This window comes from Oryctolagus cuniculus, chromosome 2, assembly GCF_964237555.1.
Source record: "Oryctolagus cuniculus chromosome 2, mOryCun1.1, whole genome shotgun sequence".
In the NCBI taxonomy this organism is placed as follows: domain Eukaryota; kingdom Metazoa; phylum Chordata; class Mammalia; order Lagomorpha; family Leporidae; genus Oryctolagus; species Oryctolagus cuniculus.
The window spans coordinates 27,315,984-27,460,162 of NC_091433.1; the positions used below are offsets into that span (position 1 = coordinate 27,315,984).

Genomic DNA, 144,179 nt, shown 5'->3' on the forward strand with positions numbered 1-144,179 from the left:
CTTAAGCAATGGTTTTCCTATTTTGTAGGATGTCTCTTCACTCTATTATTTCTTTTGATGTGCAGAAGCCTCTGAGTTAGATATAAGCCCATTTGTCTAGCATTGCTTTGGTTGTTTGTGTTTTGGGGGTCTTCTCTAAGAAGCGATCACCTACTCCAGTGTTTTGAAGTATTTCCCTACATTTTATTCCAACAACTCCATAATCTCAGGTCTTAATTTTAGATCTGTGAGCCATTTTGAGTTGTTTTTTGTATATGGTAAGAGATAGGGATCTAGCTTCATTCTACACATATGCATCTGGTTTTACCATCCCTATTTTTTAAAGGTGTGTTTTATTTATTTGAAAGATAGAGCTACACAGATAGAGGAAAAGAGAAAGAGAGAGAAACAGGAAGAGAGAGAGAGAGAGGTCTTCCGTCCACTGGTTCACTTCCCAAATGGTTGCTATGGTCAGAGCTGAGCATATCCAAAGCCAGGAGCCAGGAACTTCTTCTAGGTCACCCACATGGGTGCAGGGACACAAGTCCTTAGGCCATCCTTCCTCCCTTTTCCAGGTGCATTAGCAGAGAGCTGAATTGGAAGTGGAGCAGCCAGGACTTGAGCCAGTACCCATATGGAGTGCAGGCACTACAAACTGGGGCTTTAACCTGGTATACCGCAGAGCTGGCCCCACAATACCTATTTATTGAAGAGCTTATCATTTTACCAATGTATGTTCTGTGCGCTTTTATCAAAAACTTGTGGGCTGTATGCATGTGGATTAATTTCTGGGTTCTCTACATTCTTTTTCATTACTCAAGGGTCAGCTTTTATTCCAGCACCTTGCTGTATTTATTTAATAATTTGTAGTATGCTTTGTAGTTGGTTTTTGTGATGCCTCCAGCTTGATTTCTTTTTTCATAAGGATAGTTCTGGCTATTTGGGGTCTTTTGTAATCCTATACACATTTTAGGATTGATTTTTTTTTTGTTCTGTAAAATGTCATTTATATTTTGATCTTTCACTCCTTTGGTGAAATTTATTCCTGAATATTTGACTTTTTGTAGAAATTGTGAATTTTGTTTTAATTTCTCTTCTGGCAAGTTCATCATCATCATATCAAAAAGCATGTTTATTTTGTAACCTGAATCTTTACTGAATTGGTTTATTTGTTCTAATAATTGTTTGGTGGAGTTCTTAGAATTTTCTATATATAGCATCATGTCATCTGCAAACATGGATACTTTGATTTCCTGCTTTCCAAAAACTAGGATACTTAAATCCCTCCTAGAAACTCTGAAAACTCAGATACACTTAAATATATAAGGCAGGTGTTTCATTACCTTGTAGGTATAAGTATTTTAATATATCCTTCATTTTTGAAATGAGTGCAACCCAATCAACTGATATACTACACTAAAAATTTTATCTTCCCATTTATCTTATCTTTTCATTTTATATGTACCAGAAATCTTTTACAAACTGAAACAAAAATAATTTATTGGTCAGATATTTAGTAAAATATATGCACCTTAAAATCATATCAAGTAATATGTGCAAATTCTCCTAGGATGTTTTCTATAAGGCATTATATTTAAGTCTTGTAAACCAGTTTATTTATTGTTTATTTATTTTTATTCCACAGTTATTTAATCTTGTAACACATCTGTAAGCAAAACAGATCTTTTGTATGCATTTAAAAATAAATGATTCACAGAGAAGGTAAGTAACTTCCACAAATCATACTGTAACTAAAAGCAACAGTAAAGCGACTCAAATACAAGATCTTTGATTGTGTATTTGATTCAGAGACTGTTATATCAGAATCTTTTGAGGGAAATGTGTCTGTCTTCAGACATGGAAGCGGAAACAATTGATTTGGGTAGGCAGCTTTAACATTTGGATAGTACATATTATCAAAGGAACCAGTGTAAATGGTGCTTTGTGATGAATTATTATTTAGAATTGGAAAAAAAATGTGGATACTGGACTAGATAATTTCTTCCAGAAGGCAATTAAATGAAGAACTCAGAAATGTTTGAACTGTATATAATATAACAAAAATATTGAAACATTTTGCAAATTAATATTAACTTGTCTTTTGTTTCTGATTTGTGAAATAGAGGAATTTTTGCAAGACAAAGCTACCAGAAAATACGTCCAAAATTACGCCAATATACACACACAATAACACACATGCACATATTCTCATGCCTATGCTCTTACTAGATTCTATAATACTACACAGAATAATACACAGTGGTATGAAAAGGGAAGTCAAAATTGGTACATTATTATTCTAGGACTCTGGGTCTTTAAATTTTCTAATGTATTTATGTCTAAATAATTCACCAAGCAGTTTAAAATCCAAGATTATATCTTGGATCTAATAGATGTGAATCTTTTTCCTTCCATTTGTAATGAAGAACAGATTAAAGATTTCACTAATGAAAATGATTTAGATTAATCCAGAAAAGCTAGGACAGACCTTCCCAATAAATAAGCCGGCTTTAAACATTGTTAATCTGATGAGGCTAGGGAGAGTTTAATTAAAATTCTGTCTCCCATTTGTCTAGTATTCAACAGTAAAATATCTATTAAAACAGCTTGCTTTTTCAGCTTGATTCCATCCTCCCCCCCTCCCTTTTGGTGCTAACTGAAAAAAAAGTTTAAATTGAATAGACAGAATGTTCCATCAATTTCATCTTATTTTAACTAGTTGACAGGATTCACAGCTGTGAGTTAATACTCTACAGCGACTTTACTGAGTCTTTTATGAGATATTGAAGATAGCATGCGTACCATGTACATATCACTCAAAGATAATAGCTATTTTAAGGGGATGTGAATTTAGAGTGCCAATCTAGATTAGGTTACTTTATCCTCAAGTTAGTATAGTAAGTAAACAGAGAAAGGTATTTAATATTATTACGTTAAGATGCACATTGTTACATTAGTAGGGAAGATGAGAAACAAAAAATATTCCATGATTAACCCAGGACTGCAAAGAGTCAATTTTAGTTAGAAGAACAAACTTCAGACATTGATCAGTTACACTATCTGGTAGTCACCACACTATTCAGTAAACTGCTAACAAGTTATTTTAATTTCATGCAAAATTCATAGGTTCTTATAAATAAATAATGTAAGTACATGGTAACACTTTCTGATTTGGGGAATTTCTAAAATTCTCAAGAAAAATACGTAAATTTGGTGGTACTGCTGGTTTTGGAAGACAATATATTTGCTTTTGAGCTTCATCTGCATTATAGTTAGTGCACATTAATCCTTAAATCATTTTTATTATTGAATAATATTTCTTTGAATGTCTATGACACTGTTGGTTTTTCCACTCATTCACTAGTGGGCATGGGAGTATTCCCATATGTTTACTATTGTGACTATTGCTGCCATAAAATAAGTGTGCACCTTCATTATCTGCTTTAAATTATCTTAGACATATCCCAATAATTATAATTATTGAATTGTATGATATTTCTGCTAAAGATTTTGAGAGACTGGGGGAAGCATCGTGGTGCAGTGAGTTAACCCACCGTCTGCAACACCAACATCCCATGTGAGTACTGGTTCTAGTCCCAGCTGCTCCATTTCCAATCCAGTTCCCTGATAATGATCCTTGTAAAACCATAGAAGATACACCTGGGTCTCTGCCACCATGTGAGAAAACAGGACAGAATTTTGGGTTCCCAGTTTTGGTCTGGTCCAGCCCGTTCCACTTAAGCCATTTGAGGAGTGAATGAGAAAATGGAACAGAACTTGCCAGCATGCTCACTTGCTCTCTCTCTCTCCCCTCCCATTTCCCCCTCTCTTTAACTCTTTCATATGAATAAAATAAATTAAAAAAAGAGTTTTGAAGAATGTTGAATGATTCTGCATTGCAGCTACTGATACAAAAGGGTTTCAATTTTTCCAAATCCCAACCTATAGTTATTTTATTTCATTTAAAAAACAATAGTTTTTCTGTTGCCTTTAGGTTAAATCTCATTATGGCTTTGAGTTATATTTCCCTAATGAGTAATGTTGAGCATTTCTTTCTGTATTCATTTATATTTTTATAATTCATTAGGATAAATGTGCATTGAAGTCATTTCCAAGTTTTGCATTGTGCTGTTTTACTATTTGTTGGTGCGTCACAAGAATTTTTATATAAGTTCTAGATTGTTAGCAGATACGTAGTTTATAAATGTTTTCTTCCATTTACAGATTTTCTTCTCAATTGTTTGGTATTGTCCTTTGATGTATAAAACTTTGAAATTTTGATGAAGTACAGTTTAGTTACTTTTTATTTCTTGTTTTTTTTTTTTTTCTTGTTGCTTTGCCCTTTGGTGTTTTAACTAAGAATCCATTGGCATGTCTAATGTCATAAAGATTTGCTCGCTTGGACTGGTTCTTAGATTTAGATCTTCATTCCTCTTTTTTTTAATTGGGTTGAAATATGAGATCAACTTCATTATTTTGGTTGTATATATCTAGTCCCAGAACCTTTTGTGAAAGAGACTGTCCCTGCTTCATTGAATTATCTTTGTTTACTTATTGAACATCATTTGGCCACAGTTATGTGAGTTTACTTCCAGATCCTGAATTCTAATTTATAGATGTATATATCTTTATTTATGCCAGAATCACACTAGGATAGAAGAGTGGGAAGGAGGGCAGGATGGGAAATATCACTATGTTCCTAAATATGTATCTATGAAATACATAAAACTTATATACTTTAAATAAAAAAGTTTTAGAAAGTAACAATGTTATTTAGAAATGGAAATGTTTTTGTAAGATATGATATCATCAAACTGGAATTTCAGGCTGTATAAAATAAAATTTTACAGTGTAAGAGGGGTGTGGTGGCACCAGTGTTAAGCTGCCACTTTCAACATTCGCATCCTATATTGCAATGCCAGTTAGAGTCCTGGCTACTCTGCTTCTGATCTAGGTTACTATTACATCTTGGGAGGGTGTAGGTAATGGTTCAATTGCTTGATTTTTGGTCATCTGGGTGGGAGACCTGTATGGAGTTTCTCTTTTTTTTTTTGACAGGCAGAGTGGACAGTGAGAGAGAGAGAGAGACAGAGAGAAAGGTCTTCCTTTTGTCGTTGGTTCACCCTCCAATGGCCGCTGCAGCCAGCGCATCACGCTGATCTGAAGCCAGGAGCCAGGTGCTTCTCCTGGTCTCCCATGCAGGTTAGGGCCCAAGGACTTGGGCCATCCTCCACTGCACTTCTGGACCATAGCAGAGAGCTGGCCTGGAAGAGGGGCAACCGGGACAGAACCGGCATCCCAACCGGGACTAGAACCCTGTGTGCCGGCGCCACAGGTGGAGGAGTAACTTATTGAGCCACAGCGCCTGGAGTTTCAACCGCATGGAACTTTGGCTGTTGCAGGCACTTTGATAGTGAACCAACAGAGGATTTTCCTGTCTCTCTGTCTATTCTCTCTCTCTCTCTCTCTCTCTCTCTCTCTCTCTCTCTCTTCCTCTCCCCTCTCTCTCAAGTAAATAAAAGGAAATAAAATAGAATTTTGAAAAATTTTGCAATGCAAGTTGACAAGTACTTACAGATGTTAAGATGTCAGAAGACTTCAAAAGTTCATGGAAAATGTAAACAATGAAAAAAGTGTGGATTTCAAATATTTTGCAGCAAAGTAAACATATTTCAAATGCATTTTCCATGATCTTTTTGAAGTAACCACATATGTTAAGGGTACTGTTTTTGGTTTTCTTTTTTTTAAAATATTTTTTATTTATTTGAAAGGCAGAGTTATAGAGAAGCAGAGGCAGAGAGAGAGAGAGAGAGAGGTCTTCGATCCATTGATTCACTCCCCAGATGACCACAACTGCCAGAGCTGGAATGATCTGAAGCCAGGAGTCAGGAGTTTCCTCTGAGTCTTCAACACAGGTGCAGGGGCCCAAGAACTTGGGCCATTTTCTACTGCTTTCCTAGGCCATAACAGAGGGCTGGATAAGAACTGGAGCGGCCGGGACTCGAATCAGCACCCATATGGGATGCCAGAACTGCAGGCGTAGCACTGCTACGCCACAATGCCAGCTCCAGGGTATTGTTTTTGAACAATATGTGATGTATTTTTCATATCATTTTTCTTCTTTTCTATCATCTTATATCTTTGAAACTGATAGATGCCACCTCAAGAAAAATAAAATAGAAAATAACTTTTCTGTGGCATGGAGGGTTAAAGCGCTGGCCTGAGGTGCCAGCATACCATATGGACGCCGATTCTAGTCCCAGCTGCTCCTCTTCCAACCCAGCTCTCTGCCATGGCCTGAAAAAGCAGTAGTAGATGGCCCAAGTCCTTGGGCCCCTGCACCCACATGGCAGACACAAAGGAGGCTCCTGGCACCTGGCTTCAGATCTGCGCAGCTCCGGCTCTTCAGGCCATCTGGGGAGTGAACCAGGGAATAGAAGACCTCTCTCTCTCTCTGTGTCTTTACCTCTTTCTGTAACTCTGTCTTTCAAATGAATAAAAAATAAATCTTTAAAAAAAAGAAAAGAAAATGACTTTTCTGACAAGGCTAATGCTTCTGAGTGAAATGAAATTTGAAGAAATTAAGCAGATTTCTGTCATCACTCTGTTCATGTGCTTGCAAAATAAAAACACTAATTGGTAATGCAAAATCACATTTTTACTTTAACTTTCTTTATTTAAAGATTTATTTATTTATTTGAAAGGCAGAGTTACAGAGAGAGAGGAGAAAAAGCGAGAGAGACAGAGAGAGAGAGAGAGAGAGAGAGAGAGATCTTCTATCTGCTGGTTCACTCCCCAAATGGACATAAAGGCCCAGGCTGGGCCACACAAAACCAGGTCCCTGGAGATTCTTCTAGGTCTCCCACATGGCTAGAAGAAGCCCAAGGCTTGGGCCATCTTCTGTTGCTTCCCAAGCCTTTAGAAAGGAGCTGGATCTGAAGTAGGCAGCTGAGACTTGAACTGGTGCCCATATGGGATGCCGGTGCTTCAGGAAGTGACTTAATCCGTTGTACTACAGTGCTCGCCCCTAAAATTTTAGCTCTTAAAAATAAATTTGGCCGGCGCCGCAGCTCACTAAGCTAATCCTCCGCCTTGGGGCGCTGGCACACCGGGTTCTAGTCCCGGTCAGGGCGCCGGATTCTGTCCTGGTTGCCCCTCTTCCAGGCCAGCTCTCTGCTGTGGCCAGGGAGTGCAGTGGAGGATGGCCCAGGTGCTTGGGCCCTGCACCCCATGGGAGACCAGGAGAAGCACCTGGCTCCTGCCATCGGATCAGCGAGGTGCGCCGGCCGCAGCGTGCAGGCCGCGGCGGCCATTGGAGGGTGAACCAACGGTAAAGGAAGACCTTTCTCTCTCTCCCTCTCTCTCTCTCTCTCTCTCTCACTGTCCACTCTGCCTGTCAAAATATATAAATAAATAAATAAATAAATAAATAAATAAATTTATTTCTATTTAAATATTGACCCTCAGTAATGGCGTATAATCTTTAAAAGGAAAGCAAGGGATCTAGAATGGTAAGAAATTAGCTGATTACTGGAAACTAACATTTATGTAAATACAGAGGTGCAGGAAATGTTGAAACCACAAGCCCTCTAGTCATTATCATCTGTTGTGCAGAAACATGGCTTTTAAGGAATCTGCCACATATCTGGCAGCTAAATAACACTCAATGATATTCTGCCAATCAAATAGCCACTTATTCCTTTCAGTCAGAGATTTCCCCTATATTAGAATTCACTGACAATGCATAAATAGGTTGGTTATCCTTAGATGTTAAAAAGGATTTACATGTCTTCTGACTCATCAAGGACTATATACATTATTATTTATTTTTTTTTTTTGACAGGCAGAGTGGACAGTGCGAGAGAGAGACAGAGAGAGAGAAGGACAGAGAGAAAGGTCTTCCTTTGCCATTGGTTCACCCTCCAATGGCTGCCGCGGCCGGCACACTGCGGCCGACACACTGCGCTGATCCGAAGGCAGGAGCCGGGTGCTTCTCCTGGTCTCCCAGGCAGGTACAGGGCCCAAGCACCTGGGCCATCCTCCACTGCCATCCCTGGCCACAGCAGAGAGCTGGCCTGGAAGAGGAGCAACCGGGACAGAATCTGGTGCCCCGGCCGGGACTAGAACCCGGTGTGCCGGCACCGCAGGCGCAGGATTAGCTTAGTGAGCCGCGGTGCCGTTCCTATATACATTATGCTTATAGATTTAAAGTTTATCATTAGGCAAGGTATATTGGATTGCCTCTGACTTCTTGAAGTTAATGACACGTGCTTCATAAGTATGGACTTAGCCAAAAATGCCTTCATCTTGAATATCCTGTATGTGGAATAATCTGAATAAATAGATGCTGAATATGTATGCATGCATAAAACATGTTTCCCTGATTTTTTTTTTTTTCTGTAAGAGGAGCAATGAATGATAGAGTGTCACCTATTCCTATTTTAAGGTAATTGTAAATTTCTTTGCTGTCCCAAGTAAGAAAGTTGTTGAATGAAACAATCATAGTGTAATGCACTGAGGGAAATATTTTTGTTATTATAGCTATAACACTTGAGCAAGCTCTCAGTTGGGCACAATGGAATTGTAAGTAGCATGGTGCTTTAAGACAAACTGATTTGCCTATGCAGAAATAAAAACTTTATTAAATATACAATGTGGAAGACATCAGTCTTCACAAGACTGTCGCCTGATTTTTTCAAAGATGGTATTTACTTTTAAAATCACAAAAAACATTTCATCAGGAATTGATGTGTCCTAAAGATAATCTAGTATAAGTCTCTGATTTGGTAGTTAAAGAAAAAGAATGAAGACGAGAATGAGTTACTTAGTCATGTGCAAGTATAATGACTAGAAGCTTCCTCTCTTACTTTAAAAGTCTAAATTAAAATAACATTTTATAATAAGGACATACAGAAAAACTGAAAAAAATCTTGGAAATATACCAAGATAAATTCATGAAGCATTTAATACTTGACTTTTCCATACTATCCTTTTAAAAATTTCAGAAGTTAGATATTGCTTCCATTCCAAACTGTTATTTCCTTTACTTATGAATGTAAGTGTATCTACTCCATTACATTCTTGTTTTTATTATGATACGAGGTTTACTAAATATCAGTTATGACAATCACTCATTAATTGATTATTAAAAATAGTTTTAAGTTTTAAATAATATATCCATTTTACATATTAGAATGCATTCAAAAATTAAGTAACTGATGCAATGACACCTGCCTAGTAAGTAACAGATTCAGAGCATTTACCTTTGTCTAGAAGTCTTCCAAGACATCAATCCCTGAATTTTAATACATGTAAAATGTTCAAAACTTTTGGAAAATGCGTATTATGAAAAAAGACTGCACATAGGTTTAAATTGTTTTGCAAGATAATTTTGTTTACAAGTAAATTTTTCTTTTAATCAACTTTTCATGAACTTTTCAAAATGTCGCCCTACTATCCTTGTTGTCAAGATCTTTACAATCAGTAGTTGCATTTGTCTTTTTTGTAGCACATTAAAGTGTACAAATATTGGAAGAATTATAACCTAAGTTTTTTTGATATATGCTGTGGGTTTAACCTCCTCGTTTTCACCTCTGTTAATGGCAACTCCATCTTTCACATTGCTTAGGAAAAAAAAAAATTACGCTTGTCTTTGCTTTACTTTTCATCTCGATCATCACTTTTATAAGTGTTTTACCGGGACATACTCTTGGCACCAACTTCAATGTGCATTTAGTACTCAACCTCTTCTTCTCTCCCTCAATGCTGTAACAGTGGTAATAGCTATCGGATCATTCCATCTCTGTACAGCCTTCTAACTGATTTCCCCGTTTCAGATCTTGCCCACATGGAGAAAATTACTTTGGTAACAGCCAACTGTGTTAACCTTTCCAATAGTAAATCAAATAATATCTTTTCTCACTTCAATATCTCCAATTCTTTCCCATCTCACTTGGAATAAAATTCTAAAATGTGTAGAAAGTTCTGAAGAAATAAAAAAAAAAAAACACTCAATTTCCCATGCACATACAAACTGACATTCACAAATATCTGACCTAATCTGTCCCCTTCCTCTTGAATTCTCTGCCTTAATCATTAAGATCCATTTTCCCCTCAAGACAAGCAAAAGTAAACTTCTGTATTAAGCAGTTAATATTTTCTGCTTTTTTTAGCCTTCACTTGAATGAATTGCTAGTTCTTTCATCTTTTTAAGGTCTCTGGGAATGGTAACTTCACAGCGTGACTTTCTTCAAATATACTATTTAACACCAAAATAAATGACCAGCTTGCATCTTCAAGAAGAGTGTTCTAGCAATTATCTGCATTGAAGGAACAGATCTTTTAGATTTCAATTCTCTGCAGAATGATGCATTTGTAAATTGAAATAGAAGCATAAATATGTTTAAGTACTTACTCTAGCTTTCTTATCTCAGTACACTGGATCAACACTGGATCTCACAAACATGTACATTAAATATTAGCCAGGAATTGTGTTAAAGTGCTACTTTAGTAGGCATTGGGTAGGACAGAAAGTCTGGATTTCTAACAAGTTTCTAGGAGGGCTGTTTCTTTTTCATACTTGGTGTAAAAATGACTGGAAAGTTGATCTTAAACCAAATACTCATATTTTGGGAGATTTCCTAAACTAGGAAAGCATGAATGAGATAGACAGGGAATTGAAGGAAGAAGAGGGAAGAGAGTGAGTGAGATACACTTCTTCAGCACATTCACTGAAAGGAGTAAAAATATCTGTACTGTGTTCTGAAGTGCACTGACAAGCCATCACATTTTTCATGAAAATTTGTAGAGATGAAGTTAACTTTGGGGGGGGGTGCGGAATAGGGAAGGAGAGAGGGAAAGAGAGAGAGATGGGGAGGGAGAGAAAGAGAGAGAGAGTGAGAAAGGGAATTGTCTTCAAAGCTTGTCAGTTCTCACACCATGAGCAACTGCCTCCTTCATGCTTTGACAATCATCATCTGGCCCCTCAGGGCCTCTTAGAAATCTAGACCTTTTACGGCTGGCGCCGCGGCTCACTAGGCTAATCCTCCACCTAGCGGCGCTGGCACACTGGGTTCTAGTCCCAGTTGGGGCGCCGGATTCTTTCCCGGTTGCCCCTCTTCCAGGCCAGCTCTCTGCTTGGCCAGGGAGTACAGTGGAGGATGGCCCAAGTGCTTGGGCCCTGCACCCCATGGGAGACCAGAAGAAGCACCTGGCTCCTGCCTTCGGATCCGCTCCGTGCGCCGGCCGCAGCGTGGCGGCCATTGTAGGATGAACCAACAATGGCAAAAGGAAGACCTTTCTCTCTGTCTCTCTCTCTCTCACTATCCACTCTGCCTGAAAAAAAAAAAAAAAAAAAAAGAAAAAGAAAAAGAAAGAAATCTAGACCTTTTAGCTCATGGTGGAGCATTTCACTCAAGTCCCAAAGTGGAGGAGAAGTCTAAAGCAAGTCAGGTTCTGATCAAGGGAAAAAAAAGTGGAACTGGTGTGTCAGAAGACATACAAGGCTTTGGATAATATGTATGCCAACAAATAAACAACTCAGCACCCAGCCAAGATTTCTATAATTTTCTTCACAATTTGTATCACCATCTGGTAAGCTATCATAAGATATTATTATCTTATTATTATAAGATATTAACCAGTAAAATATTATATTTTCTATCATATGTATGAAATAAAATATATTTCACTGACTATAAGTATGATTACTAATAACATAATATTAATATTATACTGGAGTACAAAATCTATTTCTATCATCTAGTCCCAGAATAATGCTTAACAAATTGCAGTTGCTAAATGACTTTGTGAAATACATGATTGGACAGTCAATTTTAAAAAGCATCTCTATAAAGAGATTAAGTCCAAAATGAAACAGTTAAAATGACACTTCTTTAACCTTGGTTGTATAAATTTTCCCTATGTTGAGGCATTTTTTCTGTGCCAATTCTTCTAATAAGGGAGTTATATGGAAACTGGCCTGATGAAAGCTTGGGGATTAGCATTTCATTAGCTTCTGCAGTTTAACCAAAGCCAAAAATTAGCTGGATTTGCGTTTGGGGCAATTTGCAACAAATTATTGAGCTTTTCAGAAAATAATGCCTTTTAGGCTAAGAGAAAGTATGAAATTTGATAGAAATGAACATGTATTTTACTGAATTTTTATTATACTTCCCTATAATTTAGAAAGTAATTTCAGGAGCAGTCATTTAGCCTGGAAGTTAAAATACCTGCATTCCACCTTGAAATACCAGGATTCAGTGTCTGGCTCTGGTTCCTGACATCAGCTACCCAACAATGCAGACCTTGGAAGGCAGCACTGATATTTTAAGCAATTGAGTCTCTGCCACCCATGGGAGGATCTGGATTAAATTCCTGACTATTGGTTTCAACCTCAGCTGGGGACCCTTGCATGCATTTAGAGAGTATATCCCAAATGAAAGCATTCCACTCTCTCTCTCTTTCTCTCTTTCTCCTTTCTTGTCTCTGTGCCTCTAAAATGTAAAAATATCATAAAAAAGGGAACTAATATTAATGATTTTCAACAGTGTCTTCATATAGTTCATTAATTTTTATGTTTAAAAATCTGTTTATTCATTTATTTGTTATTATTTTTGAATGGCAGAAATAAAAAGAGAAATATCTTCTACCTTCAGATTCATTTTCCCAATGCCCATGTTAGCTAGAAATGGAATAAGGCTAAAGCTAAGAGCCAAAAACACAATCTGGGTTTTAAATACAGTTGGTGGAGACAAAACTACTTGAGCTATGACCTGCTGTCTCCCAGAGTTTGCATAAGCAGGAAACTGGAATTGAAAGCAGAGCTATGGACTCTAACCCAGGCGCTTTAATATGGGATATGAGCTTCCCCAAATAGTTTCTTAGCCACTATGCCAAATGCCAGTACAATTCATTAATTTTAATGTCCTTTATTACAACTTAAAATAGTTTCACTAATTACAATTATTTCTACCAATGTTTTCTAATTTTATTATACTTGACATTAAAATATCTTTATTTTGTTCTAAAATAATTTACTATTTCTGACATTGCTTAAGGAGACCATGTAGGAGAATAATTCCAAAAGTTAATGGAAAAACGGAATTAATAGATCAATTTCTTCTTAATGCAAAAAGAAAATCATATATATATTCTCATAGTACATGTTTTATTATATCTTGAATACGCTTCATATAAATATAATTTATTTTGTTCAATAGCATATTTACTTAACATTTAATTTAGGGAATTTTTATTTCCTAGTAAGAAAGAGTGAGAGAAAAATCCATTTAAATTATGGGGGCAGGTATTGTGGAACAGTGGGTTAAATCACCACCTGCAATGTTAGCATGGCATATGAGCACCTTGATAACAGCTCCATGATAACACATCTGGGAAAGCAGCAGAATTTGAATCAAATACTTGAGCTCCTGCATCCACATGGGAAACCCAGATGAAGCTCCTGCTGCTGGCTTCAGCCTGGCCCAGTTCTGGCCCTTGAAGACATTTAGACAGTGGACCAGCATATGGAAGACATCTCTCTCTCTCCCTCTTTCTCTCTCTCTCTCTGTAATTCTGCCTTTCAAATAAATGTTTTACAAAAGTTGCTCTATCTTAAAATATTTATCATATATTTATTTTATTTTTGCTGCTTGACTGTCATTTGTTATTTGAACATTTATAACACATGATAAAACCATAAATCTTATTTCTAAACTTTACACTCTTCGTAACAGAGATTGTCATTCACTAACTTATCCATTCATTTCTTATTTATAGAGTGATGACTATTATACATACTATTGTTTAAATCAGTTCTGAGCAGTGAACATTTTATTTCCTTCCTTTTATACTTTATGCAACAAAGAAATTCAGCATTTACTAAGCATAATACTATATAAAATACTGCATCAAAATTGCAGAGGGACAGTATTTTCATAAGTAAAATAATTGCTGTAAAACGTATATTGATCTGTTGTTTCTTCCCTTGTTAAGAGAAGGATAATTTTTTTTTATTATTGTTTGACAGGCAGAGTGGACAGTGAGAGAGAGACAGAGAGAAAGGTCTTCCTTTGCCATTGGTTCACCCTCCAATGGCTGCCGCGGACGGAGAACTGCAGCCGGCGCACCACACTGATCCGATGGCAGGAGCCAGGTACTTATCCTGGTCTCTCACGGAGTGCAGGGCCCAAGTACTTTGGGCCATCCTCCACTGCCCTCCCGGGCCACAGCAGAGAGCTGGCCTGGAAGAGGAGCAACCGAGACAGAATCTGGCGCCCTGACCGGGACTAGAACCCGGTGTGCCGGTGCCGCAAGGCAGATTAGCCTAGTGAGCCATGGCGCCGGCCCAAGAGAAGGATAATTTTAAAATAATACTTTATATCCCAGTGCCTTTTAATATATATCAAGATATAAGCAATCTGTATATATAAAAATAGCCTTACATAATATTTGTTTTCATAGTCCACTAATCTAAAACAAAAAAGTCAGAGATTTAGCTACTTTACAATTGGATTTTTATCTCTCTGCTGACACTTCTTATAAATATTTTGTCTTTTTCTCATTGGGCATGTTACAATAGCTATTTTTTCCTGCCAATATCAGCAACTGGATCACAATGTGTGTGTGTGTGTGTGTGTGTGTGTGTGTGTTTTCTTTGTAACTGCTTTGAGAGTGATTATACTTTGCGGACTCTTAATGTACTAAGACATTAGAACATTATACTTTGCGGACTCTTAATGTACTAAATGTTTGCTTTGTACTCTTTTTAGTGAGAGAGAGAGACAGAGAAAGGTCTTCCTTTTTGCCATTGGTTCACCCTCCAATGGCCGCCACGGCTGGCACGCTGTGGCCAGCGCACCTCGCAGATCTGAAGGCAGGAGCCAGGTGCTTATCCTGTTCTCCCCTGGGGTGCAGGGCCCAAGCACTTGGGCCATCCTCCACTGCACTCCCTGGCCACAGCAGAGAGCTGGACTGGAAGAGGGGCAACCGGGACAGAATCCAGCGCCCCGACTGGGACTAGAACCCAGGGTGCCGGCGCCGCAAGGCAGAGGATTAGCCTAGTGAGCCATGGCGCCAGCCTGTTTTGTACTCTTGATATTTTGCATGTTATTTGCATTACTCTAGTTGTGGTTCTTGTATTCCCAATTTACAGAATTTCTTTGTTTCATGCTTTTTTGGTATTCCTCATGGATACTAATAAGTAGTTATTTTTGCTATATTATGTAATCAGAATTCCTTAATTATTTAAAGTTTTTTTTTAATATATTTTGTTTCATATCTCAAAAAAATGGTACCTAAATGTAATTCCATTTTTTTTCATATGGAATGTAAGACTATTCTATCTCAAATTATGTTTCTCTTGACTATGAAACTTTGTGCTTACCTGGCTATTGGCCATTTTAATAGCCTTTTGACATATTTCATAAAATTAAACAGGTATCCCCAAATTATCAGTTTCTTGAATGAATTTTTCAGGTTTACAGCAAATTGTCTCTGCCTTAATTTTTCTCATATTGATATCAATTACAAGTATCTCAATTCAAACCATAAATTAAACTTTTGAATTTTTGTTTGTATGTTCCTCTTGACATCCAAATTATTATTCAATCCTATACAATATATACTTTAAATTATATTTTTATATATTTATGGATTTTATATTTTTATAACCTAAATAAAAATTTAGAAAATGTAATGCTATTTTCCCATTATTCTTTTCATTTATGTGGTATGTCTACTCTCTCTATCTTGACAATATTGTATTTTCTTTCTCCCCCAGTATTTACAGACTAGTATTTTATCACTGTACTGATCATCTTAAAGAACCAACCTTTGATTTTTATTGACTATTTTCTATTTTAATTCTGATTTTTCTTTCATTGATTTGTAATTTTATTATAACTTTTCTTCTTATTTGGCCTTAATTTGATTATAACTTCTAGTTTATTATGTTGAAATTTTAAAGTAATGTTTTTATTTATATAAGGTGAATAAATTTCATGTATTTCATATATACAGATTTAGGAACATGGTGATACTTCCCACCCTACCCTCCCTCTCTCCCACAATCAAACCCTCCCTCCTCCCTCCTTTCTTATTCTTTCAAAAGAAAGATTTTTTTACAGTGATATACTTTCAGTTTATTTTATAATTACAAACTTACATTATTGCATTGATGACCTGTCTAAAACAGGCATTTGGTTCAATTTTTTGCCTTTCATCACTGATTTAACTGCTTCCTTAAGATTTTGATAAGTCATTTTACTATTTTTGATTGAATAATCTTTTAAATATGCCTTATGTTTTCTTTTATGGCCACTGAGTATTTAAATATGTGCTATTTAGTTTTCAGATATTTGAAAAATTTCCAAGAATCTTTCTATTATTCATAATTTCTATTGGAATCATTGTGACCAGGCAGACATTGTATTATTTGCATACTTTAGAATATCTTTTCATGTCCTATTTTATGTACTAGAATAGCTATGCTATATTGTGGTAAATATTCTCTGAGTTGACAAAAATGCATATTTTCTATTATTGGATGATGGATGAAGAATTATATGAGAGGTAGAGAGCTCCTATCTGCTCATTCACTCCCCAAATGTGGTAAATGACCAGGGATGAATCTGGTCATAGCCAAGAGCCAGGATTGAACCTATTTCCCATGGGGATGGCATGAACCAAATCGCTTGATCCATCATGAGTGCCTCCCAGATTTGCTTTAGTAGCAAGAGATTCAAGAGCCAGAGCCATAAAATTAACCCAGACATTCTGATGAAAGGTATGTGTACCATAAACAGTGTTTAAACTGCCAAGCTAGATATGTGAGCCTTAGAAATGTATGCCTATAGTCATCACCATATTTCATTGAATTTCCAATATTTTTGGTCACCATTCTGGTAAATATTCTTCTGCACCTCTCCGTCCTTTGGGCAATTTATCGCCATGTATATTAGGCAACTTTAACTTATCCACAGCTTCCTGAGTCCCTGATCATATTCTTAAAATATATTTTAACTGTTCTATTTTGAGTGGATTCTCCTGTCATGTTATCCAGCATACTAATCTTTTCTTTAACACTGTTTTGACTTTTATTAACATTTATCAATATTATCCAGTGTATTTTTATCTCAGAAATTGCATTTTTATTTTCTAAAATTTAATTCATTTTCTAAACACACTTTTTTGCTAGCATTTCACATTTTCATCTACATACCTTCTGAAATTTTAATATTATTGTGGTGACTATGTTAATGGTGTCATCTACTAATATTATACATGTATCATTTCTGTTGTAATTTTTGTCCATTTCATCTGCTAATGGATTACATTTTTCTGCTTGTTTGAATGCCCATGATTTTTTCATTGGTTAACAGATATTTCAAAATCTACTTTTTTAAATGCTGAGATTTTAAATATTTTGTATCTGTTTGTAGTGTAGACTTTTGTTTGCAGACAGTTAATTCATTTGGAAACAGTATAAAATTTCAAGCCTTACTTTTAATTGTTGGATTGTCATGATAAGGACAGTCTTAGGTTTAATATTTGGCCACTAATGAAGTAACAGTCATCTGAATGCTGTTTGATGTCCTACATATTACAAGAGTTTCTGTGATGGTTGTAGTAGTTGTTATTTTGATTTCCTTTCTAGTAAAACACACTGTATCCAAAACTTTATGAGCATTAATAATTTTTCCAATTGCTTTCTTCTAGAGCTATTTTCCAAAAGCTTCACCCGCCTTGGGCATGTGGTGTTCATAGGCATTTTCTGATAGATAATCACCTAAGGTAAAGAAAGATATGATCTACCAGTCTCTCCTGGACTTGCTCTCTCTACAACAAATGCCTGTACATTTTGTTCTTCATTCTTAGTGTTGACAGGAATCTAGTCAGTTAACTCTCAGTGTCTTCACACTTGAAAATGACATCACCATTTCCTCAACTCAAGGACATTTTCTTTTTTATTCAGATTGTGTAGTCTGGAAACTCATTTCAAGCAAAAAATTGGGGAAATTCTAATGCTAACCTTATTTTTACTCTTCCATGATCAGTGTTTAGTGCTAATGATTATCCAAAGCCAAGAATCTACTTGTAGTGTTTTGTACATTTGTTGATATGCTTAAGGCAGAAAATAAAATTCAGTTTTGTAATTTCACGATTGCCTGAAATAAAAGTATGAAACTCTGATCATACTTAAACTTACAGAAGAAGGATGGTTGAAAGTCACCTTGAGACAATGGTTTTTCAAAGTTTCTGTATCACTTTTATTTTCTATTAATGAAGCTGAAAATATCATACAAAGTAGAGAGGCTGGTTTCTTTAACTAAGGGAGAAGGTCTTCAGCCTCAGGCATCAAAAAATCATGGGAATATTCTTTTTTATTATTTGACAGGTAGATTTATAGACAGTGAGAGAGAGACAGAGAGAAAAGTCTTCCTTCCGTTGGTTCATACCCCAAATGGCCGCTACCGCTGGCGCTGCGCCTATCCGAAGCCAGAAGCCAGGTGCTTTCTCCTGGTCTCCCATGCGGGTTCAGGGCCCAAGCACTTGGGCCATCCTTCACTGCACTCCCGGGCCACAGCAGAGAGCTAGACTGGAAGACGAGCAACTGGGACAGAATCTGGAGCCCTGATCGGGACTAGAACCCCGGGTGCCAGCGCCACAGGGGGAGGAGGATTAGCCAAGTGAGCCGTGGCTTGGGCCCCTGGGAACATTCTTCACTACAGTTTGTGTGGAAGTAAATATTCTTAGCTCGTTACTATGTAACTGAGTCTGCTACGCCCTAGAGAAGCCTCACTGCTGTAAGAACACCTTGAGGGCCCGGCGCTGCACTGTAGCAGGTAAAGCCACCTTCCTCAGCTCCTTCATCTCATATGGGTGCTGGTTCAAGTCTTGGCTGCTCCACTTCTGATCAGCCTTCTGCTGTGGTTTAAGAGAGCAGTGGAGGATGGCCCAAGTGCTTGGACCTCTGTACCCTGCACCTGCATGGGTGACCTGGAAGAAATTCCTGGCTCCTGGCTTCAGATAAGGGGAGCTTTGGCCATTGAAACCATCTGGGGAGTGAACCAGCAGATGGAAGACCTCTTTCTCTCTCTGCCTTTCTGTAAATCTGTCTTTCAAATAAATCTTTAAAAAAAAAGAATAACTTGAATCAAATTATCTTTAATTAATTATGATAGCAAACATACAACCGAAAAGGAAACAAAGTTGCTAAGCCTTTGCTGGACAAGACCTCTAAGCCTTTGTTTGAGTTTGCCGCACTTCCCCATCTCAGTGACTCAGTGTTTCCAACAATCTAAGATGGCCCCCGGGGGAGGTACCTAGCCTGACAGGAGACTTCCGTATTCATGGACAGTATGTGTCCTCAGCTGTGATAGGCCCTTGAGGGCGTGCCCGGCTCGTGTCCTGCCTTACCTTTCTGCTGGTTGGCTTGGTTCCCTTGTGCCCTGGGCAGCCCCCTTTCTGTGTCTATGAAAGCTCTTCCCCTCCCACTAAAGTTGAGAACCCGGCTGCGCCCTGGGCATTGACTGGTCTTCCTGCTCTGGTGTGGTTCCTTTGCCGCCGACACTCATCATCCCGCTCGGCCCCTGAGCTCCCCAGGCTGGCCCTGAGGAGCGCTATCAGACCTGCTGCCCCGGGACAAGCAGCAGACCTGACAAGGGCTATCACAGTTATTGTTAGCTGAATTATTGGTAAAGTCATTTTACTCCAGTCTACTTATAACAACAGTAGTCTGCTAAAAGGTCTCCCAAATTCAAATTGTGTACTATAATATTCTCACCATGCTTTCTATAAATTTATCTTTTAATCCCATTTTCCTGGTGCTTTTTGAAGCTCAATAATAATTATTTACAATTGTTTTCTTTATTTCTGTGGGTTACTTTTAACTTTTTTTTCTTCTCTATTTCAATGATGAGAGGAAGAGGCAAGGGAGACAGAGAGGGAGGGGAAGGGAAGAAACATCTTCTGTCCACTGACTAGTTCACTTCCCAAATGCCCACACAACCAAGGTTGTACCAGGGCCAGAACCATGAGCCTGAAACTTAATCTAGGTCTTCTGTGTGGGTGTTGGGAATCCAATTATTTGCAGCATTACTGCTGCCTCCCAAGGTCTGCATGAGGAGAGCTGGCATCAGAAGCTGGAGATGAGTATCAAACCCAAGCACTCAGATAAGAAATGAAGGTGTCTCCACTGCTGGGCTAAATGTCTGCTTCTAGGTAGACATTCCACCTCTAGGTAGCCACCAAAGGCTTTGTATTCTTTCTAGCACCCACCAGATTTTAATTTTTCTCACACATAATTATTTCTTTATAAATTTTGATAAATTAAATTATATGGCATTATCTCTTTGCTGAAAACAATTCAAGGCCCTCTTATCTCTTTTAGAATAAAATAAAAATATTTTCAAATGTGAAATATCCTGTGTTATCTGTCTGCTTATTTCAGTGATCTATGCTTTGTCATTTGTGCTTTTATTATAGATTTTTTCAAATTAGATCAGTGCTTTTTATGATTTCATTGCATCTCATTATTTGATTACTAATATATACTTTTGTGTTACAAATTTATAATTATCTTTTATGGTATATGTCTTTAAATTACTTTCATCTTTCATTTTCTTCCTTATCCCTGTCTTAACACTCTGTTTTTGAAATAACATTAAGTGGATCTTTTCAAAATCAGAATGAAGTTTGGGGAGAAGATAAGGAGAAATAGACCCCATCCATCTACGGATTCACTCCCCAAGGGTTGGAACAATCAAAGCTTCGCCAGGTTGAATCCAGGAGCCAGGAACTCCATCTGGGTCCCTCATATGATAGGGTGACAGGGGTTCAAGTATTTGAGTCATCATCTGCCTCATTACAGGCACATTAGCAGGGAACTGGAAGCAGAGTAGCCAGGATTCTGATAAAGTGGCTTCACCTGCTGTGCCACTCAACTGGTCCCACCATCCTCCTTTCAGTAATGTCATGTCATATTGGGCTTAATATAAAAATTGGACACTACCATATTCCCACTTTTTTTTTTATACAGGTTCGTGCTTTTGCTGAAGGAAATCCTTCAAGGCAAAGGAAAATACATCCAGACAGAAATGTTTATCTACACCAAAAAGTGAACTGGATATGGTAAATAGAGGTATTTTTAAATTATTATTAAAGAGGTATATTATTTTAATAAACATTTTATTATTAAAAATGTTTTAATATTTCTAATTTAAAATAATTTAAAGGGAGTTGGTTGCTTAATGGAAAAATAATAATGTTGTACCACTCTTGCCCTTATTACTGTGAATGCATATTGACCTACATTCAGTGGCATGATCATGCCAAGAATTCACAACTGCAGGCTTAACTAGACAGCTTTTTCCGACTTCAGTTACTATATCCACACCACAAACACAAGCACTCATATACGTTTTTTTTTTCTGGGTCATCTTTTTGCTTCTAAAGCCTCAACCTAACTGAAAAACCTTTCAACTCATTTTATTTAATTAGCATCTCCAGTCAATACCCTTTCCTTTACAGTTTCCTCAGACCTCCTTCTCGTACTTTGTAATCATAGTTTGTAATTCTATAATTGAGTTGACACTTTTAAAGCTGTATCAGCCCTATATGTGCCATATGAATAACGCACCGTGCCTGTGATTGCTCATCGAGCAATTTTGGAATGTTCATTGTCCATAAGGCAATCTTACCTGAGGTAGTCTTCAAAAAGTCCTGGAAATAATGTTTCCAGCTGCTCTACATAATACATTTCATCGTGCGATGTTTAGATTCTCTTTCCTTTGTGTTCTGTTCTACCTGCACAATAAAAATCATAGAATAGGACAGCACATTTTGTTTTTAGCATGCTTTCAGAATCTAGAAGAAAAGTTACCATATCATTTTTTAAAGTCCCTGGAGCTTCTTTGAAGTGACCTGTCAACAGCTCTCAGTGTTTCAATACTTAAGGTTGTTTCTTGGTTTGTTGCCAGAGGAAGCACCACAGGGATTTACACTGCCAACTTCTTTAAAATACATATATATAGAACATTTTTTAAAAATACAGAGTACCTTGGAGCAATTCAAATCACTGTGTCACTTGCAATGGAAAGGCTGTGTGCTGATAGGTCATTATATTTATTTTTAGGGCCACTGATGATAAGCTTTGACAATCAACTGACTAGTTAACCTCCACAAGAGGATGCCAACAGACATAACAACCACATAGACTTATGTCAACACAGTTTTCAGTCAGTGGTGGCAGGTGATCATGTACAGACAACATGAAATCAGCAGCATAGAAATAGTTGAATAGAGTATGCAATAAGAAATATAATGAAAAGAAAATTCCCGTTTTTAATGATGATTTTTATGAGTACATGTTTTATGTATAGGCTTACAACAGAAATGCATTCACATACACATAATTCATATTTAATAAATAAATTACTATAGGATTTTAACAACAGGTTATGATATAATTCAATGGGGTTGTGTTCATCAAACAGGCGTCTAGACTAACATTTATACAGACACATTTCAGATGAGGTTATAGCTCATATTAGAAAAATCAGGAAAATTGGAACCTATTTTATTGACCCAGAACTTGGTACTATATTATTTTTATAACTTTGGATTACATGCAGTGTTTCTTCAGCCCAGACTCTACTTCTGCTTGAGAACAATTTCTTTCATCATCTAGATAATTCTGTGAGAAATGTATCTACCAAATGAAACTTAATCTAAATCAACATGCAAATTGTTACTCTGATAAATATTTTATTCTATAAAATACATTTTGAAGTAAACAGTTATTGACCTAAATTATTAATAAGATTGAAATATACAATCATGGTACCATCTAGAATGTTAGTGCGCAGGAAGCATCAAAGGTCATAGCTAAAATGAATTTCATTCCTTGTTGATATAGGACATTATTTATGAATTTTGCAAATGTATTAGGAATGCCTCATTTACAGTCAAAAGAATGTGTGCTAAATTCATATAGTCATTAATGTAAGTTTAATGCCCTGTAACTTCTGTATAAAATTTGGGAATATAGCTATTTGGTGTGGAAAAAACATAAGAGAAATATTGTTCTGGCATATATGAAAGACAACATAACAAATCCAAATCCAATTATTTTTATTGAGTATCAGTTTATAAGTGGCCCTGCTCTCCAATATTACCAGCACTTACTACATAAAAATGTAATATTTTCAGGGATCTGGTAACCGAAAAACCTCAAACAACCTAGCTTTTCTGATGCACTTTCAGCTATCTTTTCTTTGGCATTTCTCTTTTTATGTGAAACATTTCTTCAGTCAATACTACTTTCATGAAACACAGCCTCTGAATATCGAAGATTTCAAAGGAGTTAATCAGCAAAAACAAAAAATCTCTACCCATGTCATTCACCTTCTTGATTTTTTTATGTCGCTGAAATAATTTACCCAAACCTAAAGCAATCAGTATATGAAAGTTATCTGTACCCTCATGTTCATTGCAGCACAATTCACAATAGCTAAGATATGAAGTCAACCCAGATGTCCATCAACTGTTGATTGAGTAAAGAAATTGTATACACACACACACACACACACACATACATATACATACTATGGAATACTACCCAGCTGTAAAAAAGAAAAGAAATCCTGTCTTGTACAACAGGATGGTCATAACTGGGAACCATTACACTTAGCGAAATAAGCCAGTCCCTTCCTGGTCTGAGGTAGAGTGCCTGAAATGTCATGTATTGGAGGAAATAGACATTTTGAGAATTGATGATTCTTTCATAGCCCTCGTCTTTTCTGTTGAAGAACAGTGTTTTATTTTGTTTTGTTTTGTTTTTCTCTTTAAACTATTTGTTGAACTCTTTTACTTAGAGTAGGTTTAACTATAGAATCACTAAGTATACTGAAAATAGATCATTGTAAAAATTTAGAGTGAATCCAATGCCAGCACCGTGGCTCACTAGGCTAATCCTCCGCCTGCGGCGCCAGCGCACCAGGTTCTAGTCTCGGTCGGGGCATTGGAGTCTGTCCCGATTGCTCCTCTTCCAGTCCAGCTCTCTGCTGTGGCCCGGGAGTGCAGTGGAGGATGGCCCGAGTCCTTGGGCCCTGCACCCACATGGGAGACTAGGAGGAAGCACCTGGCTCCTGGCTTTGGATCATGCAGCGCGCCAGTCATAGTGGCCATTTGAGGGGTGAACCTATGTAAGGAAGACCTTTCTCTCTGTCTCTCTCACTAACTCTGCCTGTCAAAAACAATAAAAAATAAAAGAGTGAATCCAAGAGGTAGGTAAAAGAAGTCTTGGAGCATGGGTGGGAGGGAGGTAGGGGAGGAAGTACCACTATGTTCCTAAATCTGTATATATGAAATATATGAAACTTGTATGACTTAAATAAAATTTTAAAAAATTTAATCTATGAAATGGATTGTATATAATTTAATTGCATCAATAGTAATTTAATATCCATACTTGCTCTAGTTCTACTAAGTTCTGTGATTTTATTATTCAGTAGTGCAAATATGAACACATATATTAAATTGATAATAGTGCAGCACTACCCACATTTAATAGACTTTATATTCATAATTGGAAGGTTTTGTTTAATGTATGCTTTCCAGAATTGGCTTCATGAGTTTTACTTTCTTTTTTGCTAGAAGAGAAAATACATTTTATTGATATATGTATGTTTCATAGATTTTTTTTCTCTTCTTAAATTTGTCTCAGTTCCTGAATATCTGACTTGCTTTTCCAAATTCAAATTGTGTCTCAAAATTTGACTGAAAGCAAAGCAAAGTACATCTGAAATTAAAAGAAATAAAAAAACAGTCCAATAAAAATTTGAGTAAAAAATCTAGACAAATCTAATGTCTGAATGGTTTCTCCATCATTCATTGTGATGCTCAGATCAGGGAGTATCTTAGCTTTTTTTATCTGCCATGCTTTTCAAGTTAGGTAGAATTTGTTAACATAGATGTTACTTAAAGAATATTGAAATTTCTGAGTCTTTTCAAATATATTAAATGAGATTAATAAAGTTACTCACAATTAAAATTTATGAAAAAATCAAGAACTATTTCTAGTGTCTCTAGTTGGTGCTTACATTTGACAAATAGTATTGTTGGTGCTAATTCTTTATCTTGATATCCAATTTTGCATGAGGCCTAAAGGAAGACAAATTACAAGGAAAAGTGAGGGACACAGTAACTTCAAAGATGGAAAAGTGTAAAGGGAATGAAATTTGCTTATTGTTTTATTACATGGGGTGAATGTGGAGCTAATGATTAACACTTTATTAATTCTAGTAAAATTTAAAGATAATTGATAGCTACTGAAAACACATACAGGCCGGCATCCCGGTTCACTAGGCTAATCCTCCACCTGCAGAGCCCACACCCCAGGTTCTAGTCCCGGCCGGGGTGCTGGATTCTGTCCCGGCTGCCCCTCTTCCAGTCCAGCTCTCTGCTGTGGCCCGGGAAGGCAGTGGAGGATGGCCCAGGTGCTTGGGCCCTGCACCCTCATGGGAGACCAGGAGGAAGCACCTGGCTCCTGGCTTCAGATTGGCGCAGTGCACAGGCTGCGGCAGCCATTTGGGGGGTGAACCAATGGAAAAAGGAAGAGCTTTCTCTCTCTCTCTCTCTCACTGTCTAACTCTACCTGTCCAAAAAAAAAAAAAAATACAGATAGAAAATAGAATCAAAATAGGAAAAGGAAATGAAGGAATAAAAAAAATATTTTATTAAAAAATCAGCTATAGAAGAGAAAGATATGTCCAGATAAATCCTTAATCTTCATATATTGAAAAAGGGAACTTCAACATTAGTATGTGATAGAATAAGTTTATCTGAGTTGTCATTGTTATTTCTAGACCACACCTGATATATTTAGGAGACATGGTGTTCATATAAATTCTCTAGGAAATAATACTGACAAGACAAAATTCCAGGGTTTATGTGTAAGCAAAGAATCTAAGTCAAGATTAATTGTCAATCAAGAAGGAGAACTAGTTCAATCATGTCACCGGATGATAGCAAATATTGTAAGAATATTTTGCACAACAGTGATGAAAAGGGATTTTACTAGTCAGGATTATCTAGGTAAAAAGAGACTAGGAACAGAGATGTATAATAAGGAATTGGCCCATGCAGTTATAGAGACGAGCAAGTTCAAATCTGCATTTGGTTCAGTGGTGTCTAGACGAAGAAGAGTCTGTAGCAAACTGGAGGTCTGAAGGCTGCCCGTCCATACGCCTAGGAAACCAATGGTGCAGATGAAGCTCAGAAGCAGTCTTCTGAAGACTGTTTATTTTTTTCTTTTTTTAACTGCAAGTGAGGCTAGATTTCTTTGTTCTGTTCGGATTTTTAACTAGTTTAATGAGGTCCACTCATATTATGGGAGGAGATTGCATAAAATGTCAATTTCACCCAAATCAGCCTTGCAGAAAGATTCAGAATAATATTTGACCAAGTACCTGGGCACCCTGTCCTCCAGTCAAATTGATGCATGAAATTAATCATCAGAGGTTTAACTGCTTTGGGAATATAAAACAAATAAAGCAAACTGTTTTAAGGAGTCCTAATGGGGTATAATGTCAGAGAGGATTAATGGGACTTCAGCATAAGGTTTATCCAAGAATTAGTAGAGAGATAGTGAAGAGTTTCTAACCATGCAGGTCTAAATTGAAAGATTTTTATGTTACTCCTATAACATAAAAGTTGTTATTAGAGAAAGTCTTGAAACCATAGGAATGAACTGTTTTTTTGTTTGTTTGCTTGTTTTTTTTAAGATTTATTTATTTATTTGAAAGGAAGAGTTACAGAGAGAGAGAGAGCGAGAGAGAGAGAGAAATAGAGAAACATCTTTCATTCGCTAGTTCACTCCCTAGATGGCCGCAATAGATGGAGCTGGGCTGACCTGAAGCCAGAAGCCAGAAGCCAGAAGCTTCTTCCGGGTGTCCCACATGTGCAGGGGCCCAAGGACTTGGGCCACCTTCTACTGCTTTCCCAGGCCATAGCAGAGAGCTGGACAGGAAGTGGAGCAGCCTGAACTTGAACTGGAGACCATATGGAACGGCGGCACTGCAAGCAGTGGCTTTACCTGCTGTGCCACAATACGGACCCCAGGAATGAACTGTTAAAGATGGTTTATATTATATCTAAGAATATAATGATACCTCCTTCCTTCCCTTATTCTTCTTCCTCCCTCTCTCCCTCACTTCCTCCCTCCCTCCCCCCTCCTTCCTTCCTTCCTTCCTTTCTTCCTTTCTTTCTTTCTTTCTTTCTTTCTTTCTTTCTTTCTTTCTTTCTTTCTTTCTTTCTTTCTTTCTCTTTATTATTTTTTGCAATAACATTTTACGTTTTTAGTTACAGGTTTACTGCTCCAGTGATTAAAGAGTTCAACAAATAGGGGCCAGCACTGTCCATAGTAAGCTAAGCTTCTGCCTGCAGCGCTGGCATCTCATATGGGTGCCAGTTCATGATCTGGCTGCTCCTCTTCTGATATTGTTCTCTGCCAATGGCCAGGGAAAGCAGTGGAAGATCGCCCAAGTCTTTGGGCCTGAGCACCTGCGTGGGAGACCTGGAAGAGGCACCTGGCTTCTGGGTTCAGGTCAACTCAGTTCCAGCTGTTGGGGCCATTTGGGGAGTGACCCAGTGGATGGAAGGTCTTTCTTTCTGCCTCTCCTGCTCTATGTAACTCTACCTTGAAAATAAATAAATAAATCTTTAAAAAAATTCAACAAGTAAAAAGTAGAAAGGACGCAGTTCAGTTGGTATATAAATAAGAACTACATGAAATCTGTTCTCTATATTAATAGAAAGCAAGAAAGAAAAGGAAGGAAGGAAGGAAGGAAGGAAGGAAGGAAGGAAGGAAGGAAGGAAGGAAGGAAGGAATGACAGAAGGAAGGAAGGGAGGGAGGGAGGAAGAAAGGAAGAGAAAACAAACCTTGAATTTCGACCTACCTACAGCAGAGTCCTGTGCCTGTGTGTGAATTCTCAGGGGTTCCTCTGCTGCACTCGCTTGGAACCAGGGCCTACCAACAGGACTTTCCTTCCTAGAGAACAGAGGTGATTTCTCCACCTCTTTCTTCTTTCCCTTCTTTGTCACTAGTGCTTCCATTTGTGCTGTAGTTACACATGGAGTTCCTTGAAGAAGCCAGTGCAAACATGTAAGCTTTGGCAGGCTGGCTTAGCAGGTGGAGAGATGAAGAGCTTGTTTGGGTTTTAGGGAGCTCAGGCATCTGAAAAGGATTCATGTGAAGGTGATGAAGGCAAACAGAGAGAGTAATAAGATAGCCAGGATGTGGCTCTGGAAAAGGGGTCCTACAACTTACAAAGGTGACACTTCAGGCTGGAAGTCAGTTTCCATTGTCCTGCATTTCCTGTGCTCACCAGAGAATCCACAGTCCTTTCAGTTCTGGGTTGTGTCCGAACCACCCCAGTGGGAGGGAAACTGTCTCTCGTGGGTCCTGGAAAACAAGAGATAAGTTAGAAGTGCTTGAGATGAAGTTGAGTCCAAGACAGAGGAACAATAAAAGAGCAAAACCAACAGGGTGATGACCCCAAAGTATTATATCTAACTATATCTAAAAATGTATCTTATTACATGGCTAACATGGCTTTTTTGTATATGAGAATTTAAGTGAGCATCTCTGAAGTTGAGTTTCTTATGTGACTGATATAGTTTACATTTTCTATAAAGACCAAGTAAAATGTTTGCCTTCACAAATATTTGAAGATTCCCTTATTACTAAAAGATAAAATAATGAGCATGAACTAATTTCCAAGTTAGCTGAGGAAAAAGAATCACACTGCTTAGTATTCAGGTAATGTTTTTTGGCAAAATATCAATGGTAACGTACCTTTGACACAGTACTTATTATGCTTAGGAGTATGCAAGTATGTATGTTTAAAAATGCAGAGAGATTATTTTTTATTCACTTAATTACCTAAACATCAATATTCTAACAGAATGCAACATGTGCATGTGTAATGCATAATTTTTAAATTCCATTTTTTAAATTTTTTTAAGATCTATTTTTATTTACTTTAAAGAGTGTCAGAGAGAGAGAGAGAGAGAGAGCGCTAAAGACAGGGAGTATGAGAGCTTCCATAATCTGGTTCACTTCCCAAATGGCCCTAACAGCCAGGCATGGATCAAGTCTGAGCCAGACCTGATTCAAGATCCTGGAACCACCCCCCACCCCCAGGTTTCTCACATGGGTAGCAGGGGACAAGTGCTTGAGCTATCTTCCAATGTTTTCCAAGGATCATTAGTAGGGAGCTGGATCAGACGCAGAACTGCTGGGACTTCAACTGGTGCCTCTATGAGATGCCAGGATCACAAGCAATTGCTTTATGGTGGACTCCAAGAATTACAACCAAATGGAAAACACTAAGGAAGAGTTTCCAAAGTTTTGCCCTGAGATACATTGCATTAAATATTTAGAAAATTGATTTGCAAAGAGAGCACAAGAGCCTCAGTATCTCATTTTTAAGATGAAGATAATATTGTGTCGCAAACTCACTGTAAATATTAAACTACTTAAGCTTGAAAGAAGCTTACAAAAGAATTTTGCCTACAGTAAGTTTTCAGTAAATATTGGCAGTCATTTACAATTGTTTTCATGATATGGTAGTACTTCTCTAATCTTAACACCCAAAAAATACCTACCATCTCAACATGAAATCACTGCTGGTGTTGAAAGCTATTTTTACTGCTAAAAACAAGACAAAATTAATTTAAATATGTGCTACAGTGAGGCAGAGTTGCTTATACTGATGATTCTATAGCTTTGAAATAGCTTGAGCTATAGAACAGTCTGAACCTTGAACTATGATTCAAGGCAGAAAGTCAGCCTGCTTATTCAATGTTTTGTCTGAATGACATGAGAGGATTAATTGGGAAGAGGAGTGATTAAAGCTGATTTCTTTTTGTAAATTCACCTAAAGGCAAAATCAATGAGCACCTCTGATTAATAATAAGAACTGATAAATGAATAAATAGTCACTTACATTTTTGAAAGAGATTTTGTGTGTCAGCCTACAGGTAGTTATCATTCAGGTGGTGACAGATTGATTCATGCAATGAAAGCTTCTAATGCTTCTAATGCATGTTTTTGATGCTCAGCATATAACTCAACCTGTTTCATTTAATTTTCAATGAGCAAATTAATGTTTTTTTGTGCTAATGTTATTAGTGTAGAAAGGTCCTAAAGAAGGGCAAAGCAACCAGAGTTTATTGAACTTATAAGAAAATAGTCTGAAGTATTACCACTGAGAAAGCCTCATTACCATGTTAAGCATGGGAAGAAATGAACTATATTAAGACCTGTTTCCTGGTTCCAAAGATCTTTTCTTTTCCCTAATGGGTAGTTGATGTTTAGTATAACCCCAAGGACATTTTTATGAAAGCAAAACAAATGTGATTCATCTATGCAGGAAAATACGAGACACCCCATGGGACAGTGCAAAAGGTGAAAGTAAATGGCCAATGTCTCACAGATTTTAATCTTCTTTTCATTTTCTCTTATCCCTATTCATCTGTCATGGTAGACACATTAAGAGTGAGCATTTAGCTTAATGGTACAGACACACACACACACACACACACACACACACCAATTAAAGTGTCTGGGTTTGATTCTCAGTTCTATCTCCTGACTCCAGCTTGATCTCAATACAGACTCCAGAAGAAAACAGAGATGACACAAGTACTTGGGATTCTGCCACTCATGTAGAACACCTGGACTGGGTTCTTGGTTCCTGGTTCCGGTCCTGGCAGATCATAATTATGCAATGAATGTAGGTCAATATGTATATACAGTAATAAGAGTGGGACCAGAGTATTATTATTTTTGCATTAAACAACCAATTGTATTTTAAACATGAACCAATTGGTGGGAACCCTCGTATTCTGTTTGCTTATATGTATCTCAAATAAATAAAAATGTTTAAATTGACACGTTGGTGTAAGTTCTGTATATTATCCTCACATATAATAACAAAAATATGTATCCCGTTATGTACATATATATGAAAAATATATTTCCACATATTTTATGTAAATGACAGTAACATGAAATCAGATAAGTAACTGACTTAATTCAGACACTTTGATATCTTGATTTCATTCGCAATTTAGGACTGAACTATATTAAGATATGCTTCCCATTTCCTGGTTTCGATCATTAGAGGATTCTATTGATATTATCTTAAGTTCAAATGATTCTAAAATACTAAAATAGTGTAGAATCCATAGACCTCACTGTCGCAAAATTATGTGGACATCAAAGATGAAGCAGAAATAATTAGGCATGTTCCACTTCAGGAAACTCACTCCCTGTTGGCAATGGCATAAAATAATGTTGGAAACTAATTGAGGTTGAAATCAAGTCCTCAATACCTGCAAATTTCTTACAGTCTACTTAGTCATTGATGTGATTAATGCTTAAGACATATATGATTTGCTATTGGAAATTATGTTAAAATTTTATTAAACATAGTTGTTTTTCCTGGGGAAATAAATATTGAATTCCTAAAGATTTCTCAAAGAAAAGTGATATTTTTAATTAGCAGAGCTACAGAAAAAAATGTGTATGACAATTTGAATGCTTAATCTGATGTTCATCCATCCAAGAAAAGGTATCCCCTCAAGGATTGGAAGTTTGCATATAAAGTACTTCAATGAGGTGAGAAACAAAAATTTAAGTTTAAAAAGTCAGCCCTTTGGATATTAACCTTAGCTGTGAAAGTTGATGCCATACGAACTCAGAAAGTGATGGAACAGAAAATAAATACATTAAGAAAACACTGCGATGTCCAGGGAGGCACAGAGGAGATATGAAATGTGTTAATTTGGTGACAAAAATCAATAACAGTAAAAGTAATACACAAAGAAGCCGAAGAGAAGAGAGATTTTTAAATCCTCAGTGGAGGAATAAGCTACACATAGCAAGACATGGATGGATGGTTTTGAATACTGCAGAGCTAGAAGTAGGATGGACAGAGAGAACACATTGGACTTGACAATGAAGTGACTGAGATTTAAGCAGACAGGAGATATCAGAGAAATTGATTAAATGGAGCTGACTGTGAATGATGAAAATGGAAATATTATATAATACTTCTTTCCAGAAGCTTAGTAACTTGCAGGAAGTAGTACAGAAAGTGTATTCAAGGAGAAGGAAGACTTAATTATGTTTTCAGAATGTTTGAAAATGTTTGTAAACAAAAGTAAGATGTCAAACAAGAGGAAGTTTTCAAGAGATTGGGGAAATTAAGCAATTAACAAAGTGAAGTCCCACAAAAGGGAGAAAGAAACAATACAACTTATGGGGATGTATGGCTTCACAACAGGGTTGCACACAGGAAGAAAAAGCATCTAAAAGAAATACATTTATTCAACAACCATTTTTCAAGCACTTGTCTTGGATATATATTTCCAATTTTAATTAAACATGTATTTACTTTATTATTCTCCAAGGAAATAAACACTCACTACTAAATGTTCTACAATAAATGCTTGATTTAGATATTTTTTTCTGAGATGGAAATTTCTCAATCTCAAAAATTTCTACCAATTTTCCACCTCTAATTTATTGCTCACTCATTTTTCTTTAGCCAACCAACAGTTATCAAACATTTGCTACTTTTCCTGGCATAAAGAATAAAAAAGATGAGGAAAACAGGTAAAATTTCTGTCTGTAATAATAATACATAGGTTTATTAGAAAAATGATAAGCATGTGAAAAATCAGAAAATAAAACCAATATTAGGTTTTTAAGGCATTTGAAAAGAGAGTTAGCCACATATATTCAAACATAATATGGCTGACAACCACAAGAAAACTGTATTAACTAATAATTCTCAAAGAAGAATGAAAAATGCACAAAATATTAAACAAAAAAGCAGGTTTTCTGGAATGTATGAGTAAGAATTAAGTTAGTCTAGAGAAGGCTGCACTGGAAGTGGAGCTGTGGCCAGAATGTGTCAAATATGAGCTGTCATATTAGAAATACTTTGAATTTTTGAATTTTGAATTTTGAACTTTGAATATTTTGAATTTTGAAGATGTGGATAACAGAGGGGCATCAAAAATGATACCAGGTTTTAATTACACAGCTGCATAGATAGTGATTGCATTCAGTGATTTGGACATTGTATGCTGAAGATACTTGCTAGGAATAGACACAAAGAAGAGGATATGGAGGTAGAATGTTGGTGGCTACTGAGGGAATTAATGTGGCCAAAAGAGACTGAGGAGGGATAGTGGGATAAAAAGGAATGTGTAGTTCCACAGAAAATAGAATACAGTGCTTGTCGAGGGCAAGATGAGAAGTGGTAATCCTTTCAAATGCCACTGGGACATCCACAAAAATGAACATAAGGGATTGACTCTTGCCTTAAACCTATGAATCATCTATAAGGCCTGTTTCTATAGAAACATGTACAATGCAGTCCACTTAGAGACAGATTAGGATAGAATGGGAAAAAACTAAACTGAGAATAGGAGGGTTGTTCAGAAAGTTCATGAAAAATGAATATTATGAAAACTATGAGGGGATTTAAACAATGTTTTGCTCCACTATTAACTTATTTTTAATTCCACTTTCCACCAACATAGTGGAGCACTCTGAGGTAATTTAATGTTTCTAGTGAATCTTTACTTGAGTAAGTCAAGTCCCTATAAAGAGAGTGGTAAATATACTTTGGGCTGAAACAATTCAAGGACATCTGAAACACTTAAGACATCAAAATTAGATAAGGCACATTAGATAAATATCATATGATTCCATTTATGTGTAATAGTCCCCCAAAATTGATACCACACTCTCTTTTTTTGCCAGTCTTATTTTTTATTTAATAAATGTATATTTACAAAGTGCAACTTTTGCCTTGTTGTGGCTTTTTCCCCATAACATCCCTCCCAACCGCAGCCATCCCATCTCCCACTCCCTCTCCCATCCCACTCTTCATCAAGATTCATTTTCAATTATCTTTATATACAGAAGCAACTTAGTATATACTAAGCAAAGATTTCAACAAACTGCACTCACACAATCGCACAAGATATAGAGTACTGTTCGACTAGTAGTTTTACCATTAATTTCCATAGTACAACACATTAAGGACAGAGATCCTACGTGGGGAGCAGGTGCACAGTGACTCCCGTTGTTGATTTAACAATTGACACTCTTGTTTATGGTGTCAGTAATCACCTGAGACTCTTGTCATAAGCTGTCAAGGCTATGGAAGCCCCTTGAGTTCACCAACTCTGAACTTACTTAGTCAAGGCCATATCACAGTGGAGGTTCCTTCCTCCTTTCAGAGAAAGGTGCCTCCTTCTTTGAAAGCCCGTTCTTTCTGCTGGGATCTTGTTCACTGAGATCTTTCATTCAGGTTGTTTTTGCCACAGTGTCTTGGCTTTCCATGCCTGTGAGACTCTCATGGGCCTTTTAGCCAGATCTGAATGCCCAAAGGGTTGATTCTGAGACTGGAGTGCTGTTTAGGGCATTTGCCATTCTATGAGTCTGCTGTGTGTCCTGCTTCCCCCACAGGATCATTCTCTCCCTTTTAATTCTATCTTTCATTATTTGCAGACACTGGTGTTATTTGTGAAATCTCTTCAACACTTAACCTATCTTTTTGATCAGTTATGTACTTAAACTTATCACTTTAACAAGTGAGCTGGCATTGGTACATGCCTCCTTGATAGGATTGAACTGGAATCCCCTGGCACATTTCTAGCTCTACCATTGGACATAAGTTCGAGTGAGCATGTGCCAACCTGTATATCTCCTCCTTCTCTTATTCCCACTCTCATGTTTAACAAAGATCACTTTTCTGTGATCTTTTCTTTAGGCACTTTTCTGCCTAAGAATAATTGTGTATTAATTACAGAGTTCAACCAATGGTATTAAATAGAACAACAACAACAAAAAAAAACATATTCTCAATCTTAGACGTCATAAATGTAGAGAGTATAACAGTAGTTACCAAAGGCTGACATGGTTAGTGGGAAATGAGAAATGGGGACAGGCTGGTCAAATGACTCATAATTATAGTGACAGAGGAGGAATACATTTCAAGATATCTCTTTGAAGAAAGGTTACTACAGTTGTATGCTCTCACCACAAAAATGAAAATCCTTCATGATAATCTATACTATTTACCTAGTTCAACCATGCCATAAAACAACCGTGTTGTACACAATAACACATCCACTGTTATCTGTCCATTAAGAGAGATAAAAGCTACAAAATGTGATGGAGTTAAAAAGAAGTGATACATTGTATGAAAGTCAAGAAAAATTTTCACATAAAAATTTCCAGTTAAGATAGGCCTTAAAAAAATTGGATGCTGATTTAATTATTATTATTATTTTTAAAGATTTATTTTATTTGTTTGACAGGCAGAGTTACAGAGAGAAGTAGAGAGAGAGAGAGAGAGAGAGAGAGGTCTTCCATCCACTGGTTCATTCCCCAGATGGCCGGAATGACCAGAGCTGCACCAATCTGAAGCCAGGAGCCAGGAGTTTCTTCCAGGTCTCCCACATGGGTGCAGGGCTCCAAGGACTTGGGCCATTCTCTGCTGCTGTCCCAGGCCAAATCAGAGAGCTGGATTGCAAGAGGAGCAGCTGGGACTAGAACCGGCGCCAATATGGGATGCTGGAGCTTCAGGCCAGGGCGTTAACCCGCTGCACCACAGCACTGGCCCTGGTGATTTAATTATTAGTAGTTAGAAATAAGTGTATTGTGGTTGAAAGAAATATACCTCATACCTCAGAAAACCATTGATATATCAATTCATTACTTCCTGCAACATGTTTTTATACAATTCCTGAAACATATATTTACAGACCCAATATATTTGCAGCACTTTGAAATATTATAAACTAGAATATGAAGGAATAATACTATACCAACACATATTGAAAGTCAATGTGTAGTCCTTAACTACATGACTATTTCAAAGTTAAAAATCACATCTGATAAAAGTTGATGCAATAAAATATATAGCATACTGCAAACTGAATAACAAAGCATTATATACATATATTTAAAAATTAAGAAACCTACATTCTATAACTATATTAAATATAATCAATAAATGTAACATATCTAACATTTTAATTATATACAGATTATAATTAAACGCATAGCATAATTTAAACGGTATGCTTTAACAATGCATCCATTTACATAGCAAATGCATGCCCTTTCATGAGACTGTAGACATTGTGTCTACTTACTGCCTTCTCCTTACATTTAAATTGATTACTTTCAGTTGCAATTAAGGAACAAGTTTACTTCAATATTTTCATTGTACCCAGTGTTCAATGGCACTAATGTTTTAAAAAATAGATTAAGAATTCAAAAACACTGAATTAAAAATTTGTTTACTTTTCACTCTAATTTTACTTAACAAGGTATTTTAACCATTTTTCTATTTAAACATGTTTATAAGTATTGGTGTTTCAGCATTTTATACTTAGGTGTATGCATATATGCTCCAAACGTTGTCATTGATGTCATCATAATTTATGGTCATAAAACATGGCTATTTGGGGACATTTAACTCTCCCCTGCATTTAGGCAAACTTTCAGGACTTATATTTGTTTTTTGACTTTTTTTTTTTTTTTTTGAAAGAGCTGCAGTATGAGTGAGGGAGAGAAGAAAGGTCTTCTATCTGCTGTTTCACACCCCGGATGACCAAATGAGCAAGACTGGGCCAGATGGAAACCCAGAACCATCAGCTTCTTCTGGGTCCCCTAATTACAGCAATTGGATATCAAACATCATCAAGAAAACAGTTCTCAACATTGTACTCTGTATGTAATATATCCTCTATATGGCTGTCCTATGCCTGGACATCTGAAAGGATATTCTGATTATGATCCTGTCCCTTCAGCAGGGAAACATCTTTTTCGTCATCAGACCTGCTACATTCTCAGATTCGGCACCTCCATCCTAGCTGGAACACAACTTAATGTTAATATTTGTTATTTTACTATATCTATGAACTATTTTATCTTTGCATAATAGTAGTGCCTCCCTGTTGCAAAGAAAACTACTAACTTATTTGAAAACATATACATATCTTATAAATGCTTATGAAATGATAGAAATTATTATTAAAGGTTTATATATTTATATACATTCTCTCATATGTATATGAGATATATGATATATGATACCTATATATGATACCTTTTCAATCTCTTTAGAGTCCAGCAAAGGAGCCTCTCAGAGAGATATTTAAAAGCTAATTAAATATATTGAAATTCAGTTTAAAATAAAGAAAAATAACAATTTTAAATTTAAATTTAACATTTCCAATTAGAGAAAATATTTAATAAATAATGAGGCACTGCATCAGACTTAAAATGATATTTAAAAATGTGGGTATGTGTTGGAATGTAGATTCAGGTATAATTCTAAGAAAAATAAGTTTGTAAGGATATTTCTTAAACCTGGAGACAGGAAATAGGATTGTGTAGCTTTGTGCACATGAACAGAATATTTATGGTTTGGAAAGAATCACTGTGGATATAAGTACATCAATTTCTTGAGTTCTTAGTCTTTGGTGGATACAAAATCATAGCATGGTTTTAACTTTTGTGCTGTCATAAATAAAACATTATGTGGGGAGCTCAATTAGTGTTGAATAGAATTCTTAGCTTGCCAAAGATGACAAATTAATTTTCCCTAGAGGGTATCTTATAAACACATGAAAACTAAAATGTAAATACAGAAATTGAAAAGTAATCCAAACCCATACATCATTGTTTTTAAGTTTATAATAATGTATTTATGTTTATTAATGAAAATGGTCTCAATATTTAAGGGAATATGACATATTGTTTAATTATATAACACTAGAATCTAATTTAAGTTGTCATTGAGTTCACATTAGTGGTAATGATGAAGTTAATCTTATTGAAGTAATCGTCACATGGCAGTTATTAACTTCAGACTAAAAGTTATAAACTTGATATCACTGAAGGAAAAACAAAAGCAGAAAAAAAAGATATTTGATTTTTTTTTAAGATTTAGCTTCTTAAAGAGTGACAGAGAAATAGGGAGAGAGAGAGAACAAAGGAGATCCTCCATCAATGGTTCAATTTCCAAATGATCACAACAGCTGTGTCTAGGCCAGTCCACGGTCAGGAGCCAAGAACTCCATCATGTTCTCCCACATGTGACGGGCCCAAGTACTTGGACCATCTTCTGCTGCTTCACAGGCACATTGGCAAGAAACTAGATCAAAAGCAGAGTAGCCAAATCTTGAACAGCAGTCTGACATGAGATTCTGCCATCTCAAGTGGTGGTTTAATTAGCTGAAACCACAAAACTGGCCCTGAAAACAAGGAGAAATGAACTGAGTAAGACTTGAACTTAAATGGCTTCTAAGCATCATTGGGCACTTCCAAGTCTACATTGTGTGGTGTAGTTGTAACTCAAGTACAGAGATGCATGTAGTCTTATTTGCTTGAGGAGTTAATAGAATCTGAGGCTAATAGAGCATCTGACAACAGGTGCAAGAATGTTGCAAATAGAAACCTACTGAAAAATAAACCCTCAAAACTGCATAAAAATTCCACCTATGAAGTGTATCTGCATTGAGGTGGCTCTACAGTTCCCAGAGAGAAGGAACAGTTGGAAGGCTGAAGAAGGAAGCTGTTTTAATTATTTACCTCTGAGAGTCAATTGAGTTCCATCAATTACTTGTCTGCTAGATCAATAAAATAACGATTCTTCAGAGAAAGACAGTGGAACGCAGAATCTTTCAAATGAATCATGTACAATGTATGTATACAAGAGTACCTCAAAAATTTCCTGGAAAATGAAATTAAAAGATATATTTATTTTAGTGCAGAAAATTTTGTAATCCATACATGTAAGGAGTTTTTTAAAAGTTCATGAAAATGTCAATTATGAAAAACAATGCAATGACTTAAAAAAGTGTCAAAATAAATTTCTTTTAATTCAATATTTCCACAAAAGTACCTCTGTAGAATAAAATGCTAATCCACATAGAAAAATAAGAAAATATGACCCATAATTAAGGAAAAATATAGTCAAGATGAAAGAGATCCACAATGACCAAGATAACTGAATTAACGCATACAGGATTTTCAACAACATTTTTTTAAAGATTTATTTATTGAGAGGAAGAGTTACAGATAGAAAGAGGGAGAGACAGAGAGAGGTCTTCCATTAGCTGGTTCACTCCTCAAATGGCTACAACTGCCAGAGCTGGGTTGATCTGAAGCCAGGATCCAGGATCCAGGATCCAGGAGCTTCTTCTGGATCTCCCACATGCGTGCAGGGGCCCAAGTACTCAGGCCATCTTCTGCTTTCCCAGGCCATCAGCAGGGAGCTGAATGAGAAGGGCAGCCAAGACTCAAACTGGCACCCATGTGGGATTCCGGTGCTGCAGGCCGATGTTTAACCTACTATGACACAGCGCTGCCCCCTTAACTGTATTTATAGATTTGCCCAAGTCCTCAAAGAAAATCAGGTTCTTAATAAAAAAACTAATGTAGAATCTTAAGAAAACCATATTGTATTTTGAAAGATGCAAATTCTGTAACTATTTGACATGAAAAATTCGTTAAAAATAGGACAGAAAGTGTTAGTTTAATGAAGATAAAATGTATTGTTTATGAAGAACACAGTAATAATATGTACTACTTTATGTTAAAAACATAAAATCACAGCTGATAGAACTGGAAATATCAAGATTACAGAAGACAAAAGGGACATGTTTTTGGCTTAGTGTGTAAATCAGCAGTTAAGTCACTGCTTAGGATGTTCACAACTTGCCTACCTAGAGTCCTATCTACATTGCTGTCAACGCAACTTCCTGCTAATGCACACCCTAGGAGGCAGCAGTGTCCGAGTATTGAGTCCCTGCCATCCGTATGAGAGAACTGTGACTTCCTGGTTCTTGTATTTCAAGAACATCCCTGACTGTTAGTGGCATTTGTGGAGTGAACCAGCAGATAGAAGTTCTTTAGCATTCTCTCTCTGTCTTGTCTGTGCCTCTTTCTTCTTGTCTCAGCCTTTCAAACAATATGAAAATAATTAAAGAAATTTAAAAAGAAGAAAAATTCGAAGGGGAGAGGGAGTGGGAAAGGGGAGGGTAGTGGGTGGGAGGGACGGTATGTGGGGGAAGCCATTGTAATCCATAAATCGTAATTTGGAAATTTATATTCATTAAATAAAAGTTAAAAAAAATAAAAAATAAAAAAATAAAATAAAAAAAGAAGAAAAATTCCATAACTCTAGAATAAAATATGTTGCAATATATATGACAAATTAATGTAGTATGTGACCTTCAACTGGATATTGTAAACAAAAAAAATAAGTGATAGAAATGATAAATGCCATTTGAATGTGAATTTTGGATTAAATAATAATATTGAATCAGTGTTAATTTTTCTGACTTTAATCATTGTACTATGATCATGTACAATTTGATGAGTTTAGATGCAAGGGTCATAATATCTCCAGCTTAGTCTTAGCTAGTTCAGAAAATAATCTATAGTAAAAGGAAGAATATAAGCAATTAGGATACAATATATACATAGCTGGTAAATTTAAGAGTAGACGAGAGTATGTTGGCAATCTTTCTGTACTTTATAAATTATATTAAAATAAAACAAAATGTCATATTTACTTGAGGGATTTTAAAATAAAAAAATATGCACTTTTACAAACTAGGAACAGTATAATTTCAGGCAATGAGCTATTATTTTTTGATTATTTTAATTAATTAGATTTAAAGAAACATTTAAGTGTTCATTAAGAGTTTGCTTGTTTTTATTACAAGTTTGCTTAATACTTAGAAGGAAAATCAAAAATTTTAAATATATAGAAAATTCACTTTACAAATTTTCCATGTGCTAGTATGACTTAAGTATTTGACTTGTTCTAAATATAATCAGAGTCTCCTCAAAAAAGGATGTATTTGGGGGACATTGAAATTATTAGATTCATAAGTAAAAAGATATGAGTATAACATGAAGATCTAGGTATAAATGATTTTTCTAATCTGTTAACTAACATTAACTTTTGAAAACAGATTCTGACTTCTACTGGTAACGAAAGAAATCAAAACATACACATTAATTCTTATTATGTGAATCATTTTTCTGGTATTGGGATTCATGTAGCAATGTGTTATTAATCCAGTGATTTGTAATTCATTCACTATTTACCTATGCCCCTTAGCTTTTTTCTCCCTGGTAGAACAATTATCTCTTATAGGAGCAGCCAGTTTTCCACTGTTTTTAGAGTCAAAGTGAGTGCTTGTAACATAAGGCTTTGGAGGCAAAGAGGATGGAAACACCTGGTGAAGATCGTTCAAAAGAAGAATATGAAAACAGTAAGAATTGGAGGAATATATGCTAGTAATGCAAACCATCACTTCTTCCTTTCTGTGAAAAAAACAGTTCACTCGACAACCTACTTTCCTCTGGGGAGATTAATCTTGCTTTTATCTAAAGTATGTTACTGTAATTTTGACACACTTTTATTTGATTATATTTGACAGCACTTAACAATTAAAGACACCCTATTTGACCTTGAATTCCTGAGGAAGTTCTAGAAAATGACACTTGTGTTTGTTTTTGTTGAAGGAAAGATTTGTCTTGATTGCTGATCTGCCTTTTATATCATTTGATGTTTTAAAGACTTGACATATCTGCAAATTCAAGCCAAAGAAATGTGCTTATGCGGAGAAATACACAAACAGGGACTATTGTTCCGGCTTTACTCCATGTGTGAGGAAAATGAACAACGACAAAGTTTTGTAAGATAAACTTGTACCCCTCAGATATGTTTATTGAAAAAGAAAAGTAGTTAATCTTCTATTGATTAACTACTCCTTCATAATTCTTCAGAACAAATTGATTAAATGTTTTTCGAAAGATTGAAAGATCTAGAGAGAAACAGAGATCTTCCACAGCTGCTATTTTATTCCCTCACCGTCCCCTGGACTGTGGCAGACAGAAATCAGAAATCTGAAGTTTCATCAAGGTCTCCCATGTGGCTGCCAGGGCCCAAGCACTTGGGCCATCTTCCTCTTCTTTTCTCAAGCCATTTGCAAGGTGCTGAGTTAGAAGTAGAGCAGCTGGAACTTGAAGCAGCACTCACATGGTATGCTCAAGTCACAGAAGGTAGATTTACCCACTACACCACAATGCCAGCTCTTTAAATACATTATTAATTTTAGAATTTTGGGGGTTGGAGATAAAATGAACTGGGAAGAGCATTCTGATATCCAGCTCACCCTATCTTGCCCATTTTTAATATCTTATGATATTATAGTATACTTGTTTGTGAACAAACATTGATACATTACTATTAACTGAACAACAAGAAAACTACTTTATTCAAATGAATTTGTCCTTTACATTTTCTCTTTTAAGATCCCACTGGGGAAACCATATTACTTTTAGTAGTGAGGGCTTCTTAAGCTATCCTTGACTCATAGTTTCTCAGACTGCCCTTGCTTTGTTGTTTTTGATCAATACTTCTCAAATCCACAAGGATAGGAGTGATGATTTACATGCTCTTCATATGTCAAAACTGAAAGGGGATGTCTAAAGAATATTTGCAACCTTTCTCTAGCTAATGCCTTCAAGTGTCACTCTGTATGTGCTTGAAAAAAGAAAATATGGTTAATGTGTTTCCTTGGCCTCAATATTTAAATGAAATATTTGATGAGCAAGGCTTCACATTTCTCATAGGACTTCAAAACATTTACCAGCAGTTGAATTTATTATTATACTTTAATAATATGATGCTAAAACAAATATGATATTTGTGTTATATGTTCATGTAGGCACATACACTGTATTTGCTATTTTATTGATTGGTTAGGACTATGTTGAGAAACATGTGAATTTGAAACTTCTACTTGTTGGCATTCACTGTAACAATCCTAAAGAAACGGCAATTAATCACCAATGATGAAACTATAGTTTAGAAGAAAGATGCCATTTTTTTTTTTTATTTTGACAGGCAGAGTTAGTCAGTGAGAGAGAGACAGAGAGAAAGGTCTTCCTTCTGTTGGTTCACCTCCTAAATGGCCACTATGGCCAGCGCGCTGCACCAATCCGAAGCCAGGAATCAGGTGCTTCCTCCTGGTCTCCCATGCAGGTGCAAGGGCCCAAGCACCTGGGCCATCCTCCACTGCCTTCCCCGGCCACAACAGAGAGCTGGATTGGAAGAGGAGCAACTGGGATTAGAACCCGGCGCCCATATGGGATGCAGGTATCTCAGGCAGAGGATTAACCAACTGAGCCACAGCGCCGGCCCTTGAAAGATGCCAATTTCTTAAAGTAAACAATAAAATTCTGCTTAACAAGATCTTTTAAGTGAATAAGAACTACTATACCTGAGAATGAAATTATCATGAGTAGAAATATATACTTCCTATGTTAAAATGAATTGAAATGAAATAAATACAAGTTGAAGAAGTACAGTAAAAATATTTGAAATCCGAAATAATCTGTGGCAAGCCAAAACCATAGAGGAGTCAAGTTGAAGGTGTGAAGAATTTTCACTATGTGAAACATAATTAAATTTCAGGAATAATGGATCCAATGCATGATAAACTAATTTTGGTGTTTGTTAATTTAATCATTGCTTGCCAAATGTTTGTTGACCACTGACTATATAGTAAATATCATTATAGAATCATTAAAATATGATTGAAATCTATTTTTCACAGAGCTGATGTTAAATATTTCATAAAATGGGTGTGAATTTTAAACAATTCAACAGTCACATTCAGAGAACAGACAATAAATAGTAGAGTTATGTTACTTACCTGAATTCTTACAAATAGAATGTCAGATCTAAAGAAATATATTTATAAAAAACCAGTTACACCAAAACTGTGATACAAAGAATAAAGTGCTTTGTGTCAACAGAAAGTACCATTAAATAGGTTTTATGAAATACTTCATCTAAAGTCATGCGAAGACCAGTTCTAAACTATTTTGAAATTACCACTTCAGTGCTCAATGTGACATCCTCCTGGATACCAGATAGGGAGATGCTTTCCAGGTCTTGAATGATAATCAGATTATCTAGTTGTTTAAAGAAATAAATCAGCTTGGTTTACCACATAGACTTCCCACTCAAAAATGCTATTTGTCTCTATAGTTTTCTCTACACATAGTTGCTGTCAAAATATTTTACATGTTATCACAAAATTTTGGACAAGTATCTCATACCTGTATTCAATGTTTCTGTTCCAAATAAGTACGATTAACACTTATCAAATATTTAGAAAACAATATGCGCAAAAAATCACAACACCTTTAGTAATTATCTGTTTCAAATAATATGGTCCCAAAATAGCAGTTAGTAAAATGTGGGTAATTTTACAACTAGTGTACTTGGCGGTAATATGAAAAGCAACATTTGGTAATAAAATAATTTCTGGCAATATATGTTATCTTGTTTTTTCTTTTTCTGCCAAAGACAATGTATTTGTTACCTGCATATTAGTATTTCGAGAAATTCTTTCTCTCTCATTTAACACACACACACATATATATATATATATAATATGGCACAGGATATGTCTGGTACTTTTAGTCTTTTTAGTGTTAACTGGACCTAGTGACTTGCTCTAAATCAGGGGCATATGGCAAATGTAACATAATATGCCATCCACATTTAGGTCGCAAAGCACTGTGACATCGCCCTCTCCCTTGCGTTCTCTCTCTCTCTCTCTCTCTCTCTTTCTCTCTCTCTCTCTCCCTCCTCTCTTCCTCACATCCTCAGAAATAAACTGCCACATTACCAATTGCTCTATATAAAGGCCCTAGTGACAAGTAACAGAGAGAAACCTCAGGTGAACAGTTTATGAAGAATGGAGAACTAGGGGAATACAAGAAGAGTTTAATCCTTCCAACCCGTTGTTGATAAGCAGATCCAGTCAGGACTTGTATGGACTACAGCAGACTACTGCAGCACATGGATTCTTGATGCACAGAAACTGTCCGGTAATAAATAGGTGTTGTTTTATGTCTATAAATTTTGGAGTAAGTCGTTTCACTACAATAAATAATGAATCCATAGTTCTAATGAAAAACAAATGCTATCAATCCTACTCATTGTGATGTGAAATCATAAAACATTTTCTTTCCCCGGTTATTACCACAGAGTAAATTGCTTTGCCCTATGTTACCATTTCAAAAAAGGGGTAAAAAGTGAAGGTGTTAAAAACATGAGTTTAGAAATACCCTCTTTCCAAGGGATATTTACATTTAAAAAGAAGAGGCTGATGGGAAAGATATTTGAAGTTCAATAGATATCATTGCAATTACATCAAATTGGAAGCCACCCATTCTTCCCAAGAGTCAGCCTACAAACCTTGATTATGAGCATAAATGTACCCTGCGTTTTTACCAGGAAGCAAATGATTCTTGGAAGATGGCATAAAGGTTCCCTTCACTATGACAATGGACATCTGCAAGTTATTTCAAGGTTCTGAATTCTCATCTCAGTGGAAAATTAATTATAAGAATATCTCAGCTTTTAATGGATTTTAAATGATCTAAAAATCCTCTCTGTATTTTAATGTATAATTATTTTATATTAATAGCACAGCAGATATGAGGAATCAACTTTATGAAGCATACAGAACATCAATAACTCTCCATGTATTTGAAGTTCTTATGCTTATGTTTTTTTAATATATGCTCTGAATAAGATTAATTTTCTCATAAGGAACATTTGCAATCTAGCTGAACATACTTAATAGAAATTTGTGTTATTCAGAATGAATGCTGACTAATTTTCTCTTTCTTGCTTGTTTAGCATAACTCTTTTGTTCAGAATTGTTGAGAGTCATTTTCATTATTGTAATAAATATTTTCAAACATATAAAAATGTTTTATGTTTTGATATAAATGGAAAAATTCTTCTGATCAGTAATAACAATATTTTGAGAAGTTCTAAATAACTTATGGTAGCTAAGGCAGTATTGTAGAATGTTTACATACAGTTAATAAAGATTCAGGAAAAAAAACAGATATTAGATCTCACAAAATTGTATTTGCCAACCATTCGAGATTTTATCAGAATCAGATCAATGTATCTATAAAAGAAATTTTTGACTGTACTATTTGACTATTTGACCTTCCTATTTCATCCTCAATTTCCTCATCTATTACACTGGGGACAATATAATGGTACCTATCTCACAGAACTGTTGTAAGGATTAAATGAACCATTATAAGTAGAGTGTTAACAAGTGCTTCCCATGTTATAGATATTACCCAACATTATTTTTAGTATTTGTAGTATATCTCTGGGCAAAAATAAAATATTATTCCTTGGTAGAAATAATGTATTAATGTACTATAAAATTTTAAATGTTCTATATATATTTAATAATTTGTAGAATTCACTCAACATTTTGTGTAAATATCTGATGTTACTTTATTAGATATAAACTGATCTTAAAAATGAGGTAACACACCAACATAGTCCATGCTGATGCCTGCATACTATTATAGCCAATTTCTAGGAATAAATATATATAGCCCTTCATTTAATAAATAAATCAACACAATTATATAGGCATGATATAGGTGGGTGGATGGAGAGTGCAGAGAGAGAGGGAAAGAGAGAGAGAGAGAATGAAAATAAGGGTGCCTAAAATACTCTTGCAAATTTTCTCAATAATAGTGTACAAAAACAAATTATCATTCCTTTTGAATTTATATTACATTGGGAAAATAGAGAAGATAACTATGCAAGTATTTGTGTAGTATGTCAGATGTTAGTCAATGTTAAATTATATTGGAAGAAAGCCTATGTACAGAAGGGGCCAGCACTAAGAGACTGGGAAGACACCTGCAGTTTCAAATACAGTGATGAGAAAAGGTCTCCTAGAGAAAACAAATCACTGGCCTAAAGAACCAGAGGAAATTAAATGGGTAAAGGAAAGAGATGTTCAGAAATCAGGAATTGCTAGTGAAAAGACTTTGTTGTAGAACATACTTGGCATGCTCCAGGGGCATTTAATATAGCATTTTACACAAATATCTAACATAAGATGATCAAAAAATGTCATGCCTTAAGACACGTTTGGAATTTATGTTCATCTTAATTGTCTAGTTGTTTTTAAAATAACATTAGATATTTACATAAAATGTTGAGTGAATTCAACAAATTATGAAATACATATATAACATTTAAAATTTTAAAGTACATACATCTTTGTATCTCATTTTGTGTTATCAGAGAATTTAAAAATATATTATGACATTGATAAGAACAAGATAATGAATTTTAGTTTAAGTAATTTGATTAAAGTTATTTAGTATATTTAAAAAATTAGCTATAGACCACATCAGCAACCAAAATTTTAGTATTTTGTTGTATAATACGAACTTTTAAATCATAAGCATGCAAAACATAAGATACTTGATATTCATTATATTTTTTTCAGAATGACTTTTGAAGTATACTCATTTTAAACCCAAATTCAAATAGCCCAAACATATATCAAGGCAAAAAAATAGGTAAAAATCTACCTACAAAACTTACAGCCTATTTTTAACTATTATATTATCTGTCATTTTCTCTTGTGGGAGAATGATCAATATACAAAATGAAAATAGAATAACCCATTGTTAACAGAGAATAATTAGATAACTACCCACAAATACATGCATATACACATGTAAGGTGCCTGTTCTGACTGCCCTAGGCTTATTTCACCCACTAACATTCATTAAGAGGAAGATAACATTTACATATAAAGTTATAGCTATGAAATTTAAATTGATGCAGATTATTGTAGCCAAATGGCTTTATAGTTACTATAGGTTACAATTGATATGGTTTGTATTCCAAGTCAAGTAAATACTCTGAACAACTCCACATTATATGACATATTAAATGGATGTAATATTCTGTATATATAATCTCTCTATATAATCATAAATTATTAGTAATCCTTGAATTTTATACTACCCATCAGAGAGAAGAGATGGGTCTCGTGTTACAACGCATCAGGGTAGGCTGCTGATTGTGGTGGTGGTATCTCATATTGGAGTGTCATTTCGAGTTCCCACTACCCTCTCTGCATCCCATCTGGCTGACTTCTAACATGCCTGGGAATGCAATAGATGTTCCAAGTGCTTGGGATCCCTGCCACCCATGTGGGAGACCCAATGTAGTTCTTGACTCCTGGCTTTGTCCTGGCCCAGCCCAGCTGTTGTAGACATTTGGGAAATGAATCAATGGATGGAAGATTTCTCTCTCTCTCTTTCCTCTCTTCTCTCTCTTTCTGCTTCCCCCAGTCACTCTACATTTCAAATAAATAAGTAAATCAATCACTTTTAAAGATGAGAGATATTGGGGCCGACATTGTGACAGAGTGGGTAAAGCCCTTTTCTGCAAGGTTGGCATCCCATCGAAGCCCCATATTGTGCCCCAGCTGTTCCATTTCTGATCCTGCTTCCTGCTAATGGCCTGGGGGTGTGGTGGTGGTGGTGGAGAAAGCAGGAGATGGCCCAAGTGTTTGGAGCCCTGTGACCTACTTGGGAGACTCTGCTTCTGGCTTTGACCTGGCCCAGTGCTGGCTGTTGCAGCCATCTAGGGTGTGAACTAACTGATGGAAGATCACTCTCTCTATGTCTCTTCATCATCATCTCTGACTTTCAGATAAATAAATAAAGAGAGATATGATACAAAACTGTTATTATCTTGCTATATTTTAAAGATAGTTTGGGAAGAATAAATCTGCTCTTAAAAGTATATTACTTGGCTACTTAAATTTTGTAATTGCTTTAGAAATAACATTGTCTATAAAAATAAAATAAATCTCAATAAATTTTGGATGCCATATACTGAACAGAACATAAGAATGTCACTAGTATCTATTTTACAACTTTTTATCAGGGTCTGGTGCTGTGGCTCAGCGAGGGAAACCATTGCCTACAGCACCAGCATCCCATATGGTCAAGCCAGCTTGACTCCTGGCTGCTCCACTTCCTATCCAGTTCCCCGCTCATGTGCCTGGGGAAAGCAGTGGAGGATGACCTAAGTGCTTGGGCCCTTGCACCCACGTTGGTGATGTGGATGAAGCTCCTGGCTACGGGCTTCAGCCTGGCCCAGACTTGGCTGTTGCAGTCATTTGGGGGTTGAACCAGCAGATGGAAGTTCTTTGTCCCTCTGCTTTACCCCTCCTTCTGTAACTCTGGTTTTCAAATAAATAAATAAATCTCAAAAAAAAAAAAAAAAATAAGCCTTCTTACCAAAATAGAAAATCTTACTAACATATCTTTTTTGGAATATCCCATTCCAGGTTTCAAGAAACTTTTACCATATTTGTGAATTCTTCTAAATGATACATTTGCTTAATATCACTTTGAATATATTGCTAAGATAGTAACATCTTTAAAATTACATACACATATCTATTGATTTAAAAATCTTGTCATGAATGAACTTTATTATTAAATTGCTCTGAAATAGTTAGCCAGTGTGGTTTCAGTTGATTTCTTCTCTCAGGTGTAGCGCTCATCTTTAAATAAAAATTTCTGTTTTCTGATGTTTATTGACTCACAATGTCAATTGCTTTTTGCCAGAGTGCTGGAGGTCTGCTGTATTTGGCCTGCTCTGCGAACATTCAATTTGTTTTTCCTATTGTGAACATCCCCATTGCCCTGTCCAGAGCCATTCCTCTACCTCCTCTTGGTTTAGGCAGATGACCCAGCTCTGGACAGCAAGACGCAGCTTCATTGTATTTCCTCAAATGTCGGGAAGGAAAAGGCATGCTTCCGTTTAAAATTTTTGAGTCAATAAGATAGATTTGGAGATGCAGAAATTATATTGCTATCTTTGAATAAAGTAGAGCTTTCTGCCTTCTTGAGGGTGAAATCAATATAAGGAAAAAAGGCTTAAGATTTCAGAAAAATAGGAGGAGCTGTAGAAAAATTTGAATCCCAGTGATATGGACAGACAGATAGGATTAGATTTGTGAGCTAGAGACCACTCTCCTCACCCGCCCTGTGTGATCTCAGTGATCTGCTCTCCCACTTCATCTTTCTGACCACTCCCCCCTTAAATAAAGCCCTCACATTCCTGTGTATCTCTTTCACTTCCCCACATAAATTCTGAGTTTTACCATGTTGACTGTCTTGTCTATGTCTAAGTTTAGGATGCTTCTCTAAACTTGAGACAAGAATTTGAAATGTTGATTTTGTCTTATGGTTAGACAATAACACCAGGAACTTGTCATTTTTGAAACTGAAGCCTTTAGTTTACCTTTCAAAGAACCTATGAATTTGCAGTTTGAGTTTAGTTTTTATCACTACAAATAGACATAATATAGCTATAATACAAACTTTTTATAAAAACAAAAAATGTCAAACTCCATTAAACATGTATTCGTGGGGGAAAATAATATCAAAAGTGTTTATGTGTCATAGCTTTTCTAATTCTATGCTGAGATAGATGCAAATGAAATTGGTTTTGCAATTTGTGAAAAACAGTGATTATATCTTTGACAACAGTACTTTTGAAAATCAAATTGGTTTCAATTAAGAAAAGTTAATATAAATCATATGGTTGTAATCTGTGCAGATACTTGTATTCTATGCACAAAATTGTTTATGTGTATGTATATATATAATTGGATTTCACAAAATCCCAGAAATTTTTCCAGAATAAAACACACTAAGTTACTGTCACCAGAAATTCTAATGTTAGGTGAAGGTGCTATAACTTAGCATCTGTATGTCCTTGGGATGGTTTGTCTAATTTTTTTGACTTAATTTTCTTATTTCTAAATAATTGTTTTTAACAGTTTAGTTAAAACACAGAAAGCACTTAGTGGCATTAAAAACTGTTTTTCCTAGCACAGAATAGACATTCTACTATTATTTTCTTCTTTGAGCAATTGTTAGGTAATTCTCTGTGTGGTTTGCTCAGCCTATTAGATGTTTCTGTAGTTCTGTAATCTCCACACTATTTGTATACTCCAGTTTCCCAGAATCTTGAAAATGCCAAGCATGACAGCAAAGCTGAGAGCTCAGAGAAAACAAATTGTCACATTCTTGCCCCCTAGAAACAAACCTGCTTCCTGAGGAGGTGACAAACTTCCCCTCTGGGTGACTTCAATGGGCACCACATATTATGTTGTCTTGTTTATCACTGTGATCTCTCTGGTAGATAATAAGCCCCTTAAAGGCATGGGCCATTTTAAATTTATTGGAATAAGCACAGGGTCTTTTTAGCTATAGAGATGGAATCAGAATCTCAAAGAAAGGAGCAATGCAGGGGTGAGGAAGAAAAAGACTTGAGGGAGGAATTATAATTTGCAGAAATGCGCACTCATTTGCAAAGTAGTGGACCTCCAGTACAAAAGACAGACTTGAAACCGATGGTGATGATTCTCCAAAGGGACTGAGGTAGAGTATGGAAAGTGAGTAATGATTCAAAGTTGTAGTGGCTGTGACATCAGCAGTGAGAGTGGAAATATTAGGTGTCAAGATCAAAAGATAGAGTCTGACACTATGATGTAGTGGGTAAAGCTGCCGCCTGCAGTACACCATCCCATATGGGTGCCAGTTTTGAAGTAGGCAGGAATACAAGTTAAAATTGATTGGATTGGCCGGTGCCGTGGCTCAATAGGCTAATCCTCCACCTGCGGCGCTGGCACACCGGGTTCTAATCCCAGTCGGGGTGCTGGATTCTGTCCCGGTTGCCCCTCTTCCAGGCCAGCTCTCTGCTGTGGCCCCGGAGTGCAGTGGAGGATGACCCAAGTGCTTGGGCCCTGCACCTTCATGGGATCAGGAGAAGCACTTGGCTCCTGGCTTCGGATCAGCGCAGTGTTCCAGCCGCAGTGTGCCGGCCGTGGCGGCCATTGGAGGGTGAACCAATGGCAAAGGAAGACCTTTCTCTCTGTCCTTCTCTCTCACTGTCCACTCTGCCTGTCAAAAAAAAAAAAAAAAAAAAAAAAAAAAAAAAAAAAAAAAGATTGGTTTTGTGAACTGGAAGACCACACCTTCACTACTCCCCTGTGTGACCTCATTCCCCTACCTGGCCACACCTGGGTGCCCACCAGCCAGTCAGGTTAATTAACCACTCCCCTTTGGAGGTGGGATAAAAGCTGGGACACAATGTGGCCTGTCCTACTCTTCTTCCCTGGCCTCTTGTCAGGAGGGGGCTTGCTGTAGCCCTGCGCCTCCAGGGTGCATGGCCTTCGGGCCATGTGCTCTAGGCTTCCTGGCCCAGATACAGGCCTAGATGCTCTTCCACGTGGCTGGCTCCTGGTGCTCGGTATGAACCCTATTCACCTCTCTCCCCTAAATAAATCTCTCACTCTCTATGCATCTTTCTCACTAAATAAAGGCTTAAAACGTACCATGCTGCCTTGTTTATTTGTGCTGGTATTTAGAATTCTTTAAATATTAGGCAAAAACCCTCTTGGGCTTATTAATATAGGGGATTCAGTAATAAGTCCGTGGTGAAATTGTATGGCACCCCAAATTCCGGTAGTACATGTGGCACCCTGGATAGCATTTCTAGGGAACTTTTACGGGCCACATTTCAGTGTAAATTTTAGGGGATCTTGTCCAATTTCAGTTTCAGACTCGGCTGCTCTACTTCTGATGCAGCTCTCTGCTATGGCCTGGGAAAGCAGTGGAAGATGGCTCAAGTCCTTGGGCTCCCGCATCCTCATGGGAGACTCGGAATAAGATCCTGGTTCCTGGCTTTGGATAGGCCCAGCTCTGGCCATTGCAGCCTTTTGGGGAGCAAAACAATGGATGGGAGACCTCTCTGTCTCTGTCTCTGCCTCTGCCCCTCTGTAACTCTGCTTTTCAAATAAATAAATAAATCTTTAAAAAAAAAAAAAGATAAAAGGGGAACGCTTTTTTAACTTCTGGGGTCCCTACCGATCTTACTAAAATTCAGTTACATTTGAAATCATTGGAATTTCCTTCCTGGGCTCTAGATACCACCAGTGATCCAGTGATACTTGAGATCATAAAATAAGAATAGAAATTAATTTATTTTGATTTATTTAATGGGTCCTTCCACTGTGATGTCAGTAAAACAGTATGCAGGTCTCTCTCTCCCACTTTTTGTCTCTCTCATCAATTCCTAAAATAGATCCCCTGAAACCCTTGTAGATATTATTGTTCTAAATTTTCTTTTTGTTTTTTTTTTTTTTTTGTCTTTGATCCAGGTCCTAATGTAAACCTCTTAAGACCTTTGTAATATTTTGTGGGATGGGAGCATCCACCTTAAAGCCACAAAACTCAAGAGTTATCCCTTGAAATATCCTAGGTAATAGGTACACTTATGTTCTATTTAAGAGACCATTAACTTATACCCTATGCAAACATCAACTCACAATGGATCAAAGCTCTAAACCCAAGAACTGAAACCAACAAATTATTAGGGAAAAACCTAGAGAAAACAATTCAGGAAGTTGGCCTAGGCAAATATTTTTTAAATTAAATTTCAATTATAAAATATTTAAATGTTTAAATATTCTCGCAATGAAAAAATAAATTATTTGATCTTTGAGTCCTAGAACTGTATACTAATTTAATAAAGAGGCATCATTAATAAGCATTATGTTTCTATGAGGATGATTTTTATTATTTTTGATTCATTGACTGAAAAATGGAAAAGTTTAGGGCATTAATATTGATACCGTTATGAAAATTCACTTCATTATTCATTCTGTAATCCTATTAGTACAATCTTGATTTTTACTTCTTTCACTCATTCAATAAATTCTTTAAATTTTTTCTTGCTTGTATTTATTGTTCTCCCAGACTTCTACTGAATGTCTCCAAATAGATTGCAAATTTTTTTTTTAGTCAGAGGCCATGAGATATTTCAATTTTTATTGTACTCAAAGGACAGCAGTTATTCACAAAAAAACAATGTTGAAGTTAACTGACAAAGGTGTTGTAGATACAATGAGTTCATGTTCCCTATACCCAAGAAGATTAGCATCTAGTTGTGTAGGCATCCCAAGCAAGTCAACAATAAAAACAATGTTATATGAGAATCATACTGCATTGCTTCTCGGCCTTTTGGCTAAGATCAAGTGTACAATCATACTGCAGTGTTTTGTATATGATGCTTAGGAGCACAAAGAAAAAATACCTAACTCAGCTGACATCTGTAGATACAGGATGATTAAGAAATATTTCCCAAATGATGACATACTAAGACTTGAAATCACAGATTCCTGATCATTTATGGTTTATAAGAACATTTCTACAGAAATAACATGAAAAGGAAAGCTGGAGAAATTACCCAAAGTATAACATATTCAGACCTGAGTTTTCTGTATAAAGCACTGAATCAAAAATGCATAATGTGCATTTCTGTCTAGCAGTATAGACACATCGATACACAAATATTTTTACATAGGTGAATATATGTGAAGCTATGTGATATATGATCTTTTGTAAGGTAAATCTTAAAACATAATCATTTGTCATAATTTTGTTGAATTTACAATAGGGAATATGCATTTTTTAAATCATCAAAATATTCTGACAGCTTTTGGATAGGGCGTAATTATTTTAAAATATTATTTTGCTGTATTAATTATTTCATTATAAATTTAACTTGGTTACATTTATAACTCACCCAACAAATAAAAGATCAACAAAGGAAGGAAGATAGTATGAGAGGAGAAAGCAAGAGAGGGAAAAGTACTCGTCAGCCTCCAGCTACGTAGTAGGAAAACTCAGGCTCTGGCCCAGTTGCCATCCTTTGAAATAAGTTTCGGTTTCTCCAAGACAAGTTTCAGTTTCCTCAGCCCTACCTTATTTACCAGAAATCAGGTGGCAAAATGGTCCAACCATAGGTGTTGCCTTTATCCCACCCAGTGGAATTTGCTGCACTTACTTCCTTTTCTCTACTAAGCTATAGGAAGACCTATACTTCTAGCACAGGCTGCTGTTCTCTGGTGCACTGGGGTTCCCTCATGCCTCTGACAATAAACCTTTTCCCTTACTCCAGTGTTTGGTGTGTTCATTGTGGTGGCCTTTCACCTCCATTACTAAAAAAAGATATAGGACAATGTGTATTTTGAAATATTTATTTAGAGTACCTCTGATCAAACTGGGATACAGCAACATCTATAAGAGATTTGTCCCTTTTACCTATGCTGTGGAGAAATAGGGGGTTCATTTTGTATCCCAAATGTCGGACTCTCGTGTTAGAAAGATAAATACAAAGGAGAGAATGGGAATGAGGAGGCAACCTTTCTTTCCAAAACTCTGAGTAGTTTAAAAAAGTGAATCGGGTGCAGGGTAATCATTAAAAAGAGATTTGGTGGAGGGTGTCTCTTTAATATATAATAGATCACAAAGAATAGGGCAAGCAAAGTTTCCTTCCTTTAGGTCTATTCTCTGTGCTCTTCTGCTATGCAGGAGAGAGCTTGCCCTGTGGGGAAGGGGTGAAGTTATGCAGTTGATAACCCCGTGATTTTTTCACTCTAATTCAGGGGAGAACCATAAGGGCATTTTGCCATGAACCTATGTCCCATCTTCAAATCTTGTTTTAATCAGTAATAGTAGTTTAGTCTCCATTAATCTGACTACTCATCATTCAGCTGCTTGTAAATTGGGAGAGAAGTGCTACCCATTAATCACTTAAATCCAACCAGAGTGAAAACAATAAATGATGAAAGCAGTGGATGGGAAACAGAGGTTGTCAGAATGTGTCATATGGAAGAAACAAGAAAGAAATGTTTTTCTTCTAATAGGAAAACTCTCTAAACAAGTCATTATTGCCAATTCATTAATTAGAAGCATTTGGGTCTACGGATACAGCATTTTCTCTGGGTTTTCAAAGCAGTGACATCTGAATTTCCCCAACATCAAATTGGTGTGTGGCTGAATTGGCATCCAATGACACCAACACATTAAGACATACCTCGTTAGAAGCTGAAAGTACAGGGTACATGAGGAAATGTGAAGATGAGACTCAGGAATCAGTATCATATTTTTTAAAGTGAAATGGAATTAGAGCACAAGTCATGAAACAGCTATCATTAATATTTTAGCTGCTTAATAATATTATTGGCTCTCAACACTCAAGAGATCACCATGGAGTAATTAAGAATATGTCCTTTGAGGTGAGCACTGAAGTTTGTCATTGAGGCATATATTGAAACAAGCACATTTTAGAGGGAGAAAAAGTAGCTGACATCTACAAATGCACAAACATGACAGAGTCAAGTCTGCATAAACATGTCTTGCAGAAAGTGCTTCAGAAAAACTCAAAAGGAGCATATGGAGGAAAATGAACTGGAACTACATAATGGAAGTAACATATCATCACACAAGTTTGCTTTTTAAAAAGCCATGCGATAGAATTTCAGAATTTATTTGTTATTATTTGGGTATATTACAATTGGGATAATAATTCATAAAATTAATGGAGAAGAAGTATCTCTTTTTTTTTAAATTTATCTTATTTATTTGAAAGACAGAGTTACAGAGAGAGGTAGAGATAGAGAAAGAGGTCTTCCACCCGCTGGTTCACTCCCCAAATGACCACAATGCACAGAGATGAGCTGATCCTAAGCCAGGATCCAGGAGCTTCTTCCAGGTTTCCCACATGGGTGCAGGGGCCCAAGGACTTGGACCATCTTATACTGCTTTCCCAGGCCACAGCAGAGAGCTGGATCGAAAGTGGAGCAGCTGGGACTAGAACCGGCATCCATATAGGATACTGGTGCTTGGGACCAAGGCTTTAACCCGCTGCGCCACAGCGCTGGCCCCGAAGCATCTATTTTTGAATGATGCAAGAAAGGATTGGAGTTGAGAAAATACTTAGAAAGTTATCAAAGTTGTATGATACTCAACCTTCAGTATTCAGAGTTTGGTGTGGAAACTTCCAAAAGCTTTTGGCCCCAGAAACTCAGACTCCTTTGCTCTGGACTATGGCACAGCTATTAGCATTGTAATAATCTCTGTGCATGTGTCCAAAGTAGGCTGATGAACAAGTGCTAGTGACGCTGTAGTACTCTAACTTAGAAGTGATGATGACTTGACCTTGGGAAATGCAGGGGAAGTGAAAAGAAGGCAACAGAGCAAAGAGACATTTTGGGTGCTTAACTACTGAAGTTAAGAAATTAAGCTCAGGTATTGGGTGGAAGAGGACTTGGGAGTAGTTGTAACAATTTAAGTCTAGCAATGAAAAGAATGGTGATGTTCCTAATGGAATTACAAATTTAAATGTTACACTTTAGAATAGGAAGATATATCTTACTATAAGGCAACCTAGAATTTAGAATGACATAAGGAAAGTGAAATGGAGACACCTTCTAAGTACTTACTTGACTTAGGGTCAGAGACAGTAAAGGAAGTCACAACTGAAATTCAGCAATTAGCTATTTATAGTCCAGTGACTCAGTAAGAGTGAACAAAAGGAATGCAAAGCTCTAAGAATGCATAGTTAGAAGTGGGGAGGTTTGAAGGTAGTCATTAGCTGAATGTTTTGTCTGAGACTTTACCATCAAACTAAATTAGACCACAGAAAACAGTTTCTTTGGGGAATAAAGGAAGCAAAATCCAGGCAGAGTCTGCAACTAGGTGGGGAAAACCAATGCTTAACAAGTATCTTCAAGGGTGATGTACCTGCAGGATAGGGAGAGGCCAGGTTCTAAGCAGCCTTATCCTTGGAATATATATATATATATGTATATGTATATATATATATATAAAATACAGTAATATATGTATGTGTACAGGAAGATCAGTTGGAAGCTGCTGGAACTTGCAACAGCAATGAGTCGTGGATATTTCCAGAACAGAATGTTGAGCACATGCCAAAAGATATTTTTATAATTACAAAACAGTTGTGAAGAGTACCATTTACTTTGACCTGTTATTATTTCCCTAAATGTACCACATAAAACAATTAAATGTCTTATTAATTGTCTATATTCATTACGTCTCAATCCTAAATAATGCTCATTCATTGTGTTACTTGGGAAAAATTATTTAAACCAATTTTTCTCAACTTTGTTTTCATATTAGAGCTATCTGAGGGCCGGCGCTATGGCGCAGTGGGTTAAAGCCCTGGCCTAAAGCGCCGGCATACCATATGCGGTCCAGTTCTAGTCCCAGCTGATCGTCTTCAGATCCAGCTCTCTACTGTGGCCTGGGAAAGCAGTAGAAGATGGCCCAATTCCTTGGGCCCCTGCACCCCTGTGGGAGACCTGGAAGAAGCTCCTGGATCCTGGCTTGTGATTGGTGCATTTCCAGCCATTGCAGCCATTTGGGGAGTGAACCAGCGGATGGTAGACCTCTCTCTTTCTCTGTCTCTACCGCTCTTTGTAACTCTGTCTTTCAAATAAATAAAATAAATCTTTAAAAAAAATATCTGAAAGGCTTTAAAAATATCAGTGTCCCCATTCCCCAAAGATTCTAAATTCAGGCACTGGTGATATTTTAAGAATACCTTCAAGTGTGTCTAATGTCTCTGAAATGCAGAACAATTGACTGCATTGGATATTTCAGTTTTGTCATCTGGAAAATGGGCTGAGAATAATAGTGTCTATTATTAAAGATGGGCCAGTGCTGTGGTGTATTAGGTTAAGGCTCTGCATGCAGTGCTGAGATCCAATATGGGCACCAGTTTGAGTCCCAGCTGCTACACTTCTGGTCCTGCTAATGGCCTAGGAGAGCAGTGGAAAATGGTCCAAGGGCTTAAGGCCACTGGCACCCACATGGGAAACTCGGAAGAACCTCCTGGCTCCTGGCTTCAGATTGGCCCAGCTCCAGCCATTTGGGGAGCGGATGGGAGTTCTCTCTCTCTCTCTCTCTCTCTGTCTCTCTCGCTCTTTCTCTCTGTGTTTGTGTCTCTGTGTGTGTGTGTGTGTCTCTCTCTCTTGTCTGTCTCTCTAATTTTTGACTCAAATAAATAAGTAATTTTTTTAAATAAATAAAACTTAAAGTTGATGTTTTTTGAAAACACTGAGAATGGGCCAACCATGTAATCAAATGTGTGTTAATCATAATCATCGTCACGTATTGCAGCCATCCCGATTGTGATACACAACATTCTTCCACGAAACACATCCATGGACAAAGCTTTCTGTAGCTCCTGGCCTCATACCTAGGCACATAATGATTCTTTTCCCACAACCAGTCGTGTAAGGCCTTTGTTTTAATTTTACCGGTATTATCTTGCTTTATGCTTGTAGATTCACTAAAATATGTTTGCATTGCTTTTTTTTCAGAGTGTGACACTCGAAATCTATAATTCTTACTCATTCATTCTTGAATACAAATCACTTTTCTCCCCATCATTCTACTCCTCATTCGTAGTTCTTCCTCATTTCCACCAAATTAAAAAACAAAACAAGCAAAGGAAATGAAAGGCAAAAATTAACATCAACCACCAGAAAAATCCCTACATGGCTATAGGAGTGTCCTTTAAATGCAAATATATTTGAGAATTTAAAATATAGAAAGTAATGATACTAATTGAATGCCTCTCTTTAAAACAGGAACCAAGTTGTGCTATGCAGAATACTCTTTGAGTGACAATTTTAATTGACATCATTGACTTTTCTATAGAAGTTCCTACATAGGGAACTGCATGCAGTGCTACCTGACTGAAGCTACTCCTCAGCCCCAGTGCTTGAACCCATAAATGATAAATAATTTTTAACTTGGTGGTCTGACCAAATGTGAATCATAGCAGGCTGCATTTTCCTGCCTCACTTCCTTTCCTGTATTGATTTCACTGTTAAGCGGTTATAACTCAATTCCTAGGTTTTTCATTACAGTTTGTCATACAGTATGATTCATCATCCCCTTTGAATTTGAGAATCATGTGTTTCCTATTATTTTGTGCTTCTTCAAATGCTCCCCAGTGAAATCATATGTGTATACATGGTAATGTTTTTTTTTTTTTAAATCAGAGTCCAGGTTTCTAGGTTGACCCAGATAATGGAGCTGGTCACAGCAGAACTAGCATTTAAAAGAGCACACAAGTTTTATGTGTGATTTCTTATTCTGTTATAGACAGTTTTTCCTTAACAATGTTGACACATGCCTCCTCAAATGAGTAGACTGTACCGGTGTGACACAAATGAAATTGCTCACAATGTTGACCACAGGTGTGCTTTGAGTCCTCACCATTTTTAGTCGCTTCAATCCCAGGAATATGATGAATTATTTTCCTTTCAGTACCATGCTTAGCCACCAACACAAATGATCAATAATTTTGTCATAGGAAAGGTAAATCAAAAGTAAAATTTTAAACATATAAAATGTATTTTGCTGTTCTTAGTCTTCGCGGTAATACATACTATGTATAACTGCTAATTTTAAATTTTCTACTGTATCTTTTTGATCATTAGATTTCCTTTATTAAATGAGGACTAGAAATTCACTATACAAATTGAGGACAGGATAAAGAAGAGGGAAATCTTAGCTGAGGCATTTTTCAATGCATCAAAATATGAACAACAACACTACATTAAAAGTTGTGGGACTAGCGTTGTGTAGTGGGTAAAACAGCCGTTTGTAACAGTGACATCCCACATGGACACTGATTCAAGTTCCAGCTACTCCATTTCCTATTCAGTTCCCTGCTAATGTGCCTGGGAAACAGCACAGAGATGTCCGCAGTGTTGGAGCCTCTGCTCCCATGTGGGAGACCCAGATGAAACTCCTGATTCCTGGCTTCAGTCTGGTGCAGCATTGACCACTGTACCCATTTGGGAAGTGAACCAGCAAATGAAGATTCTCTCTCTCTCTTTCTCTCTCTGCAACACTTTCAAATAAATATTTTTTAAAAAGTTATAAAACATGTATTTATTTAACTGTAATCATTATTTTCTATTCTGCTTAGCCTAGGGAAACAAACAAAACAATACAAATGCTACAGTTTTTCAGTAATGCCACCTGGCAGGAGTTGCAGAATGTATCACCTCTAGCATCCAAAATTATGCCTCATTGTTATGATGTAGAAAAATTCTGCATATAATTAACATTTACTGTTCTTGTTAGCAGTGCTCAGCTGAGTCAATAGGCACTGTATTAGGCAATAAGGCACTGCTTTAGGTTTTATTTTCTTTTTTAGAAGAGATTTATTTTTTAATTTGAAATCAGAGTTAGAGAGAGGGGGAGAGAGAGAGAGGTCTTTTTCTTCCAGTTCACTCCCCATGTTGCCACAACAAACTAGGGAGCTTCATCTAGATCTCCCACATAGGTGGTAAGAGCCCAAGTACTTGGGCCATCTTCTGCTGCTTTTTGTGGGCCATCAGCAGGGAGTTAGATCAGAAGTGGAGCAGCCAGGACAAGAACAAGTGCCAGCATTGCAAGTGGAGGATTTATCTGCTATGCCGCAACATTGCTTTTTAGATTTTATTTAAAGGAGATGATGTTCCTTTCTGTCCCTCCTCGCCCCCCCCCCCAAAAAAAAATGCTGTACTATTCACAAGTGCACTTACCTTCAAGTTTTTAAATACACGCTTATCTGAATCCACTTTGAACTAAATGGCATGGTAAATTGAAGTTGGGAAAAAATTGTTTCCACTTTATGTAAAATTAATATTCTCATCATACAGCTTCTGAATACAAAAGTCAGAAATGACTCCAATAGGGGAGTTGGTGTGTGGCACAGCTGGTTAAGGAACAGCTTGAGAGGGTGGCAGCCTGTATCAGTTAGTTTGAGTTCCACTGGCTTCATTTCTGAGCCAGTGTCCTGCTGACATTCCTGAAGATGGTTGAAATACATGGCTTCCTGCCACCCATGTGGTAGATTAGGATGGAGTTCCTGACTCTTGGCTTCAGCCTCGACCACACCTGGCTGTTGCAGCCAACTGGGGAATGAACTAGTGGAAGGAAGATATCGCCATCTATTTCTTCCTCTCTCTTTGGTATTTTGCTTTTCAAATTAATAAACTAATTATTTAAATCCTTGGTTCAAATAAAGTCTGTAAACCAAGAGAAATTTATTAATATGTAGCAAACACTTTTAGTACTGGACTTCTGGTTTTATATCAGTCCAAGAATCACTATACAAGTTAAATGCAAGTGAAAGAAAACCTTTCAAAATTTAAGAAACTTGTCCTACACCACCCAGCAGGCCTGTGCACCAGTTAGAAAACAAAATGCCATCCTGACCAGAGATCTTGCTAGCAGACAATTTGGCAACTTGCAGATATAACACTTAGTAAAGTTTAAATGGCTTCTTGCTCTATTCCTCTGCATGTTCCAATGTTTTCTAAGTTATTGAGTTAGTAAAACTTCACTTATGATCACTTATGAAAAAACATGTTTCCCCCCCACCCCCATGGTCATATTTTGCCTATGTATTTAAATCTTAATAAGCTCACAAACTTAGAATGTAAAAACTTTCTTTCCTGGTATTTTTTCCTCGTATTTTGAGACAAAAATAAAATGGGTTTTCTTTGTGATTTCTGGAATAATATTGTATCCAAAAGTGAAACCCCAGAGTTCCAGAACGGTGGCATGAAAGACAACGTGGAGTTAATTTTCTTTAAGACTCAAAATATGTCAACTTTCAAGCTGGCTCACATGCAGGTTTTAGTCTATTCAGAATTCATTTGAATCAGAACTATAATTAAAACATGGATTTCTTAGTACCCACTTCATTATTTGCAGTCATCCATGATGTTGTCAGTAATCCTACAACTGAAGAGTCCTTATACCTAGCCTTTGAATTTCTGTACTAGTCTGCTATCTGAACAATTTAATTAAGTATAACACTCCTGAAAATAATGAGCCAAATTTGACTTAAAAAAAAAAAAAGATTGATTTTATTTATGTGAAAGTCAGAGTTAGAGAGAGGCAGAGGCAGAGAGAAAGAGAGAGAGAGAGGTCTTCCATTTGCTGGTCCACTCCCCAAATGGCCACAAGGGCCAGGGCTGGGCTAGGCAGTAGCAATGAGCTTCTTGCAGTTCTCCCACATGGGAGGAGGGGCACCAAGCACTTGGCCAATCCTCTGCTGCTTCCCCGGTGCATTAGCAGGAAGCTGGATAGGAAGTGGAGCAACTGGGACTGTATCTGGTGCCCATATGGGATGCTGTAGCAGCAGGTGGTAATCTAACCCACCGTGCCAGAGCAGGCCCCTTGACTTTTTTTAACTTGAGAATTTATAGATGGACTGACTTGAGCTTTGCATATGTGCAACCTTCTCTATTAAAATAACCTGATTGCTTTAGCAGTCTTATTGTTTTTACCAAAGCTGAAAATTGACTTGAATGGATTTGAATGCTATCCATTTAAGCAATGTTTTTTTCAATCAATTGATATGTAATTATTGCCCCTTGATTTATCAATCACATTGACCAAAGGAGTCCGAATGCATGCAAAATACATCAAACAGTATAATAAAGACTTTTTCTGCTACAAATAAAAAGGAAGGAAAACTTACAATTACTCTCCACAGAACCTAATTCAGGACTATGAGAGATTATCTCATTTTTATGTTGAAACACATTCACCTACCATATTTCTGTCCACTTAGTGGAAAATAGGTTTTATTCATTTCCCCTATGGGCACCAAATTACATTTGAGGAAACAAACATTCTCACCATATAAAACTGAAAATTGCTAATTCCTTACTTACATAGATTTTTTAGAATATCTGATGCTTTTCTCTTCCTTCTGTGAGCCATAACATTGTAAATTGAGCTGTTACACTGATTCATGCTTAGACCAGCAAAAAAGGGCAGTAAGTGGCTCTGAATCTTTCATAAATGCTGCAGAAAAGATTTCAGTCTGAGCTTGCCCCTTACCCCTGCTATTCTGTGTCATAATGCATCATTACATACTGATGTTTGCTCTTGTGCAAGTCAGCAAAAAAAGGGATTACATAGTGTGTGTTGGCCTCTTTCCTCAAATTAACTGTGTCACTTTTGATTTGTTATGTTTTTAGACCGTGCTTCAGGACTTCTTAACATTGGCAGCTGTGGCACAATACACAGTCATCCCCAGAGGTTTCCTCTTTTGTCATCTGCACCTTGAACATTGTGAACATACTTATTCAGATGAGATCACTTTAAAATAATAAAATATCATACTCAAAAGGGAAAGAAATGAATGGCATCCAATCTAACAAGTATATTTTGTGTAGTTATTTCCTATTGGAAATTTTGGTAGAAGAGTTTCTTTCATAAACTCAATAATGTAACAACATTTTACAAATGTAATATGAAATGGCTTCAAGTAGTCTATAGTCTAAAAATTCTTTCCAATTTACAAATTTATTTTCAAACAGCCAGGTTCAGTGATCAGTTTACATTTTGCCCAGATGATTTCATTGATGAAGAATTCAATGCTATTATGAACAATTCTGACAATCATCTTACTTGAATTTCCTATAGTTGTTCAAATATTCTACATGTAGTTTTATTCATTTATCTAAAATCTCATCTGGGAAAACTAAATGAATCAATATTAGCTTACCAAATATGCAGGTATAAGCTGGGTAGGTAGCCTGTTTAGGCTCAGTATGGCAGGGAAAACCCGATTGATTCTCTTACTTAAATAGATTCACTTATTAAATATTTATTGAGTTACAACTCTGCTCTAGGCATTAGCCTAAGGCCTGGATATTTGCGAGATAGTAAGATACTTCTTGTCTAATGATAAGACAAACAAAAAGAAGAATAGAATGTTGTGCTTAGTGGAATAGATGGACTGTGAAACAACAAAGACTTGAATCCAAGTGCAAGTTCAGCCAAAAGATTGCTGAATGATCTAGAACAAGAATGTTAGCATGTTTATGTACTTGCATGTGTACATGCATTGTGTTTGAAGGGATAATGTACATAAAATATTTAGTACAGTTGAACCCAGAAGAGATTGATGATAAGAAGACCAGTTAGAGAACTTGATGTGGAAATCTAAACTACAAATCTCATAACTAAAGGAGTGGCTTTTTGTGTCTTGAACTTGGAGAAAAATTGAAGCATTTAAATGATATTTTAGGTTATGTGACACAAATAGTGTGGAATGAAATCCTCCAATACATTGGCTGGTAAAGAGAAAATTAAACAGGAGTGTATATGATAAATGCAGTAAAAACATTTTTGCCATTTCTGGGATCATTTTAAATTTTTGAAAAAATGTAAGAAAATTCAAATGACAAGTGTATGAGTTTCCATTTATGGATCATTTGACAAGAATATATAAACATTTACAAGGAAAGATGATTTTTAAAAGATTGTTATTTATATATTTATTTGAAAGACATAGTGAAAAAACAGGAAAGAAGCTACATATGAACCAGAAAACCCAGGACTGGAATGAACACTCTGATACCATAACCACTATATCACAATAGTGGCCCCAAGAATTAGTTTTCAAATGGCAACTAAGGGAATTCTTAAAATAAGTTGTCCTGAAAATAACAGGTATCTCAGCCTTTACTTATATCACTTCTGAATTGCTGATATAAGGAGTAAAATTTATTTTGAAATCATTTTACGGCTTTTTAAAAATATACATTTTTGAGATTAAAAACACAAGTATATATATTTTTCTCACGGAATCATTTAAATTCAGAATGTAAGATAGCATCTACTGAGATCAAAGAAAGTAACCAGAACAGATAACCTTTTGAGGTCAAATCTAAGATCCAATAACTTAATGTCTAAGTGCCAGATAACTATGAAAGTAGTGTACATTAGTGTCTCACAACCCATCCTCCCTCTCTCTCTTTCTCTCCTCCCTCTCACCACCCCCTCCCTTTTGCTCCCCATTCTCTAACTCAATTTGGTTTCTTTATGTGAAGTTGACATTGGCTGTGGTCTAATTGGGGATGCTACAGTTAATCAATCACATGGAGAAGTAAAGAAGTGCTTCACACTGCTCCTCAGCAGTCTCTCGGTTTGATGAAATTGCTTGTACAGGACCAGCGACATGACCTTTCTGTCTTGCTCAAGAAGAAGCTTTGCTAATGGGAAATTAGAAGTGAAGAGAAAATGCAGAAATGTCAAATCATTTATATTCTTAAAAGCTTAAATAATTTGAACTTACACATCAAGACAAAGGAATGCACAGGAATCTTTTCAAATGTGTCTTTTTGTCTCCGTAGTATTCACAGCCCTAATGCGTTTACAAGATGTTAAATCACATGGTTTTACAAAGATCAGATTGAAACGGGAAACAATTTTCTCACATTTTTGAATCTACGTCCAGGACTAATGTAGACACTCCCCAGAACCCTTGCATATCAATTCGGCTATTAATGGGAGCTGACATGTCATCATTCAGGTTGGTTCATTGCTCTGGTGCTGATTGTGCCAGCTACACTGGAGAAAAATGAATAACACCTGGGATTTAGCAATAGTTTTTTCCTGAATGACCTTTAAAAGTCCTTCCCAAAATTAAGTCTCAATGCAAATACATGAGTTCCTGATTCAAACAGTTTTGAACAACATGGGAGCTCTATAAAGTGAGGAAGGGAATATTTTGGCTTTGTTAATAAAGCCATCAGTAGCGCACAACAGCTGACATGTAGTGATACTCAATGAATATATGCATGCTGGAGAAATGAAGAGGACATCAGATGAGTAGAGCTAATGAAAAGACGTGTGATAAAATTCACACCCAGACTGGTGGGACATATTGTCAAGTAGATGTAATGTCCCCATATAGTTATTGTGTTATTTTACTAGTACCAGTAAGTTTTCCTTATGAAGTGAGTTTTTTTTTTTTTTTTGAACAGCTGGCACTTGTAGAAACATTTGTACACCTAATCACAATCACTAAATATGTGTGTTGTATTGGTCTATGGACAACTATGGTAGGCAGGAAGTATGAGAGTACTTCAAAAAGTTTATGGGACTGGCCAGAATTATGGTGCACCTGGTTAAGCCACGGCTTATGATGCTGGTATCCCATATTGGAGTGCCTATTTGAGCCCCAACTGATATGCTTCTAATCCAACATCCTGTTAATGTGTCAAGGAAGACAGTGGATGATGGCTCAAGTGCTTGTGTGCCTGTCACCATGGGAGACCTGAATAAAGTTCCTGGCACCTTGCTTCAGCTTGACCCAGCCCCAGCTATTATGGCCATTTGGAGACTGAACCAGCAAATAAAAGAAACCCCTCTCCCTCTCTCCTTTATGCTAAATTCCACCTTTTAAATAAATTTTCTAAAAAATTAATTAAAAATGTTTGACACAATTTTCTCTAATTCATTCACAATTATTTTCATTGTATTTCCTATAAACTGATTAATCAATAATTTATGGTAATTTTGCTTTCTTAATTTTGTCCAGAATAATTTGATGAAAATTATGATGAGAAATAATGAACTATTCTATATTTCCAAATATTTTAAAATACATGCTGCTGGATGGGGCCGGCGCTATGGCGTAGTGGATAAAGCTATTGTCTTCAGTGCCAGCATCCCATATGGGTGCCAGTTCGAGTCCTAGCTGCTCCACTTCCAATCCAGTTCTCTGCTAAAGCCTGGGAAAGCAGTGGAAAATGGCCCAAGTTTTTGGGCCCTGTGCACATGTGGGAAGACCTGAAGGGAGCTCCTGGCTCCTAGCTTCAGATTGGCACATATCTGGCCCTTGCAGCCAATTGAGGAGTGAACCAGTGGATGGAAGACCTCCCTCTCTGCCTCTCCTCTCTGTGTAACTCTAACTTTCAAATGAATAAATAAATATTTTATAAAAAATAAATGTTGTTGGTGTCTGTGTTCTTTTTACAAAAAGAATTTATTTATTTATTCATTTGAGAGAGCAAGAGACAGAGAAAGAGGCAGAGGCAGAGACAGAGATGGTCCCATCTGCTGATTCACTCCCAAGATGCCCACAATGAATGGGGCTGGAAGGGAGCTAAATTCAAGAGCCAGGAACTCTTTGTAAGTTTCTCATATGTGTGGTGTGAACCCATGTATTTGCGCTAACACTCTTGCTTCTCAGAGTCTACACTAACAGGAAACCAGAATCAGGACCTGGAATCAACAATACAACTCAAGTTCAAATATGGGACAGGGGCATCGTTACATCTTAACTAGTAAACTCACAGTCCACCTCCTATTTATGTTCTTTAATTTTATTCTATTTTTAATTAGGTGCATATATTTCCTCCATAACATAACATTGCTTCTTCACACCTTCGCATCACATGGCTTTCTGATGAAAAACAAGGTTGCTTCAAAAAAAAAATAGATACAGTAATGATTATAATTTGAATCAATTCATAAGGGGATTTATGATTATAAAACAGGTACAGTACTCAATTTAACCTGTATTTATATGATGATATATCACTTTTAAGTAAATATGCATTATTATATGTAAATATTCACTTAGTACATCAAAATTATCAGAAGAATACTATGTGAAATTAAAATTAATTAATTTTATCTCATATTTCAAATATGTCCATATTAATATTGAGTTATGGTTCTCTTCAATCTTACTAATTTTTTGTTGTTAATTGGAAAATATCTGATGTGTCCTAAACTTGTTGAGGTTAATGGTATTAACATGGATTGATTGCATGATTTCTCCATCTGTCTATCTGGTACCAGTGTACTTATTTATCTATTCATTATGAACATATTACACTTCATCTGAAGAAAAATGAGTTAACTCAGGAAGAAGATTCCTTTTGTGAAAATTCACAGCAAATTGGAATATATAATTTTTATGCATTCATTTTTTTCCAACTCTGGACTCCAGGGAAGATGGATACTGAATTGACAAGGCATGCACTTTAGGGATCAAGACATAACTAAGCTGGATTTCATGTCTCTAGAGAGTGCTTTGATTATACAATTTGATTACCTTTCAACTTGAATCTCCCAATCCACATGTTCTCTAAATTAATCTTTCCTGAAGGGCAGCTCATTTGGCCTTAATCTTACTGTCTGTACTGCCAAAGCCATACACTTAAAACACTGAGTTGTTTTATTAATGATATTTTTTTAAAAAATCATAGAACTCCATTCTTTTTCTACAAGTAAGAGCCATTATTTGAAGTTACCTTGTTTTAAGTCATATTAAGTCATTTAATTAATTAATTCATTGAGCAAGGATAACTGTGTTATTTCCTGAATAATCTCAGAACAGTTTAGTCTTGGGAATCATAAATTATTCTTGCAAGTGTTATTTATTGAAAATTAATTACATTTAAAATGCTATATTTCCTGCCTAATTCCTAATATTTTAACTATATCGTGGTAACATTGTCTACTAAATTTATTACTTAATTATTTAATTAACTATTTATTACTTATTATTTAATTTAAGTCTCTTAACCATATTTTCTCTTTTTTAGCCATTTGAAATAAAATGTTTTGGCATGTAAAAATCTAACCAACATGCCAATATCCCCTTCCCTGGTTACCAAAGCATAGGTTTTTTTTTTATTAAACAATCTTTATCTTTCTTTTATATATATTTTTCAAATGACCATCTTTTTTTTCCAGGTTGTTATTTTTCCCCCAGAAAACTTTTATTTAAGAAATACAAATTCCATGCATTTCACAAATACAATTTTAGGAACACAGTGATTCTTCTCATTGTACCTGTCCTCCTACCCTTCTTCCTCCTCCCTCTCCTATTCTCATTCTTATTTTTTATAAGATCTATTTTCAATTAATTCCATACACAAAAACTAGATAAAGAGTAAAACAAATGGTATATATATATATATATATATATATAAAATATATATAACCTGTTCCTCAACAGTTGAGACAGGGGCTGTTCAAAGTATAGACTTTTCAGGTAAACTGGGACCTTAGCTGAGATCCTGTGACACCTAGAGAACTGACACACTTTTCAACTAAATGATTTCCTGAACTCACCTCAGAAGGCTGGGAACTTTACACAAAGGATATTTTATTTTATTTATTTTTTTTGACAGGCAGAGTTAGACAGTGAGATAGAGAGAGACAGAAAGGTCTTCCTTTTTCTGTTGGTTCACCCCCCAAGAGGCCGCTACAGCCAGCGCACTGCACCTATCGAAAGCCGGGAGCCAGGTGCTTCCTCCTGGTCTCCCATGCGGGTGCAGGGCCCAAGTACTTGGGCCATCCTCCACTGTACTCTCAGGCCACAGCAGAGAGCTGGGCTGGAAAAGGAACAACTGGGACAGAATCCAGTGCCCTGATCGGGACTAGAACTTGGGGTGCTGGCTCCGCAGGCAGAAGATTAGTCTAGTGAGCCACAGTGCCGACCCAAAGGATACTTTAAAAATTAAAAAAAAAAAATAATTTTGTCAATCTGAAGGAAGAGATAAAGAGAGAAATTGACAAACCAAATGAGAGAGAGACAACTCCTACCCACTAGTTCCCTAACCATATGCCTCAAATGGCCAAGGGACTAAAGACACAAGCCAAGAGACAATCCAGTACTCCCACATGGGTAGTACAAACCTAAGTACTTGATCCATCACCCCTGAATCCCAGGATGTGAGTTAGTAGAAAGCTGGAATACAAGAATCAGGAGAGGAGCCAGGACTCAAACCTAGGCACTCTGATACGGGATGTGGGCACTCCAAGTGGTGTCCTAACTGCTAGATCAAATGCCCACTCCATAACGCCCACTCATAATTTTCCATTTTTTTTTGAGGGAGTTCATAGAAGTACCTTAGAATCTAAATATACAGAATCTTTTCCTGGGCTGCTAGATTTTTGTTCTGGTATTCATATACACATTTAATTTTTGCTTTTTTTTTTTTTAATTCAAAGCCAGAGTCATAAAGAGAGAGGGAGAGACAGAGAGAGAGAGAGATCTTCCATCCACTAATTTTTATGGAATTTATTATTAAATATGAATATAATTTTATTTAATATTATTGAGGTTTAATTCATTTTGAAATAAAAATAATGTGTATACATATATATAAAGAATATTGAAAATTTATCAGATAACATGATTCTAGGTAATAATTCTAAAATATTTCTAAAAAAGTTTTACTTAGATGTTTACCAAGAAAGAAAAATACTACAGAGAGTTAAGTCCTTAGAATGACAATACATGAAAAAATACATGGAAAAGCAGATCAAATAGCCTTATTTTAGTAGCCTCATCTCAATGTGTTTAAAAGTTTAATGGAGGGGCAGTGCCATGGCATAGTAGGTTAATCCTCTGCCTGTGGCACCAGCATCCCATATGGATGCCAGTTCTAGTCCCAGCTACTCCTCTTCCAATCCAGCTCTCTGCTGTGGCCTGGGAAAGCAGTAGAAGATGGTCCAAGTCCTTAGGCCCCTGCACCCACATGGGAGACAAGGAAGAAGCACTTGGCTCCTGGATTTGGATCAGCACAGCTCTGGCTGTTGAGGCCATTTGGGAAGTGAACCAACGGAAGGAAGACCTTTCTCTCTGTCTCTCCCTCTCACTGTCTGTAACACTCTGCCTCTCAAATAAATTAATACAATCTTTTTTTTAACTTTTATTTAATGAATATAAATTTCCAAATAGCAGCTTATTGATTACAATGGCTTCCCCCCCATAACGTCCCTCCCACCTGCAACCCTCCCCTTTCCCACTCCCTCTCCCCTTACATTCACATCAAGATTCATTTCTATTCCCTTTATATACAGAAGATCAGTTTAGCATAAATTAAGTAAAGATTTCAACAGTTTGCTCCCACACAGAAACATAAAGTGAAAAATACTGTTTGAGTACTAGTTATAGCATTAAATCTCAATGTACAGCACACTAAGGACAGAGTTCCTACATGAGGAGTAAGTGCACAGTGACTCCTGTTGTTGACTTAACAATTTGACACTCTTGTTTATGGCATCAGTAATCACCCTAGGCTCTTGTCATGAGCTGCCAAGGCTATGGAAGCCCCCTGAGTTCACCGACTCTGATCATATTTAGACAAGGCCATGGTCAAAGTGGAAGTTCTCTCCTCTCTTCAGAGAAAGGTACCTCCTTCTTTGATGACCCGTTCTTTCCACTGGGATCTCACTCACGGAGATCTTTCATTTAGTTTTTTTTTTTTTTTTTCCCCAGAGTGTCTTGGCTTTCCATGCCTGAAATACTCTCATGGGCTCTTCAGCCATATCCGACTGCCTTAAGGGCTGCTGATTCTGAGGCCAGAGTGCTGTTTAGGACATCTGCCATTCTATGGGTCTGCTGTGTATCTCACTTCCCATGTTAGATCGTTCTCTCCCTTTTTTGTTCTATCAGCTAGTATTTGTAGACACTATTCTTGTTTATGTGATCCCTTTGGTTCTTAGTCCTATCATTATGATCAATTGTGAACAGACATTGATCACTGGGACTAGTGAGATGGCATTGGTACATGCCACCTTGATGGGATTAAATTGGAATCCCCTGGTATGTTTCTAACTCTACCGTTTGAGGTAAGTCAGCTTGAGCATGTCCCGAATTGCACATCTCTTCCCTCTCTTATTCCCACTCTTATATTTAACAGAGATCACTTTTCAGTTAAGATTCAGCACTTAAGAATAATTGTGTATTGATTACAGTATTCAACCAAAAGTATTAAGTAGAACAACCAAAAAAAAATAATACTAAGAGGGATAACATATTAAGTTGTTCATCAACAGTCAGGGTGAGGGCTGATCAGGTCACCATTTCTCATAGTGTTCATTTCACATAATAAATAAATACAATCTTAAAAAGAAGTTTAATAGATATGAATGTGGAGTTACTTTTGTAGAAAGCAATATAAGATGCTATGACAAATATCTAACTTAAAATACAACCCACATGAGCATCTCAATACTGCAAATTTATCTTTTTAGCATTGCTTACATTTCATGGAGTCTAAGCAATGTATTTTTGTTTACTTTTCTTTACTCAGTTAGTGAAAAGCTTGTAATTAATATACATTTCCAGTGTTTCACTGGACACTGGAAAAGATTCTGTATATTTAGATTCTAAAGTACTTCTGTGAACTCCCTCAAATAAAATGGAAAATTATATATATATATATATATATATATATATAATGTATATAGTTTTATAGAGTCATGAAGGTTTGGATTTAGAAGGGTCTTGAGATATAATCCCTTTAAGTCTTTTCCTGTTGTAACTGAAGGTATCCATTTTGAAGGACTATTTTACCTATGTGGCACATTTTTAATCTGTGTTCTTAGTACCATATGGAACTAGAATACATGTGTGCTTGTATTAGCAACCAAATCCCCCAAAAATCATTCTGAATTTTTTTTAAATTTATTAATTATTTAAAGATAGGGTTACAGAGAGAGGGAGAGAGATAGAGAAGACTCCTCCAGCCACTGGGTCAGAAGCCAGGAGCCAGGAGCTTCATCCAGGTCTCCCACGTGGGTGTAGGGGCCCAAACACTTGGGCCATCCACTGCTGCTTTTTCCAGGCTGTTAGCAGGGAGCAGCTAGAACATAAAACAGTGCCCATAAGGAATGCTGGCATCACAGGCATCAGCTTTACCCACTACACCACAATGCAGGCCCCTCATTCTGGAAGCTCTTAAATTCTAATAATTTTAATTTTAATTTATCATTTTGATCCAACATATTAGTAGATGTACAGAATACCTGAAGTAGTCATTTGAGGAACCCATTGAAATATCTCCTTTCTCAATTTTGATTTTACTTACAGTAACTTATTTATTTATTTTCCTTCCTCTTATTTGAAAGGCAAGCAGACAGATATGTAGAGATAGACAGAGAGGGGTCTTCCATGTACTGCTTCACTCTCCCAGTATCTGCAGCAGCAGAGTGGGGCGAGGTCTAAAGCAGAATCCTGAAGCTCTGGGTCCCCCACGTGGAAGGGAGGGATCCATGTACGGGAGCCATCATCCATTGTCTCCCACATGGATATCAGCAGACATTCTGATCAGAACCAAAGAAGCTGAGTCCCAAACCTAACTGTTGGACCAATAGAATGTGCTATTTTGCACTGAATATAACCTTTAAAATTGCTAGCTTTGAACTCACCAGAAAGCAGTAAGTATATTTACAACTCAATTCAGACCTGGCAGTTTAGTGACACCTCTTTCTATGTGTTAAATTATTCTATATTTAATATAATAACCAAATATCTTATTAAAATGTAGTTATGGTCAAAAAATGAGTATCAACTTTCTAGGCTTTTTATCCTCAACTGCCACACTAATATTTGGGAGAAACTAACTGTCCTGCAGCCCGAGTTAGACAGTGAGAGAGAGACAGAGAGAAAGGTCTTCTGTGGGGAGCAACTTGGACTAGACTAAGTTACTGGAATTAAGACTTATTCTATGCATCTGCTCTCCCACAATATGGCGCTGGGAGAGGAGTAAACAACTTCTACACAGCTGCCTCCAGTTCGACCAATAACCTGCAGGAGCTGATCCTGCTCCTGATTGGAGGAGAGCAGCGTACTCGGCGTGTGGGTAGCAGAGCTGGGATTGGTGGAAGAGGACTTTAAAGGAGGAGAGAGGCAACATGCACCAGGAACATCTAAGGGGAACACCTGAGGAACATCTGAGCAGCCCCCGAGAGAGCCCGGCCGGTGGTGTGCCGCTCCTCCGCGGAAGTGGGGAAAGTGGCAGGGGGAACTGCCCCTCCACGGAGGTGGAGGGGTTGCCAGCTAACCCGGGAAGGACCAGCAGCAAATCCGGGAAGGGCAGAGCAGACAAAAGAACAGCGCAGGGTTTAGTGTCGTTCCTCCGCGAAGAGGGGGAGCAACAGTCTTCCTTCCGTTGGTTCACCCCCCAAATGGCCGCTGCGGCCGGCGGCGTGCTGCGCCGATCTGAAGCCAGGAGCCAGGTACTTCCTCCTAGTCTCCCGTGCGGGTGCAGGGCCCAAGGACTTGGGCCATCCTCCACTGCCTTCCCGGGTCACAGCAGAGAGCTGGACTGGAAGAGGAGCAACCTGGACAGAACCGGCGTCCCAACCGGGACTAGAACCCAGGGTGTTGGTTCCACAGGCAGAGGATTAGCCTAGTGAGCTGCGGCGCCGGCCAAGCCTGAGTTATATTACCAATCTGTATATTTTCGTGCCCTCCATATCTCCATAGAAATAATCCATTGAAATTAGCTGACTTTGCCAATTTCTAGGTGGTTGTCAGAGATCCATTGTACTTCTTATTTGTATCTTTGAGAATGACTATTCACAAAGTGTACTATGGATATGGTATATGGGTAGACAGAATATCAGAAAACATATTTGCTTACACATTTGTCTCACATGAGTCGTGTAGCACAGTAGAGAGACAGAAACACAATCCATGGCCTATAACCACAAGCACTCTATTCATTGCCACAGGCTGAAAACAAGTGAATCTCTAGTGGAAGTATAAAAAGAATATATAATGAGGAAATTAACGAACAGGGAAGATGGAAAACTTTTTCATAAATGCATGAGTTGGTGAGCTGATTTAATTCTTACCCTTTTGCACAAAATTGCCACTTTTATTATTATTAATTCAATAGAACATACTTTAGTGAAAGATAGAATTATTTTTAATAATATATAGGAGCTTCATTTTTCTTTTCTAATAGCAAAGTGGAAAGTATTTTTGCTCTATTTACTGGTCTCTGTATTAAATTTATATGTGAAACTGCCTAAATATAGTTAGTAGGTAATAGGTACTATAGGTAGCTCCTCAGTTTGGCATTGTAATTTAAACATTTTTCTCAATGGAACACATTTTAGGAAAGTTTTGAGGGGCCGGTGCCGTGGCATACTAGGTTAATCCTCCGCCTGTGGCGCCGGCATCCCATATGGGTGTCGGTTCTAGTCGGAGCTGTTCCTCTTCCAGTCTAGCTCTCTGCTATGGCCTGGGATAGCAGTAGAGGACGGCCTAAGTGCTTGGGCCCCTGCACCCGTGAGGGAGACAAGGAAGAAGCACCTGGCTCCTGGCTTTGGATCAGTGCAGCTCCCGCCATTGCAGCTATTTGGGGAGTGAACCAAAAGAGGGAAGACCTTTCTCTCTGTCTCTCTCTCACTGTCTGTAACTCTAGCTGTCAAATAAATAAATAAAAATCTTTTTTTTAAAGAAGGTTTTGAAATGTTGTCTTATGTATCTGAATGCATGATTTGCAAATAAAGATATTCGTTAGATGCACACAAAAAAGTTTCATGCAAAGGTCGTGTTGATGCAGTCTGACGATTTTTAAGGACAGCTGAACTTTCAGTTTGGAAAATACTTCCCAATACATGGTGAGACTAGCAAAGGTAAAAAGGAACTAATTTAATGCAATCTATTTTCACAAGGATCTGTTCTCTTGCAAAAGAATTTATTGAAAATTTATGAGGATAGTACAGAAATTAGATGGATGAACACATCCATGAAATAAATAAGAGGATATTGTTCTTGATTTCAGGGAACATGAAATTTATTAGTGAAGATATTGAAATGACTGTCTTTGTTTTCTGCTGCTATCACAGAGTAACAGACTAGGTAGTTTGTGAAGAAATATGTTTATTTTCTCAGAGTTCCAAACTTTGGAAGGCCCACCTTCAAGTTGCCAGCATCTGAGGAGGGCTTTATTGTTGGATCATTGGGTGGTAGGGATGTGCATCAGATAGCGAGAACACCTGTGTGAAGGAGAACACCTGTGTGTAAGGGAGAACCCAGGAAGCCGCAATCCACTCTTGAGAAGATTCATTCACAAGATAACAAGCTCACTGCATCAGGAGAGGAGAGCCCTGGTTCCTCAGTCACCTGTTCAATATCCCCTTCCCAATCTTACCATAGTGGAAATTCAATTTCAACATGAATTTTGGAGGAGACATTGAAACCATAGAAACTACCAGAAACATGCTGCTTATTAATATTGTATTATTTCAAAATAGTTTAGAAGTAGTGATGTTGATATTATTCAATGATGCCAATAGAAATAACTGACAAATTAAAAGAATTATTCACTGACTTCAATAGAAAACCCTCAGATATTTGTGTATGCAAAGAATAAATAGTGGGGGCCAGTGCTGTGGCATAGGAGGTAATGCTCTAGCCTGTGACACGGGGATCTCACATTGGCATTGGTTCATGTCTTTGCGCTCCACTTCTGATCCAGCTCACTACTAATTTCCTGGAAAAAGCAGCAGAAACCCCTGTCAGCCATGTGGGAGAACTGGGTACAGCTCCTGGCTCTGGCTTTGGCCTGCTCTGCATAGGCCATTGCAGCCATCTTGGGAGGGAAGCAGTGGATGGAAGTTCTGTCTTTTTGTCTCTCCCTCTCTCTCTCTAACTGACTTTAAAATAAAGAATAAATCCTTTAAAAAGTAGTGCTTGTAGTTCTTTCAGAGTAACAAGAAAAAAGGATTAGAAAACACAATTGTTATTTCAACACATGCCAAAATTGGATAAAATTTCAAATCTGTGTTTATTAAATTGAATATTTTGTTTAGTATAATAAAGCCTAGTTTATCAAAATAGACAAATGGTATACATAATGGAGGTACATTATAAGAATTGAAGAATTTCTGAAGAGATGACTATTATTTAAGTGTATTCTTTATCATGCTCAGTATAATAAGAAATTCAAAAAATGATAATAAATATAGGATGAGAAAATGTAAATTCCACAGATCATATTTGCCTCCCTAGAAAACACTAATCAATAACCTATGAACGGTATTAGGATTGGTAAAGTGATTCATTAAGCAATAGACAACATAAATGTACATGGAATAATAGTTATCTAACTGCATTTGTTTCGTGTGATCTCCCACTTAATTTCTGTTGTGCTTTGGAGAATTTTATTTTTGCATAGTTATTTAAACTCATATTTCTTTGAGGGAACATGATACCTGGAAACTCCTATTCTCTCATCTTGCTCAGTCCATTTGTATTTATGCATAGCTACATACCAAGATGCTACCATCTAACAATTCAAAATAATAAACATGTGTGATGTCATACTTTCTGCACTTCAAAGGTGTCAGAGCTATTTTGCTGTATGTTTTCAGCTTGGTCTCTCAACTTGTTGCAGTCAAGCTCTCAGCATGTGCTGCAGCCAATTCAATACTATACTTGTATAAAGTACATACTCCACACTAATATGACTCTTGGTTAAGTCTCAATTCTTCACAGGCTGTCTCAGAGAAAGGAACGGGGCAGAGAGTCCACGTGAAGTACAGTCCAAATGTATCTCAGAATTGACATGCCATAATCACATATGGTAATTTAGTTTTAAATTTAAAATAGATAAAATATAAGAATGAATTTGTTCAATTGCACTAGCCATGTTTCAAGGGCTAAAAAACCATGTGTGAGTGGTCATTATGTTTAATGGGACAGAACAGAAAATATTGCATTCATTACAGAATAAATTATGACATATATCACATATGTGAAGAATGGACAAAGGCACATCCAAATATCAAGTGATAAAAGTATTTGTAAAACATTTTTATTAAATGTAATGCAAACAAGAAGATACTTTCCAAAAAAGTCACATTTACATTTTGTTTAACAGATAGAGTTTGGATATTGAAGTTATCCTGATCATAAAATGAAATGAAAGAAAATTTCTTTGGGCAGATTATATATACCACAGGAAATGCATACTTCTTTGACAATATCATTCAAGATCCAAATGAAAACTAAAATGTTAGTCGCTGAGTGTTTCTGTATTATGTAAACATCCAAATAATGGGGGTATTTTTTTTTCCTTTTTGGAGTTTTTGGATCACATATACAGAAAAAATATTTACTTTATATCCAGCATAATGCATCTTATTGACATTTAGAATGTTTCATCTGATCAACAAACCCATTTTCCTATAGTATCATTCACTCTGGTAAAGTTCTCATTGGTGATAAAGAGAAATTACAGTCTTCACTGACAGAAAGGCATTATCAAGGTAGCCTTATGTCAAGGTCAGTGTCTGCCTAGTTACATTCATCCATTAAAAGTGCATCCATTGGCCAGCGCCACAGCTCACTAGGCTAATCCTCCGCCTTGGGGCGCCAGCACACCGGGTTCTAGTCCCAGTCCGGGCGCCAGATTCTGTCCCGGTTGCCCCTCTTGCAGGTCGGCTCTCTACTGTGGCCCAGGAGTGCAGTGGAGGATGGCCAAAGTACTTGGGCCCTGCACCTTCACAGGACCAGGAGAAGCACCTGGCTCCTGCCTTCGGATCAGCGCGATGCGCCGCCAGCAGTGCACTGCCGCAGCGGCCATTGGAGGGTGAACCAACGGCAAAGGAAGACCTTTCTCTCTGTCTCTCTCTCTCACTGTCCACTCTGCCTGTCAAAAAAAAAAAAAAAAAAGTGCATCCATGTGAAATAACCTTACTTGTTACCATGTGATCTAAGTTGGTTACTTTTAATTTAATTTCTTTGAAATTGTCTTAACAACAAAACAAAATAAGGTGCATCTGCTGCTACCCAAGAGGGAATAAACCTGATGGTGGTTACACTAATGGTGAGATAATTCAACTTCACTTTTCTTTCCCAAACCAGTTTGCAGTTTCTGGATGCAGAAGCTCTTCAGCTGCAGCAGAAAGTTTATATAGATGAATAAAAGCATATTATTTCCTTCCTTTAGGCCTGTGTGTGAAGTTTAACAGGACTACTATTGAAAGAGAAACCACATGACTAAATTTAAAGCAGTAGGATAAGCCTGTAGACTTTCTGCCTGTGCCTCCCAAAATGACGGGACACCCCTACACTTAGGCTTCCTTGAAATCTCACAAACTGGCCAAAGCTCAGCATATGATGAATTCTTAAAACTCTTTTAAATTAAGCCATGCCACTTTTATAACGATAATAAATACAAATCCTATTTTGCCTTTTCTAAAGAGAAGATAAATTAATACTTGTTTTGAAAATGAAATTTTAATTGGTACACATATGGTGGTTGTCAAATAGCTGGCATTCATAAATTTAATGCCCTGTGTTTGCTTTTGAAATATTATTTTCAAGGACAGAACTAATTTTTTTTTTCTGAAAAAAAAATACTAGGTTTCCGAAAGCTTGGGGGGATCATTTGTTAGTATATAGATAAAGGTAAAGCTAGGTTTCCTGATCATGTCAATATGTGCCCTCCCTTCTCACATCAAAACCCAAAATTCCTGAGTAAATCTTAATAGGACTTAAGGAATTCCATTTTTATAATCCAAGAAAATAAAGATGGATTGCACCTTATGCTGGAAGGTTCTTCAAATTTGAGTTGTGCTTATTGCTCCACATTACACAACCGCAGTGATTTTGTCAAAATTCATTCTTCCTAAGCTTTAGTTTTTTTGTATTTCTAAAATAGGGAACTTATTTTTACATATCAGCCATTAATATTATAGGAAAATCACATCATTATGCAATGTGCCTACCTAGATGCCTTATTCATATTAAATAATTTTTAATTATTGGAATAATCATTGTTTCATCATAATAACTTTCATACAAAATATTAAACTTAAAAAAACAACTACTTTCTGAAACCACTGAATTTACTTTCAGTACCCACTCAAAGACCATTGTTTTAAACTTCAGATATTATGATAGAATAGATCACATTTTGTGACAGTTACTCTTGGAAATTGTTTTATTGTTGTTACGTTTTACATTTTAGCATCCATTTTTTTTCAAGATTTATCTTATTTATTTGAAAGAGAGAGTTACAGAGAGAGGTAAAGACAGAGAGAGAGAGGTCTTCCATCTGCTGGTTCACTCCCCAGATGGCTTCAATGGCCAGAGCTTAGACAATCTGAAGCCAGGAGCTTCTGGGTCTCCCACATGGGTGCAGAGGGCCAAGCATTTGGGCCATCTTCTATTGCTTTCCCAGGCCACAGCAGACAGCTGGATGGGAAGTGAAGCAGCCAGAATTTGAACTAGTTTAACCAATTGTACCACAGTACCAGCCCTTCTGGTATTCATTTTAATTTTGTAATGTAGCTCCAAACTGCCTCAAATATTCACAGAGTATATTTATTGTTAATATTTTTAAAGCCTGCTTTCAAGTTTGAGAGCTTTTATTTATAATTTATTTATAATTTATAATTTATTTATTTATAATTTATATTGTTATAAATTGTTATAAATAATCCTAGGAATTGTACTTTACATTCATTTCCAGTTAGGATTTGGGAGTCTTTCATGTATGCTTTTAAATACAAATTGTGTTTTCCTCAGGACAGTGACCATTAACAATAAGTCATTTTTAATATGGTAGAAAATTATTAGACAAAAATATTCCATACCTATTAACCAAGAAGATAAACTGTCTTGTTCTTGAAATTGAAATTTCTTTATGTAAATTGATATGCTAGAACCCAAAAAAGACTCGGTTTCTTATGGAAACAGAACTTATCAAAGAAATCTCATTTTTTGCCTATCAAAAAAGTCATCATTAATATTAACTACAAATCATTACTCTAGCCATGGGACATTGAAAATTACAATTGACAAGAATATTGAATTTGGAATAATTTTCTGAGTTGCTAGCCTGTGCATCTGTGACACAGTGTAGATCCCCTTCACCATAGCTTTCTTTACCCATAAAATATCAAAAAATATCAATTTATCCAAGTAATTTTGAGTTTAACTGAGTTAATATATGGATGAGCATATCAAGTGAATGAATTACTGAAGTTTTTTCTCCTTTCTACCACATGCTGTCATTATTTATAATCATTTATAATTTTTTTTATTTTTTTTTTTAATTTGACACGTAGAGTTATAGACAGTGAGAGAGAGACAGAGAGAAAGGTCTTCCTTCGTTGGTTCACTCCCCAGATAGCCACTACGATTGGTGCTGCACTGATCGGAAGCCAGAAGCCAGGTGCCTCCTCCTGGTCTCCCATGGGGTGCAGGGACCCAAGCACTTGGGCCATCCTCCACTGCCTTCCTGGGCCACAGCAGAGAGCTGGACTGGAAGAAGAGCAACCGGGATTAGAACCGACACCCATATGGGATGCCGGCGCCTCAGTCGGAGGATTAGTCAAGTGAGGCACGGCGCCGGCCCATATTATCATTTTTTAGATTAACATTGTGCTGGTGCTAGTGACAAAAATATTAGCTGAACAATTGTCCAAGCCAAATGTTACTTTCTTCCAATGGAGCCTTCACGCATTGTCTACTCATAAAGCTTCTCTTTCCTCACTTCTGTGATGCTCTGCCCAGTATTTTGAACACATTCATGTATGTTTGTCTGTGTTCTGAACATGGTAAGATTCTTGAGGTCTGTTTTCTTTTTTGAGAAGTTGCCTCAGGCAGTGTTCTTTGCCCTATAATAGGTCTGCCGTAGCATCTTGTACATGTCATTTAAAAAGGAAAGGGAAGGGAAAAAACCAAGCCTTAAAGAAGAAAAGGAAACAAAGCAGTGATACGAAATAGCGTGAAAGGAAGGGCACTTAGGAGATGGTGACTTACACCTCAGACTAAGGGAGAGAAGGAGAGAGAAAGTTTTCTTTCTTCTTTTTCTTTCCCTCTTTTTAAAATTTTTTAAGCAAGATACAAAGTATTTTGTAAATAGAAGCAGTTTTTGCCTACATATGTCAAACAATCAACCTCTTCAGATAAGGTCTGATTAGGAATAAAAGGTGTTTTTATCTGAACATGAGTCACGTAACAGATTAGAAATGCAGAAACACAATCCAAGGACTGTGAAGGTAAGCAGTCTAGTCACTGCCTACAGCTAAAACAATACCACGGGATTTAAAGCTGGAAATGCAATTTAATTATCTGACATGTTCTCATGGAAATGACTATATCATGAAATAGGTATACTTTTAAAAAGCCATTTATATTTTTGAGTTATTTTTAAAATTTAAAATTGGTTTATTCTAAAGCATGGAGACAGAAACTAGTGTGTGTGTGTGTGTGTGTGTGTGCGTGTGTATGAGAGAGAGAGAGAGAAAAGAGAGAAAAAGAAAGAGAGGGAGAATGAATCTGCCATACCCTGGTTCACTCTGCAAATCTGTGCAACAGGCAGGGCCAGGCCAGGCCAAACCCAGGAGCCTGGAATCCATCCAGGTCTCCCAAGTGAGTGACAGGAAACCAATTACTTAAGTTGCCACCTGGTGCCCCGCAGGGTGCATATTAGCAGGAAGTTGAAATGGGGAGCAGAGCCAGGACTCTGAAATGGGATGTGGGTGTCCCAAGCAGCTTCTTAACTGCTATGCTAGACACTCATCCAGGATTTCTTGTGGATGGCATGATTTATACCAGCAGCTTTCTTATCCAATGGCAGTTTCCTCTTCTTGCTAATTGCCTCTTCATTTATTTATTATGTCCATGATTCTTCATTCATATCAGAGAAGGAAACAGTTGTCTTTAGCCCTCACCATGAAAAAGGACCTTAATTAACATAAATAATGATAATTCTAATCCTTTCCGATTTCTAGTAATTTAATTAGGTCACTATTGCAACACTATTCTGACCAGTGAAGCATTTGAGACATTTTGGTGGCTTCTGGAGAAAATATTTAAGTTATTTGAAAAAAAAAAAAAAGGCCAAGAGGAGCATTTCTTTTTTCCTTACTTTTTTCTTTTTTCCTCTGAGCAGCAGTACTATTGGAAGTGACAGAGATGCTCCAGCAGCCCAGAGGCCAACAGGTAAACTAATGGACCTTCTGAGACTTGGAGAATAAAAAGATGGAGTGAGCATGGATTTTAGGGACATTATTGGGATATAAATTCACCCGGACTTCTTATCATCTGGGATAACAAATACCTTGATCATTTAGCTATTTTGACTTTGGGTTTTTAGTAACTTGCAAGAAAAGCACTTTATATTACAGATTATCTCTATAAAGAAAACTAAAAGGAATTCGTGAAATTTAAGAATAGTAAACTATTACCGAGAATATTTCTAAGCTTAAATGCCACTCCCCAAGCTAATGTTTCTTTCCTGTGTTATCTGGGATCTCATTTTCCATCCTGGTCTTTGTTATTTTCTTTCATGCTTCTTTAAAATCTCCTAGAACTCCCCAAATATGAATCTTTTATAAACTGAGCAGTTTATAACAGCAGAAGTGAAATTGTGTTTTGTTCACTGTTTAATAAAAATATATAACAAAAACAAAAGCATTTTCTGGGAATAATTAGCTTAAAGAAGTCACATTTTGCTTCTTTTAAGATTTGTGTTAAAGAAATACTCTATTTGTAGGTTCCACATGAAAGGATGAACTCATTAAAGATAATTTTAAATCTATTTTCAAAAAAGTCTATTACACTGTAAATGAACCAACTCTTTAGTCTCACTGTGTTCTCCAAGGATAAAGCATTATTAGAAGTTGTTATAAAGTATTGCCAAGAGATATGATTATAACATATGACTAGATTACTAAAAGAGTACACAGATGTAAAAATCTATTCAAATGCCTAGCTCACAAATATAACATACTTTTTAGGTATGGGATAGAAAATTAGTAAAGGGTGTGTCCTTGGCCAGACTTTCATCTGATTCAAATGAGGTAAATATTGAAATATTACTGTGTTTGGAAAGACATACAAATCAATTTCCCTAGCGATAAAAATAAATTCATTCCTAATATGCAAGTAATTGACGTTCAGTAGGTAGAATTTAATCAATGTTTAGTGAAATAGCCAATTTTAACATGAGCAAAGGGTCTTCTTTAGTATTCTTTAATTAAAAGAATAAAAATGTAGTACTTTAACGCTTTCAGTTTTCATACTTTTAAAAAGAATGATCCCAACTCACTTTCCTGGTTCTCAATAGAAAGGTGAAGGCGATCCATCATTAAACTGAAATGCTGTTTACAGGTGTGGAACGCTGTCTTGTGAGCATGTACTCTAACCAAATAATACATTTGGAAATAATATTTTAGCAGCAGAATAGAAATGTCCTTTTTAAATATCTTCTAAAAATATTCATTGAATTTTTTTTTTTGACAGGCAGAGTGGACAGTGAGAGAGAGAGACAGAGAGAAAGGTCTTCCTTTTGCCGTTGGTTCACCCTCCAATGGCCCCCGCAGCCCGCATTGCAGCCAGCGCACCACACTGATCCGATGGCAGGAGCCAGGTGCTTCTCCTGGTCTCCCATGGGGTGCAGGGCCCAAGCACCTGGGCCATCCTCCACTGCACTCCCTGGCCACAGCAGACAGCTGGCCTGGAAGAGGGGCAACCGGGACAGAATCCGGCGCCCCAACCGGGACTAGAACCCCGTGTGCTGGCGCCGCAAGGTGGAGGATTAGCCTAGTGAGCTGCATCGCTGGCCTCAATGAATTTTGTAATGGATATTTTCTGAGGGTTGAATGTTGCCCTTCCCACTATGACTAATTTATTGTAAAGAATTTATTTTCAAATTTGAAGCAGGAACTTTTATTTTTTGGTGTTTTATGAGTTAAACTTACAAACAAAATCACCTCAACCTTTTGGAAACAATAGTAATCTCACATTTTAAGTGCCAATATATCACATGAGTTATAATAGTAAATTTATTAAATATTCAGAGTTATATCTTTATTTACAATATGAGGAAGGTAGTGGAGGCTGAAAAAATAATTGCTGTTTTATTCTCATTTAATGATACACAGGAGTCTGCTCCTAGCCATGTGTATAAGATAAATCTATGTGAAGGTTTAATTCAACCTTTAATCAGACAATATATTTTAAGGAATTTATTAATATATTATATTTTCAGGGTCACAGAAAATGCATGATAAATATTACAGCACAATTCTCATGCTAATGTGATATTAATACAAAGTGAACAGAGTCCGTCTCATCTATTGATATAATTCTAAGAATATAATGATACTTTCCTTTCTCCCTCCCTGCCTTCCTTCTTGCATCTCTCATTCAATCTTTCTTTCTTTCTGTTTTTCTTTTTCTTAACTTTTGAGATGACACATTCTTAATTTACATTATAGTCAAAAACTTAATGCTCAACTACATGAAGAGTTCAACAAGTAAAAACTAAAATGACAATAGATCAGCAGGAACGTAGGCCAGGGTTTAAACAATAATCAAATGAAAAGTTGTCTATTTCACTTATACATGGTAAATTACAATATAATCACAGATCAGTAAAATTATAATGATATATATATATATATCTGTATCTATCTATCTACCTATTTATATCATCTATATCTATATCTATATCATCTATTAACTGCAACAAATAAGAGAAAATATTCCTTTTTTGGTCTGGATCATTTTACTTAGCATAATGATCTCCAGATACATTCATTTTACAGCAATTGCCAGGATTTCATTCTTTATATGTATGAATAATATTTCATCATGTGTATGCATCACAGTTTCTTTGTGCAGTCATCACTTGATAGACATCTGGGTTGGTTCCAAATCTTAGTTATTATAAGTTGATCTATAAATATGGGCATGCAGGTAGCTAGTTCATATATTCCTTTGTATGTATTCCCAAGAGTAGGGTAGCTGGGTTACATGGTAAATCTATTATTAATTTTCCTGAGGAAACCCCACAGTTTTTCATAATAATTGTGCAAGTTTACATGCTAGCCAACAATATTTTAGGGTGCTCTTCTCTTCACATCCTTACCAGCCTTATCATTATTGTTTTTTTTTTTTTTTTTTTTTTTTTTTTTCTGATGATAGCCTCTTTAAATGGGGTGAGCTAAAACCTCATTATGGTTTTTATTTTCATTTCCATGATGGCTACTGATCCTGACCAGAATGTCTTCTGGCCATTTGTCTTTCCTATTTTTGAAAAATTCCTGTTCGTATCCTTCGCTCATTTCTGATTTTCTTTTTTAAAATATTTATTTATTTATTTTGAAAGTCAGAGTTACAGAGACAGAGAAAGGGGGAGAGATTGAGAGAGAATCTTCCAACCCCTGGTTCACTCCCCAAATGACACCAATAGGCAGGACTGGGCCAGGCTGGGCCAGGCTGAAGTCAGGAACCAGAAACTTCCTCTGAATCTCCCATGTGGGTAGAAGAGACCCAAACAAGTGAACCATCCTCTGTTGCCCTCCCAGACACATATGCAGGGAGCTGGGTTGGAAGTGGAGCAGCCAAGACTCAAACAGTTCCCCCTTTGATCATTCATTAACTGTTTTGTTGTTGTTGTTGTTGAGTTTCTTATGCTTCTTATTTATTCTCAATATTAAATATTTATGAGATGTCTGGTTTTCAAACATTTCCCTCCCTTCTATTGGTTGCCTCTTCATTTTATTGATTGCTTCCTTTGCTATGCATAAGCTTCTTAGCTTGATGTAATCCCATTGGCCTGTGCTTCTGTGGTCTCACTCAAGAAGTCTTGACCTATGTCTTTCAGTATTTTCCCTATGCTTTCCAATAATAGCTTGATAGGTTTTGGTCTTAGATTTAGATTCCTGAACTGTTATGAGTTGACTTTTTTATAAGGTGTAAGGAAGATGTCTTGTTTCAAACTTCCATATGGGGAAATCTAATTTTCCAACATTATTTGTTGAAGATATTGTTCTTTCTCCAGGGATCATTTTTAGATTTTTTGCCAAAGATTTGCTAGTTGTAAAGGTATGGTATAACTTCTATGGTTTTATACTGTCTCAGTGGCCTTTTTATCTATTTTTGTGCCAATACCAGGCTGTTTGTTAAATGTTCCCTGTATAAGATCTTTATTTTACCTTCTTTTATGAATGAGAGCTTCTCTCTGTAAAGTATTTGGGGTTAGTATTTTTTTTTTCTTTTCTTTCAGAACTTGGGCAATATCTCTCCATTCTCTATTCTGTAGGATTTATGTTGAGAAATCTGCTGTTAATTTGATGAGAGATCCTTTAAAGTTGATCTCAGTTTTTCTCATATATTGTAGGTTATTCTCTTTACATTTTACTTTTGAAAATTTGATGAGGATCTTTTATGACATGCCTATTGGGATTCTATGCATTTTCTGCAATTTGATGTCCATAGTCTTTACAAATTAAGAAAATTTTCTGAAATTAATTTCACTGAATACTTTTTTTTATATATTTTTGACAGGCAGAGTGGACAGTGAGAGAGAGAGAGAGACAGAGAGAAAGGTCTTCCTTTGCCGTTGGTTCATCCTCCAATGGCCGCCGCGGCCGGCGTGCTGCAGCCGGTGCACTGCGCTGATCTGATGGCAGGAGCCAGGTACTTCTCCTGGTCTCCCATGCAGGTGCAGGGCCCAAGCACTTGGGCCATCATCCACTGCACTCCCTGGCCACAGCAGAGAGCTGGCCTGAAAGAGGGGCAACTGGACAGAATCCGGCGCCCTGGCCGGGACTAGAACCCGATGTGCCGGCGCCGCAGGTGGAAGATTAGCCTATTGAGCCATGGCACCGGCCAAATTTCACTGCATAGGTTTTTAAGTCATCCTTTTTATCCTTTTCTTCCTCATATCTTCAGGAACTCCTGGATTGTATATTTGTTTGTTTTGTGATATCCCATTTATCTATAACACTCCTCTTCTTCTTCCTCCTTCTTGTACTCCTCCTCCTCTCTCTTTCCTTATTTTCTTCTCCTTCTGCTTTTGTCCTCCTCCTCCTTCTCTTCCTTCTTCTGTCTGACCAAAATTTTGCAAAAGCCCTATCTTCTAGATTAGATATTATTCCTTCTACTTCACCATTACTATTGGTATGGTTTTTTCCATTGTATTTTTATTTTATTGAATATTTCATTTTTAATATTTCTGCCTAATCTTTCTTCAATATCTCTCTTTGTAGAATTTCTCATTCATGTTATGTCATTTGGGGTTTCCTGATTTCATGTAACTGTTTCTCTGTGTTCTTGAGTTACCACAGAATTCCTTTGAATTCCTTTCAGGCATTTCATCAATCTCTCCTTTTTTTCTACCCAATATTAATGTATAATTGTATTCATTTGGGAGAGTCATACTGCCTTCTTTGTGCACACTTACTTTGCTTCAATGTCGGTTTTTATTCATCCATGTGATTACTTGTTATCTTCTCTGTGGATTTTTCATTTTTGATTGAAGAAATTACGCTGGAAGCTATGTAAGTGGAGTGCATAAGATTTACTCTAGAGTTCCATGGGTATGTTGGGTGGGTCCAGAGAGTTTTGGCCACCATTTGTTGGTGGAGTAGGGGCTGAGATTTACAACCAAATTGGGTATGGTATAGCATTGCTGGCTAGTCAGTAGAGAGAAGGGATGTTGGAATTGGCTAGTGTGTGCAGAATCTCTGTCCTCTGTGCCAAGATGATTCACTGCCTAGAGTGATCGCTGAGTGCCTGCATCTCACTCACCTAGGCACATGTATGATGCAGGACACATCCAATTTGTGGTTTGTCCCCTGAACCCTCCATGAGATATATCTGCTGCACACTGGGAACTCTGTTTTCTGTGGTCAGACCACACAAGTGCACAAGAACCCAATATATAGCGTGTGCTGTCATGAGCTGCCTGATGTTCCCCATCACGACAGAAGTTACTGCAGCTCCTGCTCAGGAAACAGACTGGCATTTTGGTGGGGAGAGAGAAAACAAGCACAGTATTCTCCTTTCATGGTGTAAAGTAGTTGTGCATGTCTTGACCAGTTTCCCTAAATAGACTCTGATTGGTGACTACTAACTGAGCACCAAAAAGGAAACCTGTTAAAGTGAAATGGACACTATGAGAAACGGTGACTTGATCAGCCCTTGCCCTGACTGTTGATGAACAACTTAATACATTATCCCTCTTAGTATTTTTGTGTCTGTTCTATTTAATACTATTGGTTTAATTCTGTAATTATTACACAGTTATTCTTAAGTGTTGAAACTTAACTGAAAAGTGATCCCTGTTAAATATAAGAGTGGGAATAAGAGAGGGATGAGATGCACAATTTGGGACATGCTCATGCTGACTTGCCCCAAACGGTAGAGTTAGAAACATACCAAGGGGCCGGTGCCGCGGCTCACTAGGCTAATCCTCCGCCTAGCGGCGCCGGCACACCGGGTTCTAGTCCCGGTTGGGGCGCCAGATTCTGTCCCGGTTGCCCCTCTTCCAGGCCAGCACTCTGCTGTGGCCAGGGAGTGCAGTGGAGGATGGCCCAGGTGCTTGGGCCCTGCACCCCATGGGAGACCAGGAAAAGCACCTGGCTCCTGGCTCCTGCCATCGGATCAGCGCGGTGCGCCGGCCGCAGCGCGCCGGCTGCGGCGGCCATTGGAGGGTGAACCAACGGCAAAGGAAGACCTTTCTGTCTGTCTCTCTCTCTCACTATCCACTCTGCCTATCAAAAAAAAAAAAAAAAAAAAAAAAACAAACAAAAAAAAAAAGAAACATACCAAGGGATTCCAATTCAATCCCATCAAGGTTGCATGTACCAATGCCATCCCACTAGTCCATTTGATCAATTTCTGTTCACAATTGATCATAATGATAGGACTAAGAGTCAAAGGGATCACATAAACAAGACTAGTGTCTGCAAATACTAATTGATAGAACAAAAAAGGGAGAGAATGATCCAACATGGGAAGTGAGATACACAGCAGACCCATAGAATGGCAGATGTCCTAAATAGCACTCTGGCCTCAGAACCAGCCCATAAGGCATTTGAATCCGGCTGAAAAGCCCATGAGAGTATTTCAGGCATGGAAAGCTAAGACACTCTGTCAAAAAAAAAAAAAAAAAAAAAAAAACAAAAAAAAAACCTAAATGAAAGATCTCCGCGAGTGAGATCCCAGTGGAAAGAACAGGTCATCAAAGAAGGAGGTACCTTTCTCTGAAGGGAGGAGAGAACTTCCACTTTGACTATGACATTGTCTAAATATGATAAGAGTCAGTGAACTCAAAAGGCTTCCATAGCCTTGGCAACTCATGACAAGAGCCTAGGGTGATTACTGATGCCATAAACAAGAGTGTCAAATTGTTAAATCAACAACAGGAGTCACTGTGCACTTATTCCTCATGTAGGATCTCTGTCCTTAATGTGCTGTACATTGTGAATTAATGCTATAACTAGTACTCAAACAGTATTTTTCACTTTGTGTTGCTATGTGGGTACAAACTGTTGAAATCTTTACTTGATATATACTAAAGTGATCTTCTGTATATGAAGAGAATTGAAAATGAATCTTGATGTGAATGGAAGGGGAAAGGGAGAGGGAAAGGGGAGGGTTGTGGGTGGGAGGGAATTTATGGGGGGGGAGCCATTGTAATCCATCAGCTGTACTTTGGAAATTTATATTCATTAAATAAAAGTTAAAAAAGCCAGTAAGGGCTGTGAAACTTGCCCTTAGTTAAAGTTGCCACTTTCATAGACTTTAGCAATTTCCTCTCACCTTGCTAGTGAAGATAGTGCTACTGAGCCAGGCAGCATCCATGAATATGCAAGGGTTGCTGGTGGTACAGCCTACAGCTGTGTGTCTGTTCTTTGTTCTCACTGTTCCAAGGAGGTTCTGTTCTGTTCTGTGTATTTGCCACAGAAAATTTCTCTACAATCGTCTGCTTGAAACATAGTCCTTCCTTTTTTTTTTTTTTTTTTCCCAGTTTTCTGTCTGTGGCTGAAGATAGTGTGACTTCTGTCTATTCAGCCATCTTTGGTTTACAAAAATATATTTTGGAAACCTAAATGGAAAACAGAAAAAGTTCAAAGTATGTAAGACTTCAAATATAAATTTGTTTTCTATATTACTATATGCAAAGTGAACCATATTTCTTTTTTAAATATACATTTTTTCCGTATTTTCATAATGTAAACTAAAGTCATCTTTTAGATCAAATGTCTTCATGATTCCAGTGGTGACTTGTTTATTTAAGCCTGGTCATTTTATATTTATGTTTACATTTTGCTTTAAAAACTGTAGGATTTATAGATAAATTTCTTCCACATGAAGTAAATCTCAGTGGATGATCATAGTCTTCTATTTCATTGCTGTGGCAGCAGAAAATCAGCAAAATTCTGTGGTGCTGTCTTTTATATCCATTTATATTTGCTACTTGATATTCTACAATACTCATTTATACGTGTGCTGAGGATAAACTTAGATAATTATATTTTGAAATGATAGATTCACTAATAACTGAAATGCTCTTATTGCAGAATGTAATTAGAAACATTTTCAAACTCTTTCTGTGTCTTTATTGAAAATCCCATTGGAAGGAATATTTAGTTATGTGATACCCATCATAACTTTAAAACGGTTTTACTATTCCTTGGAAACAAGTAGTAGGACAAATAGCATAGAAGCATGGTAGTTTATTGTCTGAATCTTTTGTGCCTTAAAAATTGATTAATTGACTGACAGCATGGTAAATTAGATGCTACCCATAAGATTTGGAAAAAAAAAAAAAACATTTGTGTGTCAATGTCAACAACATTGTTTTCCAAGGTATTCCTATATCCAGATGTAAAGGACACTTGACACTTTAGCAAAATCAGCTTCTTTGATTATCAATCATGAGAGGGAAAAATCCTTATTAGCTATTTATTGTGTAATGATAATATAATACACTCCTATGAGATCTTTTGGAAAATAGTTTAAAATCGTTTCATCTCATGTCTACTGAAGTACATTTTAAGCAATGGTATATCCATGGTCACTGTGGCGCGCATTCAAATGAGTTTAAGTTAGTTTCAGATCTTTTATCCCTAAACTTTATTCTATACAACATAATAAAGATGGAAACAAGATGCCTGCATACAGAATGATGGAAACAGGGGAAATGTTTGTGAAGTAAGCTAGAGAGGGAGTATCGAACTTCAGTGTCAGTATGCCTTTGGCTTTATATTTTATAGAAATATTTTACAGAATGAGGAGACCCTGAATAACCATTTGGGAAACAAAAATGACAAATGGTTGCTTCTTTATAGTTTGATTGAATGTAGGGTTGCCAGGTTAACATATAAGAGTTTCATTTAAATTTGAATTTCAGATCAACAACAAATAATGTTCATTCTTCATACTAGTAAAAATTTATGTATTTGTGCTAAGTAGTTCTTATCAGCAAAATTATTAATCTGATATTCAAATTTAAGTAGAGAATTTATAATTTTATTCATTAAATTTAGTAATGCTTCTTAGATGTCTTTTGTATCATTGTTGATCAGCTAATTGACAGAACTTTCTCCTTGTTTTTTCTTTCAGTTGTTTGATTACAAAATCAGTCAGGATCAGACTAAGTTGGTCATGGTAATTGGGTTTCCTTTTCCACTTATTGTCATACAGTGCAGATGTACACTGAATGCAAAATAAGGAGAAACTATTGATAACCTTTGGAGTACAATTGTACTTGACTAAAGGCAACCAAAGTGACATAGTTGTGCTTTTCTTGGACCCAACCAACAATCCCCCACAGAAATGTGCTTGAGGGTTGCACTAATGATATGATTGACACCAAGCTTGGGAAGTCAAAGTTTTTAAGTGCTCATACAAGTAGAGAAGAGCTTCACCAGCTGGAAGTTGGTATTTTCAAGATTATTGGAGAATTTACAGTATTACATGTGCAAAGTAATTTATTAATGAGAAAGCTTACATTTCCTATGAATTCACACAATTGGTTGGAATTAAGATATACCCAACAGTCCTGGGTGTCATCAAACAGGAAATTTATTTCCTGAATTTTTCACAGCATGTCATAAGGGTTACATAACAACTTAACACAGATGGATTACCTATGATAGTGGAGGAGGTAAAGAACAGCAGAGAATTAAGTGTGAAGACCTTGTTCATCAAACCTGGATACTTACGCTAAACAACTGTCAGTCGTACAATACAAACTAATGGATTCCTGCCATTAACATAGAAAGAGGAAAAAGGACATTACATCACTGTCTTGCTTCTTATTTCGGTCATATATAGCAGAAACTATGATGGCCATATTGAAACAATCCATTGAAAATTATAAAAGTGATTGAAGAAGTTGGATTCCTTATGTCAAACTCTTCACATATTAAAGCTTGAACCATGTACATTTGATTCATTATTATTAAAAAATTTTTAAAGATTTCTCCAAGTTTACTTCTTGCAGCTAAATTTGCACCAAAACAATAATAAAACTATCCATCCATTAATTTATCTAGTTTTTTAAAAAGAACAGTTTTAAAGGTTCCTACAGTGTTTTCTTTATCTGAGAACAATTACTAGTGAAAATTATGAGTAATATTCTGCTTCAGACAATAGATATGGACATCCACAAGACAGATATATCACTTTCATTAACATAGGAACATTAAGGATGTAGAAAAAGGGGAAATCCTAGAGTTTAGTTAAGGCACTTGTCAAATGGTAAAAACTGATTGAGAACTAAGTTTGGTAAAAAAAATCATTAGTTATTGACCTGGAAATTTTGTGATGAGTAGACATCCAAATGTAACAATAAGGCATAATGTAGATATGGTATGTCATTATAATGAAGCATTAGAATTAAAAATACATATTTGAGACTTAAAAGTAGGTATGTAGAAGTTAGGTATAAATGAAATGTCTTTGGTGAAGTGTATAGTCTAAAAAAACCCAAAAAAATCCTTGCAGGGATATGTCTTAGAATAATTAATAGTTGAAAGTCTTATAAGAATTAGGGACTATTAAGGAATATGGAGAAGTGACATCTATTGAAGTAGATCAGTTTTTTTTTTCCCAAAAGATCAATTGCATTAAACACTACTGACCACTTTCTTAAAATGAAGACAAAGCAACTTCCATTGATTTTAGCAAGAAAATGCTCTCTGTATCCTTGACAAAAATTCTAAATGCTACGGTGGGCAATTGTATGTAGTATATTAAAATGTCATAGGCAGTGAAGAAAGTGTCAGCACATTTTCCTATGTTTCCTTTGGGGGGTGATGCAGTCAGTGGGAGAAAAGGAATGAAAACAGAAGAGCAACAGAGGTATACAACAAATTCCATGTGCTGACAAGCTTCTGGTAACTTCTCTAAAGTATAGCTGATGAGTAATAAAAAGAGGATGAGTTCCACGAAATGTGAAGTAAATAGCATTTTATAACACTGATGACAGAGAACAATTTTACATTGTGATATTGATAAAGAATATGGGGCCACACGTAACTGACTCTTCAGTTGGTGAAGGAGTAGTGAGAGAGGCAATATTACGATGAGACCCATTTAATTTTCTTTTTTGAAAAAAATTAAAGATTTATTTATTTGACAGGCAGAGTGACAGAGAGAGGGAGAGAGACAGAATGAGAGGTCTTTCACCTACTTATTCACTCCCCAAATGACTGCAAGGACAGAGCTAGGCTGATCCGAAGCCAGGAGCCAGGAGTTTCTTCCGGGTCTCCCATGTGGGTGCAGGGGCCCAAGCACTTGGGCCATCTTCCACTGCTTTCCCAGGCTATCAGCAGGGTGCTGAATTAGAAACAGAGCAGCCAAAACTCTTCAATGGAAGCTTAACCTACTACAACGTGGTGCCAGCCCTGATGCATTTTCAAAATGAATTTTGAAGCAAGATCACCTGCTATGACTGCTGATAGGAGAAAGCCTGAGTGGCTTAAGAAAAAAAAAAAAAAAAAGATCCAAAACTGCTCCATTTCATGAGAACAAAGTTGAAGTATCTGGTAGAATTATCCATTTGAGGTCTATTCTCCTGAATTTAAGTATCTACATAAGTTAGATGTATGCTTTTTTTCTCCAGAAACTTTGGAATGTAAATAATTAGATTCAACATTTGCTATGATTCTATATAGGGATGCAGATGAACAAGGGAAAGTATAAAGATCTGTGGAAACCTTATGTTGCTAGGACTTTGAAAGCTTTAACCTGATAAAGGAACTGCTACGATATGTTTGTTCAGAAAAATAACATGGGACATTAGGAGAGATGGTCAGGTTTTAGGGTACAGAATTCAAGGTTTCGAGTGAGACAATACTGAGCATATGTGCCAGGCTCTGATTATGAGAGTGGGAGGCAAAGTCAAGGAGTTGAGATAACTGGCTATTAGATGAGTCATGTAAGTAGATGAAACAGTTGCAAGATTCACAGCGATAGATATGAAGAGGAAAAGCAGGGCTCAGTAGTCCACTAACGACTAGGGCAGTGAGCAGGAAACCTGAGTGTAATAGCAAAGAGAGTAGGCAGGTGGCACTACATCTGCTAGAATGCGCATTTATCAACAAAGGCTTTTGAAGGAAGAAACAAATGTGTCTTGGGGGAGGTAAAGATTCCTTACGCAACAGAGGAAGGGGGCAATGAAGAGAATAACATTTTTGTTTAAATTGACTTATTTTAAGGTACCTGAGGGAGATGGTGTCCTCAGAATGACACACACATCCAATTATTGTGGAGAGAAGAAACATGTAAATACAGCATTCATGATAGAGATCTTTGCTGATTACAGATGTGGATTGTTTGAAGGTAAAATTAATTTTGCATGATTTTCAGTAAAAGTAGAATAACTGGGTCTAACAAGGGGATAAGGAAAGCTAGGATGGAACAGGATTATTTGATTCTGATTATAGCTCAGAAAGAATGAAGTGAGGAGATGTGGAGAAAGTCTTAAAAGTCTCTGAAATGAGGATCCATATTTGTAAATATTCTACCTGGAGGTTTCTTATGGTGTACGAGATGGTCTATTGCCAGCAACTGTCAAATATATTGAATCTCCTTTTCATTTTTTCTAAGATTTATTTATTTTATTTTTATTTTACTTGAAGAGCAGTTACAAAGAGTGAGAGAATGAGAGAGAGAGAGAGATCTTCTGTCTACTGTTTGACTCCCCAAATGGCTACAATGGCCAGAGTTGGGCCAGTCCTAAGACAGAAGCCTGGAATCATCTGGATGGGCATCTAAAATATTGCTTCTTAGTACAAAAATGAAATAACAATGAAAGCAGCAACAAAAAAGATAAATGTCATAAACATTTAATATTCACGTTAGTTTACTAATCTATATAGAAAATCCTCAATTTATTTTGCCTTTCCACCTACATCTGAGAAAGACCCAAACATGCATATACACACACACCACATTAAGCTACAGACAAAAAGAATGAGTAACAAAATGATGAAGTTTTAAAATCATCCTAACACAGTGATTGGGTATCATATAATTTGGAAACTTGCTGATATAATTTTGATGTGTTTTAAGAAATATGAAACTTTTATGACCCCATAAAAAGTTAACTGTGTGACGTTATTTTTTTGCTATGATGAGAAGTTTTATTGTGGGTTCATTACCCGAAAGCATCTAAGGTATATTTTACTATCCAAATTTGGAGTTAATCCAGAACAATTACTTTTTTAATCTACAAGTCTAACATCATTTCTATTTAATTTTTCAGTTCAAGTAAATGTGGCACATGCTATTAAGAAAGAATTGGCTATGTTGCTATAGTGGTAGCATTACATAATAGTTTTAGTATACTTTTAAATTTATGCTTTGACAATTTTTAATCTAAGTACTTTACATTTAATACAGGTATTGTATAGGTAGTTGGATGTTAATATACTATTGAACTTCAAATTAATAATTATAGCTTTCTGTTTACATTATTCCTATAATCATATGTAATTTAAGTCAAATAATTAAAATATTTACAATTAGTTAATAACAGTTTTGTATTAAATATTTGAAAATATAGTAATGACCTAGAAAGTAGTAATTTAAATACGATGATAAAACCAGATAACATTAAATGCTTACTATTTACTTACTGTTTTAAAATCTCTTCAAGAATTAATTCATTTAAACAGCAACTATCTGGAGTGAAACTATTATTATTATCTCATCTTACATGTTAAGAAATAGTGCCAGAGGACATTCCTGATTTGTTCAAGGTCACTCATATTGTCAATTCTAGAGAAGGATTTGAATCCAGGTAATCAGCTGCTAACTTGTCATTTCTAACATTGACAACTGCTTCCAAAGAGAAGACAAATTTAATAATCTATATTTTCATTTGGATATCTATGCATAAAAACATGTTATACTAATTTTATTGTGCATCTAATTTTCATCTTGTGTTTGTTGAATAATTAATTATTCTATGATTCATAAGTGTAATAGATTACCCTACTGAGTATTTTTAAAAATCAATTAATTTATTTTAATGTCTATAAGGCAAAATTATAGAGCTTGTAAACATTCTGTAATTTTTGAAAATATAGTTGCTAATTATTGTGAAAATATCTTTTGGAAATGATAACAAAATTGGTCTGACTTATATACATTTAATAAAACAAAATGTACATTCCAAAATTTTCATTACATGAAATATTAATTTAATATGTAGATGTAAACATTTCAAACATGTTAACTGTTCCATATTTTATTAATTAATTAATTTTGAAACAGAGAGAGAGCTACCAGTTGTTTGTTTACTTCACAGATGGCCAGAAAGGTCAGGACTGGGTCATGCCAAAGACAGGAAGTTTCTTCCAGGTCTCCAAAGTGGATGGTTGGGACCCAGGCACTTAAAACATTTTCTATTGTTTTCCCAGGTCATTAGTGGGGAGCTGGATTTGAAGTGGAGCAGCAGGACTTGAACTAGTGCCTAAATGGGATATTGTTGTGTCTCAGGTGGTGGCTTTATGCACTGTGCCATAATACCAGCCCCCAACTGTTCTGGTAAGTAATGTAAATTGAGTTTTCTTTTATCTATACAGTTTAAAAAAGGAGCTTAGATTTTAAAATCACTTTGACTAGTTTGCAAATGTTCATTGTCCACCAGAAATGTTCTTCAAGATAGAATAATCCAAGGATTAGCAATGGTTTTATGGTTAGATCAATTATGATCAGGAATCGTGAAACACATGCTCCTGAGATGAATTTTTTTTCTCACTCTAAAACTGATGAAATTGAAGATTTGGTAAAGTTTGATGGTGCTGTGAGGCATTAAGAGGCGTTGATATACATATAGTAGGGGTAAGTTTGACAAGTTATCTAAAGAAATTTCAGGTCTCTGGTTCTATAAATAAATGTAAAATAGCAGTGCAACAGAGGCAGCAAATGACCTACGTAAGTGATTCCTGAAGCATGCAATAATGAATCACATACTCAAAAATGCTATACCATTTAAACTTCTTTACAGGGTGAACAAACTGGTAATCAATAAGAAAACACAATTTATGTTTTACATTTCTCCTAGGATATTTTTATGAGAAAATTTGTTGTCATTAAATCATTAGTAAAGTATAAATCATTTTAAACAAACTTGAATTAATGGAAAATTTCACAGAATTAATCTGTTTAGTACTTTGGAAAATACTATGTTCATCTACTTGAGCATCAAGCTTTTTTATTCTTTATTTACTGCTATGCTGAAATGCATAATATGAAAAGGTATTATGGCTGTACAATCTTCAAAATAACCGAATGCTTTCATGAGACTACATAATTCACGGTATAGGCTATTCCTTCTTCTCCTATTAGAATTGCTGAAGTCTCGTTTTCCTTATCATATTCTTGGTTATAACTGCATATAGCAGTTATCCAAATATTTGAGGAAAATATAGTTTTTCTTCAGATGTTTGGAATTATATTTATGCCATCTTCATTTCTTGTTTATTTGAAAATAAGAGCAAGAGAGAGGGAGATAGAGAAAGATAATTTCTTATTTTTTTAAAAGATTTATTTATTTATTTGAAAGTCAGAGTTACACAGAGAGGGGAGAGGTAGAGAGAGAGGTCATCCATCCACTGGTTCGCTCTCCAATGGGCTGCAACCGAAGCCAGGAACCAAGAGTACCTCCAACATGGGTGCAGAGGCCCAAGGACTTGGGTCATCCTCCACTGCTTTCCCAGGCCATACCAAGGAGCTGGATTGGAAATAAAGCAGCCAGGACTTCAACCCAGGCACTCTGACATGGGATGTGGTCATCTTAACCACAGAGCTAAATGCCTAACTCTATACCATTTTTCTTGCTTATTAGTAAAATTGTCCCTTGCATGATTCAACTATTACTTTATTTTTCAATAATTTTTATGGGATATGTACAATGTCTTCAGCCAAATACTGGCTAAAACACAAAAGAAATCTTGTATATCTCCCATCCAAAAAAAAAATCCAATACTTCTGTATGTGGAGTTATACAATTAGAGGATTGCTATTAATTGTTTGAACAATATTCATTATTTATAATGCAAATTTCCAGTGAGATTTCTTGACTACTTTTTAAAATCTAAATTATATTTAGTTCCATAATATTACCTTTAATATCTCCCCCCCCCCCAAGAAGTAGAAAAAAAATCAAAACTGTAGTCTTTCTGATTCCTTTTAAATGGAGGTTATTTCTTCTTTCCTGTCGACAGCCACTGAGTATCTGAAGGATGAGTCCTCTGTGCCCCTTCCACTCAACCCTGTAGAACATAATAGATACGGGGACTTTGAAGGTCACCAAAACTCATCTGTTCAAATTTTTCTAAGCCTTTTAGAACTATTTCACAGGAGTAAAAAAAAATTATATTTTATTGACTTCTGTTTTTGTACTGAGTCTACAATTGCCTTGATATGCATTATATTGCATAGTTTGTAGAAAAGAAAACGAGGTAAATTCCTGATTTTCAAAGCTGGGCACTGAGAAATATTGAGTTATTCACCAAGAATCACAACAAAAGTCAGTGAAAGAGACTGAGTTTAGACCTGTTTCTATCTGATTGCAAATCCTGTCCTCTTAAAAATTGCTCTATTTCGTACCTTTCCTAAATCCCCTGACATCTCTAAAAACTAGACTCTACAAACAGTTTTGAAGCTACCAAAAATAGGCTTTCTGATTGAATAACAAGTTGGTGCAACATCAAGGTCCCTTTTTCATGTGTTCCTAAGGGTAGCATTGCAATGCAGTTTTCTTCTCTGAAGTGACTTTTTTAAGAGCTCAAGGACTTGACTGGAACCCACTTCTGTACTCATATTTGTTGTGTGAAATGTGTGATTTACAGCAGGGATGCACAGGCTGATGAAACTCTGGCAAACTTATGTCCCAGTATCACTGTTTGATGAATGTAGTTAAATAGCAAATGTTAATTTATTTACATTTGAAAGAGTAGAAGTTTCAGTTATGTCTGTTCCATCAATTTGCTATTTAATAAAAAGTACTGTCAGTTAGAAAACTCTGAAGCAAGCGTGCATAACACTGTCTTACGAATGTCAAAATTAGAAACTTAGTACTTGGGGAGAAAAGAATAGCAATCTTCACCGCACCACCAAGGAAAGCACTGTCCCCTGGCTGACTTTCTGATGTGCACTTCAAATCCCTACCTGTCTACCAGCTAAGAACCCAGTAGCTGTATTTTTGCACTGTCAGAAAATAATTTAAAATGTTTTCTGCCTGCATGGACACGGTGCTCTCACTCTTATAAGCCTACAATTTACATCTTTTAAGATTTAAATACATGACCGATGGCAGCAGGGGAAATGATGTGAACTTCACAGCATTCTGCAAATGGCTGCTCTGAGACTAGAAAGAGGGTAGAAGGTTCAATCACTATGCATTTGATCTTAGGATTTGGCTATGTCAGTGAAATAGAATGTGTTAGGGGATAGGACACTCAATTGGCTTTTGGCCAGGAAACTGATTGCATGCTGTGATATGCTATCTGGATAAATAAATATGTTTGAACCCACAGTTGGATGAGAATATTTGGTAGGTTGGTTGAGAAGCAAATTCAATATATTAGAAGATTTACTTCATTCTTGTGCTTCATTAAAAATGTTCCCAAACTATAACTGTGGGTTGTGTTTGGGGGTTGTAGAAGATGAGGTCTTAAGCCATTCGCATCTTAACATATCCCTAATTGTAACTTTGCCAGTTGATAACACATTATATATCATTCATATAAAAGTGAAGGAAAGGAAGAGATTTAGAGCTTAAAGGATTCCTATGAGCATCATCAGCTTCTTTTCAGAGAAGACGATGGCTATAGGGAAGACTAGCTAGCACTAATTAGTGGAACTGCTAAAAGCTGCTCCAATTTTCCCCACTCAAGGTCATTCATTAACAACTTAAGGTAGAAGATCATATTTGAACATAGAAGATCTTTTGACGTGGTTTTACTCTCAATATGTTATTATTACACAGTTTAAAATTTAGTAGATACCTGTACAAAAAGTGAAAATTGACTTAAAAATCAAGTATTCTAATAGAGGCTATTCATCAAAAAAAGACTGCTATAAGTAGTTTCTGTTTTATTCAGTTGCTCTGATTTAATGCCCTCATCTTTCAGCTGTGAAGATAGTAGTATGTAACTCCTAAGTTTGTGTAAATGATTTCTACAATGAAGATGTATAAGGCACTTGGAAAAAAAAAAAAAAACTAGGTCCATTATAATTGCTACATATCAGTATTTGTAGCTATTAGACCCTTATTGTTCTAGAAGAAAGTTAAAGCTTCATCATGCAAAATCTGATTTTATTAATGAAGGAAAATTCAATGAAATTTTCCTTAAATAAGATGGCTACTGTTGTTTCAGTGTAGAAGGAAGAAAATTGCCTTAAAAGACAATTAGCTAATGTTTAGACTGTGCCTTTTATAACAGAAAGTGACTTCAGTTCTGCTTTTGTTGAAAAGTTCAGACACGATAATGAAAAAAAAATTACAATTTACTTCTGTTAAGTTCCCTTCCTGTTTGTCAATGAATTTATGATTCCAGGTACTAAAATATTTTATAAGGTTATTTTTAATTACTTGGAGGAGAGGTACAGGGCAAGAAAACACAGGGTAAAATACTCATTAAATCCACTGAGTTGTATATTAGAGATATTTTCATGGAATATTGACATCCTAAAAGTAATACTTACATAATTTCCCAGCATGGAATAATATATGCCTGCACATATTTTGCATAAGTTATTACCTTCTACCAAGGAATGAAAATTAGAATTGTTTAAAATGGGATATGCTTGATAGTGAATCAGATTTCCCTAGTATGTAAATTATTTCCTGGGAGTGAATAAGGCACATTGGGAGCAATTTAATAAATGATCCCCTGGAGGTCTGAATGGATTAATGAAGCTGATTATCCTTTTCCTGCAGAAGGAGAAAACTGTCACTCTGCAGTTAGCCTAAAATGAGCTCTCCATAGTGCAACTTCAAGGTATTTTGTGGGGAGAAAGGAGATAAATATAGGTGCCCCATTTAATTCTTCTTGGGGTAGAGCAACTTTACATGATCACTTTCTTTCTCTCTCAGTGTGGTGTCATTAGCAAAGGAGCACATAGTCTTAAAAGAGCAAGAGAGTGGGCTAGTTCTATTTAAAAAAAAATGAACTCCAGTGCAGTGGAAACTGGCTTGAGGTGAATGCCATAGCCTACATCTCCTAAATATTGATGCCTAGGGCCACACTGGCCTTTTCCATGTTTCATAGGTATTTTCTAAAATGCACTTCTTACAATGTTTTCTTTCTTTTTTTTTTTTTTTTTTGTTCTCACACAGGAGAGTGTGTGAGGTGAATATACTTCTTAATAAGAAAACAAAGTGTCCTATCCTTTTCCTCAAAATAACCACATTAATTTTCTAATGTTAGATGACAAATGACCAACAAACTATAGACTTAAATCCACAAAAGCATATCATCTCGTTGTCTAAGTCAATTTCTATTATAGAAATTTCCATAGCAGAAATTTCTAGACTGAGTGGCTTAAAAAAAAAGAAGAAGAATTTATTTCACTTAGATCTCAAAGCTAGAAAGTGCGAGATCAAGGTGCCAGCAGGTTTAGTTCCTGGTGAGAACCCTCTTCCTCATTCACAGATAGCTGCCTGCTAGCTTTCTCTTTACATGGCCGAGGGAGGGGTGAGTGTCTGTTAAGGTCTCCTCCTGCCCTTAAAAAACCATAAATCCCGTGATGGATGACCTCATCCTCATGACATCATCTATATCTAATTACACCCCAAAGGGAACATCAACTAAAGCCATCCCATTGGCCGTAGGGTTTCAAAAAATGATTTTGGGAGGACACAAATATGCAATGCATAAAACCCACTTTGAACATGAGTTTGCTTGGCTCTAAGTCTTACAGGCTGAAGTCAAGATATTAGTGGGAACTATAATCTCACCTGAGGCCTGGATTCCTCTCCCAAACACATTCAGCACGTTGGGGAAATTACTTCCCTTGAGGATGTATGTTTGATTTCCCTATTTTCTGAAGAGCTGTCAACTGAGCATGTTCTCAGTTCCTACAGATTACACTCATGTCCTAGCCTGGCACTCCATAGTATTTGGCTCACTCCATCAAACCAAGAATCCCTTTTATAAAGGCACACTGATGAGGTTCAATCCATGAAGGATAATTGTTTATTTGATTAATTCAAGGTAAATGCATTTGTGTTTTATATGTGAGAATCTGGATTTGCCATCTAAGTACTATAATCATAGGACTGTTTTCTCATTAATGTATATGGGATCTATGCATACTCAAGGGAAGAGGACTAAACAGAGCATGAGTATCAGAGTCATATTTGAATTCTGTGGACCATGGGATATATTTTTATTTTTAGGGATATATGAGCAGATGTGCATTCAAACACACAATATAATAAGGAATACATATATCAAATGTTTACATTGGCAAGAACAATCTTCCAAGCTTCCACTTGAATTATTGATTTTGCCAGACAGTTTTACCTATTTTCTAAAAAAAATCGATATACATACAACTATGTGTCTGTTCAAAGAAGAAAAATTAAATTTTACTACTTGTTTTAAGAATTGAGAATATGGTAGAATTCAATCTACATTTAAACATTGCAGTGCAGACTATATTCAGCGTTATAACTTGTGATAATTATTTTGTGGTAAGAACAAGTTCATTTCAAAAGATTTTCAGACTAAAGAGGAAAACTTTGGGACTGTCTGGTGTACAAATTAGACAGGAGTTGGATTTTCAAAGCTGAGTACAATTTTTTAAGAGGCAGAAAATGCCATTTACAGCTAGAGCTAGAATGAGAGAGAGAGAAAGGGAGAGGGGGAAGGGGGGGGAGAAGGAGAGAGGGGGGAGGGGAAGAGAGAGAGAGACTAGACTGAGACTTCATTTGCTGGTTCACTTCCCAAATTCTTGCAATAGCTAAAGTAAGGGGCTGAAGCTAGAAACCAAGAACTCAATCCAGGTTTCAATGTGAATAACAGGATCCCATTTATTTGAGCCATCCTATTTCTTCCCTGGGTCCAGATTCACAGAAAATTAGAAGTGGAGCTCCATAAACAAAGGATTCAGGCATTTTTTACTATTTTTCCTGCTAAGCCAAATGCTAGTCCCATTTGTTAACTGAGAGATATACAATGTCAATTTATAAAATTTCAGATTATTTATCTAATTATTGTTTATTTAATATTTTGAGCAACAGAAATTGATTGAATGCTGAATATACATCCCAAATGTATGTCTAAACAGGCTACATGTATTAACTCATTTATTACTGACAACAACACTAATTGCAGTTACCAGTTAACAAGAGAAGTAACCATGGGCCAAGAAAGAGAGAGAAAATCTAAAAAAGCTTCAACAATGTTACAAAGTGCCCCTGAGCAGAATTTTAAAGGCTCTCTGGGTATTATTAAGCTAAGTAAGATGAGGTAGAAAAATCATGAATACAAACATACAACACACAGGCATGCAAGAGACAATGGCATGTTTAGAAACCACAAGTCATCCAATTTACCAGAGGTTGGCCCTGGGGTTAAGAGACTTCTACAAACAAGACGATTGTATGTGAATTGAGAAAAGAACAAATTCAAAATGAACAAATTAGAAAAAGATAGTCCTTCCCCTAGGCTGCCTTTAACCAGGGCAAAAAACTTAGTCAGACGATTGCAAACTAAATCCTAGCCCTATTTGTCCTGATAATCAAGATGTCCAGAACTCCTGACCTTGGTCATGAGGGAGGTAATGGAATTTAGAAATAAAGTTAAGGGGAATCAACTTAGTTAAAAATTGATGATGCTCTCTGATAAGCACTCTGATGTCAAAGTTCATTCTAAAGAGAGCTAGTACTAAAATATTTAATGAATGTGTGGATGTGAGTATAAATAGACCCGTGTCCTGCTTCTCAGTTAGTGTTACAGGATGCATCAACCCTTGTTGTCAAGAGCCTTGTGCCACCTTAACACAGATAGAAAAAACAGCACTTCGTATGAGGCAATCTCACACTGGCTGACTCCACCTAACAGAGTTTCAGCAGAACCCACTTCAGATTCTCTGTGTTTAATGACATACCCATGAGCCTGAGAATCATCAAGGCAACATATACAAAAAGAAATGTAAATGGACCGGCAAGACTGGTGATGTCAACCTGGATAGATCACGAGGATTAACCCTGAGGCCCTTTTCTCTATCCCACATCTTGAAGCAAAGTAAGTTCCCTGGAATTTAGATTCTCATGAAAAGCTGGATGAAGGAATTTCAAATTGGGTTTATAAAACAATTTAGTTCCATGGGAGAAACATTAGAACATAAAATGAAATAAAAGAAAAACAAACACTACCATAGGGAATTATAATGAATGGAATAATCCTTCTTGTAAATGGAAAGCTATAAATAGAACCTGAGTTCCGTATATAAAAATAATCCATGAAACATTTCTTTCAGAAATGAGTTTTGTAGAAAGTTTTGGGACAAGGACTTAACTTTTATTTAGTAAATATAAATTTTCAAAGTACAGTTTATGGATTACAATGGCTTCCCACCCCCCATAACTTCCCTCCCACTCGCACTCCTCCCATCTCCCGCTCCCTCTACCATTCCATTCACATCAAGATTCATTTTCAATTATTTTTATATACAGAAGATCGATTTAGTATATATTAAGTAAAAATTTCATCAATTTGCACCCACACAGAACATAAAGTGTAAAATATTGTTTCAGTACTAGTTATAGCATTACTTCACATTGGACAACACATTAAGGACAGATCCCACATGAGATGTAAGTACACAGTGACTCCTGTTGTTGACTTAACAAGTTGACACTTTTGTTTATGGCATCAGTAATCTCCCTAGGCTCTAGTCATGAGTTGCCAAGGCTATGGAAGCCTTTTGAGTTCGCCGACTTCAATCTTATTCAGACAAGGTCATAGTCAAAGTGGAAGTTCTCTCCTCCCTTCAGAGAAAGATACCTCCTTCTTTGATGGCCCCATTCTTTCCACTGGGATCTCACTCACAGAGAGCTTTCATTTAGGTCTTCTTTTTTTTTTTTTTTTTTCCAGAGTGTCTTGGCTTTCCATGCCTAAAATACTGAGAATTCAAGAGATAAACTATATTATTAGACACTAATAATAATTAGCTGATAAATAATTAGCTAATTCTTAAAGGATATAATATCAGACTACTAAGGCATTTGTAGTGTGTTGTGAATCCAATAATTTAATGAAATAGGTTTAAGTCACATAGAAATATAATCAGATGTATTTTTTAATCACTCTGGCTGCAGTAGAGATGATGCACTGAAGAATGTTTGCATTGAGGACAACAACCTCTATTGATGAGCTGATGTTGATACTTTGATTTAGATGATTCAGGGTGAAAATAAAAACACAATGGTATCAATTTGTTTTACCTTCTACAGAAGAATGATAAGTCATGAAAACTGAAAGCCACAGAGGTAATCTGGAAGGAATATTTATTTTTGTATATATAAATCAAAAATTTTTTACAATTTTATTTTTTGGTTTGGTATATAAAACTTTATATACAATTTTTTTCTTCCCACAAATTTTATCAGTTTTTAAGATATTTCCTCACATACACTTGAAGTCTCAACATTATATACATATACATGTATACTTTTTATTGAAAACAAGGATATTATTATCACAGTGTGGGAAATTCATGACAATGACCATAACCTGGAGAAAGATCTTTTTCCACTTACATAATATCATTCAGTAAAGCAATATTTATAACTGAATACAAAAAGAGGAAATTCACACAATTTTTATAAACTCTATATATTAACTTTCACAAAAAAGAAAAAAAATGTTAATCTTTCTAGATCTGTCTACTTTTGCTTAGCATAATGATCTCCAGTCCCAACCATGGTTTTTAAAATGTCAGGATTCCATTCTTTTATGCCTGAGTAATGTTTCATCATGTTCATATACCACATTTTCTTTAACTGATCATGAGCTTAAAGACATCTAGGTTGATTCTGTATCTTTGCTATTGTGGATTGAACTGCTATAAACATGCAAGTGCAAGTATTTCTTTCACTCCTGGGAATATATCCAAAGTAATGAAATCAACAGAGAAGGAAGATATTTCAGGACATATCAATTAGATTGAAAGTTCTGTCACTTTTCCAAATGGGAAATGTAGGTGGGAAACAGAAGCTGAAATGGGAATTCTAATTCTGAGGTATGTGTTGGCCATAAAGTGAAGGAGGCAAATGTTCTGAGCCACACAGAAAAATCAAAAAAAGAGATTAAAATTAAGTCATCAACAAAGAGGTGTGAATTGATGACATGGGACAAAAATGGCTTCAAAAATTTTTAAAAAGAAGTTGAATCTGGAACACACACACAAAAATAGGTGCAGAAAAGGATATGTCACAGAGAGAAGAGTGAATCAATGTCAGGGAATGTGTGCTTTGCAGTAAGATGAGAAAGTAGAGTTTCAAGAAGAAAAGAAAAGATCAGCAGTGTAAAATGTCAAAAAGTTCAAATACGATAAGGACTAAAATGTGTCTATTGGATTAAATAAAGAATAGGACAGTTATGACCTTTGTGAAAAATTCAATAATATGGTAAAGGCAAAAGCTAACTTGCAGGGATTTGAGAAATGGATGGGAAGGAACACTTTAGTTTTCAAGAAACTCCATAATGAAGAGAAGCAAGGTGCTAGATACAAAAATGGAAATGTGGCTGAAGTGAGGAACATGTACAAAAAGGGAGAAATTAGTTTTTTGGGGAAAGATTCAGAGTGAATAAATCCTTATTCTGTTTATATATACAGAAATACACATGCATACACACGTACGCACACACACACACATTACATGAACTGATACGGGGTATGTCTGTGGTATTACTATCATATGGAATAAAATTAGGAAAAAAATTATTACTATTATTATTATTATACATTCCTTTTAAAAGCAGTGCTATTTATAGGAAAGGAATGATGTATTATTGAAATACTGAAGATAAAGAAGTTATTGATAAGCAATAGAAAGGATAAAGTTGAAAGTCTAAAGGGTCCAGATTAAGGGGAACAGATCACCCTTGAAAAGTATCCTTGAGACCTCTTTCTCTGAAAGGAGGAAATAGGGAGGAGGAGGAGACACTTATATTTTAAATGACAGGGTACTGTTTAATGCCTTCTATCTCCTTTTCCTATGAAAGAAAGCCATTTGCTGAGAGTGAAGGATGAAGCAGTCAAACAGGAAAGACTGAGAAGTTTAAGTCTGGAATTAACTTGAGGGGAGCACGATCCATCCAGTGAGTCCTTGGAAGGATTTGGTGCTTCTTGAAGAACGAGGTTTAAAATGCAGCATTGCTTCGGCCGGCCTGGGGGAGTAAACAGCAGTTCTGTGAGCTATGTTTACACAGCAAGGATCCAATAGTGACCTCTAAGAATTGACAGCAGTCCCTGGTAGATATTTAGCACCAACAGCAGAAATCAAACACCCATGAGGGCGTGAATTCTGCTAACAGCTTGCAGTTCCTGAAAGCAGATCCTTCTCTTGTGAGTTTTGCCTGTGTGACACCTGTATGATGCTATCCTGAGTCATCCTAACAACAGCCAGTCTACCAGCTAAGAATATCCCACAAAAGACCCCAGCACACATCAGCCTTCTTTGTCTAGACTATGCCAATTATGTATGCAACAAAGAAACATGAAATAGAGAAACTTCTGTTCTAAAAGTTTTTTGACTTTAAGTTTTGAAATGGTTAGTGAAGACATATAATAAAAATTAGAGGAAATAACCTAATATTTGGATTATAAATGCCATGTGAATCACCTGTTCTGAAAGTGCCAAATCAAGCAAACAAAGTAAAGGCAATTATCTATTTGCTTAGTTTTGCATATGCAAAAGATGATAGCCAGGAATATATTCAAGAGACAACATCACACATTTTTTTCTGTGGCCTGGTGATAGGAAGACTCAAGAAGAAACTAAGGACTTTTTCTAAATATCTAAGATTGAACATGTAATGAATGATTGAATTTATATTCTGCACAATTCCAAAACTAAAAAAATGGACCAGCACATAAAACTTTTAGGGTAATAATGTTGGATTAATTAAAATTCAAAAGGCATTAAACTATACTTACTGGCCAGGGCTTCCCTAACAGGAGCAGATATTTAGTAGAAATTGGGCTCTAAAATTCCTTCTGACACAGAAAAGTTATTATGCGGTATCTCTTCAGATGAAGAAGAGAATGGATTATTTTTAAATTTGACCACATTGTTAATCAAAAGAAATGCCATCTACAAAGCTGAATGTCATGGTGGTTTGAAGTAAAGTGTCAAAAGAGATCTTTCTGGGGCCAGCATTTTGGCCCAGTTGCTAAAGCTGCCACTTGTGACACCAGCATCCCAGGTGGACACCGGTTCATGTCCCAGCTGCTCCACTTCAGATCCAGCTCCCAGCTAATGGCTTGGGAAAAACAGAGGAAGATGGCCCAAGTATTTGAGCCCCTGTTACCCACGTGAGAGACCCAGATGAAGCCCCTGGCTCTTGGCTTTGGCCTGGCCCAGCACTGGCATTGTGATCACCTTGGGAGTGAACCAGTGGATGGAAGATTCTCTCTCTGTGTAACTCTGACTTTAAGATAAATGAATAAATCCCTTTTAAAAAGAAATTTATTTTCGTTTCTTCCCATTTTCCAAGTACCAATTGAGTCTGCCTGGTACTACTTCAGTTCAGCTACTTGTGAGTATGTATGGATCATCAGTCACTAAAACTACACTGACGAGGCCAAGGCAACTTCAGCTGGCTGACAAGGTCACAGCAGAAGGTCTGTCTCAGCAAGACATGAGAAGGACAGCTGTGGTCCTCTTGGTGGTTTTAGGTTTGATGGGAACTACAAGCTGGAGCTTCCTGGTGGTCCTGCTAATGATTGCTGTATTCCGAATTTTACGGAAGAGTACTTAGTCTCATAACCTCCAAAATGTCCATTGGCTTGTAGAATTTTAATCAAGCAGAATGTTAGCGTAGAAGAAAGGGTTAATGCCTTATACAAGGTTGAGCTGTTTGTAGAAAAGAATTAAAAGGCAACAGGCTCTCTGGTATATACTTCCCACTAGAATAAAGATAGATGTTAATAAAGCTTTAATTCCCTATATGCTACAAATACTACAATGGTTAGGATGTCAAAACTGCAGAATAGATCTAAGTAAACCTTCAAAATGTACAATAAAAAATTTAAAAATTACAAAAAAATTGCAAAGAGGGGATACATTTTTTAATGTTCATCAATGTACATTTTTATTTTTTTTATTGAGGAAACCATAATGAATACAAAATTACAGCAATCATGTGCCTTTTTACATACAATGTCATTAAAGCAAACTCTAAACCACAGGTTGTAAAGTATTTAGTTTTCCTCTAGTCCAAGCTGCGTCTCCCTAAGACACTGTTCCCATCACAGTAGCCATTTTAAGCCAATCTTCTTTTTACACACGGGTAGTTTCTGTAGAGAACACTTTTCTCAGGACAAAAATGCATTGAGCATGCATAAGAAAAAAAAATATATATATATGTGCAAATACATTTAAGTTTTTTAGGGGTATCACTGATGAAATTAAAACCCTTGGGTTTATTTGCTTCTTAAAAGCACCAATTTAAAAATCCCTCAAAAGTTTATATTGTGGCAAGAAAAAACAAGTGACTAAGTAAACAAAAACTCAGGTTATTTTCAAGAGTCAAAATTTGCAGAAAACAAAATAAGACATTCTCATTGATTAGTAAATTCTACACCTTTATTCTAGACAACATAACTTTCTAAGCAGAACTGGTTTTACTGGCAGAGTTTTCAAACAAATGAAAATGTTATCACTTCTGAATACATTCCTATTCCCCTCTGAAGGTACTCTGCTATTCCTACTCAAATCCATCTTTATGAATTAATAAGATATTAAGGATAAATTTTACAATTTTTATAAACTAGTATCAAATGACTAATTTTAATATTAAAACCATTTTCATTAATTAAAAAATAAAACTGTACTAATTTCAAAAAGAAACATTAACCCACAGAACTCTATCACCACACTAAGATGTCTTTAGAAACTAAAACATACTGTCAAAATTTTTTAAGTGCTAAATAAATCAATCTAAACTAAACATTGTTTCCTAACATCCAATGCATTCAAATCAACTGGCCCACCTTTTCTGCTTTCCATTTGTTTCAAGGTTAAGGTTAGCATCATGGGTCTGCTTTGAACTTGGGGCTTCTAGTAAAGATTAGATTAGGAAGGTACTATTCTAGCCTATTTAGCCAATTTCTGCATAGTTCAGCAGCACTTGAGGCCTTGGCTTGTGTGGGCAGCCTGTTATCTTGCACCTCTCTGTGATTGTAACCCATGCTCTGAGTATGCCCTTGAAAATCAAAAAAATTGTAATTAAAAAAAATGGACAACAGGCTTTTCATTGTAAAAAGAAAAAATTATTATGTGGCTTATAATATAAAAATAAAGTCTGGTGCTCAAAAGCCAGAGCCATGCCATCAGCCTTGCTGTGAGTGTCTTTCATTTCTTCTAGCGCCGACACCTCTCACACCTTGGGGCCCCTGGACTGGCTGGAGCTGGTCTCTGGCAGTACACTGTAGTTTTCAAACAGCAAATAATAAGATAACAGGAAAAACTAGAAACTGATTCATAACCATTCACTTAGTCTTGTTGCATATGCAATAAATATTAAAGGAACTATAAACTATAAAGTGACAATTTCAAGGAAATGATTTCTTTCTTTAAAAAGAATCTTTTGATTTGAGAGAGAGAGAGAGAGAGAGAAAGAGAGAGAGAGAGAGAGAGAGAGAACACTATACTTTGCTTGTTCACTTCCTAAATGCCCACAGTTCAAAGGACTGGACCAAGGCGAGCAACAGTAACTGGAAATGCAATCCAAATCTCCCATGTGGATAGCAGAAACCCAATTAATTAGGCCGTCCCTGCTGCCTTCCAAGTTCTGCACTGACAGGGAACTGGAGACAGGAGCATGAGCTGGGAATTTTCTATTTTTTTCTTTATATAAATGGAACAAATTTCCTGTATCTCATACATACAGTTTTAAGAACATAATGACACTTCTCACTCTACCCTCCATTCCTCCCTCCCTCCCACCCTCCCTCCCACACTACTTCCTACTTCCTATTGTGTACTTACTTCTCATGTGGGATCTGTCCTTAATGTGTTGTCCAATGTGAAGTAATGCTATAACTAGTACTGAAACAGTATTTTTACACTTTGTGTTTCTGTGTGGGTGCAAAGTGATGAAATCTTTACTTAATATATACTAAATCGATCTTCTGTATAAAGAGAATTGAAAATGAATCTTGATGTGAATGGAATGGGAGAGGGAGCGTGAGATGGAAGGGGTGTGAGTGGGAGGGAAATTATAGGGGGGGAAGCCAATGTAACCCATAAACTGTACTTTGGAAATTTATATTTACTAAATAAAAAAATTAATTTCCTGATGATTATATCTAGTTACCAAATATGTAATGGCAGTGGGTAATAGTGATTGCTTCAGTTCCCAAACTTTTTATTTTATTAATTTATTATCCCACTTTTAAATTCATAATTGTCCTATTAGATGTGTCTATATTCCCCTATTTTGTTAATTAAGGAACCTGGTAAAAGAAAAAGGTTACAAATTTGAGTAGTATTGCATAGCTATGAGAGAGTAGAATCAGCAAATTCCATTCAATGAGATGCTACTTAACAGATAGTTCATCAGTATGGCACTGCCTGGGTGCAAAAATGTGAAGTTACTGAAATAAGGTTTAGTCAAGTACACCGAACAAGATATCTCCAATTAGAGCTCTAAAGACTACCATAGAGTGAGAAAAACCACTATGGAATAAACTAGCAATAATTGAAAAGACAGTTTGATAAGTTTTTAAATTTATGTACAAACCAAATGCTATGGGACCTCAGTAGAGGGTGAGATTGGTTTAGCTGATGACACTAGGGACAACTTCATGAAGAAAGTAATATTCAATTTTGTTTTGAAGAAGATTTATCATTTTGAGTGTTTTCATCATTCTGACACTTTGGGAGAGACAGATGATGTTTTGTTGCTATGGATTGAAGCAAAATATCCAGTGGGAATGGAAGTAACATTTTTTTCTGCCCTTCAAAAGGCAAGATGTACTCTGCCACCAGGAAAGAAAAATCAGGTGCATAATCCTTAGATTCCTGCGGGCCATTTTTGCTAGGAGAACATTCTGCTTCACTCCTGTACACTACCTTAAGGTATATCTAACATACAGCTTTCCTTTAAGCACATATGATTTTGATACAATGCAGTGCTGCTCAATGCATTAATAAATTTCACATTGTAGCGCTATAGTTATGTGCTTCATTGAATTCTTTTAAATACATCTGTGGAAGAAATTAGACTAATATTGTGAGTTAAGGGGGCACTGCAATGAGACTTGAAAATCAAGAAAAATATACTTTTAAAAATCAATCTGTTATCTTTTTTGGTCCATCTTTTACCTTTCAGCCCAAGACCTGAGTTCCTTATCTTAGAGCCACTTAAAAGAACAAGCCCCAGATCCAGTCTTAAATTTGACAACTGCTACGTCTCTCCCGCAGTAGCTAATTTTAGGTAAAGCTTCATTGGAAGAAAATTGCTGGAAGGAGCTTCTGATGTTGATCTAGCAGTTCAGTCTCTTATGAAAATTTCAGGGCCTTTTGGGTCAATAGCTTCATGTGCCAATGACCTCATTCATATCCCCAAAGTGCACCACACCACCCATAGCACTGACATCTCTGACAGAAAAGCTTATGCTCACTGATGCCTTCTTTACAGAAATATCCCTTTGGACAAAATCCAAAGGTGGGTGGAAGTGGGAAAACTCAAATCTAACGTCATTATTCATGACTAGAAATTAGAGTTTAGCGGGGGTAGGGGAATGAAAAAGTTCGGAGGTGATTAAGCCGCTCTTCTTGAAAGACTCCTGTGGATATCTTCTTACATCAATGGGGATACATTAAAGGATTTTAATCAGGGAAGTTCAAGGCTGAGATTTGTATCTCAAAAAGCTCTGGGACAGCATCGTGGAGAATTGATTTTGTTGTGATCATTCTGGAGGCATGAGGATAGTAAGAGAGAAGCGTTGCGGGGACCTTTACTAATGGAGGGTAAGACCACAGGGACTAGAGATTAGAAATCAGATTAAGGGGAGGAAATCAATAAGACGTGAGGATCCAAAATATGTGCTGAGATTTTACTTTTTCAGTAATGTAACTCCTGCAAACACCAACAAAATAACGACCTGTGTCAGGGATGTCTGCCTGTCCCAAGTCTTTTTCTCCTTGCTTTCTTAATAATACAAGTCATTCTCATTTGGAGTAGCAAAAAAATAAGCAAAAATATATCATCCTTTGCAGCGTTATGCAAACCAATTACAGTTCAGTGAATTTGTTACCTGGAGTCCCCAGGAATATTATTAACCCGTGCACAACTCTTCGGTATTTGCCTGCCTTTTCTCTGTGTTATGTTTTCTTCTGCTTGCAACTTAGATGCAGTAGCTGATGTCCCTGCAGCCTTCATGACTCAGAAGTGACCTTGAGAAGGAAAATAACTCAAGTACCCCTGAAGAAATTGAAGTCACCATGCAAGCTCTAGACTGGTTACACATGGATTTTCTTCTGCAATGATAGAGATATTAATATGAAGTCATTGTAATTTTCACTATTGTTTTTCATGAAGTCAAATGAAATCATAAATGATATACCTTCCCTCCATCATGCTTAATATTCTTTGTTAGTTTCCATTATCTAAAATCGTATTCTCTATTGCTACTCAATTGTCAAATTCTTCTCCAGTATATATAAGAATATGAGAAGAGCTTTTGTTTGTATTGTTTTCATTCTATCCACGGACCTACACAGTGTCTAGCATAAACTTAGTGGTCAATAATTGTGCTCTGGGGCAGGTGTTGTAGCACGGCAGGTATCCAATCTCAGAGTGCCAGTTTGAGTCCCAACAGTGCTACTTCCCATCCAGCTCTCTGATAATGAAACTGGGAAGGCAGCAGAAGATGGACCAAGTAGATTGTCCCTTGAGATCTCCCTTTCTCTTTCTTTCTCTCTCTCCCCCTTTCCCTTTCCCTCTTCCTCTCTCCCTCTCTTTTTCTCTTGCCTCTGATACCCCCCCCACTCTTTGCATCTCCCACTTTTTGCTGTTCCACCTCTCAAATAAATACATCTTTTAAGATATAAGTAAATTGGGCCAGCGCTGCGGCTCACTAGGCTAATCCTCCTCATGCGGAGCCCGCACCCCAGGTTCTAGTTCCGGTTGAGGCGCCGGATTCTGTCCCGGTTGCTCCTATTCCAGTCCAGCTCTCTGCTGTGTCCCCGGAAGGCCGTGGAGGATGGCTCAAGTTCTTGGGATCCTGCATCCTCATGGGAGACCAGGAGGAAGCACCTGGCTCCTGGCTTCGGATTGGCACAATGCACTGGCTTTAGCGGCCACTTGGGGGATGAACCAACGGAAAAAGGAAGACCTTTTTCTCTGACTCTCTCTCTCAATGTCCACTCTGCCTGTCCAAAAAAAAAAAAAAAAAAAAAAAAAAGATATAAGTAAATCATTTGAATAACTGTGTGGAGGGGATATGGAATAGGTGACAATGTTAAATACTGGTTTCTGCTTTGGGGCTGTTGGAGCAAACTCAAAATTTTCAAAATGAAAAAAATAAAACCTGTGGGTCTGAGGGAAGGATGGATTCAGTTTGATTATTCTAAATCGGTGGTACTTATTTCATAGAGAGAATAATCCAGTGGAATACTAGGTACATGAACTCAAGGCTCAAATTAATATCATGGACTTGTGAGTAAAACTGTTCCCCACTGGAATACTGATGATAATATGATGTTCATGGAAGTAGTGAGTAGTCAGGTAAAGACAAAAATCATGTCCAATAGAAGAATATTTCCTAGAAGGAGGAAAAGAAATGGGGACACTTTCTGTGAGCAAAGCAGGTTAAGAGTTAGAAATAAGAAAGTGAAAAACAGAGGGCCAGATGTTAGATTACAAATGACATACACAAAGTTTAGGATTTCACAAGTGTAAAATACTTGCAAACATTGGGGCAGAAGTAGACTGTGAGACAAAAAGACAGAGGTACATACAAAATTGAGGCTACCCACTAGTCATTCATTACACTTTGCCGGGAAAACAATGGATATGTCAAAGTACCAATACTGGGCAGGCGGTGGGATTTATGGGATGTTGGTAGAAATACTTACATTAAATAGGAGATGCTTGCTATATTTTCATCTAGTGACATTTAGGCATCAATAAAGAGAAAAAATCAAAATTACAGGGAAAAGTGGGAATTGTTTATGGACATTCATAACTAGAAATTAAAGTTTGGTGGGAGAAAGGAAATGAAAAAAAGTTGGTGATTAGGCAGCTCTTCTTAAAAGACTTCTGTGGATATCTTCTTACATCAATGGGAATACATTAAAGGATTTTAATCAGGGAAGTTCAAGGCTCACATTTGTATCTCAAAAAGCTCTGGGACAGCATCCTGGAGAATTGAATTTTTGTAATCAGACTGGAGGCATGAGGATAGTGAGGAATATTGTGTAGTGCTAACCTTCCAAGTAGAAAAGAGAATCTTAGATTTAGAGCTAAAATTACTACTCAATTCTTTGTTCTACTTTCCTTGTGTTTTTGAAATTTTTAATGGTATTATTCAATCTGAGATTTTATCTGGAATGATTTCTTTATCTGAATTTGTGAAGTATCTGAGAGGTGACTGACTCCTTTCTTGACATGGAGGTACAATTTTCAAAAGGTCACCTGAGAGACAAAAGTCTATTATGACTACAGAGAAGTTATCTGCTCAGGATGTATGTGCCCTCAGTTTTGAAAAGATGCATGTGAAAGTTGAGATTAAAATGTTTAATATAACCAAATGTATTGATGTTGACGAATGAAGAAAGAAAGTAAATTTTATAAAATGCCTACTGCATCCCATAAATTTTGATAGATTGTATTGTCTTCAATCATTTCCAGGAATTAGATTTTCCTTTTGGTTACTTCTGTGATGCACTGTTCATTCAGGAGCATGCTCTTCAGTCTTCATCCACTTGCATATTTTCTAGAGATTCTTAATTTGTTAACTGCCAGCTTCACTCCATTGTAATCAGACGATACATAGTATGATTTCAAAAATGTGTAATCTTATTGAATTATGGAAAAATGCATTAGATCTTTAGGGACAGCAGGAAACCTGCACAGACTAAATTATGTTGATAGAAAGATTGTTAAACTGTCATTGAAAGGTGGTTTATGTATGTGAGGAGGGCATACCAGATTAAGAATATTATTTCTAGAGTATATATATCACATCTACCTCATCCTGTACAGGAAGGAATCACTAGAGAGTATCTGTATGTAACCATTTTTACCAATGAGTTAATTAGGACTATAAGACATAAGAAACAGCAGAATCAGTCAAAATAGTTAAAACTCATTACATGTAGGGGAAAATAATTAGCATAAAACAATTTTTTTGTTTTCATGTTTTATTTTTACTTTGCTTGTTATTTCACACAGGAGATAATAGTGTGTCTCTGGTAAATAGTTAATAAATGTTAATTCCTTCTTAGGAAGGACTTTACTTCAATGCCCCAAGAAACATACGGTTTTCAGAAGACATATGTTCTATTATGCATATATCCTACTTATTTTTTTCCTGCCTGCTCTTTTTCCATCTTAGTTTTCACAGTAACAAATGTTATCTAAAGAAGTTCTCACAACCGATACTTTGATGTTGAAAGAAAAATCAGGTGTCATTTAAAAAAATGAGGTAGAATTTCAAATGATACTTAGTAAAGAAAAGTTTAGCATTGGGTACAGTTTTCAGGCTACCATGCTGGCCTTTATAAACACACAGTTTGAGAAGATAGTCTGCATGGAGTTAAGGGGCACAGTAGTGTTGACAGGGAGAATGACTGCCAGGGCCCTCAGAGGTAGAATCAGTATATGTGGTCAAGTGCAAGCAGATGTTTATGATTTAAATATGGGTAATATTTTCAACAGGTAACATAAAATTATATTACTACACATGAAAGAAATAGTATTTGATAGACATGTATACTTTGTTCTTGCTGGGGAATTTAATAACCCTCTGATTGTCTCTGAGGAAGAAGTTAAATTAGAATTTGAAGACTGTGATTGCAATAGGAATATGCAAGATAGTTTGAACAAGGAGGAAGAGACTTGAGATAACTTCTTTGTGCTTTCAATTTTCTCATAACACAACTATATCTCTTAGGGTTTGTTTTTTACTTTACTCATTAAAGAAAACATCTCATTCCCATATAAAAGAAAATTACCTGCTACACCCTTTAATATGAAATACTGTGTATGTTTATCTAAACATTAATTTTTCTAGCACTTAGTATATTGTGTTGGGGAGATTAAGAGCGTTGATGATTCACTACATTCATTGGAACTGAAATTCAATTTTTATTGGATCTTATTCAAAAATCAATGACAGTAATTAGATAGTATTAGAGATTTTTAGTTTATTATTTTTGAAATATTTAGATCATCTAGAGCAACATTAAATAAACATATGTATGCATTCATCTACAATGCCTGCTTACACAAAGTATTAATTAATTAACATGAATGCATATGACAAAGTGATTAAATGAAGGTTGATAAAATTTGCCACCAAATATGCAGGCTAGAATCAAGCAGAATCTTAAAAAGTAGGGCAATGTGCAGACCAGTATCCCAGTCAGTTATTAAGTAGTTAAAGGTGAGTTTTATTTATAGTTTTCATTTCCAGGAGCTAGAATTACATGCCAAGTCATAATAAGTAATGACTCACAAAAATTATGTTAAAAGACATTCCTGCTTATATCAGGAAAATCATATTTCTTTTTCTTCCTGGAGATTAAATCTTGTTTTCAGAAATTTTTATCCTGATTTTCATGTATGAAATATAAAGAAAATAAGAATAAAAACAACTAAAGGTAGTTGATTAGTATTCACAGAGTCATGCTAACCATAGTACATGTATCTTTTAAAAGTTTTTGTATTGTTACATATTTCCTATTTTGAAAATGATGTCTAGAAGTACAGAATTTTCTGAATTTGTGGTATTTTAGCAATATCACTCAGCTAAGTATTGCAAAAGTTTTTTTTTTCTCTTCTTGTAAATGACATATTCAGTTCCTCACTATAAATACTGATATTGCATTTTATACTACTTCCTATAATTTACAATGACAACAGAATAAGGAATATAAAAGAAAACATACAGAAATGATGTATCACACCACTAACCTATAACAGAAAGCCAAGCATAAGTCATTATTGATACCAAGTAAAACTTTCTGCAGTAGTTCAAAAATTATAAGTGTAAGGAATAGGGCAAGAAATGGACATTACAAATCACAAGGATTTTACAGATTCTCTCACTAAGGTAAAATGCAACCATTTTTTTTTAAACTACTGTAAGCATACACCAAATGCCTACCAAAAAGATGCTGTTGCAGTCTATATAAGTGTGTATTAAATACAGCATATTTTGGGACAGGTACTTTGGTGCAGTTTGTTAAGTGGCTGCTTTGGACACCTGTACACCGTATTGGAGCGCCTGATTTGAGCCTTGGCTACTCTGGGGCTTAATAGTGTTTCCTACTATTGTATATCCTGGGAGGCAGCTGAGGATGGGTCAGAGGAATCAAGTACTTGTACTTGGATCCTTGCTAACCACTTGGGAAATTTAGATGGAATTCCTGGTTCCTGTCTTTTGTCTGGCCCATTCCTGCGCACTCAGAGAGTGACTCAGCTGACGGAAAATCTCTCTCTCTCTCTCTCTCTCTCTCTCTCTCTCTCTGCCTTTCAGATAAATTATAATCAATAAGCATTTAACAAATTAAAATAAACAAAATCTGTTTCAAATTGGTTTATCTCATTTTAAAAAGAGTTAATATCTTTCCAACAAATAAAAATGAGTTATTTACCAATAAAAATCTTGATCACAATTTTTCCTAAAAGGTGATAAGGACTGACCACAGTAGAAATATGATCATCTCTTTTAGTAATGATTAGATTAAAACTACAACATTTTGTTCAGAACCTCGTTTTCTTTAATTCCTTTGCTAGAGAGAGTAAAGCTATGATTCAGAAGAGTAGATTTTTGTTTCTCTCTTCTTCCTTTTAGGAATTCTGAAAGAATAATGTAGTCATTACTTCTTAATTACTCTTCCTTTGATTAAATGACAAAAGAGAGGATTTGAATTGCCAGTGGTAGTGAAAGTTTGATAAATTTTCTCCAAGATCATTTTTTCTCCTCAATCTCCTTATTAGACATTTTGAAAAGGTTCATCTATCTTAGTGTAATACTGAAATAGTTCAATAGAGTGAACTCCTTGAGACATTCTCATTCTCTCATCAGTTGTTTGAGGTCAGAGATTTTTAGAAAAAATATTTTTTTTTAAAATAACTTAAATTTAATGAGTTCATATTATAATCTATACTATAGAAGAGATAAGCAACCCATGTCTTATTTAATTTAATCCTCTTAGCAATTCTTCAAACAAATATAGGAAACTGAGGTTCAGAGAGATAATCATTAGCCACCAGATTTTAAGATTATTATGCCATGTTTTGAACTTCTGTTTTTTTTTTTCACTACAAGTTTCCTTGAGAGTGTCAGTGATTACACTGACATGGTTTAGATACTAATATGATTTAAAAATAAGATTCTTGAGGTATAAGAAATATTTTATCAATGATCTTTTGTAGTGATTACTCATATGAAAATCACATGTGAAGAATGATATATTTGAGAGACTTTTTTTTACCAGTAGGTAACACAAACACACATACACACACACATACACACAAATGAAGTCTTAATGGAAACTCAAGCAATGTACACTTGAATTGAGCATTATATTGAACAAATGGTGGAATTTCAAGGATTATAAATGGAAGTAGAAGCCTTGTTTCTTTTGACCAACACTTTATGAGATATATATTTCTTCTTGCTATGAAGCTGATTTGGTGGATGAGAACATATTCTCTTTTCACTGCAGGCTTCTGAACTTTCAAAGAGAAACTGAAACCAATGTGGCTCCTAGAAAGTACACAGAGTGAGTGGTGCTTAACAAGTTGCATTAGGTTAAGCATTAGAGGAAAATGCACATGATCTTGTACTCTACTTTTTATTCTTGGTAGAACAATGAATTCTGTGGTGTATGGTAGGTCAGGAAACAATGGAATTACCTGTCATTTGACAATCTACAAGTTTTTGAAAGGTTTTAAAAGAATCATTACCTCTTATCTATGATGCAAAAGAATTCAAGAATAAACAGTAAGAGATAATAAATAATTGACAACTTTGTCACCAATGAAATGTATGATATGGCACAAAATAGACCTTAACTTAGGAAGATATAATTGTTATTATGCAGTTGAAACAAGATTCAATGCCATGGGTTTATGACTATTTTCTTTTTGACTTCAATGTAATCCCAGGTATTATACTAACATGTAACAATACCAAGATAAACTAATGAATACTTAATTAAAATAGGATATTCACTAAAATACATATATATATATGTAAAAATTATCTCTATAGAAAAGTAATTGTATTTTAAAATTCTAATCTGGTTGTATCCTTTTTAAAAATATTTATTTATTTATTCGAAAGACAGAGTTACAGAAAGGCAGAGGCAGAGAGAGAGGTCATCTATCCACTGGTTCACTCCCCAAATGGCCACAAAAGCCAGAACTGGGCCAATCCTAAACCAGGAGCCAAGAGCTTCTTCTGGGTCTCCCATGTGAGTGAAGGGGCCAAGGACTTGGGCCATCCTCTACTGCTTTCTCAGGCAGAAATGAAGTGAAGCAGTCAGGATTCAAACTGGTTCCTATATGGGCAGCAGCTATAGGCACTATGTCACAGCACCAGCCCAAATTTGGCTGTATTTTGAAGGAATCAACATTTGAGTAGCTACCGTGGGTTACTTCCCAAAAGAATTTATTATCAATGAGATATTGATGTTTTTGAGCATTAATTCTTCATGGTCAAGAGAGTCTATCCCTTTAAATCGTGACGCTGTATTTTTTGTACTATTTGAGAAATAAAAAGCATTATGCTGGCTTGACAAAAATGTGGAGTAAAAGCTCCACAATTGATAGTACTGGAATATATTAGAATTTCTAAAATTCTTGAGCAACACAATCGCTGTGTACTCTTGATGACAAAATATAATTTAATTTGTGGAGGATAGAAATATTCATTTTTCACTGAAATACAATTTTTTCCTTACTGAATATAGTTTACTGTAAAAAAAAAGCTTGTGTCAAGGCAATTTCATCAAAATAAAATTATAAGACAATAAATTCTTATGGTGTGTCAGATTAGATTATTGATGTTTTCACCCATGTTGATAATTCAGAATTCTTAGTATAGCCAGTCCCATATTTATGAACATTTGGTTTAAAAACAAATTCTTCATCTATTGTCTGCTACCATTTACAGTCAATCCCTACCATGTGTATCACTTTCCTTCAAATTCTATGTTTGCAGAGACCTTATTAGAATTCATGGCTTATAGATACTTTTTCTCACAACACACTGTGTATACATAGACTGACATCATTATGTAGTTATTTATTATTCTAATACTTAGAAAACAAAAACAGCAGATTCAAAAAGAATTGTTGTCCATGATGATGTGAAAAGTACAAAGTTGGTAACAGAGTTTGTGTTAGTAATTCTTCACAGCTATAATGTTTTCAAATTTCCATTAAAAATTTTGTGCATGTGTTATGATAGAACATAGTTGATGTGGGCACCATGATTAAGTTTGAAATTTTACATCTTTACAGATTTTCCAAGCATGAGTTACTCTCACTATTTGAAGCAGTTAACTGTACTTCAAGCAGGTGTTAAGTTCTAGAATCTTCAGGTACAATAGGTACAATGTTTTTTTTCTTGTTTTTTTTTTTCCTTCCTTTCTTCTTTCCTTCCTTCCTTTCTTTCCTTCTGGATTCTTTCTTTTTTCCTTTCCCCTCCCTCCCTCCCTCCCTCCCTCCCTTCCTTCCTTCCTTCCTTCCTTCCTTCCTTCCTTCCTTCCTTCCTTCCTTCCCTTCTTTCTTTCATCATGATGCAAATCATGATTTTCTAACTTGGGATGACAAATCAGCTGACAGTTGTGGTCAATGTGATAACTTGAGCCCAAATAGTAAAACTGTTACTCTCATCGATCATGTGATACAAAGATCTCAAAACGGAAAACAACTGTGATTTGAAGCTGAATAAAGGAGAAAAAACATCTCAGTGGAAAAAATTTACACCTTACCATTCTCTTTCACAATGCTGTGTTACATTTAGAGTAGTTTAGTAGGCATACTACACCACCAAGAATACACTCAAGACAACTGAAAGATCCATAAGTTGTATAGTGGGAGACATGCTCGTCATAGTAGGTAAGAAATTGAGAAACACTGTAATGAGTGCCACAGGGCAGAGGTTCTCCCATAAGCCACCACAAGCTGCATAACCGCATGAGTAGATAAATAACATTAAAAAGTTGAGGATTTGGACTGAGTTAATAGGTTTGGTTTCCATATGGTATGGGTCATTTGTTATTGCCAGTGATAATTTTTTAAATATATTTCTAGAACATCATGAAAACAGAAAGATAAATGCATATACTTGATGGCACCGCCTCATATTTTCTAGAGAATCAAAAGATGAGTTTGCCAATAAAGTCAAAATTTCATAAAGCAATTGCTTGGACTGTGGACATCAACTATACATTATGTTTTCCTTTGTATTGCATTCAAAATCTCAAGATATAATTTGCATGTAAGAAAGTTTCGTTCTGTGTGTGTGTGTGTGTGTGGGGGTGTGTATGTGTTCATGTGTGCAAGTGTCATTTAGCAGTAATTATAAAGAAAACACCAATATGATTAGAATTCAGGTCCAGAAAGATGACCTGAGCTCTGTTCCAAAGACAAACCTCCGGTTTCATTAACTTTTGTAATATTTAATTTCTAGCATTTGCCCCCAAAGAACAGTCAAATTATAAGACAATGAAGAGCATTTCTTTTGTTAAAATCTAGCATAAATTCTATCAGTGAAGCAGCATAGCTTATTTTTTATTTTCTGTTTACTGAACATGCAATTATGTTTCAGTAACTCCATTTCTTTGCCAGAATCAAAGATTATCTTTTCTTTCTTTGGAATTAAAAAAAACCCTTTATCCTTTTATCTACATAAAACACCCTCCACAATAGTTTCAACTCCCTGATTCTATAATTGCCTTGTACTTTCATTTATCCTTTTCTTCTTTCTCCCTGGATAACTCTACGCCATATTTTTCAGAATCTCTTTCCAGCTCTTTAGAGTTCTCTCTTTTTTTAAACTCTCTTTCCTTTCAGCTTTCCTTAAAGAATATGACTTTCCACTCTCAGTCCTTGATGTGTGCTAAATTTTCAGTCAGTGAGTAATCCCCTAGAAACTTTTTAACTCCATCAACATTTCTTTCTTTCTTTATTTTATTGATTGATTTTTAATATCTTCTGATCTCTTGCAAGTGTATCTGCACATTCTTTTGATTTCTTTTTTTTTTAACTTTCTAATATATCACTTACTTTCCCCTATTACAAGCTCCTCAATAAAGGCATCATATTAGCTTTTATAACATTTTAAATTTTCATGAAATACTTCAACTTTCCTCCTCATTTTTCTTTCTTGCTTTGTAATGCTTTTTGCATAAAAGAATAATTTAACACAGGTATATTTGTATGTTTAATATAGTCCTTGTATTAAGTAATTCATATGGTGTCTCATATAAGATAATTTGTGGGTATTCTCATAAAATTTAATGCATCTTTTTGTATGTTTCTTACCTCAAAAAGAATAAAGCAAATTATACACAACATAAGATAAAAGTGTCCAATTTTTGTATTTTGCGTTTGCTTGAAGTAACAGAGACAATGTGAACTATGATTGAACTAATTAAGAGTTGATTTCTTATATACTTGGTTCTTTGTTTCATGTAATCATCTGCATGTTGCTTCTATTTTTTCAAAGGAAAAAGAAAAGTATTATCTCTTTATTTGATATGTGATGCTGGGATTTTAGAGTATGTTAAGTAAGTGAACCTTGACTATGGGAACAAAGAGGTTAATTGCATTAATGAGACTTCACATATACCCTTCACACAATTAGGATAGCATTTCCTGGTTGCCGTTTGAGGAGATTTTAAAAATTTTTTTGAAAGGTTTTCTTCAGATTGAAAAATGTCTCAGCTTTTCTTTTCTTTTTTTCTTTCTTTTTCCTTAAAAATAATTCTATGTTTGTATCCCGTTTGATGAAAACAAAGTGTAATATTTGGTGAAATCAGGTTGGGCTCTATGATTGTGCTAGAACAAGGTGTCTAAGCGACTTAACATATGTCATTCCATATGTCCTTTTTGTATTTTTCATTCTAAGCACACTGGGATGAATCAAATCCTTTAAAGAGTGAAATATCTCCTGTTGCTGTGAAAGCCAGTGTGAGTTTTGGTGGGTGCTGGGGTTCATAAGTAAGAAATAATTTGAGAGTAAGTAACTGATTCCAAATTGTGATTGTTTTGTTTTTCCCCTTACCTTGCAAACTTATAAACACAGATGTATTTTATAGTGCTATTGTAATGTTTCATATTATGTGGAAATAAATCAACATATTAAAAATGTTGGATTCAGATTTTTTTAACTTTTATTTATTAAATATAAATTTCCAAAATACAGTTTATGGATTACAAAGGCTTCCCCCCCCATAACTTCCCTTGCACCACTCCCATCTCCTGTTCCCTCTCCCATTCCATTCACATCAAGATTCATTTTCAATTATCTTTATATACAGAAGATCAGTTTAGCATACATTAAGTAAAGATTTCAACAGTTTGCACCCACACAGAAACACAAAGTGTAAAATACTGTTTCAGTACTAGTTATAGCATTACTTCACATTGGACAACACATTAAGGAAAGATATCCTACATGAGGAGTAAGTGCACAGTGACTCCTGTTGTTGACTTAACAAGTTGACACTTTTGTTTATGGCGTCAGTAATCTCCCTAGGCTCTAGTCATGAGTTGCCAAGGCTATGGAAGCCTTTTGAGTTCGCCAACTTCGATCTTATTCCGACAGGGTCTTAGTCAAAGTTGAAGTTCTCTCCTCCCTTCAGAGAAAGGTACCTCCTTCTTTGATGGCCCCTTTATTTCCACTGGGATCTCACTCACGGAGATCTTTCATTTAGGTCTTCTTTTTTTTTTTTTTTTTTTTTTTTTTTTTTTTTTTCCCAGAGTGTCTTGGCTTTCCATGCCTAAAATACTCTCATGGGCTTTTCAGCCGGATCTGCATGCCTTAAGGGCTGATTCTGAGGCCAGAGTGCTATTTAAGACATCTGCCATTCTATGAGTCTGCTGTGTATTTCATTATTTAAAATTTACTTGTTAAATCCACTATGTTTTCTAGGGGGAAAATGCCTGAAAGATGAACTACAAAATTAGATAAAATCTATAATTATAGTCTTACTTTGTATTTCTATGTATGAGTCAAAGAGTATGTTGTTATCCAAACATAAAAATCTCTCTATAAACTGACTTTAAGGCTTCAGGATTTTATATTGCATATTTTAATATGTTTCAATGACCCAATTTACTTTATAATATGAAAGTAATTATATTGAGATATTTTATCATCAAATAAGTACTAGATATTATTATTTTATCAACAAGTTATTGACATGAGTTCAGAAATTTTCTCTGCTTAAATAGCACAAACATGGGATTTTAAGTTATAAATGTGAACAATTGGTTAAATTTTTGTTGCTTCTGAATGTTTGGCTTTATGTGCACTGAGTCTTAAGCTTACACATAGTTCAGAATTCAATTATATATTCTATCATTACTTCTATATATTATAGCTATTTGTTATCCCTGAAATAATTATTCCAAATGACTAAAATTTAAAAAGAAAGTAAAGAAAGCCAAAAAAAAAGAAAGAGGGCAAAGTGGATCGAAGGAGAAACAGGTGCTTGATGTACAGCTTAAACCACACTATATCTAATTACTTAATGTAATAAAATTTAGAATAATAAAAAGCAAAAAAGAAAAATATACCAACCTTAAACTACCCCCCATTTGATCTTCTCTCAACCTCCTTCAGTTTTTCAATATACCATTTATGATTTATGTAAGCAAAAGTCATTTTCAATGTCCTTATGATCAAAATATTCTCTGGACATAATTTAGATGAACTTTGTAAAGGACATTAAAACATATTAGATTTCCTCTGTTAAGCTTTGCTAAAAGTCAGAATAACAGGAAAATTTACTTTGTGTTTATGACAACTGGTATATAATTATCAAAGGATTGAAAGTCTGTTCATGTAGTGTGCATTTCTTTCTGAATTTTCTTTTAATATATCATAAGGTTTTTTTAAAGATTTATTTTTTATTTATTTGTAAACTAGAGTTACGGAAAGAGAAGGAGACGTAGAGAGTCATCTTCTATCTGTTGGTTTACTCCCCAAATGACTGCAATGGGCTGAGCTGGGCCAGTCCACAACCAGGAGCCCTGTGGGTGACAATGGCTCAAGCACTTGCTTTCCCAGGCACATTAGCAGGCAGCTCGTTCAGAAGGGGAGTAGCCATCCAAGAATCTAAACAGTGCCCATATGAGATGCCTATACTTCTGGTGGCATCCTAACAAATTGGCACAACACCATCCCCTCTGTTAGATTTTAAATTCTGACCTAAATAAAAATAATTTGGTTTCAAGTTATTAAAAATGATCCAGTTTTTTAGATATTCTCATTTAATGATTTTATTTGTATGTATATAAATCATCTATATGGGCAAGATTAAGCTTAAATACAAAAGAAACATTAAAAATACATTTGACATCTGAATCATTGGTGTTACTTTTCTTTGACTTCTTCAAGCCTTACTCTTTTTGTAGACAAAGATTCCTTCTTTCCCTTTCAACTGACAAGCATAAAAGAACCATGAGTGCAGGAATGTGATCCTCGTGGCCATGAGAGATACCACCAAAAAGAGATTGGTAAGGGAAGGTCTGATATAATGAGGTGAGGTGAGCTGATGCTGATGATGGAATTGATTGGAAAATCAGAAATGAAGTGTTTTGGAACCCTCAGGACTCTCAGATCAAGGCAGAAAGAGTAACGCATCTCTACTCTCTTGTCCATTTGCACATTTCCTTTGTTCTTCATGGTATATGAAACATCATTATTTTTGACAACCGACTCTCCATTCTCTTTATTTTTCAGAACTGCAATATGAATAAACTTTTAGCAGATGACTTACTATCCTTTTGAATCCTAACACTTCCTTGAATGTGCCCAAGTTATGTAGTGTGTAAGCTGCTTCTTGGTTCTCACCTTTTACATTTACCTTACCATACATCCATTTGTCTCTGTATAACCTTCACTTCATTGTGGTAACTAAAAGTGAGAAAATCAGTTATGTGAGCAGTAGTCTGTAAACACACAATGCATAAATAAACCAGCAAGTAATATACAACTCTGAAGATTGATCATCTTCATGATGCGTATATTATATTATATTATATTATATATATGTATCTTTTATGGTGTATATGTATAGCATTAAATTACAAATTGTTATGATGTATAAAGTTATTTAAATCAAGGAGATAAAGGAGTGAAAATTGTTATTCTAATTTTATGAACTTCTAAAAAGACAAAGAAAATTCTCATTAGGGAATTTTATCAAACTGTGTATCATTATGCATTTGATTTAAATTCTCCTGTTGTAAAGATCTCTCTCAATCCTCTGTTGACTTTATTAATTGCTTTTGTGAAATGTAAGCAGGAGTTTAATAGGTTATTATACTGCAAGGTCTTTTTCAAAGTGGATCTGAACTCGTTCATCTCAATTCATCTTGAATCTGTGTTTATTATTTTGGAGTTCACTGTGTATCTCTCTCTCTGATTAGATTGGAATGTGTTTTGTGCTCAAACTGTTCTGGATGATAATTGGCCTTAGCAAGGAAGCATCTAAAAATAAAATCAGAAAATCAACGAAATCTCCAACTCATCATTCAAAGAAAAATGATTCATTTTAAAGGAGAAACAGCTACAAACACTGTCATTCTTCATCTTCTTTCCTTTCATAAACTACGATTTTAATATTATTCTAGTAGTTGTATTACTAAAGGTATTCACAAAACCTGATCCTCCCTTAAATTACTTCCATTTAGGGATAGTTCTAACGATTGTGGATCTCACTTGCTGAGTGAGAAAATTTACCATTTTCACGTCAGTTTCTCATTTTGAAATCAGTCTAAAATTGTCCTTAGTGTTGAATATATTTTGATTTTTCACAAAACGGAATGCTATTGACTGCTCAAAGAAGAGTGAGATTCGCTCATTTCTTCAAGTTTCTGATGGTCCAAATTCAAACACATATCTGATGTTGATAATGTCAGAAAAGTTCTGAAATAGACTTGTGATAACAATATGTGAAAAATCTCTCGAAGTTTCAGTGTAACAAATTTATTAAACACTCCTCAAAATGTGTATTTCACTTAGACCTAAAACTTTCCTTTGCTTGATTTTTAAATCTTTCTAAAATTGCCATATATTTCCATTTATGAATTTTTAAAGTCATATTTTCAAATATTTATTTTCCTTTCAGTAAATAAATTATGATTTCTCTCTTGTCCTTTCAATTGTAACTTGTAGAGGAATTCACAAAAGAAAAAGTAAAAAAAAATAAAATGAAATAAACAAAGGTAGATTAATTTTGAAAGTCTTTAGTCTATACAGTAAGGGAATGTGCTGCAATCATCCAAAACATCATCACAGAAGGAGTAACATCAAATCTCAGCTTTCTAAGTCTACTTCTGTTTGCCTCACTGTTGTACTCACATTTAAAGTAGGGCATGGGGTGCAATGAAGATCTTTCATTTCCAAATTTTATGGTGGATTTCTGATTAATTTGAGGTTTGAATAAATATTTATATCTAAATCTCATAATTGAAGAAACTGGTATTTTTCAAATGAGGCACAGCATGTGTGTAGGAAGATGTAGTAACATGCAGCAATGTCAGTTAGTAGAATGCACACCCAGTTTCACATGTAAAAATGCTCATTAAGTATTATTATTAATAATATATTATTAGTAGTTATTAATGTATCTATTCAGTGAAACAATATTTATTGAGTGCTTTCACATGAGCAGATTATTATAGAGTTAAATCCCTCTCTGAAAGTTGAAATTTATGTTACTTACTAACTTCTGAATGTTTCTGTAGATTTCCTACTTAAGTCTAATTCAATGTGATAGACAAGTGTGGTGGATTTTATTAGCCACTTCATTTATTTACCTTTCCTCATATCTATTATCCTTCTTAATACATAAGTTTTTGAATTGGCCTTGGCCTTGTGATGTGTATTGATTAAGCTGATACTAGTATATGTGACAAAAACAGAAGCTCAGAGTGCTGCACTAGGAAATACACACTTGTGAATCCTTGTCCAAGAAAAATGAAAGCAGTGTGAAATACATCTGGACCCAAACTGCAGCTTGGAGCTAAGTTCATGCCAATACTAGATTATGCGACTCTCGGTCTAGCAATCTTGAGATCTGTAATTGAGAATAATAATTATTGATTTAAAGTATTGAGTCTTTACAATTTTTATTGGTGTTTCTGTTGTAATAGTTGACTGATACAAAAAATAGATGTTAGACTATGAGCTATTAAGTGCAATGATAATAATATGCATAGATATTCTTGACCAAATAGAAGAGAATCCCAACTCCTTCTGATACACTTATATCAGAGGAAATTTACCTTTCCTTTAAAAGTACAATAACTTTGCAAGCAAGATATATAGATGATAACATTCTGAATAGGAACAGCATCATGAAACATTATTGAAGATATGAAATGGAATGCAAGTTTCAGAGAGCAGAATATGAATAGAATGAAATGATATATGAGAAAGTATAAAGTATAGTCAGTTGAAATGTGTGGTACTTACTAATGTCTATGCATTTCACAAAGATGTACTAATTCATGTGTAAACATTGAGTATTACATGTTTAAAAAATTTCTAAGCACTGGCAATATAGTGATGAATGGGATCAAGAGAAGGAGAAGGACATTAAAAAGATAAATCTACACAGATAATTTACTCCAATGACAAATACTAATAAAAATAGGCGTGGGCATTTGGTTAAGATGTCAATTGGGCTATCCATAGCCTATAGCAGAATGCCTGGATTTGAATACCAACTCCACTCAAATTCTAGCTTCCTGGTAATGAAAATTCTTGGAGAATGAAGATGATGACTCAAGTTCTTGTGTTTATGCCTATCATGTGAGAGACTCAAATTGAATTCTTGACTCCTGACCCCTGGCTTTGGTTTGACACAGTCATACCTGTTGCAGACATTTGTAGAGGGGACTGTGGATGAGAGGTAACTCTCTCTTCCCTTCTTTTTCAAATAGATAAAAAAAAAATCTTCAAAAATTATCAAAAAACTATTTTCATATACTGCTACTTAAATGATCATTCAAAACTGTGTGTCTTAAATTGACCATTTTTGGGGCCGGCGCTGTGGCACAGCGGGTTAACACCCTGGCCTGAATCACCAGCATCCCATAGGGGCACCGGTTCTTCCCATCCAGCTCTCTGCCATGGCCTGGGAAAGCAGTACAAGATGGCCCAAGTCCTTGGGACCCTGCATCCGCATGGGAGACCCAGATGAACCTCCTGGCTCCTGGCATCGGATTGGCGCAGCTCCAGCTGTTGTGGCCATCTGGGGGGTGAACCATCAGATGGAAGACTTCTCTCTCTCTCTGCCTCTCCTCTCTCTATGTAACTCTGACTTTCAAATAAATAAATAAATCTTTAAAAAAATGACCATTTTTTTCTGCAAATGACAGGATTTCATTTTTTTAACCACCATGTAGTATTCCATAGTGTATAAATGCCACAATCTTTATCTAGTCTTCAACTGATGCACCTCAGGATTGATTCCATAACTTAGCTATTGTGAATTGAACTGCAGTAAACATGGGAGTACAGATCACTCTTTCATATGCTGCTTTCTTTTCATTTTGGGAATTTCCCAGGAGTGAGATGGCTGGGTCATATGGTAGGTCTATATTCATATTTCTGAGGTGTCTCCATACTGTCTTCCACAGTGGCTGCTCCAGAAATCCTGCCACTTGAGACAAAACGGATACAACTGGAAATAATTATACTTAGTAAAATTAGCCAGTTCCAAAAAGAGACAAATAACATATGGTTTCCCCTATTAATGGTAACTAATAGAGTATCTAAAATGTAATCTATAGGAGTGAAGTTGACACTCTGAGGTTTAATGATTTTTAACAGGCTTTGTCTCAACCACTGAAGAACTGTATTTTTTTTCTTCATATTATTTGTTGAACTTTTTGTAGGGTTAATATTATGAGTACAAAGTTATCTAAAAATAGATAATTATAAAAAATAAAAGAATGGGGATAGGAGAGGAAGGAGGAAGAAGGGTGGGAGCATGAGCAGGAGAGGGAGTCGGGTGGAAAGTAACACTATGATCCTGAATCTGTATATAGAAAATACATGAATTTGTATACTTAAGTACAATTAAAAAAAAGAAAAAGCAACCAATTTAAAAAATTTGTTTATTTATAGAAATAAAGAGACAAGTATAGTGGTTAGGTCCATAGCAGAGGAAACATGTGCTAGTGGCTTCATTTTTCATGTGAATAAATGAAGGCAAAGAAATAAAGAAATATTAGAAATATCTTTTCTATATAAAGCACACACTGCTTGCTAATGTATTTACATTAGAAGAGAGGGCTAGGAATACATCATGGCATACAACTGAGTTTTTGGCTGGGAGATAATGAGCATTGATTAATGAGATGGCTAAACATAGGCAACTAATTACGACATTTCAGTGTGGCATTTTTTTTTTTTTTTTTTTTTTTTTTTTTTTTTTTGACAGGCAGAGTGGACAGTGAGAGAGAGAGACAGAGAGAAAGGTCTTCCTTTGCCGTTGGTTCACCCTCCAATGGCTGCCGCGGCCGGTGTGCTGCGGCCGGCGCACCGCGCTGATCCGATGGCAGGAGCCAGGAGCCAGGTGCTTTTCCTGGTCTCCCATGGGGTGCAGGGCCCAAGCACCTGGGCCATCCTCCACTGGCCACAGCAGAGAGCTGGCCTGGAAGAGGGGCAACCGGGACAGAATCCGGCACCCCGACCGGGACTAGAACCCGGTGTGCCGGCGCCGCTAGGCGGAGGATTAGCCTATTGAGCCACGGCGCCGGCCTTCAGTGTGGCATTTTAATACTTTCCTGAGGATGGACAATACTCTGCATGAAGAAGATATTATATGTATATCCTTCATTTGAAGCATAATGTAATTTCCCAACCTGTGACATAGAAGATTTAGTCATGTCCTATAAGAGCTTTAACAATGTATGTGTACCTGGCTTTGATTTGGTTGTAAAGATTCTTTTTATTTTTATTTATTTATTTTTTTTACAGGCAGAGTGGACAGTGAGAGAGAGAGAGAGACAGAGAGAAAGGTCTTCCTTTTGCCGTTGGTTCACACTCCAGTGGCCGCCGTGGCCAGCGCGCTGCAGCCAGCGCACCGCGCTGATCCAAAGGCAGGAGCCAGGTGCTTATCCTGGTCTCCCATGCGAGTGCAGGACCCAAGCACTTGGGCCATCCTCCACTGCACTCCCGGGCCACACCAGAGAGCTGGCCTGGAAGAGGGGCAACCGGGACAGAATGCGGCGCCCCGACCGGGACTAGAACCTGGTGTGCTGGTGCCGCTAGGCAGAGGATTAGCCTATTGAGCCACGGCACCGGCTGTAAAGATTCTAGTAAACTATGTGGCAACCAATCTGGAGAACATGTTTGAGTACCAGAAGCCATTTACATATTATGGAAAAATAATGATCCTGAAAAAGCATACAACATTAGCAATATGTTTAATTTGTTCTGTAAGTGACATTTTCTATTCCTAGCAGAGCTAACACAAATGTTTTCAAGAGAACATTTTGTGGCATTATTTTGGACATTGTGTCCAAGTAAACGCCAAACCATGTGTTTTGAAATTCCTTAATTACAAGGGAAACATTCTAGTAAAACACGCTTGCACAAAAGGTAGAGAATAAATCCAAGGAATATTGCAGACTTTTCGGTAATGTTCCTGAGGGCATAATGATAGTGTACATTCTACAGGTAGAAGAGAAGAGACATTTGTTACACTTTGGTCTATATACCATTAAAGAAGAGACACAATTGATCTTTTGTCTTGGGAAACAATCTTTACAAAGAGCATGTAGCTTCAACTCATTCTCCAAGTGAGCAAAACCTTTGAATTTAGGTACTGAAAATAAGGCTCTTGGGTTTATATACACAGCGGTGAAAGTGACAATCCGTTTTAGACATTTAACCTTGCTAATAAAATTATTTGAGGCATCTGGACATGTATGAAGACAGATACCCCCAGTAGGATAACTTGTAAGTTCTTTAGAGTTTTTTTTCTCTTCAAATTCTTACTAGAGGAATTTTTGGTGATAAAACATGATTATCGACAACAGGTACGCCTCTAAAATATGCTGCCCACCCTAAACTGAATGCTATCTGATCCTGAACCCAAAAAAATTAATTCATTTTCCCTGTTAAGTAGAACTTCATGTGTAGGATGACCCCAAGCAGTTACTGAAGGTACAGCTGAATAGCCTGAAAAGATGGCTCATAATCACTTATGCTTACTACTCTCATTCTGCCACCTGCTTCTTTTTCTGTACCTGTAGGGTGATGCAGAATTCTCTGTGACCAGGTGACAAGACTGAAAAAAAAAAAAAAAAACTTACAAATGCTGCTGTTTCATATGTCTTTCTACAGTAAGATAGAATTCTATCTATAGTATTATAGGTATACTAACTGGAGAAAGTAAAAGCTTTCAGTGAACAGAACTTACTGCAGTACATCAAGATGTACCCTATAATTGGTATGGGAGATGACTTAAGATAGCCCCTTGGAAAAGGGCTGATATAAAGACTAAGAAACATACCAGGGGATTCCAATTCAATCCCATCAAGGTGGCATGTACCAATGCCACCTCACTAGTCCAAGTGATCAATTTCTGTTCACAATTGATCATAATGATAGGACTAAGAACCAAAGGGATCACATAAACAAGAATAGTGTCTGCAAATACTAACCGATAGAATAAAAAAGGAAGAGAATGATCCAACATGGGAAGTGAGATACACAGCAGACTCATAGAATGGCAGATGTCCTAAACAGCACTCTGGCCTCAGAATCAGCCCTTAAGACATGCAGATCTGGCTGAAAAGCCCATGAGAGTATTTCAGGCATGGAAAGCCAAGACACTATGGAGAAAAAAATGACCTAAATGAAAGATCTCCGTGAGTGAGATCCCAGTGGAAAGAACAGGTCATCAAAGAAGGAGGTACCTTTCTCTGAAGGGAGGAGAGAACTTCCACTCTGACTACGACCTTGTCTAAATAAGATCATAGTTGGCAAACTCAAAAGCTTCCATAGCCTTGGCAGCTCATGACAAGAGCCTAGGGTGATTACTGATGCCATAAACAAGAGTGTCAACTTGTTAAGTCAACAACAGGAGTCACTGTGCACTTACTCCTCATGTAGGATATCTTTCTTTAATGTACTGTACATTGTGATTTAATGCTATAACTAGTACTCAAACAGTATTTTTCACTTTATGTTTCTGTGTGGGAGCAAACTGTTGAAATCTTTACTTAATGTATGCTAAACTGATCTTCTGTATATAAAGAGAATCGAAAATGAATCTTGATGTGAATGGAAGGGGAGAGGGAGAAGGAAATGGGAGGGTTGCGGGTGGGAGGGAAGTTAAGGGGTGGGAAGCCATTGTAATCCATAAGCTGTACTTTGGAAATTTATATTCATTAAATAAAAGTTATAAAAAAGAGTAATGGACATGGAGAAAGCAGTTTTAAGTAATAGGATCTCTGTCTTTAATGTGTTGTTTAATGTGAATTATTGCTATAACTAGTACTCAAACAGTATTTTACACTTTATGTTCTGTGTGTGTGCAAACTGTTGAAATCTTTACTTAATATATACTAAATCGATCTTCTGTATATAAAGATAATTGAAAATGAATCTTGATGTGAATGGAATGGGAGAGGGAGCGGGAGATGGGAGGGTTGCGGTGGGAGGAAAGTTATGGGGGAGGAACCATTGTAATTCATAAACTGTACTTTGGAAATTTATATTTACTAAATAAAAGTTTAAAAAAAAAGAAATAGTGGGGCCCGCACTGTGGCACAATGGGTTAAAGCCTGAAGCACCCGCATCCCTTATGGGTGCCGGTTCTAATCCCGCTGCTCCTCTTCCGATCCTGCTCTCTGCTATGGCCTGGGATAGCAGTAGAAGATGGCCCATGTTCTTGGGTCTCTGTACCCACGTGGGAGACTCGGAGGAAGATCCTGGCTCCTGGCTTCGAATTGGCTCAGCTTTGACTGTTGCAGCTATCTGGGGAGTGAACCAGCAGATGGAAGACCTTTCTCTTTGTCTCTACCTCGCTCTGTAACTCTGACTTTCAAATAAATAAAATAAATCTTTAAAAAAAAGAAATAGCTAGTAAGGAGATTGGAAGGAGAACAAACTTATGGTTGAATATTATCCCCCAGAAAGTTGGGTAATCTAAAGAAGAGAAGGAGTTCTACCTTCAGCATCTGTGAATGTGACCACAGTTGAAAATAGTCTTTGTAAATCATCACACTATGATGAGGTCATTAGTATAGATACTAATACAATGGACTGATATAAAATAAAAGCAGAAATTTGAATGCAGAGACAAACACACACCATACACAGAACGTTGTGTAAAGATGAAGGCAGACATTGAGGACATACATCCACAAGGAAATAACATCAAATATTATCAATGAACTACCAACAGAAAAGAAAGTTCCTAGAACAAATCTTCCCTCACAGTCTTCTGAAGCAAGCTTGCTATCATCTTAACATCAAACTTCTGGCTCTGTGACTGTAAGACAATAAATTTCTGTTGTTGGCAAGTGTTGTGCCATAGAAGGTTAAGTCACCACTTTGGATGCCCATATCATAGTGCCTGGTTTGAGTCTTTCCTTCTCTGCACTTCCAATTCCAGTTTCTTGATAATGAGTCTTGAAGGCAGCAGATAATGGCTCAAATATTTGGGTTCCTGTTACCCATGTGGGAGACCTGGGTGGATTTTCTAGATCTTGGTAGCCATTTAAGGAGTGAAGTAGTGGATAGAAGATCTCTCCATCTCTCTATGCTTCTTTCTATTCTTTGTGTGTGCGCCTGTCACTATATATTTCAAACAAATAAATCTTTTAAAATATGTAAATTTCTGTAATTTAAATTACTTAGTCTGTGGCAATTTGCTACAGCAGCCCTAGGTATCCAATACAAGGTATATGCAAGTACCTCACAATACTTAACTCTTTGTTTTAATGGGTTTGTGTCCATTTAGATGCTCATCAACAGACTTATATTATGGCAAAGTATCAATTTTTTATAAAGACAAATTTCTGTGCTTTGTGGAGGACAGTTACAGTTTTGTTTTTGTTAATATTTTCAATTCCAATTTATAGTAAAAGGAGTCAAGAAGTGTACAGATGGTTCAAGGTCTTCTTATTTACCAAAGCTGCATTGATAACAAATAAATGTCCTGTATGATAGCAAAGATCAACACAGATTTCTTACAATACCACCATAATCCAGAGATAAAAGCCAGTTTCTTGTTGGTAGGTTTATTACTCTGAACTGCTGCTGTCATGGATGGGGCCAACATTTATTTTCATCCAAACATTTACTCTGGCAACAAGATGACTTTCTGTGCCAGCCATACTTGCTGAACGCTGCATTCATCCTCATAAAACCAGAATAACATTGTAGTATAGTACAAAAGGTCACAGACTTAGTCTCATGGAATTATCTGTATTGGCCTATGCCCTCTTGCTAAAAGTGGTACATGCTAGACTAACTTATAGAGAAGTTAAGACTGTTCGGTTCTAGTTGGAATCACCTAGCTGATTTGGATTAAAATCCCATTATCCTCTTGAAATTTGGAGAACGTTCTACTTTAGAAACCCATTTTATCTTCACTGTAAAAGGTTTCTTGCTTCACCCACTGTCTTTAGAGCCAGACCTTGGGCATGTACTATGGCTACATCAATGATATGAACTTACTTTCAATTTTGTATGATAGTTTACTGTGATATGTACTTAATTTGTGTATGATAATTTACTGATTCAAATAAACAAAATGAAATGAGATCTATTATGATAAGGATCGGGAAAACAACAAAGCCTATGGATTTTGAGGACTGCACTGCACATGTCTGTAGTATAGGCGCTGGGAGCTACAGTTCTTCTAGAACCACAGCTCTATTCTGTTGAGGATCTAGAAGGGAAACATTGATTTACTGATGTCCTATAACCTCTGTCTACTTTATTCCAATTTATCTGATCTTGTATATTTAAGGGTAGTATTAATTAAATACTCGTGTTCACCACAAAATTTATATGTTGAAATGTTAAGCTCCACAAATATGGCATTAGAATGTAGGGCTTTGGAGAGACAATTAGGTTTAGATGAGATCATGAAGCCAGAGATCCCATGATGGCATGAGTATCTTTCTAAGAATAGAAAGACTAAAGCTGTGTCTCCACCACGTGAGGATACAAAAAGAAAGAATTTGTAAACCAGGCAGAAGAATATCACTGGGAATTTAATTGGTCAGCATTTGTCTTGGACTCTCCAGTCTCTGGAATGTGGAAACAAATTTAAACTAATGAAATAGTTATCTCAGCTCAAACTGCTTAAGACAAGAAGATATTTACAGAGGTGGATATATATTCCTTGTTCCAAAATTTTATCCTGTAGCTACTAGCTTTCACTATACCTTACCTATTACAATGACCACCATTAAACAAATAGCATAGTGGATATAATAAATGTTAGTTTATGTACAAAAAATGACTCTTAATTTGTTGCAGAAAAAGTCATTGATAATTTTAAAAGAATATTAAAAAACAGGCAACTCATCGACCAATTCTGCCAAGAAAAGAGTAGAGTATAATATCTAACATAATAGGTTTTAGCTCCAAACATACTGGTATCAAGTCGCTGCCCCATTTCATAAAGATTGTGCCACCTTTGCCATGTTTCTTGTGCATCAATGCTATTATATTTAAAATATGGAGATGTAAAGCACAGCTACACTATTGGGGTATTAATAGAATCCCTAACCTTCTCAAAAGTGTCTAGCTCATTATTGACAATCTATGTTATCTGCCCACTAAAAGTAATGTAAATAAAAGCATTGAAGTATCTCTAAGAGAAAAATAACACACTGTAAAATTGTATCTTATCCTTGGAAAGTCAATAATTCCAGCTAAAATATTCTTAAGGTTTATTTGAGAGACAGAGTAAGAGAAGGAGTGAGAGAGAAGAGCGTTCCCACATGCTTGTTCACTCACCAAATATTTACAATTGCCAGGGCTGGGTCGGTGCTGGACTCAGGAACTGGAAACGTAATCCAGGTTTCCCATATGAGTGGCAGGAACCCAATTATTTGAACTCTCACTATTATCTCCTACCATCAGGTTGGTAGTCAGGTTGAACCAAGACAGTCTAATATGTGATACAGCATCATAGACACTAGCTAAATTTCTTTTATTTTTTTTCTATTTATTTGACAGGTAAAGTTATAGACAGTAAGAGAGAGAGACAGAGAGAAAGGTCTTCCTTCCGTTGGTTCACTCCCCAAACGGCCGCCACGGCCGGCACTGCGCAGATCCGAAGCCAGGAGCCAGGTGCTTTTCCTGGTTTCCCAAGCGGATGCAGGGACCCAAGCACCTGGGCCATCCTCCGCTGCACTCCCAGGCTGCAGCAGAGAGCTGGACTGGAAGAGGAGCAGCCAGGACTAGAACCGTAGCACATATGGAACACCGGCACTGCAGGCGGAGGATTAACCAAGTGAGCCACAGTGCTGGCCCCAGCTAAACTTTCACTACCTCAAACATAGTAGTATAAATTTAGGTATTTAGTTTTAACAAAAAGAGAAAGCAGAGGCCTCACTCTCACTTCATACTGGGGAAAAGATGTTGAATCTGAGTAGATTCTCTCAATAGTAGCTAGGGTTAATTCCTTTACTCCATTACCATTAAAAGAGACAAACAGAAAAATCCCATCTGTCCACATGACAAGTCCAAAATAAGACACCTGCATGGCAAATATGCGTAGCAATGAGTATCACAGATGCTCTAAATTTAGTACAAACCATATGCTTGATGATTTACTTAAATTGGATTGGGAGGATGATCCACTATAGAAAAAGTCCACAGAGCAATTAAGGAACAACATGTTGTACCGCTTTCATCTCATCTTCCCTCCTCTAGTCCCAGATGTTACAACCACTACAGAGACATTAGTCAATTTGTTAATTTATTGTCAGATTGTTAAAGGTTTATGAAGATTTTGACCCATTTTGCTACAGTTGTTTTGGCAGCAAGATTAATTTAATTATAACTGTCTTGAGGACAAAAGGAACACAGTAGGATATCATATCATATGTTGTACTAAAATGGCTTAGTCTTTTCAATATGCACTCCAGCTTTCATGTATTTCCAATCTTCAACTGTGTGATGGCCCTGGAGAGAAGAAAGAATAAAAGAAAGTAATATCTACTTACATTTTCTCTGTTGATTCTGCAATTCATATCTCTAAAGTGAAGTCTATTAATTTTCTGTACTTTGAGTGCCCTAGCATTTTATTCAAGAATTTGCAAAATATATTGTTGTGCTACTTTTTAACTTTATAATTAGGAAGTCAAAATAAATGTTAAAATCCTAGTTCAAGAGTTCAGAAGAGTCTAATAAATTAGGGTTCACTTTTCTATATTTAATTGAAAACAAAATTCTTAATATAGATTTTGCTTTTATGTACTCTGTTGCTATCTAAAATGTACAAATTAAATGAGGTTGTTTAGGAATGTTAGGAATCTAGTGTTAGGTAACACTAGATTTACTCACCTATAATGGAAATATTCTATGTCAGAGTAGGTGACAGTGCTATTGTATAGCATAAACAGAATAATTTATATAAAGTATTTTCAACAGTATAATGGACAAGACTATGTCACCATTATTTTGTGCATGTATCTTTGTGTCATCACTCTGGCAAGTCTCTTGTTTCTATAAAATTAAAGGCTATGACACAGACATTAATATGATACTAATACAGGTATTTCTAATACAGATTTGAAATCTAGCATGCATTCATTAAACACATACTGAATTGAGTTGACTTATACCAAATTAAATACTCTGTAAATGATAGTGATCAGATTTAAAATATGAAGCTCAAAAACAAAATGAACAATTGTCAAAGAATATGAAACAGAAGCACACTAATCTGGTGGTTCTCAAAACATCTTCTCAGAACCAGTTGTAACAGTGCCACCTGGGAACTTGTTACAAAGTGGACAAATCCAGTCTCTGGGTCTGATCTGGTAAGACAGGAAGGCTGAGGGTACAGCAAAACAATCTGCAGTAACAAGCCATCCAGTTGATTGTGATTTATGGGAGATTCACTACACTAAACAATAATGGTGTGTTAGAAATTATTTCTTTAGTAATTACAGAAAACCTCCTTTGGTAGTTGGGGATCTGAGGACCAACATCATTCAATAATTGCAAATATTTAATTTGATCCTGCGGGGGAAACAGGACACACAGCAGACTCATAGAATGGCAGCACTCCTGCCTCAGAATCAACCCTTGGGACATTCAGATCTGGCTAAAAGGTCCATGAGAGTCTCACAGGCATGGAAAGCCATGACACGGTGGCAAAAAACAATCTAAATGAAAGATCCTGGTGAACAAGACCCCAGCAGAAGGAACAGGCCATCAAGGAGAGAGGCACCTTTCTCTGAAGGAAGGAAGGAACCTCCACTGTGATATGGCCTTGACTAAACAAGTTCAGAGTCGGTGAACTCAAGGGGCTTCCATAGCCTAGACAGCTCATAGCAAGAGTCTCGGGTCATTGCTTACGTCATAAATAAGAGTGCCAATTGTTAAATCAACAACAGGAGTCACTGTGCACCTGCTCCCCACGTAGGATCTCTGTGCTTAATGTGTTGTACTATGAAACTTAAAAACAACACTACTAATCGAACAATACCCTATACCTTGTGCGGTTGTATGCGTACAGCCTGTTGAAATCCTTGCTTAGTATATACTAAGTTGATCTTCAGTATATGAAGGTAATTGAAAATGAAACTCGATGAAGGGCGGGATGGGAGAGGGAGTGGGAGAGGGGAGGACCACGGGAGGGAGGGAGGTGGGGGCACAACAATACAAAAGCTGCACTTTGTAAATTAACATTTATTAAATAAAAAATTAATAACTATATAACAAACAAACAAAAAGAAACAGAAAAAAAGAACTTAATACTTACTCTTTTAGTATTTTTTATGTTCTACTTAAAACTATTGGTTGAACTCTGTAATTAATACACAATTACTTTTTGGTGTTTAATTAATGCTATAACTAGTATTCAAATAGTATTTTACACTTTGTGTTTCTGTGTAGGTGCAAACTGTTGAAATCTTTACTTAATATATGCTAAATTGATCTTCTGTATATAAAGATAATTGAAAATGAATCTTGATGTGAATGGAAGGGGAGAGGGAGTGGGAGAGGGGAGTGTTGTGTGTGGGAGGGAAGATATGGGGGGGGGAAGTTATTGTAATCCTTAAGCTGTACTTTGGAAATTTATGTTCATTAAATAAAATAAAATAAAAAATACTTTAATAAAGGAACTACAGTAAAATCTATTTCAACAAAATCCTAAGTAATACAGTCTTAATCTACTGTCTTAATCTTCTAGTGCAACATTGTCAAATAGAATCTTCTGCAATGGTGGAAATATCCTGTATTTCTGCAATACAATTAAAATGCAACTAATATGACAGAGATACTGGATTTTCAATGATGCTTTCTTTTAAGTAACACCAATTCAAATAGCAGCACATAAGTAATGTCTTGCCATATTAGGAAGGGCAGCTCTAGTGACTCTTTCTGTTATAAAGGCCCTTAGATATTGTATGAGGACCTTCAACATTAGATAAACTGGGATAATTTCCTATATGGTGGGAACTGTTATAAGAGGGGTTAAATCTTTGAGAAAGTGAAATTTGGCTTGGACCTTG

General features: G+C 36.2%; 2 long non-coding RNA genes across 2 annotated transcripts; one reads left to right on the plus strand and one right to left on the minus strand.

The window, feature by feature from the left end:
* Positions 1–21,690: 21,690 nt before the first annotated feature.
* On the minus strand, positions 21,691–28,319 carry LOC127490359 (uncharacterized). The gene is made up of 3 exons (XR_007918339.1): positions 27,940–28,319; positions 25,083–25,143; positions 21,691–21,786 (listed from the first exon to the last, which is right to left on the minus strand). It is a non-coding gene; the product is annotated as an uncharacterized lncRNA (long non-coding RNA).
* Positions 28,320–44,767: 16,448 nt separating this feature from the next.
* On the plus strand, positions 44,768–115,672 carry LOC127486523 (uncharacterized). Its single transcript, XR_007913213.2, has 4 exons — positions 44,768–45,008; positions 95,988–96,111; positions 98,196–98,322; positions 115,379–115,672. It is a non-coding gene; the product is annotated as an uncharacterized lncRNA (long non-coding RNA).
* The last annotated feature ends 28,507 nt before the right edge of the window (positions 115,673–144,179 follow it).